This window comes from Mus caroli, unplaced genomic scaffold (genome assembly GCF_978045245.1).
Source record: "Mus caroli unplaced genomic scaffold, Mus_caroli_1 scaffold_8, whole genome shotgun sequence".
NCBI classification, from domain to species: domain Eukaryota; kingdom Metazoa; phylum Chordata; class Mammalia; order Rodentia; family Muridae; genus Mus; species Mus caroli.
In genome coordinates this window covers 56502294-56622806 of record NW_028227263.1, presented here as the reverse complement: position 1 = coordinate 56622806, position 120513 = coordinate 56502294, and the positions used below count along the sequence as shown (strand labels likewise).

The window sequence follows — 120513 nt, the reverse complement described above, 5'->3', positions numbered from 1 at the left end:
GGGGGAGGAGAAATTGTTGTTGTTATACTGCACTATAAGGTGAAATATTGGAATAAGAACTTAAAAGATGGAGATCAATAGAGGAGTATTTTTTCTTTTTAGTATTTTCATTAGCTGAATTATAAGAATAAAAAAGTGAGATGTGTAACGAGTTTAGAATAGCATAACTCCTCAGTAGGTTAGCCACTTTTGTTCTCTGCTATTGTTACAAAGAAAGAAAGCTGGGAGAGATGCAGGAGGGGGAGAGGAGGGCAGAGAGAAGGGAGTGGGCGGGGAGTGGGAAGGGAAGGGACAGGAGTCAGACCCAGGTTCTTCTTACTCTCTCTGTGTCCTCTGAAGCATCTGCAGATCTCGCCTCTGGTCCACCAGCTGGTTCAGGATGTTGTTCCTCTTGTGGCTGGCGGCTGCCTCCATCTGATGCTTCATGCAGCTCTGCTCTCGCTTTCGCTTTTCCGTCTCCCTTTCTCCGTCATTCTTACCAAAGATGGGCTCAGCAGAGTCCGGCTCAAACATGGGCAGCTGTGGGGGTTTGTTCTTTACCTGAGATGAGCAACACATAATGGACAATTGTACAACTTAGTAAAATACCAACACCAAGGTTTATGGGAATGAACAGGGCCTCAGAACCTACCAAACATATGGCATGCATGCGTGTATACAGCATTACGTGCTTGCTAATAGAATCGTGTTGACATGTTGCATAATCTTAAAATAATGATCACTATCTCCCTACCTGTGCATCCAAAGCTCTCTTGTAGTGCTGTGTTTCTTCCATCTTCTCTTTTAGATATTGAGCTCTTTGTGCAGCAAGTCTGGTGGTTAAGAAGAGGAGATGTGAGATACATCTTACACGCTCTACATTTACACACATTTTACATACATTTTACATACAGAACAGCAGCACAAGTTGGCATTATCAAAAGATGTTCAATATTAATAGGAATGCGCACGTGGTACATAAAAATTCGTCTTTCATTCTGAAGGCTCTAATTATAAGTAAAAAGTAACTCATGTATGCTGTGTCTTCACAAAGGGCAGACAGGATATGCATAAGATGATGGGTCATATCGTCCAGATGGGATAAATATGGTAAATACCCTCCCCATCCCATACATACTCACAAATCCTTTCTTAAAATCTAGACAAGAAAAACATGACTATAGTTTATATAAGAAGATTCAATATATAATTCTTCTTTAAGAAAAGTAATCTACCCTATTAGAACTTACAGTCATCAGATGAAACTTGCCAAAGACCTGTATGATCCATAAAATTGGTATAATAGAACAGATAAATTTTAGGACAATATATCCTTTGGGTCACAGAAACCAACTTACTGTTTATTGTAGCAGTCCCTGCTCATGCTACACAATTACTGTCCTGGTTTTAGCAGCAAAAGTAGGAGCCCCCTGAGGTAGATTTGAATTTCATTTCTCTGGCCCTACCTTCAGCATCAAACAACACAACCTACGCAATCAGCAATCAGAGTTTCCTTCCTGGAAATTCAGAACTGAGACTAATATTCTCCAAGATCAGGGTAATGTGTCAAAGTGATGCCAACTAAGAAACTTGCCATGAGCAAAAGGAAAAACACCCCATACTACATTTCAGTCCCTGGTTCTAGGGTCACCTGTATCCTCCATATATAAGTGTACCAGGTTTTATGGAACATACTACAGGCTTATAATAAGACCCAAGCTTTGCCTTGGGATCACAGTTGGCAATGATACTTGCTCAAAATATGTTCCTTCCTTCTTGCATCTACCAGTGCTGGCAATCGCAAGCAATACAAAATGCTGTTCTGTAATTAAAGTCCTTTCAGATTGCCAGTCATTGCTATACCTATAGTAATGGTGGCTTTCTCTGTTTACTGCAGTTAGTTGCACTGTGGTACTGGCTGTTATTTGGGTTTGTTTATTCAAATGGCTACAGAGGTGCTAATGACATTTTGAATGCTTATTCAATCCTACATAGAAATCAGCTTTCCGTGCACATGTGATGGACTCACTCCTCTGTGAGCTGCACTTGCTCCAAGCGGTCCATCAACTCTCTGTTTTGTCTTTGCTTTATTTCCTTCTCCCGTTTGCTTTCCATTTGTTTCAGGAGACTTTGGGAATATTCCTCCTGCTTAAAAGCGTTAATCTCAGGACTAAGAGGTCGCTTATCAAAGAGGAAGGATTTCTGAAATGAAACACAAGCAATTCTCTTATGGTCACATACCTGAAAGTAAAGTTAGCAATACAAACTAAAATCAAAGTATTACATGATTTCTATCATTTGTCCTGCCCCCCAAACATAAGCCAGCTAGTATTTAGATAACCCATAGACTTATAGCATGAGCATGTTCCCTGATAAAGTTGAGATAAGCTCAGTGCCCAGCCTCTTTCTGAGCTAGCAATTACAGCATCCATTTGGAAGGAAGAGGGAATTCTGTATACAGAAGCATGGGCAAGGATATGCAAAGGTGGAAAGAGAGGTTCCTGACTATCTCCTGTGAGCCTAGACATTCTAGAACTAACTGCTGATCTGTGGTCCAGATCAAAGGTCAGAGACTTTGCTCTCGTCTGCTCCATTCTGCTGTAGGAAACAGTGACAGTGTCATCTGGCCATTTAAGTTTGTAATAAGTGCTGTGAAGTCCTAATCATATCAAGACTCTGAGGCTAGGGTGAAATCGCCTGACATTTTTCCATGCAGAGGAGTGATTGCCCCACTGCAAATACCAAGGGGTCCTCCAGTCAGAGAAGATGAGAGATGCATTACTGAAGCACAGTGAACAAGAAGAGAAGTAAAGCCCGGCGTGGTGGCGCACACCTTTAATCCCAGCACTCTGGAGGCAGAGGCAGGCAGATTTCTGAGTTCCAGGCCAGCCTGGTCTACAAAGTGAGTTCCAGGACAGCCAGGGCTACACAGAGAGCCCTGGAGAAGGAGAAGGAGGAGGAGGAGGAGGAGGAGGAGGAAGAGGAGGAGGAGGAGGAGGAGGAGGAGAAGGAGAAGGAGAAGGAGAAGGAGAAGGAGAAGGAGAAGGAGAAGGAGAAGGAGAAGGAGAAGGAGAAGGAGAAGGAGAAGGAGAAGGAGAAGGAGAAGGAGAAGGAGAAGGAGAAGGAGAAGGAGGAGAAGGAGAAGAAAGTAAGCTCAAGTAGATGGGGCTGGGAAAGCCACCCAGGCACTGGTGGGGCAAAGAAATTTGCCTATATCCAAAATCTTTATCAATTTGTATTTCATTTTGATTCAATGGAACACCATTAGAGGAATTAATCAGGAGAGTGATATACTTTAAGAATTTTAAAAGACCATTTGGCTTTTGTGTGAAGAACTGGCTGTAGGGGAGTAACAATTGAAAAGACAGGACAGAGGTTTGCCTATAATGTGTCCTGGGGAAAGATGGTAATGTTGCTGATAAAGAGATTGGGACAAATATTGGCTATCCTTGGGAGATGAATGCAACTGGACTTGTGGATTTGCACTCGAGGGAGAGAGAAAGAAGCCAGAAATTAATCACTCACACATAAAGTGTTTTTACAACTTGCTGCCTGGAGATGGCAGCCTGCACAGAATCTTAACTCTGTGACACTGGCATAGTCCAATTTACTCAAGCACATGAAAAGACAGTGGGGTCCAGATTAGGACAGAGTCAGAACTTCTATCTTAGTATTTCTGCAAAGAGGCACAAATTGGGGCCATAAGTGTAGTCTATAGCTTCTACTGTAGGAAGGTGGAGGTCAGGCCTAAATGCCAAGAGCCCAGTGCTTTCTTTCCCTCCCTGATGCTCTTGCCTGGAGATCTCCCCCTTCATTTCCTTCTTTGCCCAGCTCTTTACATGTAGAAAACAGTCCTAGATCCCTAATCTGGCTTAAGTGACCTCCTTGCTCATATAGAGCTCTCTTCAAAGATTTACACAGCTACTATACTACACTCGGCTCTTTGAGGGTCTGTCTCCCCACAACTGAGACCTCATTAGAATGAGGAATTTGTACTTCTAGATGCCTATAGAATGGCCAGTCCAGGGGAGCCGAGTATGTTCTAATGATGAACAAAGTGCATTTCTAATACATCTTTATGGAGACCATCAGATTGTCAATATCAATATATCAATAGTGGTATAAAAATAGATTCAGGCAGAAACAAAGGCAGACTCGATGGTCAAGGATGTGAAGGGCAGCAAGTGGCTTGCCTCCATCTAAAAAGTGGATCTTCTCAAGATCTTCACTCAGATCCCCTGGAGATCTCACTCCTGTTCAAATCCCCATGGCAGAAGTCTGAACGTTTTCCTTGCTAGCCAGTTCTGGAATGATGTCAGTGCTGCTGCTTTCTATTTAAATCCTAGGGCTGGGTGTTAGGATCCTGCCCCTCACCTGTCCCAGGGCCTGGTTGGCAAAGACTATAATTAACAAGAGTTGTAGCCATTAATAAAAATCAGAGTGTGGTTGTGGATGTTGTGAAGGCAGACCCTCAACACCTACACAGACCACTTTCCTACTTAGGTACTTTAAATAGCACAAACTGCAGCATAGATTATTGACCTCAAAGTCTTACAGGGGAGGGAGGCAGGATTAGCAATAGAATTTTCTATGTCATTAAAACAAATACAACTCTAATGAAATTCAAAGAGAGAGATGACTGTTGCCTTAATTTTACCCCCCAACACATCTAACAGAACTCTGAGAGCAAGCATTACACGGCAGACCATCCCATGGCCCAGCTTCTGAACAGGAAAATGGCAGCCAGCCAGAGACAGAAAGATTCCCCCAAGAGAAATTACAGAAACTTCTGAGGGTTATGCAAAGTCATTCTATTCCACATAGAGAAGCACATATACAAATAACAATTTAAAAAAAATAAATATTTATAAAGATACAATTGTCTGAGAAAAAGGCATTACTTACGTGATAAAAATTTTGATAGAAAACAATTTGGCAGAAAATGCACAAAATCTCCTTTTATTAGTTTCGCTTATATGCAATCAATAGAAATTTTAACAAGACTCACATAGAATTCAGGTTTCTCGTTCTTGTGATTCCTGATAGCTTCAGCAACTCCGAGGTTATAGGCAGCATTCTTCTGGTTCTGCTCCCTAGCAGCCATGCTCTTCATCTATGGCAAAACAGGGTTGTCTTTACCTTAGGCATAAAATACGATCTTCAGAACGCTTCGTTCTGGCAGCTACTAGTGGCGCACACCTTTAATCCCAGAACTTGAGAGGCAGAGAAAGGTAGATCTTTGGGAGTTTGAGGCCAGCCTAGTCAACAGAGTGAATTCCAGAACAGCCAGGACTACACAGTGAAACCCTATCACAAGATAATTTCATTCTATATTAACTAATTCTGTACCATTGATATGTTCCATTCTTTCAATTCTGCGTCATATATTCTAAGTGACACGGAAAACTGTTTGTCTACAATGGCACTTTCTGATGTCTTTAAAGACTTGTAAACATGAGGTAAGTGATATTTTTTTCTTATTCCTCATTCTTGGAATGGAAGAGCTTTACCACAAATGCAGACAGAACACACTAGCAGCATCATTATCAGAGACCAGAGAAATCTGTGTAGAGAAAGTATTAAGGTGCCCTTCTGTGCTCCCTCCCTTTGGAGATAGGCCATGACTTTAAAATGTATAAGGTTAGACCACATTTATATTTTATCAGAAATTAAAAACAGCAAAATACATCCATCATTTTCACTTTCATTGTTGAGACAAAGTATTACTATGCATGCAGCTCTGGCTAGTCTGGAACTCACTATGTGGGCCAATCTAGCCTCCAACACACAGAGATCTGTCTGCCTCTGCTTCCTGAGATTAAAGGCATGCACAACTGTGCCTGGCTCACTTTCAACTATAAAACTCAGCCCTGTGGGTTGAGGGGGAAGATCCATCATTTACGCCAATGATCAAATACTGAGACATTCACCAGTGAAAATTTGGACACTGCCCCTCGTAGGTGAGGGTGTCTATTGCTGTGATAAAGCATGATGACTAACTTGGGAGGAAATCAGTTTGGGTCAACTCTCAGGTCATCCTCCATCACTGAGGGAGGTCAGGGCAGAAACAGAACGCAGTATGGAATTGAAGCAGGGGCCATGGAGGACCACTGCTTCCTGGCTTGCTCTCCGTGGCTTGCCTAGTCTGCCCTATCTAACTCAGGACCACGAGCCCACGTCCTGCCCATCAGTTTGCGGGACCTTCTCACATCAATCACTAATCATGCTGTGGAGACTTGCCTGCAGGCAAATAGCATAGAGGCATCTTCTCAAAGTTGCTCTTCCCAAATGGCTCCAGTTTGGATAAAGTTGACATAAAACCAACCAACACACTAGCTACGTTTTAGCCCACTAACATACAAATGATTACATGTGTTACAGTGCAAATATGTGAAGAATATGTTTTGTTGCGTTTGAAAATGGTGTCGTGCTGACCCATGTCAAACCCTCTCCAGCTGCAGTGTTAGGCTACCTGGTTTTTGAAGAAAGCCTCCTGATCTTTCAGGATTTGGTACTGTTGCATAAGTCGCTCATCTTCAATCTCTCTCCTCCTCCTCTCATCTCCATGGTACAATGCGAAATTCCGTTGTGCTCGTTGCAAACACACATAGCACATTTCCTGCAGTTCCAAATTTCAGGACAAATTAATTTTGTACATTTCTCCTCTTTTTTTATTCATTTACTCTATTCCCTTCACAAAACTCTCTAAAGACTGAATTTGTCAAGAAACATGTTTCAGAAAAGAAGATATTGCCAGGCAGTGGTGGCGCACGCCTTTAATCCCAAAACTTGGGAGGCAAAGGCAAGCGGATTTCTGGGTTCGAGGCCAGCCTGGTCTACAAAGTGAGTTCCAGGACAGCCAGTGCTATACAGAAAAACTCTGTCTCGAAAAAAACAAAAAAAGAAAAAAGAAAAAAAAAGAGAAGAAAAGAAAATATTGGTGAATTATAGTATCTAGTATGCAGTTAGCAAAAGAAGTTTTACAGCGTAAAACTCATACTCGTAAAACTCGTAAATCTCATAAATAAAAGGATTTAGTGAACTCTCAAAGGAGCTAAAAATTAGAAAGGATTTCTTAGTCCCTTTCTCTTAAGTAGATCTTGACTACAGGCAAATCTCAGTCCAGACATTTGAGTATGACTATAGATTATATTAAGAAGGGATGGTTCCCAGAATTCTTTTGGAGAGACAGAATCAGAGAAGGAGCCTGAGTGGGCTTTATCCAGTTAAAGGCACTGTACCTGTCCTGCCTTATTATGATCCTGGCAAGCTGGGGCAGGAGATGTTCTGGGCCTCTCACTGTCATTTCTCTGACAACCTGGAGATGACAAGCTTCAAAGACAATGGGACACAAATTAATGTTTAATACAGTCTGACCTCTAGCGACAATGGTCACTTTAAAGATTCTTTTAATTATGTGAACTTGTAATGTGCCTGAGGGGGAAGGGGATGCCCAAAAGCTAGAATTGAATGTTGAATCTGCTGGAATTGGAGTTGCAGGTGGTTGTGTGTCATTTGACATGAGTGTTAGGAACCAAACTTAAGACCTCTGGAAGAACAGTAAGTGTTCTTAACCAAGGACTTATGTCCAGCCCCAAGACAGTGACAGTTTTAGAGACAAGGGTAAACACATAAGATAAAGAAAAAAAGGCCTGGTGGTGGTTCCTGAGGCAGAGGCGGATCTATAGAGATAGATCTCTGTGAGTTCAAGGCCAGCCTGATCTATGCCCTGACCAGGGCAGCCAGGGTGATGTAATAGAGAGATCTTGTTATTTTAAAAAAAGAGCCAGAGAAAGTAGCTCAGTGGTTCCTTTCAGAATAGCTGCATGCATCCTCGTTAAGAACCTGTACTTCATGTCAGAGTTGGATTTGAATTCATTTTGTAGTTTGCGAGGTAGGTGATGTCAAGAAGCTATGTCATAAGCCGGGCGTGGTGGCGCACGCCTTTAATTCCAGCACTCGGGAGGCAGAGGCAGGCAGATTTCTGAGTTTGAGGCCAGCCTGGTCTACAAAGTGAGTTCTAGGACAGCCAGGGCTACACAGAGAAACCCTGTCTCGAAAAACCAAAAAAAAAAAAAGAAGCTATGTCATCTTGGAAGTCCTCAGTTACAATTTCTGTGTAATGGGGATAAATCCATTCATTTCACACACACACACAAAAAAAAAAACATTCAGTGCCCACTTACCATGTGATTCTTCTAGGTGCAGGAAATGCAATGCAAACAAAACTCAGGCACACACAATTCCCTGTCCTCAGGACTTGAACACTGATGGGGCTAGCCAGCTGGTAATACTGTAAGGATATATACTCCATGGTGATAAGAAAGGCTGTGCACTGAAGCAAGAGAGTGCTAAATGGGAATAAAGCAAATTCCCAGGAACATTCCCTACCAAGAAAACATTGGCCTGGATGCCAGAAGAAAGTGGGATGAACATTGCAGACTCCCAATGGGAGAGCCATTTCAGGAGAGCAGATGGGAGCAAAGTCCTTGGGAACTTTGGGTGGGGACATTCTTGGATCTGTGTTGCTGGAGCGAGGCAAGTAAAAGATGAGAAGCATGGGAGAAATCAAGTCAGAGACTAGGCAGGAAGGACTCTTGCTGCAAAGAGAAGGACTATGTCTCTTGCAGGAGAGTAGGGGAGCCTGGAAGTTTTGGGTAGAAGATGCCATCATCTGTCTTACACAGGATTATTTTGGCTGAAACACTGAGAAAAAAAATAAGTGGATACTGTGCTGGTTAAATAACAACTTTACAGCATCTAGGATAATCTAAGAAGGTTTGTGAGAGCATTTCTGGAATGTGTTAACCTAGGTGGTAAGTCCCACCCTGGTCCTAGAGATACCATTCTACAGCCAGGATGAATGAAAATAATAAAGCAAGCTGAGCATCCACATCCATTTCTCTCAGCTTTCTGACCGTGACAGCTGTTCAAAGCTCCCGTGCCATGATGCACGCCCTCCCCTCCTTGAATTGTGACCCAAAATAAGACCTCTCTTTCTTAAGCTGCCTTCATCAGACATTGAATTACAGCAACAAGAAAAGTAATATAGAGATAATGGTGAAGAACGGTAGGACAGAGACCGTTCTAACAACTCAGAAGAAAGGGGTTGGTGTGTTGTGGATAGCCCTGGGGCTAATTACATTTGATGTTAATTCATTCTCCCTTGAGCGGTGGCAAACAAGGAAAGAGTCAGTACTCCGGTGAACCTGCTTCCCACCTTAATTTGTAAAATAAAGGAGATCTGATGATTAGGAAGATAAAAGGGAAGGTGGAGCAGAAGGTGGGGAGAGAGAAGAAGGAGAAAATAGAAGAGGGAGAGGACACAGAGGAGGAGGAGGAGGAAGAAGAAAAGCGGAGCAGAAGCACATGGCCTAGAGAAACCGCAAGTTTTAATGGGTCTCATAGATGGGGAAGATGGTAGTGTAGCGGTAGGTCTGCCCAATCTAGGCGCACAGCATGTATTCATATTGAGTTGTGTTTTCGTTGCCGGGGCATAGTTGGGTTGGTGATTTACTGCAACACTGGTGTGGACCAGTGTGGTAGCAGCAGAGATCATAAGGATTGGCTGCATTGTAGATATGTTGTCTAGATGTGCTATAGGTGCCGATGGCTGAATTTTCTAATAGGATATGGAACTTTGCTTCCCCTCAATCCTACAGAGTGCTTCCTACCACAATCCTAATCCCTTCATCACAGGCTCTTCCTCTTACATCACACAGGCTCCACCCTCTTGTCAGAAACCAAGAACTGAGGTCACACAGGATATGGGAATGGTTTCTAGTATTACTCAGGAAAATGGCTTTAAATATTATAAGTATGTGCCAGTGTTTTAACTGTACAACTTGAATGGTGTGCTAACAATGTAACAGAGAACATATGGGGAAATACTTCTACACAGCAAACTCTGAAAGCAAAACGGCCAAGCATTTTAAGTGTGTGAGAACTAAGAGAGTCTCTACCAGCATCCAACAAGTGAGGTAATTCAGTACTCAGTACCAAGGAAGTGACTCAACAGCGCAGGAGGTAAAGCTACTGTTAAACATGTGCTCTCAGAGAGAGGGGGTGGGCCTGGATAAACCGGAAAAGCATGGAAAGTAATTAAAAGAGAGACCAAAGGGCCAACAACATGGTGGGAGAGAATCAACATCGCAAAGTGGTCCTCTAATTAAAACAAAGAAATACATCCTCTACATTAGTAAAATATATGATATATAAAACACAAACAACCTATACTGATATTTAAAATGAAACTGAGAATCTTACTTTAAAAGCAGCATAAAGGTTAAAAAAAAAAGAAAGAAAGAAATATATTTTAAAAATAGAGAAACAGAAACCAGATTTAGAAGCTCCAATGTATATTCCGTAGGAGCCAAACTGAAGCAAAGGAAATGACAATGGTTATGAATTTTCCCAGAAAATCACAACTCCTGTGAGGAGCGAGAAATACAAACACTAAGAAAGGAAAGTCTTTAAAACTACAAGAAAGAACAGCTTAGACATCTCTTTGGGACAACTAACAGAAGAAAATATAGAAACCTCAATTAAATGTTGAGCAAAACTTAGCTAAGAACCAAAAATCAGCAATGGGATACTAATCTACGTAAGCAGTCAAAAGACTGACCCTACCCAAAAGATAGACCTTGCCCAAAGAGTCATTACAGAAGATATTAGAAAGGCAGCAAAAAGGAGGTAAGTCAGAAACACGGGTGACTCAACTGTCAGGCTCATGTGACAAACTTACATTCCATTTAATATCAGTATAAACCTGTCATATGATGCCTAAGCATCCAGAAATCAACAATGCCTATAAGGGTTTGTTTGGGTTTTGTTTTGAGGGGGGGCGGGGTGTCAAGCAGGGTTTCTCTGTGTAGCCCTGGCTGTCCTGGAATGCACTCTGTAGACCAAGCTGGCCTTGAACTCAGAAATCCACCTGCCTCTGCCTCCCAAATGCTGGAATTAAAGGCGTGAGCCACCATTGCTCGGCGCCTATAGAGTTGAGAAGTCATTTCTGAAAGAAATCAGACAGACTGAGTGTTCCCTGTGCTGTTTCTGCCTATACTGAATAACATTTATTCCCCTTACCCACAATGTATCGTCTGTCACATGTGTCTGGATTTTCCTTTAGATTATCAGTCCTGGTCACCTCTAGAATCCCCATCACATCTCACATAGAATATTCTCAATAACAATTAATAAGGAACAGAAGAAATGGAGGAGCTAGAGAAAGTACCCAAGGAGCTAAAGGGATCTGCAACCCTATAGGTGGAACAACATGATGAACTAACCAGTACCCCCGAGCTCTTGTCTCTAGCTGCATATGTATCAAAAGATGGCCTAGTCGGCCATCAATGGAAAGAGAGGCCCATTGGACTTGCAAACTTTATATGCCCCAATACAGGGGAACTCCAGGGCCAAAAAGTGGGAGTGGATGGGTAGAGGAGTGGGGGGGGAAGGTATGGGGGATTTTTGGGATAGCATTGGAAATATAAATGAGGAAAATACCTAATAAAAAATATTAAAAAAAAAAAAACAAAGCACTCAGGAAAAAAAAAAAAACTCAAAAAAAAAAAAAAGATTCCCTGAGTCATCCAAGACTTCAAAATTATATTTAATAAGATGCAGGAGAAAAAAGTCACTGAATTACTTTTCACAGGCCGTGATCTTCCCACCGTTCCCACTTCGCTCAACCTTGTCCAGCAAGCTGACGCTTGTCACTTTAGCAGGAGAGATAGATTGCCTCTCACGGTGTTTCTTGGGCGATGATATCTCTAAAATAAATAACAAATGTAAATAATAAGAGGCATTCTATTCAATTCTCAAACAGCTAAATAGTAGCTAAATACACACATAACTGCTGAAGGTTTTTACCAAGGAATCGTTTCATGTAACCGTGTTCTTTCTTTTGTTTAAGTATCTCCTGTCTTATTAAGACTGAGTGTGCCCTAGAGTTTACCTCATGCATTTATGCTATTTATCACAACCTGGTCAAGCAACAGAGATTCAGCCACCAAACAGATAGTGGTGTAAGAGGCTGAGAGTCACAGGGTTAAAGCAAGATACAGAGTTCAGGAATAAAAGGTGTTTATAAGAAATAATATTATTACTGATGGCTATTGTAAAAGTTGTGGTTTGAATGTGAGATGTTCCACATAGACTCGTGTCTTTGAACCCTTGGTCCCCAGTGGGTGACCCATTTGAGAAGGTTAGGAAGGAGCCTTTAGGAAGATAGGACATTGCAGACACCTTTAGCTCCTTCGGTACTTTCTCTAGCTCCTCCATTGGGGGCCCTGTGTTCCATCCACTAGCTGACTGTGAGCATCCACTTCTGTGTTTGCCAGGCACCGGCATCGTCTCACAAGAGACAGCTATATCAGGGTCCTTTCAGCAAAATCTTGCTGGCATATGCAATGGTGTCTGCGTTTTGGAACAACAATATGAACTAACCAGTACCCCCAGAGCTCATGTCTCTAGCTGCATATGTAGCAAAAGATGGCCTAGTCAGCCACCATTGGTAAGAGAGGTCTTGCAGTTTGGTCTTGCAAACTCTATATGCCCCAGTACAGGGGAACACCAGGGCCAAGAAGTGGGAGTGGGTGGGTAGGGGAGCAGGGCAAGGGGAGGGTATAGGAAACTTTTGGGATAGCATTTGAAATGTATATAAAGAAAATAATAAATTTTTAAAAAGTGGAAAAAGAACTGACAAATTTTTTTAAAAAATTTATATATTAAAACCTGTGAAAGTTTTTCCACTGTATATTAAAAATAACAAAAAATTTAAAAAGAAGAAGAAGATAGGACACTCAGTCTTAATAGGGCAGGAGATATTTAAACAAAAGAAAGAGCACGGCATATGCAGAATCACTGAAGGTGAGCCTTGAGGTTTTACGGGTGGGCTCTACTTCCTGATCAGTGTCTGTTTCCTGGCCCCAGACACAATGTGACCCACTGGCCTCCCACCCTGCCATGCTTAACCCCTGGAACCCAACCATAAGCCAGAATAAACCTGTCCTTCCTTAAGTTGCTTCTTGTCAGATACATTTTTATAACCAGGAAAGTAACTAATACATTATTAACCTTATTTACTTTGATATTTATTTACTTATATTTACATAGAAGTTACTAAGTAACACCACCTAGCACATAAGAGTCAAGAGTAATAAACTATACCCACAAACCATTGGCCTACCCCTGGCTCCTTCTTCTTTGTCTGACTGGTCTTTCAACTTGATCTTCCTTGGTCTGTTCTCTCCACCTTCCTCTCCAAAAACCTCCACGGGTGTTTTGTTCTCTGTCTCTTTGTGCTCAATCCTAAGAACAAATCAAGATGTTTGTCTTCTGCTCTGGTCCTGAACCGATGACTGTGTGAACTCTCAATTTTGGGAAGCAACGCACCCCCTCACTGATTTCTCAACAAGCGTACTTCCTTCAAGGGGGTGAAATATGTATGTGCCTTGCTAACTATATAGAACGAACTCTCTTTGAGGCCAAATCTGAGAGTCTGCCAAGTCCATAGACCCTTGAACCATGGGCCCCCCCCACAAAGAGCTTGATATAAGGAAATTGCTTGAACACTTTAATTTAGGGTTTTTTTTTTTTTCCTTTGGTTTCAGTTTGGGTTTTTCTGTCCATTTTACATCTGTGAGAGATGCCTGTTAGCTTAAAGTCACAAAATCGTTGCCTGGTTACTGTACCCTGCAATAAGCACTTCTCTCCTTCCTCCTTCCATTTCCCCATCCTCTCCTTATGTTAAAAATAGAAGGACCTGCAAAAGGATGGGTTAGGAAGTGGTGTCCAGTTGGTGTATACAGTTGAGGGTTTCTTTGGTCTCAGGGGTGAATTCAGGGCACTCCCACTGGAGTGAGGCTGTGTGCCTTTAAATAAATTCAAGGGCCAAACTTCACATAAATAAACTCTACCATTTGTTTTGAGTATTTGACTCTTCACACCCATTTCAATATGCTCATATAGAGTTCTTTCACCACCTCTTAGAATGAATGCTTCAATCAAAAAACTACCAAAAAAGGTTCATATAAGGTGACTTAGTAGGTAAAAGCACTTGTCCCCAAGCCTGATGAACCTGGGCAAGTTCAATCCCTGGAGCTCACATGGGGGATGAAAGGAACCAACTCCTGTAAGTTGTCCTCTGGCCTGCGTGCATTGCACAGTGGCATGCCCATGTCCACACATGGATAAATAAACAGACTAATTAACCAATGAAAAACAGAGGACAGATAAATATATCTTCCCAAACAATGAAATCAAAATGATTTTGAATCCATTGGGGCTTTTTGGTTTTGGTTTTGGTTTTGGTTTTGGGTTTGGTTTGGTTTTGGTTTGGTTTGGTTTGGTTTGGTTTGGCTTTTGGTTTTTTGAGACAGGGTTTCTCTGTATAGCCCTGGCTGTCCTGGAACTCACTCTGTAGACCAGGCTGGCCTCGAACTCAGAAATCCGTCTGCCTCTGCCTCCCAAGTGCTGGGATTAAAGGCGTGCACCACCATGCCCTGCTCATTGGTTTATTTTTAAGGAGCAAAGTAGCCATTTCTTTCTAGCCTGGACATTCACCAGCTCTGTGGGCATTTCAGCTACTAGATACAAAGGTTGACTAACGGATCTCTGAGTTCACTTTGATTCTTCTGAGTATGTGTCAACCAGCTTTTCTGCCGGGGGGTGGGGGTAGGGGGGTGTTCCAAACCTAAACACAATAGGAGATCAAATACATAAAATATTTGAGAAAAACATTACTCTATGAAGGTGGCTGTTACTACCCAAGTTTCCTTCACCTAACCTGAATGCAAGTCAATGGCATGGCAATGGAGATTAGGACCACAGGGCTGGAGAGGTGACTTGGTGGCTAAGATCTCAAACTGCTCTTCCAGAGGACCCAAGTTCAATTCCCAGCACCCACGTCAGGCAGCTCCCAACCATATGTAATTCCAACCCTTGGAGAACCTGACACACACCTCTGGCCTCCAAGGGCATCCACACTCATGTGCATTAAACACAAACAATTAAAAATAATGAAAATAAATATTTTTAAGAGGTTAAGAAAGTCAGAGCACACTGGGCAGCAGTGGTGCATGCCGTTAATCCCAGTACTCTGGAGGCAGAGGTGGTTGGAGATCTCTGAGTTCCAAGCCTGCCTGGTCTACATAGTGAGTACTAGGCCAGTTAGGGCTACACAATAAAATCCTACCTCAAAACAAATGAATAAATGAATAAATAAATAAATAATGTCAGAACACACAGTGACAGTGTGTGGGTAAGAGCCAAGCAGGAAACAAAACGCAAGCCTCCAGGGCTCTTCTTTCTGTCTTCTTACTAACACTATTTTATTTCATTTGCTTAAAATAAATAAAAAAATAATTAAACTAATTTATAGCTCTATAAAATGGGGAAAATTGCAAAATGTACATTATACAATTATAATGAAGAGTGACTGTAATACTACTGAGAAAGTTCCTAACTGTTGAACATCTGTTCCAAAGAGAAGCTACTATTGCTATTGTTACAATTATCACTGCTATCAGCAGCCCCCAAGAATATCCACCATCCTCTTGAGGATACAGTGTGCTTGGTCATAATAGTCAGTGCTTAGACAGGACATTTGCTGGGAGCTGAAAGAAAAAAGGCATCAGTGGAGGAAGTGGAAGAAAATAGAGGAAACCTACTAAGTGATAGTTGTACTAATATTGCAGGAACTAAGATGAACGACACGTAGGGTCAGAATCTTTTGGGTTCATCTTTCTAAAACTTAACCATAGAAAATATACGCAATAAACTCCTGGCTGGTGCTTATACAGAGATGGTAAAGGGAGAGATGGAAGGGAGTGAGAGAAGCAGAGATGGAGGCAGAAAAGGGGAGAGAAGAGCAGAAATTAGTTTGGGAAACAAATACAGCCCAATAAGCAAGGAGAACTGGTGCCAGGATTAACCCATAGAGCAACACACTCACCTTGGAAAGGCCATCGCGCTGTTGGGACGCTTTCCGTAGGACTCTCTGCTAGACAGCACCGAGTCCATGGTGCCAGGCCTCTGGGGGCAGAGACAGAGGTTATGCCTCAGCTGTGACCCTGGACACACCAAAACACTGCAGGATGCCTCCAAGACAATGCTACCAGTGGGCTGTTGGTATTTATTCAGTGTTCAGTGTACAGCAAGGAGTGACCTCCCTCATCAAAGTTCACCTGGGAAGCTGAAAATCACTTCCACAAATGCTGCCTTCTCCCAAGGCATCTACACTTTCTGAAAATTTCCCTAAGAGTTGACCCTTCTTTTAGACCTCTTTGGAAAGTGAGCAAATGTCTAGAAACTATAGAAGAATACAGCTCTGATTCCACTGTTGGCCCACAGGACCCTAAAAATAGGCAGTTCATAAATAGCTGCTTGCTGCTAGCTGCTTTGTCTCCTCAGGCACTATGTTCATGGGGGTAACAATCAGATCGACCTTGCAGGATTTTAATGAGGTACTCCGTGGACCTGTGTTCGAGAGCACACAACCAAGTTATTGTAGTCATCACTTTATATAATAACCACATTATTACCATGGATTAATGTGTACAATTATTTCTGAATGAATGCTATAGCCTACAAAGGACTTTAATGAAAATTCAAAAAGAGGTGATTTTTTTTTAATCACCAAAATATGCACATAAAGTTTCCCATTCCCAGAGGTCTATTTTGTGGGTCCATACTGAGGTTTAAATTATAGGACATCTGGTGGTCAAACTACCACTCCCCGGCATGTTTCCCGGTGTTTGCCGAGTACAGGAGATGTTAAGTAGTTCTGATTAAGCCAGAGCTCCGGGGAGAGACTCATCCACACTGTCAAGCCGGCAGCCTGACTTCTCAGCTCCGGAACACTGTGTGCATGGTGCCTCTTGAACCTGACGGGAGGGATACAGCGGAACACCTTCATTGACCAAACTCTTTGTCATACAATATAGTCTCAAGGCTGGTTCTTTTACAGAGTTTAAATGTCACACTTCGGAGTTCAGTGTACCAAATAAAACATCAGTTCCTTTTTAAATAGTGTTTAAAATTCAGCAGAGTCCTCTAGAGTTAGAAAGAAGCCAGTCAGGTGCTTGGGCCCTTCTTGTAAATTCAAAGTCTGCCTTGTGTTCTTACAGCTTTCTTTTTCCACACACTGGGTCAGCATCCGTCTTAGAAATCCTGCATAAAATAACATTGTGTGGAAAACTCCCAGGATCCTCCTTATACAGGGCCCACTTCTCCAATCGCCACTGCACAGGACCATGAGGGGAGAAATGGACCGCTGGGCCGGCCTTCATAAGCTTTTCATTTAAAAAAAAAAAATCAAGCTTCCACTCTATTGGATTTTTGTGATGATTCAATTAATTCTTGTCATTTTTATTAGTGCCTAGAGGTGTACAAAAGGCACGTTAAACACTGGATAAGTGCTCCTGATTATTTCTTTGCCTCTTTAAATTCTGTGCTTCTAACTTAGCACGGACATCATGCCAGCTCCTTAATGGTTAACAGTGATGGTGACACCCATGAAATTTACTTTATGGCACTGTAAACTAAAAGCTAAAAATTGTGCATCTAAGGAGATGGCTCAGCAGGTAAGAGCACCAGCTATTCTTCCAGAGGACCTTGGTTGGATTCCCCACTACTGGGCGCTCACAACGCTCTCAATTCCATCCTCAGGGGATCTGGAGCCCTCTTCTGGACTCTATGGACATTAAACACACATGCACAGAGAAACGTGGACAAAACACAGTAAAAAAATTAATAATAATAATAATAATAAAAGTGAAAAAACCTTCAAGTATGTTTGCATGGTTTAAATTAGATTTTGTGGTAAACTTTCTAATAGTACAAGCTGCAAAACCTGAGTGCTGAGGAACCCTAGGCTTGAATTCCTGTGCTAGCTTTATCGGACTCGCTTGGGCTTCACAGTGGACCTCTCTGCACCTCCGCATTCTGCATGGAAAATCAGGGTGACAATCTACGACGCTGCTTTTGTAGTATGTTCAGATTAAATTAATGATGCATGCAGGAGAGCTTTGTCAGAAATAAGATAGTATAAAATGTCCGGATCTGTGAGTGTCTATTTCTTTTACCATTCTTTGGTTAGCACTGATTCAAAATTTGGGTGCCAAGGAACTGACCATTTATAGCATGCATTTTCACACACTCAGAAAAACTGTCACTTAAAATACGTCAACACAAGCTTTTCCATTTTTTTTTTTTTAATGGTATTCTGGGAGGCTGAGAGGGTGGTTTGAGACAGGGTGCTCTGGCTGTCCTGGAACTCACTATGTAGACCAGGCTGGCCTCAAACTCAGAGATCTGCCTGCCTCACAAGTGGTAGGTTTGAAGGCGTGAGATGCCGTACCTGTTCCAAACAGTCTTTTTTCCTTTTTGTTTTTTAATATTACTACCAAATAGACTTTCTTAATGGCAGCATGTTCAGTCAGAACCACTCAATTATACAATATATTATACAATCTCAATTGGCTCTGTTGATATGAAAGTGGGGAGCACCACTCCCGAGTTTTGGTTCCCAGACTCCCCAAGAGTGCAGACTGTGAGTGTGGTCCTATTAACTGTTTTAGGTTCCTGCCTGCTACCTTACATGCCTGCTATGCTGAATTGTAACCTGGAACTGTGAGCTAATCTAAACCCTTTTTGTCAGGCTGCCTTGCCACAGCAATAGACATGAAACCAGGAGAGTTAGAAGAAGAAAACAATTTACATTTGCAAGGGCTTTAGTCAAGATGCCGCTTCCATCCATCGAACAGAGGAAGTCCTTATAAAATCTCATCTTCACTTTGCTGTCTCTGATCGAAAGGACCCCAATTCCTTTGAATGTGAACTCCACGTTCTGTTTGACGGAAATGGATCTCGATAAAAAAAGTAGTGTCTCCTTAACACACCCTTCTATTGTATCCCTGTTAAACGGACCCTCCAGGGATATCATGACAAAATTAAGTGGAACAACTGGAATATCGCCTAGAGAAGAGAAAGAGTGGGAGAAAGGTGATTTTACTAAGATACATAGTAAAGATTACGATAAAGACACTTAAATAATTACCTGATCAATATTAAAAAACAGAATTACCCATATTTTCCCCTTATACTTGTAATATTGTTGCAGAAAATGAATATAATGGTCATTGATACATGCGCAATTTCACCTAAAAGTATAATATATTTTGCCCATAATAAAAATAATTATCTAAATCATCTAACAAGGATTTTGTTTTCTCTAGGGAACAGAGCAGTGCTGAACTGCCTTTATTCTAGTCTCAGTTTTCTGAGGTTTTCAGCTCTCTAGTCTTTCAGAACACTCTGCAGCAGTGTGAATTTTTGAAATTGTAAATATTTGAAAAGATAACCATCCTCACTGGAAGTTATCTTTCATGAAACTAAGTCTTACACAAAGGTATCAAAGGAGCCGAAATACAGAAAGCTCTCCTTTCCGAGGAGCTCATAAGTGACAAGATTGCATCGTCCATGAAAGGAAGTAAGGACCTGTTTGACTAGAACTGGTGTAGGAGCTGTACAAGGTCAGAGAAAAGTCAATAGCAAAGAGGCTGGAGAAGACCATGAAAGATAAGGGCCACTGGCAGAGGTGCAAGGAGCGTGCTCCAAGAAGTCTCCTAACACGAATTACTCTTTCAAATGCTCGCTTACTGCTGAATGCTAAGAATTAGCAGAAATCCTATCAAATGTGGCCTTCACTACATCAGCCCAGTCTCCTTCACAGTGAGCAATGGTTCTCTAACATCTCTCTCTGCTCTCTTTAATGTACATCTCTTAAAAACAGAAGGTCTGCCTGCCTGCTTTCCCGTAGCCCATTGCATCTCTGCATAGAGTCTTCCAGCCCACTTATGTCAGGGAAGACCCTTTCTCTCATGGTGGATGAGCCAGTGGGACACTTGCCAATCTCTCCTTTTCCGACCTATCAGGGACCTGCTGATGATGACCGCTTCTCTCTTATACCTGTGCCATGGTTCTCCAACTTCCTCCTTGGTCTACTTGTTGGTTTCCCTCTTCCTTTGCTCCTTAGACTGAGGGGCTTGGGCTAAAGTTTTGATGTTCGGATATTTATTGATTTGGGAGGGCTGATTTTTTCCACAGGATTCCATCCTTGTCTGCTTCTTTATTTCCTCTGCTAGGTAAACTCACTCCAAGAGCTGTGTTCTCTGGGGCTCTTCTAAGGCCTGGGATCACCTCTGCCTAAACATCCCTACGAGAATGGCAGAATGCCAACAAGTTTCAAAATGAGCTTGTTATATTACCATCAAGATGATCACTCACTGTTTTCTGAGCAAGAAGTCTGAGTGACTACATAGCTTTCCCCATTCTCACCTAGTCCCATCAGCTCCCACCTGAACTCTCTCCTATACCTTCCACGCTGACTCTGCCTCCACATGGGCTTTTGTCTTATTTCATCAACTTGCAGTAACACAAAAGGCTCTACCAAAGCTAAAACTGGATTGGTACCAAAATGTACTGCCCAAGCCTGTCAGCAATTCCCATGGGATGAATCCTAACACCCTTATCACACGAGTGAGCTTTACCTATTATTTTTGTCATAATTATGCCCCACCCCCAGTTTGCTATAGTAAACAGCCATGCCCAGACTGTTCCCAATGGGGTTCACTCTGTTTCGAAGTCTTGGTGTGTCCTTTCAATTCCTGAGATATCTCGTCCCACAGTTTCTCTATTTGACAAAGCCTCCCTAGATGGAGACAGGCATGTTTTCCTATGCATAATATCTGATCTAGTTCCTGGACCAAGGCTGCTGTTTTGCACCCCTTCATCCTAAGAGTTTCAGAGTAAGAGCCACATCTTACTGACTACTGAAAACTGCTCTACAGTGTTTGATAATCTAGTTAGTTAGTAGTGAGTCATTTGAACTCCAAATCTAAGATGTAGACAGGTTGTTCTTTTGAACTACTTAATTCTGATAATTCTATACCCTATAAAAAATGAGTTGTAGATCTAAACTACCTTTTAAGATTATGATACAAGATCCAAAGTGAAAATAAACTCAATTCTAAAGCAAATGTATTCTTTAAAAAAAAATCCACTTTATAGCCGGGTGTGGTGGCGTATGCCTTTAATCCCAGCACTTGGGAGGCAGAGGCAGGCGGATTTCTGAGTTCGAGGCCAACCTGGTCTACAAAGTGAGTTCCAGGACAGCCAGGGCTACACAGAGAAACCCTGTCTCGAAAAAACAAAAAATCCACTTTATCTCTATTTCCTTTCATATTGTTTTTTATAAGACATAAAATTTTAGGTTGAATGGCTGACTGACTTTTCTTCAAACCCACCATACCGAATATATGCAGAGTAAATTTTCAGTACAGTTTGTTGGCACTTGTTTTTCCAGCATATCTTTTGTTTGCTTGTTTGGTAGCTTTGGTGTTTGAGGCAGAGCTTTACTCTATTTGTCCAGCCAGCCTGAAACTCGCTGTATAGCTCGAAGTGGCCTCGGATTTGTGGCAATCCTCCTGCCTCAGGCTTACAAGAGCTGGGATTAGAGGATGAACCACTGTACCTGAACACCTGACTTACTTTATCCTTTTCAGAGAGAGTCACACTGGAAATGAATTTTCTGGAACGTTAACTTAGAGGAAAGGTATAGTTTTTCTCTTGCTGCTGCCTAGGATAGACCATTTCTCTTCAGCCATACCTGAATGTGATGCAACGGAAAACTGAGGAAAACTGGGAGGAACACAGACCTTGGGAGCTGAGCCCTCCACAGTGGACAACCAGTGCAGCAGGATTGGTGAGAGCTATACATTGAGATGGGATGTAAGTTTATAAATACAGCAAGGTTCAGTTTGGTTTATTTACCACTGTAGCACTAGAGCCCTCAATAAACATGTGTGGAAGAAAAAGGAAATTGAAGGAAAGGAAGAAAGGAAATATGGAAGGACTGTTTTAGGGTATAAAAAAAAAAACCTATCAGTTAATATGGATTACGTGCAGCTTTATTAAATTCTAACTTTTAACAATTTAACCATATACATGATAGAGACATTTTTTCCCTCACAGCTAGCTAAACAAGGTTTTTTCCTCTCATTACCCAAAGAACCTAAATTAGATTTCTCTTCTTTTTACCCACTTTTAATTTCTTAGAATCTGAAACGTGAGTATAAGCTGGTAGAACTCTGTTGCATAGCTTTTAAATGAACTTTATTTTCCCATGCTTTTCCCATGCCTCTTAAGTTATTAGTATCTAAAAATGGACTCCCCCCAGCTGGTAGGATGACTCATAGGATAAGGACATGTGCCACCAAGCCCTGAGGACCTGAATTCAAACCCTAGGACCTACATGGCAAGAAAGCTATGATTCCCATAGGTTATTGTCTGACCCCTACATGCATCCTGTGGCACAATACACATACACACACATACATACATACATACATACATACATACACACACACACACACACAGTGACGCACAAGTCTCTCAAACCGGAAACTAATACAGCACCTACCAAGTTTTACCCTTTCCATTTGTCTCAGCAAGCCAATAAGTTTCTGGGGAAATCTCAACTGTTAAAATGATTTACCAGGAGAAAATACTTTGTTTTGTTTGAGTCCGTGGGTCTGCACTAACTTCTCTGCCATGATAAACACCGGCCTCTGCACTAGAACAAACTTCTTGTTTCCCACCTCAAGCTGCTGCCTCGAGAAAGTGAAAGTCCCAAGTCCTGAAATCTGAACACCCTGAAAGGAAAAAGGGAGACAAAAAGAACATCGCACACAACTCCATTAAAAGACAGAGTTTGATAATCATCCAATTGCCAAAAAGAAACTGAAGATTTAAGCCTTGGGCTTAAAAATCTAGTAATCTCTGTAGGCCTTGTTGATAGATATCCTATTTCTATGAAAAGTTTATGGGTACCATAGCTTTTAAAAAATCTATATCAAATATGTATATGACATAAATTCAATCATTTCCAAATTACTGAAGTCTTGGTTTTCTTATTCTCTCAGATGTTTTTGTCTGCTGTTTCAAGTCAGACAACTCACTAATGGGAGAGGCAGTGGAGGGATGAATGAGCAAGTGTAGCCACGTATATATGACAATGTCATAATGAAGACCAATATCCCATGTGCTAACCAATAAAGTTGGATAAGTGGGGAAGATGAAATGGAATCAGGCAAACCAGCATCCAAGGCATCACCTACAATGTAGTCTTGGCTGCTGAGTAAATGCAAATACCGCTTAACCTCGAGGTCTCTGATATGACATGTGATACCCTAAAGATATTATACACCCATGGCTACAAATTCAAATATGCAAGAACAGAAAAAAAAAATCATGGAGTGAAGGGAGCCAGCTAGAGTGTATAATGGCCAGGACATGCATGCATCTTTCATGCAAAAGGGAGAACACATCATGGGTTACAGCCATGGTTGCATGCAAAAATGGAAGGCCAGTATCAAAAAGCCTGTTGATTTTTCAAGAAAATGGAGAGAGAGAAAAAAAGCTTTACAAATACTCTGCCAATGTTAAAAGGTGATAATTCAAATTTCCAAATGAGACAAAATAAGTTTGAAATTTTCATTCAGCCATGGACTGTCATAGTTAGGACATGTGAGCAGGGTATAAAAGTTCTACAACCTCCTAACTGCCTCCAAACTCCTCCCAAAAAATCTCTACCTAGTTCTATAGCATTTAAACCTAAGACTTAACCTAAAGAAACAGTCTAATCACAGGCACTTTCTCATTTTGCACTAGCTGAATTTACTTTCTGTATTTATACCTTCCAATTACAAGTTATTCCAAGAAAAAAAAATGGCAGAACAAGAAGTTTTATACCCTTCCACAACCATGCCAGAAACTATCAGCCACAAATAGATCTCATCTAGTTTCTTTACATAAACCGAGACAGAGCGGCCTGTGCTCTCTATCACTAAAGGGGAAAAATTTACAGATGTGTTGTCTAAGGATAATATCCAGCTTGTTACAAATTCTACATGTATCAAAAATTAAAATTAAAATAAAGGAGTGGCAACCTACACTACTCCCAGCAAAAGTATTTAAGCCTGCATAAGAAATAGCTCTTGGGCTTCTGTGTTGAAATTGGCACATAAAGCCTACCTTGTGCATAGTTAGCTGCCGTTCCACAAAATCTGAAACATTTGCCCAGATAGTAGAGACTTCTGAAATTCAAACAAAAATGAAAACAATTTATGTGAGCAACCATGCAATAGGATCTAAGCCTAGTAAGCAAAAGTATAAGTATGAAATGAGTAATTGAATGGTAGTAACGTCTAATTCATACAGAACAGAATATAAAATCATTCCCCCAAGTTAACTCTCCTGTTAACTAAAGGTCATGCCTATAAGTTCCAAAGACATGGTTTTAATTACAATAATAATAGAGCCAGGAGTGTTGCTCAGTGAGCAGTGTTCACCCAGTGTGTATAAGGCCCTAGCTTCAAACCTCAGTACTACAACAAAAGGAGGGGGGTTGTATGACTCAGTAGTAGAACAGGCATGAGTCCCTGTGCTCAATCTTAGCACTAAACAACAGTAATAATAGTGAAAATAATAATGATAATAATAATAATGTAAAGAAAATCTCTCCAGAATAAAAGGAAATCAGTCATGCTTCATTATATTCTAATATATGGAGTATTTATCAACTAAAATCTAGTTGTTTTTTTGACTCCATTCACAACAGTTCTAAAGTGTTTGCTCTGGACCACCTGAATTAACATGAACTCTTGCACTGTCCTCTAACACAGGAACAAAGCCAAGGGCCATTGAGACATGAAAGGCTGCCTACTCTGTACATTAACTGTCCCTACTCTGCTTTTTCTAAATTCTCATGTTTATGTGTCACTTTTAACTCCAGCTATACCCTCTCTCCACTGCTGTTGCTCTGTGGGCTCCCTGTGCATCCCAATTCACTACTTTTAGTATGGTTTGTTCTGGAAATAACAAATACACTAATAAATATCTACAATAACTTATAGAACTAACTATGGGAAAGGGCCCTAGACCATTTTTTAATAAATATACAGACATTATAATTCTATTTTGATTTGAAGGCTTTCTGTATTTATCTTCTTGTACTCAATTTAGTTCTTCTTCCCCTAACCTCCAAAACTAGCAAAAACAAACAAAAAACAAAAACAATTACCAATACTATAGCATTAACATGTATAATGAATATGTAGCCTGGATATGAGTAGCACTTAATATAGAAAATTATGTCTTACCATCTTAAGTCTAAACATATATTATTGGTGATAATTTTCAATTACAAACTTTTCACAAATCAAGAAGGCTAAATTTTAATTAAAATAAAAGACTAAGAAAGTCTTTTGATAATTTCTAACAGTCTGCCACTTGGGGACATGTTTGAAGCTAGCCACAAAAGACAATTTTTCTCCCAGATTGCCACTTGGGGACATGTTTGAAGCTAGCCACAAAAGGCAATTCTCCAACAATGCAAACTGTTACTATTTTTCTCTTAATGGTTTAAACTACTAACTAAAGCAGGAAAATTAGAGCCTTTAATTCTGACATATCAGGGTCATAAAATACTTTTTACTAATAATGTGGCAGGAAACAGGAAGTTTGCTGAACAGGAAGCAGCAGTTTTTCTCATGAGCATCTTGGAACCAGTTTAAAGATGGAAACTCATGACCAAGGATGAAACAAGTGTGAACACAAGACACACTGTGAACCGGTAGTGTGTGGTCTTTATAAATCTTGCCTTTCCTCCACTGTGCCCATCCCATGGCAATCACCCTCCTTGCTCCTTACCCAATAGCCCAAAGGTTTCAACCCCTTGTTGCTAAGAAGTAACAAAGTCAACTAAAGGTCAGGAGTGGTGCTGCATACCTTTCATCCCAGCACTCAAGAGACAGTGGCAGGCGGATAGCTGTGAGCATGATCTATATAGAGTGTTCCAGGACAGCCATGGCTACATAGTGAACCCTGTCTCAAGGAAAAGGGGGCGGGGGAGAAGGAGGTCTGGCAATCAATCCCAACTATGTACTGAGTTAAAAATTCTCATTGTCAACATAAATGTCATTAACTCACTAACAAACATCTCACTCTTCTGATTCACATGGAGAAATTTCAGGATTGTGATGGCAAAACTGATAAAAAGTTTATGACCACATAAAATGCAGCTCATGGGCTGGAGAGACGGCTCAGTGGTTAAGAGCACTGACTGCTCTTCCGAAGGTCCTAAGTTCAAATCCCAGCAACCACATGGTGGCTCACAACCATCCATAATGAGATCTGACTCTCTCTTCTGGAGTGTCTGAAGACAGCTACAGTGTACTTATGTATAATAAAAAATAAATCTAAAAAAAAAAAAGACGCAGCTCATATTTCAGGAAAATTATCTGTACCAAAGAGAGAATGACTTAACCAGGTCCAGGAGAAACTGTAGACGTTGGAACCAAACCCCGATAAAAACGTCTTTGATTTAGTTGGGAATTTGAGCATGGTCTTTGTTGATTGAGATAATGTATCAAAGTCTATGGTAATGTTTTATTCAATAAAGTTAGACAGGCAGAGTTACATAAAAGAGTTAATTGTTTATACGGAAGTTTGCTATTTCTCACTGGAGAAAGAGGCTCTAGGCCTCTACAATTCAGTGAATAGATTCGTAAATGTTACCAATTAGGATTCCTAAATAATTTGTTCTAATGATCAAGCTTTAGAAAGATTACCACTAAACCTCAAAATGAAAATAATTTCAATACTTTCTAAAAATCAATTTCAATGTAACCTTTGACATTAGGCTAAAAAAGGAAAAGTCTGATTATTTGACAAAACCCAGCATTCCTCTCACACAGACACACACACAAACATGCACACGGACTCAGAAAATTAGTATATTGGATGACTTTACATTCAGTACAAAGAAGTATCTGAGATGGCTAACTTATAAAGAAAAGAAGTATCTAGAACTCAGATTTGGAGGTGTTCCAAGCTCAAGATCAGGCATCCCAGTGACTAGGCCTTTGTGTGATGGTGCATATGATGGGAAAGTTTGTATGGAAGAGATTGTGTGGCCAAATACGGAACTAAAGAGGGAGAGGAGAGAGGAAGGACTGGTGTTCTGAAATCCCCAGGTCGCAACTTTAATGATCTTTTTGGAAGAACCTTTTCCAAGTGGGCTTGTGTTTCCACACCCTAGAGCCTTAGATGAGTCACCCTCAAGTCACTTTCCAAAGACTGTAGCATCTTCCTTAATGGTGGTCATCTCTTTAACAATGACAGCGGACTTGAACTCTTTCTAACTCTTCTGCTATGAACCTCAGCATTCCTGGCTTCTTTTCTGGTCTATTTTTACTTTAATTTCTCACTATAAATCAAGCTAAAAGTTAATGACCATGGCATAGCCTAAATGTTACCCTATCTTGAAATTCTCTCCGCTAGGTAAATCACTCTGTTCTTTTAAAATTCATCCTCACACAAATCTCCAGCAGATTTGGCAGAACATAACCGCTGTTTGCCTCCCTAGAACCCAGCATGAACGGCCTCTCATCAGTTCTTGGATACAGTCTTGGTTCTCTTCTTGAATCTCACAAGCAGTCTCTATTCTTCATATTCCTACCCACACTGGTTTTCTCTCACCAGGGCGACCCACTAAGCTCTCTAGCAACCAACTCAGCACCTTTCTCCACACCTCCTACAAGCCAGTTCCAGAAAGTCTGTGCACCCCGTGGTCAGGTTTATTGCACCAACTGACTCCACTTCTGGGTATATTATATCTCAACAGATGAACATAGGAGAGGGAGGGCATTTTGACTCGGGGTGTATGTAGGTCCTCATTATGGAGAAGGCACAAAGATTAAAATGTCTCGCCGGGCGTGGTGGCGCTCGCCTTTAATCCCAGCACTCGGGAGGCAGAGGCAGGCGGATTTCTGAGTTCGAGGCCAGCCTGGTCTACAAAGTGAGTTCCAGGACAGCCAGGGCTATACAGAGAAACCCTGTATCGAAATAAATAAATAAATAAATAAATAAATAAATAAATAAATAAATAAATAAATAATAAATAAATAAATAAATAAATAAATGGTAAAATGTCTCAGTCTGTGGTGACAGGACTCTCTCACAGGAACCGGGAAGCAGAGAGCCCACCCAGTCTGGGAGCAGGGCCATACTATAGCCCTCAGAAGAATGCCCAGTGACCCATCTTTGCCAACTAGGTTACACAATGTCTCCCACAGAGTGCCACCAAGCTGGATGTAAGCATTCAAACATATAAGCCTATGGATTTCACAATTAAGTCATAATTAACAAGGTTAATAGATAAAAGCGATTTTTCAATATAGTTGCAATGAATAAGGAGAATTTAAAAATTAAACACAACTTATAATTCTAAAAAAATGAAATATTTCGATATTGATCTTTAAAACACGTATAAAAAAACGTATAAAATCCATGAGAAAATATTCACAAAACTGAGGAAAGACATCAAATCAAATAACTGTGTAGTAGAACATTTTGTGGATAAGAGGTTTAACACTGTCAAGATGTTAGGTTTCTATAGACTCAGTCAATGTTAGCTTCCCAGTGGCCCATTTTTTTTAAACATATCAGCAAACTCATTTGAAGCTTACAAAGAGAAGCAAGACACAAAATAAACAACAAAATGCTAAAGATGTAACAGACAGGAGCTGAGAGTACATGACTTTTAATCCCAACACTTTGGAAGCAGAGGCAGACAGTACTCCCTCCCCTCGAGGTGGAGAGGAGAGAGGGCTTGGCCTGGGCATGGTGACTCTCCGAAGAAACTATGCTAAAAACTGGACTGCATCTTGCTACTGCCACCAGTGAGTTCTCTGTGAATATTACCTGTTTACAAACATCACTTTTCTTTAACACACCTGCAAGATGTCAAGGACAAAAATAGCTCTGCCCTTTCCTGAACTCTGAAAAAAAGTCATTTGAGACTACAGTGGGAAAGCTTTTCTCTAGGTAGCCACAAGGGTTTTAATCTTCCCTAGGTAATGTGGTTGGAAGGTTGTTTTCAGTACTTAGTACTAATCAGGCAGTGCATGGCTTTTTTTTTTTTTTTTAATAAAAACCCAGAAACAGAAACACACACACACAAACACACACACACACACAAAGCAATACCTGGTGGCTCAAGTCTGGCCATAGGAAGGTAAGCTCTGAATCACGCTTTTAGCACAGTAAGGTCTAACACCACCACCGCCGCCGCTGCCGCCACCACCACTACACACACACACACACACACACACACACACACACACACCTGCATCAAGTCACTTACCCTCTTGGCTCAGCGTCGGCAGTGTGGGCAGCACTTGCCTGCACAGGTCCTGAAAACTTGGCCCAACCCTGTCCAGCATCTTCGGTCCCGATTGACTCCGTGGTGGGTCCTCAATAGATAGTCTCTTATTTATTATATGGAGTTTGCACTAAGGTGACTTCCCCACCCTCCAGCCCTCTTTGCCCAGAATTTAGGGTGTGCTTTTAAAAGTCTTGAAATGTTTTGATATTATTTTTCCTTAAATAAACATTCTTTGTCGCCGTCCCTCCCCGGTGATCTGGCTCGCGGATAACCTGTTCCCCCAACACGAAGCCAGAGCACTGCCGCTCGCTAAGCCAGAAGTGCACATCCACGTCCACCCAAACAGCGAGGGCCTCCTGCAGATGGAGGGTGGAGGGTTGCTGAACTAAGAAGGCCTTGGGAAAGGGACGGCTGAAAGTGTTGCTATGACGCGACAAAGCCTCGCTCGGTTGCTAGGGCCTCAAGGCCCGGCCCCCTAAGAGAATCCGATCTGTAGAAAGCTCAGCCAGCCACTTTAGAATGTCGTTTTTAAGAGAAAGAAAGGAAAAAACAAAACAAAATAAAAACAAAAACAAAACAAAACAAAACAAGAAACCCAAAACCTTTGTTCCTTCCTTCTTACTCAGGGCAGTGAGAAGACCTGGCCTTGAAGACGGTCCATACTGTAATCATTCAGCGCAAACGGTGAGAGGGGGGGTGGGGGGGGGTGGATCTGATTGAGGATTTGAGTTTGCGCTGAACTCTGTCAAGGTTTTGTTTTGTTTTGTTTTGTTTCCAGGCTCCCCTCTTTGGAACTGGAGGGCTGGAGAATGAAGGCAGTTCATGTTTTTATTTCTGCTCTTTTCCCCTTTCCTATAGAGAAAGGAATGGGGCAGACCTATTCCTGCAGATGACTTTGGCGTTCTCCTGCCTGCTAGGTGTGCACATGTCAAGCCCATCCGGAAACACGGCTGTCAGCATCACAGAAGTGCCCTGCCTTCCCCTGCGGGCATTATGCTACCCTAAACTATATATTAGCTTGAAAGTGTTTGAACTTTCTTTAAAAAAAAAAATTATTTATTTATTATATGTAAGTACACTGTAGCTATCTTCAGATGCACCATAAGAGGGCACCCAATCTCATTGTAGATGGTTGTGAGCCACCATATAGTTGCTGGGATTTGAACTCAGGACCTTCAGGAGAGCAGTCAGTGCTTTTAACCGCTGAGCCATCTCTGTAGCCCTGTGTTTGAACTTTCTAAGGTGTGTGTGTGTGTGTGAGAGAGAGAGAGAGAGAGAGAGAGAGAGAGAGAGAGAGAGAGAGAGTCATTTATGTGGTGGCTATCTGTTCCTTTGACTTGCCTATTTCTGTGAATAAAGGACATATTAGCCATCCCCCTCTTGAGGAGCATTTGAGTTGTTTTCATTTGCGGACATTGGGAATAACGCTAACTAAAGGCATCCTCTTACAAGACTTTTGGTTTTGGTAATATATACTCATCTCTCACGTGCACATAACTCAGAGTACATTGGTGGGTCATGGAAAAGACGTGATTGGTTTAGATTACGCCAAGTACATTTCCACGGTGGTTGCTGCTATGAAGAGCCGAGAGGAGCTATTGGCCTGTGATGTGAACAGAGGCCGGAGATGTTAAACCACCACCTGAAAGGAAAGGAAGGTGGTCCACAGTTGCCATTTTTAAACATCTTATCTGATTTACATGTTTACCAAACCCAAAAAAGGATGCTTTGCAGCTGAGAATAAAAAGACTGCATTTGTACACTTGAACCAGGGTGCTTCTCTTTGTGTTGCATTGATAACGACTATTATACAGACATCGTTATGCCTCACAATATCATACTTGGACAGCAACACACTCACACATAGTGTCTGTGATGGCGAGTTTTCATTGTGAACTTGAAACAACGTGGACTCACTTGGAAAGAGTCCCAATGAGGGATTCACTAGATTAGATTTGCCTGTGCACCTGCCTGTGAGAATTGTCTTGGTTATGCTCATTGATACGGGAACACCTAGCCCACGATGGGTGGCACCGTGCCGTGGGCAGGGAATCCGAGACCCTGTTTATATGGAGGTGGGGCCAAGCACAAGGTAAACACGCACACTTTCATTTCTCTCTTCCCAACCTGCAGTGTTTGAAGTGCCTGCAATTCTGTCTTCCCTGATATAATGGGACTGTAACCTAGAACAATGAGGTGGAATAAACCCCTTTCCCCTCCAAGTTGCTTTTTTATCTAGGTAGTTTATCACAGCAACAGAATGAAAGTAGAATAACACTGTATGTTATTTTTACAGTGTAATAGTTTTATATTATATTATTATTACAGTATCATGCTAGAGATACTGTATTAATTTTTTTTTTTTTTTTAGTATAGGTAGGTCAGCTCTACCACTCCTGGGCATATACCCAAAGTGTAGGGGAATGCCAGGGTGGGGAGTCGGGAGTGGGTAGGAGCACCCTCATAGAAGCAGGGGGAGAAGAGATGGGATAGGGGCTTTCCAGAGGGGAAACCGGGAAAGGGGTAACATTTGAAATGTAAATAAATAAAATATCCAATAAAAAAGTGGAGGGGGGGAGAGAGAGATCGAGAGCAGTGCAGAGAGCCAGGGGAACAGGAGGAGGCAGTTTTCCTGTTCTTATCTCCTCAGCCTTCATAGAGGATGCGCCATGCGAGCTCTACCACACATGAGGCATGGTTGGTGGCCTTACTCTACGCTCTGGTGTTCCTACCTCCCGAAATGCCTTCCTCTTCCATTGTAGAAGGTTTACATTTTCTCTTTATTGTGAAGACTTTCATCATCTTTTCAATCAAAACGAATATGTCTGTCTTAATTATTTTTCTGTGGCTGTGACCAAGGCAACTTATAAAAGAAAGTTTTGATTTACCTATGGTTTCAAAGTTAGAGACCATGATGGCAGAGCAAAGGAATTGCTAAAAGCTCATGCTTTGATCTAAAAACCACAAGGCAGAGAGAAAACACTGGGAACAGTGTGAGTCTTTTGAAAACTCAGAGCCCACCCTCAATGACACACCTAATCTTTCCCTAATCCTTCTGTTAACTGGGGACCCATACATTTAAGTATATGAACCTACAGTAGCCATTCTTTTTTTAAAGATTTATTTATTATAAAAAATGTATAATTTATAATAAATAAAATAATAAATAAATAAATAAGATTTATTTATTTATTATATGTAAGTACACTATAGCTATTTTCAGATATACCAGAAGAAGACATCAGATCTCATTACAGATGGTTATAAGTCACCATGTGGCTGCTGGGATTTGAACTCAGACCTTCAGAAGAGCAGTCAGTGCTCTTAACCACAGAGCCATCTCTCCAGCCCCTTTAAGATACTCTTAAGTGGTCCATAAGCATTTGCAGTTCAATGAGTCCAATATAGTTGAACAAAGACAATGGATGAGAAGGTGGGGAAGTTAGGAAGCAAGGGTTGACCCAGGAAAGCAATGGAACTGCTGTAATTTATTTAAGATTTATTTTGGGGCTGTGCATGGTGCCACATGACTTTAATCCCAGTACTACGGACATAAAGGCAGGAGGGTTTCTCTGAGTTTGAGGCTAGCCTGGTGTACATAGTAAGTTCCAGGACAGCCAGACCTACACAGAGAAACACTGTCTCAAAAAAAAAATTTTTTTTTTTAATATGTGTCTGTGTGTGCCTCTGTGTGTGTATTGAATGTTGGGGGCCGGGGGTCCCTTCAGAAGACAGGTGTCAGGTCCCTTGGAGCTGGAGTTGCAGGTGACTGAGACACCTGACATGGGTTCTGGGAACCAAACTTTGGTCCTCAGCAAAAGCAGCAAGAGCTCTTAACCACTGAGCCCTCTCCAGTCCCCAGCGGTGGGAACTATTAGAGATATAACCAAGGTAGATATTCCATACAGCCCACTTCCCAAGGTCTGGGCCCTACCTAAGATTTGAAAACCCAATCAAAGCCAAACAATAAAATCACCATAATTTAGTCTAAATCCACACATTCCACACACCTGGGAAGCTTGCCTTCTCTTCCTTTTTGTTGTTATTGTTGCTGCTGCTGCTGCTGCTGCTGCTGCTGTTGCTGTTGCTGTTGTTTTGAAATGATAATATAATTACGCCATCATCACCTTCCACCTCTAACTTTCCTATACACCCCTACTTGCTCTCTTACAATTCATGGTTTCTTCTTCTTCTTCTTCTTCTTCTTCTTCTTCTTCTTCTTCTTCTTCTTCTTCTTCTTCTTCATTGATTCTCCATTTCCTTTGTTTGTTGTGGTTATTTTTTCAAGACAGGGTCTCTCTGTGGAGTCCTGACTGTTCTGGAACTCACTCTGTAGTTCAGACTGGTCTCCAACTCAGAGATCTGCCTACCTCTGCCTCTTGAGTGCTGGAATTAAAGGCATGAACCACTACCACATAGGATTTTCTTAAACTGGAGTTCTCATTCCAACCTCTATTTCACCTTTGTACACAAGTCTCGGATGTTATTCTGGGTTAAGTAACCCTCTTCAGAACTTGAATTTCTTCAATGTTTCATGAATGGCTATTTAAGCAAGCTTGCTAAGATCTGCTCAACACTTTGCCAGGATCCCTGTATACACGCCCTCTGTACAGCGCCATCTAATGGTGATAGGGGGTAACTACTTCTAGATTGCCTAATTTGTACTCCAGCTTTCAGAGGCCTTGAAAAATCCTATTAGTCACAGCAGTTCCCAACTTGTGAACCACGACCACCATAGGGGTCACATATTAGACATTTACATTATAATTCATAGCAGTAGCAAAATTACAGTTATGAAGTAGCAACGAAATCATTTTATGGTTGTGGGTCACCACACCACGAGGAACTGTCCCAGCATTAGGAAGGTTGAGAACCGCAGTGAAGAGGGAAAAAAGCCGCCTGGGTCTGCATGAGTGTGTTAAGCAAGGCCAAGCAGTCTTCTCCGGACTCCTATCTTCTTTCACTTTCCCCTCCTCTTGTTTTGTCACATCCTGAATCTTCCATCCTTTTCTCCTACGTTTTGGTTGTTTGATGGTAAGAGTACAGCTGGCTTGCAATTGCAGTGTTCTGATCCCGTTAAGAGCATCCAGATGTTCTTTTGGAACTCACACATCCGTGTTGTGCATGATCTCGGTGGGACAAATTTCCCAGTGACCACACAGTGTTCCAGAAGCTGAAGGGAACAGCCCATACCACCCCTGACTCAGCAGGACCTGGGGCTACGTTAGCAACCAAAGCTCATGTGAGAAGGTGATTCAGGGGTTCAGACACACACGGCAGGAAAATCTGAAAGGCAGCCATGCAGAGGTGGCCCGCTTTCCTCTCTACCAATCAAAGGAAACTGTCAGGGCTCATACGGCTCTCCTTTCCTTCCATTCCTACCTGTCTGACTCTTGCAGCTTCTCTCACTGTGTAGCGTCCCCCCACGGACTTCCAGTAACTCCCTCAAAATAACGCACGGTAACGTCTGTGACCTTGTCGCTGACAAATTTATAAAAACAACTAAATGTCAGACTATTGCGTTGGTACCAACAGAGACAGGCTAGCCACTCTCCCACGAAGCGGTCAGATGAAAGAGACCTATTTAAAGCCTAGCTTAAATTACCCACCCGGTTCCAGCAGAACCGCATGCTGTTAACATGACGATCCGTCAAAAACCAGAGGAAGAACAAATGCCAGTAAGAAGATTAGACAGACTTGCCTAATGAAGATTAGACTGTGTAGTTCTGGGATAGAAATTAATCCACCTAACAGCACACCAAATCTTTTACTTTAGGAGAAAAACAGCTGCAGCTGGCAGGAACTCCTTAGCTGGCCCCTACTCTCCCCCACCCCGACTCCCAGGAGCATATAGATGCGTCGCAGATAGGGGGGAGGGGGTGTGCACGCACACATCCAGTGGGAACATCCTGCAAGAGAGTTTACGGGATACAAAGGGGCTGGAACTTTATCTGGTGCTTTCATAAAGAGAACATAAAGAGTGGCTTTCATAAAGAGAACAGAAGCAAGATTTGTTCTTGAGATGTTTGGTTTCTGACAGCTTGAGCAGGCAGTCCTACCTGGCTCTCACGCAAGGTGAGGGAGAGAACGCATAATGCCAAGTGCTGCTCTCTACCTTGGACTCCATCGACTGGGGAGAATTCAGCTGACCCATTAGTGAAGGGCAGCTCTGGGTTTTAGTAAGGTCTAGCTAATGCTTAGAGAAAAGAACTTGGAGCAGAGACATGGCTTGGTAAGGAACACTAGCTGGCAAGCATGAGAGGCAGAATTCGGATCCCTAGCACTCTCATAAAAATCCAGAGATGGCCCAGCACAGCTGTGACTTGAACCGAGATGGGGAAATCCCTGGGGTTTACTGACCAGTCTAGCTGAAAATACGGCCTCCAGGTTCAGTGAGACTGAACTGTACTGGGGAACAAGAAAGAGAATGATAGAGCAAGATACCCCACATTTCTGGGAAAATTAACATTCCCTTTTGGGGGTTCTAAGTCTTGATTAATTGACTGATTAGTTGATTTGTTTGTTTGTTTGTTTGTTTGTTTATATATGTCTATGAGTACATGAGTGCTCTACCTACATGTACACCTGCATGCCAGAAGAGGGCATCAAGCCAGGTGGTGGTGGCACACGCCTTTAATCCCAGCACTTGGGAGGCAGAGGCAGGCAGATTTCTGAGTTTGAGGCCAGCCTGGTCTACAAAGTGAGTTCCAGGACAGCCAGGGCTATACAGAGAAACTCTGTCTGGAAACAAACAAACAAACAACAACAACAACAAAAAACACAGAAGAGGGCATCAGATCACATTAAAGATAGTTGTGAGCCACCCTGTAGTTGCTGGGAATTGAACTCAGAATCTCTGTAAGAGCAGCCAGTGCCCTTAACCTCTGAGCCATCTCTCCCCCAGCCTCTAGTTCCTAGTGTTGTTAATAAAAGAATTCAGAGTCGGGCGTGGTGGCGCACGCCTTTAATCCCAGTACTCGGGAGGCAGAGGCAGGCGGACTTCTGAGTTCGAGGCCAGCCTGGTCTACAAAGTGAGTTCCAGGACAGCCAGGGCTATACTGAGAAACCCTGTCTCGAAAAACCAAAAAAAAAAAAAAAAAAAAAAAAAAGAATTCAGAAACAGACTAAGAAGAATGTCAATGTCACTAGTCTAAAATAAAAGAGCAAACAGGCTGTTAATCTCAATGGTTTCCAGGAGTTGAGAGATGGAGAAGAGAAAGCTATGCCCTTTGAACTAAGGTCCCTACTAAGTTGGCATGTCTTAGCAACGAAGGTCTGCAGGTAAGCACATGACAGACCAAAGGAGTGGGGAGCTCAAAGGACAACTGAGAAAGTCCCGAGTGCTAGGGAAAGCATGCCTGGGCTCTGGGCATCTGAATGAAAGAAGGCAGAAGGAAGGGGGAGAGTTAGAGTCTCCTGAGTTTGGAGTCAGAAAGTGGACAGGCTCTTCTCAGTGTCTTTCTGGGAAAGATAAGTGTGATGTCTCATTAGGGGGACAACTAGTATTCTGAGAACTGGGATATTAAACATAATCAAATGCAGACTGCACTCCTTTCAATGGAAGGGACAGATGCTCTAATAGTGTCTAAATGTAACCATCACAGAAGACTTTGAGTTCTTGTTATGATCTTTTGAATTATTTTATCATTCCATCATTTCTAGTTTAGTCTCCAGGTCTTGTTTCAGAACCACTCCCATGAAACTTTGTGCCAATTCCTTCCTAGAAGTCCTTTAGCAATGTCCCCAGCACTGCTCCTCACACATGTAGCATGTCTAGTTTACAGCATTGGGAGATTGCTCTAATATGGTTCTCTGGACTCTTGAAAAGAATGTCTCCATTAGTCTCTCTCTCTCTCTCTCTCTCTCTCTCTCTCTCTCTCTCTCTCTCTCTCTCTCTCTCTCTCTCCATTCATTTTTCCTTCTGTCCCTTCCTCTCCTCTATGAGTCTGTCCGTGTGCACACTCCAGGTCTGCTATCAATTATGAAGGCAAGCTTTTATTCTCAGGCCCTCCCATGCTGCAAATGGAAAAGCAATTATCTGAAGAACCCAGTACATTTTTCTGTCTTGACTTCTCACTATCTGAGTTCTTTGAGAACAACTTAACCATGAGCAAGCAGCTGCTTACAATGCCCCTCTTACTGGACTTGATACGTACATGTAGGTATAACCAAAACAATGAAGCAGATGAGCAAATTATCCCTAATGAAATTCCAATAAAAGCCTGCTATATAAAACAACACTTTTGACATTATAAATAGTAACTTTGGCCACAGATCTATTTTTTATTTTTAATTAGAAAACACACATACACAAATTTAAAATCTTAACTATTCTAAGAGTAAATACAATGGTATTAGGTTTATTTACATTGTTTTCAGCCAATACCCAAAACTTTCTTTTGAAAAACTGAAACCTCCCCCCATACCTCTCCCCCTACATGCACACCTCGATAACTACCATTTCCCTTTCAGTTCCCATGACTGATGCTAGGTACTTCAGGGAAGTGGAACCATTTGTTCTTTGTTTTGTAACTGGCCGACGTCATTCACATTGTAGCACATGTGGAAATCCTTCTTCTCGAAGGTTCTTAATCACACCCTTGTGAAATTATCCATCTGCTTATCCATCCATCTATGCTGAAAACAAACTTATCCTTCATTGCTGAAGACTTTACCCAGGTTTCTCAACCCTTTCACCACCCAGGTCATTTTGTTTTAATTTTTCTCTTTCAAAGAGACTTTTTAAAGGGCAGCTTTAGGTTCATGAGAGCAAAATGAGAATGGTGAACAGTTCTTAAAACCTCAGAGACAACTTGCTCCAGTCATGACACCAATTTGCACATTATTCAGAGACAAACAAGCCTTGGTAAATTTTGGAGTGGCCTTTCAGCCACTCAGGATGGGAGAACATCCCCCTGGTGAAATGACAAAATACCTGTGGTTGGTACAATAAGAGCCAGTATCCGGTCTTCTGAGGCCTACGACTGGCCTGTTATATAAGACTTGTGAATCATGAATTATGCTCTATGAAGCAGCGTATGTAACGTGTGCGCAGACATGGGATTCTCCCTATCAGGCTTCCTAAGCAATCTATTTCCCACTCTTTCCAGGCCAATCTACAGAAGACTTCTCTCTGCTCTATTCTTGGTATTCCATTATCAGGCCCAAATAAAGGGCATCTTCCACATGGCCTTGTATTGACCCCTTGAGGTCTTTATCACCATAGTGGTTTAAACTAGCCCCAGGCCTACCGAAGCAGCTGCAAGAAGGTAGCTGAAGTTTCCCAGACTGACTAATAGCAGAAATTAGACAGCTAAAACTACAGAAGGGATTACAAAGACCCAAAGATAAGACCCACAAGCCCCAATCACTAGATGTCCTGAAGGCTACCAAGGCTTAAGAACTGAAGAGTTTGTTATCCAAACCATAGGAACTTTAACCGGATGCCAGCAGGGATACGGCACTCAAAGCCCAGAGCAGTAAGCCTTGTGCATCAAGAGCTGCTTGCACTTCTGTTTCTTGGGGCCATGAGCCACAGCCTCTAGATAGTGTTTAGTCTGAATATCTACAGCTCTAAGCCTCTGGCTTTTAAGACCTAGAGCCATAAGTCTAGTTCTCGGAGTCTTGAACTTTAAGTCTCTGGGTTTTTAGCTTAGCCTATGAGCATCACACTTAAGTTCAGGCCATTCCTCAACTTTCCCCATTTTCTACCTCAACAACCCTCAGTGTTGCCAAAATTCCTTCCCTGGGGAGACATAACCATCGACCTCTCTTCTGAAGGCCCCAATGTATAACTCCACCAAAGTTCACTCTGGTAAATCAATGGGACAATTAGGCTTATTTATATAGCAAGGGTGGTGGTTAGGGGTTATGCACAGAAGAGTGGGTGGCCCTAAAGCAAACACACTGGAAGATCTACACCCAGCTTAAATTAACTCCTCCCCAATGGCCACATAGAGCCTCCTCTCTAGTCTTTCCCAACCTATTTACTTCTAGCTCCTCCCTGAGGTCAACCACAAGAGCCTGGTTGGGAGGAGTAGCAGGGTACTCTGTATGACCCTTCCTAGTCCTCCTTCTATGAGAGGCCAGTTGTCAATGAGCCCAGCTATGGGGATCATTTATAAGCAGGCACAGCTGTACTCATGAAGGTGCTGGCAGTTTGGCTCAGGAGACAGCCCAGTACAATACCCAGATGTTGTTTGTGACAGTAGTAATAAATCCAGCTTCCTTGTTGCTTTGGGAAGAAGTTATGCACTTTCCATTGCCATCTTGCAAGTGAAAGACCTGATTGCCTGTCTCCCTCAAGATATTGGCTACTGGAGCATCCCTAAGAATGCTGGCTTGGGAGTGGTTGTCTGCCATCTGGAAAAGATGCTTGTCATGCAGTTGAAAACACAGGCCCAAAGACTCTCACCATGGAGCTTTATTGCCAGGCTACTGTTAAACAGCATCTGGTAAGCTTATTTTCCTTAATGAGAATTTGTCTCTTCTAGGAGGTTTTATTTCCTAAGTGGACACCGTTGTGGGGGGCAGGGTTGGGGGGAGTGCTGTTTTGGCAGGAAAGTGGAATCCCACTATTGAAATGCAAAATTTTGTAGAATTATGATTACATTATTGACAGTGAAAACTCTCCATGTGTCCCATACCTTTATTAGAGTGTGTGTGTATAAGATGGGGAGGGAGGATGTGCGCATGCCTCAAAGGACAACTTTGTGGAGTTGGTTTTCTCCTTCAGGGCTCAAACTCAGGTGGGCAAGATTATGTAGGAAGTGCCTGTACATGCCTAGCCATCTCAATGACTGTAGTGTTTTGTTTTTGATTTTGTTTTTGTTTTTTAAATGCTGGGTATTGAAGTCATGGAGCTTAAAGTTGTTTTGGAATACCTAAAATCTGAAAAATGCCAAGCAAACTTTTAATTCTTCTTATATCTTTTTATTCACAACTCAAAGGAACCCAGTGAATTCAACCATAAAAGATATCTACCAGCATCTAGTATGATCCCTGAATTTAGGGAAAACAAGATTAGTCAATGGAGACAAGAGAAACACTTAAGTCAAAACTGTCTGAAGGGCCAAAGGACAGACTCGACTCAGTCAACACCTACATCCAGCACACTAGAAAAAAGTTAAGAGCTGTTGAACATCTCTATCTCAGAGATTAATTTTAAAAATTGTGTTGAAGCTGCTAGCCCTTGGGAGGCAGAAGCAGAGGCAGAGGCAGGTAGATCTCTGTTGAGTTCAAGACCAGCCTCGTCTACATAGTGAATTCCAAGACAGCCAGAGCTACACACTGAGACCTTGTCTCAGGGGGAAAAAAATTAACAAAAGAAAAATAAATAGGTCTTTAAAACATTTGCTAGCCATTTTTAAGTAATGAGACAATAGAGGATATTTTCAGTCCGCTCATGGCTTGACAGATACCCACTCTAGACAGGTATCACCCATGAACCTAGAACAAGGGTGTGTTAACTTCTGCTACTGGTACAAAACAATCAACTTCAAAAAGGGAAGATTATTTTGTTTCAATTTTTAAGGCTTCAGTATACGGTGGCTTGGCCCTGTTGCTCTGAGGACCAAAGAAAGACGTGTCACAGAAGCACATGGTGTGGCGTGCGCCTTTAAATCCCAGCACTTGGGAGGCAGAGGCAGGAGGATTTCTGAGTTCAAGGCCAGCCTGGTCTACAGAGTGAGTTCCAAGACAGCCAGGGCTACTCAGAGAAACCCTGTCTCGAAAAAACCACACACACACAAAAAAAAAAAAAAAAAAAAAAAGCAGCGCACATGGTGAAAGTTAGCTCACCTCCTGGCAGCCAAGTAGCAAAGAGACAGGAAGAGACCAGTCTCCCTCTCCTCTTCAAGGTAATGCCCCACACGACTCCGTGGCCCTCCACCAGGCTCCACTTCCCACAACACTCCCTGCAGGTGCTAGCTCAGCCGGCACTGATGTAAGATCCTGCAAATGCTGTTCCTCTCATCCTCATTGTTATAATACTTTGAGAGGGAAAAAAAAGTTTAAATCATCAGGAATTCTTTTATTTCTGTAGCTTTTATATTTTTCCATGACTTCTGTGTATTTATTTCAGCATTCCTTGGTTTTAAAAAAGCTTTAAGTATAATCTACATACACGATTCCCCATTTAAAGCATACAGTACTTTTAGTTTACTCAAAGCAGTGTCAGCGGTATCCACAGTCTGACTTGTTTCTGTTTGATAACTTTTATCTTCTTTATTCTGGAATACTTCCATCCTCCACCAAAGCAGCCTCCCCTCCAGTAACAGTCCTATCCTGTAACCCACAGTGGCCTTAAGCAACCACTGATCTGTCTGTCTCCACATTTGCCTTTTCTAGATATTTTATTCAAATTAAATCAGTATGTAATCTTTTAGTATTGGTTTCCTTCACTTACCATGTTTTCAAGATTTTCCATGCCATAGCTATGTGTAATTCATTTTTTTAAAAAGATTTTATTTATTTTGCATATGTGAATGCACTGTCGCTGTCTTCAGACACACCAGAAGAGGGCATCAGATCCCATTACAGATGATTGCGAGCCACCATGTGGTTGCTGGGAATTAAACTCAGGACCTCTGGAAGAGCAGTCAGTCCTCTTCACAAATGAACCATGTCTCCAGCCCTAATTCATTCTTTTCTATTGCAAATAAAATATGCCATTATGGGGACACAGAACACCATATCCAGTCTCAGTTGACAGACAACTGTGTTGCTTCCATCTTTTTGGGCTACTAAAAATATGTTATTGACATCTATGTTCTATGTTTCATAAGAATGTTTTTCTTTTTTAAAAAGCAGATTTATTGTTTTAAATTATATGTCTGAGCCGGGCGGTGGTGGTGCACGCCTTTAATCCCAGCACTCGGGAGGCAGAGGCAGGTGGATTTCTGAGTTCGAGGCCAGCCTGGTCTACAAAGTGAGTTCCAGGACAGCCAGCTATACAGAGAAACCCTGTCTCGAAAAAAACCAAAAAAAAAAAAATAATAATAATAAATAAATAAATAAATTATATGTCTGTGTATATGTCTACAGAGGCCAGAGGTGTCAGATCCCCTGAAGCTGGGTTACAGGTGATGCTGAGCCACCCAACATGGGTGCTGGGAGTGAACTTGGGTCCTCTGCAAGAACAGTCCGAGCTTTCAGTCACTTAGCTATCCCTCCAATCCACTATCATCATTCCCCTTCACACTCCCTTAGACATCTTGGACTATTCTAAATTAAGTACATAGACTAAAAAAAAATCAAAAATAAAGGATTTTAATGTTCCCATTATTTTATGTACCATTAGACACTCCTTATCTCTTCGAGATGGGGAGAGGGAAGGACTTATAGGCTGGGGAGCAGTCAGAGAGCAAACCAGGAAGGGGATAAGGTCTGGACTGTAAAAAAGGATTAAAGAATAAAAAATAGATAGATAGATAGATAGATAGATAGATAGATAGATAGATAGATAGATAGAAAAGAAAAGAAAAGAAAAGAAAAGAAAAGAAAAGAAAAGAAAAGAAAAGAAAAGAAAAGAAAAGAAAAGAAAAGAAAAAGAAAAGAAAATTACTTATCTCAAAACCAGGCTTATACATGCATCCTATGCAAAAATCCATCTTATAGATACAGAATAATTTTTTTAATGATTCAGATACTTAACTTTGTTCTCTTCTTTTTCCCTGGGGATAACTATGCATGTCCAACATGCCAGGAGTATATGCCATATTTGAGAGTTCTTGGAAATGAAAACTCACTTGTTCATGCTATGCCAAATGCTATTGCAAGAGCAAGAATAACTCAACTAGAAAAGGTCATCCAAAATTTAACTCTCACTAGCTGCTCAGGAAGCCAGACAAACGAGCTTACATGTATTGACCCAGAACTGTCATAGGCAATTATTCTGTCTTATGTCCTGTTACCAAACCGAGGAAACAGTTTGTTAAATAACTTGTACCTCTATCTACCAAATCATTGAATAGGCAGAACAGATTTTTTTTTAAGATTATTCATTTCTGCTTAATATATGTGGGTGTTTTGCCTGCACATGTCTGTGCACAACATGCATGTCTGGTATCTCTGGGGAACAGAAAGTGTCAGACTCTCTGTGGCTGGAGTTACAGATGACTGTGGGCCACTCTGTGTGTGCTGGGAACCAAACTCAGGTCCTCGGGAAGAACAGCAGTGCTCTTTAACCACTGGACCAGAATCTCTCCAGCCCCAGAACAGACTGTGGCTCGGTAAAAACAAGTAGCTACATGACTAGAATACTCAGTTGACCTATGTGTCAGTTTTATAGTCTGGGTTTGATAATCTAGAGTCCTAGTTATACATACGCTGATAGAAAAATCATTCTGGTTCTGTCAATTATTTTGAAGTTGAGTAATGCTTTTTGTCTTGGGTAGCAAAAGCTGTTGTATAGCCAGCCACTGTCAAGGTACATGACTGAACAACAATCATTTATTAACAAGATGGATTGAGCATAATCACTATACACAATCATAACCCAATAACCTAGGATTCCAGCTGAAGGAGAGAGAGCGCTGAGAATAATTTGGGGGAAAAGTCACATCGCATGTAAAGGCAGCCAGACTCTGACATGCGAGAAATTTCCAAAGGGCAGGTTGGCTGTGCAGTTAAACTAGATCCTTGTTTCAACGAAAGACCGCAAACTGCTCTAACAAACGACTCTGCACCAATCCGTGTATTTTAAAGACGCTGTTAATGATCTGGTTCCTCTGTAGATCACTTATACCCTTTGAAGACAAAAAGACACTGCATCATCCGTGACCTGATTTCCAATTTTTTAAAATGATCTGCCAAAACAGGATAAAATTAACTCAGGCTCCAAACCTGCTAAGTTCCCCTTTTATAGAGGCATGCTGTGGCTCCTTTGCTGTGCATGCTCCTTGGACGAGTAAGCATCAAGTAAGGCAAAGCAGCTTTCATTATAGTTAAGACCTTGGCGATCGTCAGCAGTATGCTTCACCAGTATGAGTCTTTGTAAGGGAGACAGAATGCTTTCCCTTCATATGCAAAGGTATACTGAGTCCTACACTCCCGCTATATAAGTTTCTACTAATGTTGACCATATTCAATAAAAGTTCACTGGTATTAAACATAGAAAATCTATTACATAAAAACATATCAATCTGCAGATATAAAAACTCACAACCAACCACTCTTGATTGAAAAACAACAGCTTGCTAATCGTAAGAAATTCTTCCTAAAACAAATGTGGTGGTATGTCCTGTAAGGCCAGCAGTCAGGAGGCAGGGGCTGGGCATTCATAGCGACAGAGGGAGTGGGAGACTAGCCTGGGCCACATGAGACCCTGTCTCAAAAACAAAAAACAAAAAAGAAAAAAAAAGAAATACTCCCAGAAGATAATCTTCCCATCCTAAAACACATATTTGACATTTTTCAAAAGTTCCCCAGTTATGAATTTTTGATTTAAAGTTAACTACATTAAACAGGGCATGATGGATAAAGCCTGTAATCAGCCGGGCGTGGTGGCCCACGCCTTTAATCCCAGCACTCGGGAGGCAGAGGCAGGCAGATTTCTGAGTTCGAGGCCAGCCTGGTCTACAAAGTGAGTGCCAGGACAGCCAGGGCTATACAGAGAAACCCTGTCTCGAAAAAAAAAAAAAAAAAAAAAAGCCTGTAATCATAGCACTAACTACTGGCCATCCTGGGCCACATGAGACCCTAAAAACCAAGCAACAAAGTCACCTACTCTAGCAAAGTACTGTGAGAATAAAGGAAAAGGTTACACATGTAATGGTATTTCAAATACTACTACTGAGAGTAGGGTTTATTTTAAGAAATGAATGACAGTTGATACAAAATGTTTGCCTCCAGGAAGTATGTCACACTTATAAGGGAGAAAATAATTACTATTGAGCATTTTCCTCATTCAGTGGTTCTAATTTTTATAGGGTTTGTAAGTCTCATCGTCACTAAGCAGGGTTTGGAAAGGCTTCATGACCCTTTGACTTCATGCTTGTACATGACATGACAAGTTATTTTATTCAAATTATGTTTTCCAAAAGAGAGGGTTCTGTGCTAGTCGTCTTTGAAAGTTTTCATACCTAGAAAAGAAAATCCAAATTTGTATAAGAACATTTCAATCACAATTTCACAACTTATTAAATAACTTTTATCAACAATACTATTTATAACATTTCTAAAACACTATGATAAGGGAGAAAGCAATCCAGGAAGTTATTATAAGAGCAAGAACGGTGACCTGAGGTGAGGTGGGTCTGACCGCTCTTGGCAGAGAGCAGCCATCACCTCGACCTCCGCATCCAGACAGAGCCAATGAGAGAAAGTCAAGGAACGGAATCATTGCAGAGACTGCAGGTTCCTGAAAGCAATTTGCTCAAAGTCACAGCAGCACTGGGACAAAATGCAATCCAATCTATTCTGGTGCCCCTCGCTGCAGCAGAATACTACTGCCTACAAAGCTTCCTAAACATCTCCTCACTGGGACATTCAAAGTGAAATGAAACCCCTACAAAACATAGAAAATTGGAGAATAATAATTTAATAGTCATTATGTTCAAGGTGTAGTGCGAACCACAAGATGCCTGGTTGACTTGTGATTTTGTTTATACATATTTCTATTTTTATTTTATGTAAAAGAGTACTTTACTCTTTTGTATGTATGTTTGTGATATCTACTGGAGCCAGAAGAGGACATCAGATCCTTCCTCTGAAACTGGAGTTACAATCAGTTATGGGGCTGGGAACTGAACCCAGGTCCACTGTAAGAGTAGCAAGTGCTCTTGATCACTGAGTCATCTCTCCAGCCCCTGGGAGAAAATGTTTTGATCCATTGTTCAAGTGTCAATACACTACTTCTAATTCAACATATACCCTTAAGAGTGATCTAAAACACAGACAACTATCTTTCCCTAACTCTATGGATTAACTCATTAGGAAATGGCTACTATGTAATAGGATATTTAGGATATGAACTATTCAAGATCTCAATGCTACAGAACAGACAGTATTAGCATGCAATATATTAACACATGTTGATATCCACAATAAAAGACTATGTTTACCTCTCAAAGAAGACATATATTCACAGGGAAATATACATAGTTACTAAAGTCTAAATACTAGAGATTGGAATTGGCTCATACCATTTCAGAACCACATTGGCTGGGATGAACATTTCTGATGGATTTGGTGTCATCTGGGCCTGAGAAAGAGCAAATGATGAAGCAAAATTGTAGAAGTTGTCCAACATCTTCTGTGTGAACTGAAAAGTTAATAGTTGATGTTAGCTAGTTACATTAAATGTGCAGTTTAGATCAATACTTTTATTTTAAAGTATTCACGTATTAATTTGGTTTAAGGAATATACGTTCTAAGACAGGTAGGTGTGGTGGCACACAGTTTTTACTCCAGCACTTGAGAGGCTGCAACAGGCAAATTTCTTTGAACCTTTCACCTCTGTATATGTACGCCCCCTTTTCCTTCAATCATATTTTCTCATATAAAAAATAACCCCCTCTACAAGGTCTTTGTCTTCACAGAAATAAAAAAGCTTAAGTATTATTAGAAAAGCTACAGCCATGTGGTGATGGTGCACACCTTTAATCCCAGCACTCAGAGGCAACAGAACAGAGGAGGCCAGCCTGGTCTACAAAGTGAGTTCTAGTATAGCCAGGGCTATACAGAGAAACCCTGTCTCGGGAAAAAGAAAAGAAAAGGAAAGGGAAAGGAAAAAGAAAGGAAAATGGTAAGGAAAAAGGAAAAAGGAAAGGAAAGAGGAAAGGAGGCTTCTGGTGGAGAGACAAGCTACTGGTCGCATTACTGTAAATGAGAGCAGGGTGGCCTTTTCTCCCAGTTGTTAATCTGTCTCTTTTCACTGATCCTAAAATCATCAAATCTACTAATATCCTGCTAATGTCCATAGTAGAAATTAGAAGTAAGCTCATTAATTCTTAATGAAAATCAAATGGTCTTAAAGGCAATGAACCTTAAAGCTAAAAAATTAAAGGCAGTGCTACTTTGGGTTCACTCAAAAACAACCTTCCAGGCCATAGAGAAGGTTCAGAAGGGAAGGAAAGGTGCCATGCAAGGCTGATGGCCTGGGTTCTATCTCAGGAACCCACAATCACCACAGCACACACGTGCCCACTAACACACGTGTAACACACATCATCATAATAATAATAAATGTAAAACAAATGATCTTCCCAGCATTACTTTCTCAAAAATACAAAACCAGCTCTGAAAGTTCCTGATACATCTTTTTCACAAAAGGAATTACCTTATTTGGGGTTTTAAAAATCTGCCATTTATGGGATGGAAGGAATACAATTCAAGGATCTACCAGCAAGGGATCATTAATATCAAGAATTAGTAAGGTCACAAACCAAAAGGTTACTATTAGAAACAAAGTGCGCAGCCACCCTCCACACCAGCAAAAAGACTTTTTTCCTTTTCTGGCACAGATAGGTAGACAATGTGTAAAGAAAGGTAACCAGGGTTGGGGATTTAGCTCAGTGGTAGAGCGCTTGCCTAGCAAGCGCAAGGCCCTGATTTTGGTCCTCAGCTCTGAAAAAAAAAAAAAAAAAAGAAAGGTAACCAAGTTGCCCCAAACTAAATGCAAGTTCAATGCTACTTTCAACAAAATTCAAATAAAATTTTTCACAAAATTTAACAAGGTGTTAATGTCTAGAACACAATAAGGCTATTAAAATTATTAGGAAGAATATCTAGGCCTATTCTGTCTGATGAGGAGAAGGAACTTGGACTATTAGACATTAAGACTTAACTGGCATTAGATTTCTGCAAGTTCAAGGCCAGCCTGATCTAAGAGTGAGTTCCAGGACAAGAGAGCAAGAGAGAGCGAGAGAGAGCGAGAGAGGGAGAGAGAGAGAGAGAGAGAGAGAGAGAGAGAGGGAGAGAGAGGGGGAGAGGGGAGAGAGAGAGAGAGAGAGAGAGAGAGAGAGAGAGAGAGAGACCGACCCTTAACTGGCAGTTGGGTAGTAGTTGTACACACCTTTAATAACTGCACTCAGGAGGCAGAGTCAAGTGGATCTCTGTGGTTTGAAGCCAACCTGATCTACATAGTAAATTCCAGGCCAGCCAGAGCTACATAGTGAGACCTTGTCTCAAAACAACAAAAAAGGAAATAAAATTTGGTCAAAGAGGCATGTGAACATAAACTACCTATAGTAAAAATATCCAAAATATAATTGAATATAGAAATTGTTTTTGTTTTTGTTTTTCGAGACAGGGTTTCTGTGTAGCCCTTGGCTGTCCTGGAACTCACTTTGTAGACCAGGCTGGCCTCAAACTCAGAAATCCACCTGCTTCTGCCTCCCGAGTGCTGGGATTAAAGGCGTGCGCCAAAAAAGGAAAAACCAGTGAATGTCACAGTGGTATGACTTATACTTCCAGACTCAGGCTGAAGAGATGGCTCAGCGGTTAAGAGCACTGACTGCTCTTCCGAAGTTCCTGAGTTCAAATCCCAGCAACCACATGGTGGCTCACAACCATCTGTATAGCTACAGTGTACTCATATACATAATAATAAATAAATAAATCTTTAAAAAAAATACTTGCAGACTCTGGGCATAATTAGAACTGGAAACAAAAAGTATACAAATGAAACGTGTTGGAGAAATCCAGAAATTAGTAGATATGAGACTATAACAAAGGGGGGTGGAGCTTAAGTCTACAAGGACAGCTCTTACCTTATTCTGTCTACTTCTTTGTATTTATCAGTACTTTAAAAAATGCTTGGCAAGAGTAAGTACATAATACAAATTATAGAATACCTAGCTTATTCTCTGTACTTTATATACTTAAAATATTTTATAATAAAATGTTCATTAAAAATACAAGTTATTTAAAGGCTCAAAAATTTTATAAGCTTACAGAAGCAGTCAAAAGAATGGTGGCCGTAAAGGGTAAGGGAAATGGTGTTGGTCAAAGCTGCAAAGAATATGATAACAGAAGATTACACATTGAAAGTATACTGCAAATCTGCTAAGACATCAGATCGTAAATGCGCTTATACAGCGAAGAATGCAGCACCGTGGATGTTACCTAACTTTAGTTACTTCACAAAACAGACATATACCAGAACATTGTTTTAAACACCACACAGAGATATACAATTTTGTGAAATATACCATAATGGGGAGGAGGAGCAAAACAGGAATGGAATCTGTGTGCATCACCTGGGTAAAGGAGTCAACTGAGGACACAGCAGCACTGCCTACAGGAGTCTGCTGAGCCAGACTGTCCAACAATTCCACCGAGATGCCAATCTGGGCAACAGATGGGGTTCGAACAATATTCATGGCTCCAAATGGGTGCTGGCTTCCTTCCCCTGAAAGAAATTCACAGGTGCTACAAATTTCAAGCTAACGTGTACTCATGCAAATTCCTCTGCAAAGGAGGAATCTCTTCCTTATTTAACACATTATTAAGTTTATCATTATGATTCTGATAACTGAACCAACCCCTACCAGCTGTGCTCAGATCTCCACATCTACCCTATGGAGTACTTGCAGACAGACAATAAATAAACATATAAAAATTATAAACGAGAGCGAGCAAGAGAGCTCAGAAGGTGAGGGCAGCTGCCGCCAAGTCTAACTGGCCGAGTTCTACCTTCAGGATCCCCGGTGAAAGGAGAGTACCAGCTCCCACAGATGTCATTTGACATGCTAGGGCACACAGACACACACAGGATAACATTTAGATATAGAAAAAAAAATGAAACAACTCTTTAAGAATGCCCAATTTATGATAGTTACCCTGACTGAAGCAAGTGCTTGTGAGGAGTTATCTAGATTGGGTTAACTGGGATGGGAAGAGCCATGATTCTAGTTTATTCCTGTTGCTATGATAAAATGCTACACTGACCAAAAGCAACTTAGAGAAAGAAAAGAAAAATTTGGCCTATACTTCCAAGTTACAGTCCCTCATTAAGGGATGTGTGACAGGAACTCAGAAAGCTTGAAGGGCTGGAGAGATGGCTTGACGGTTAAGAGCACTGACTGCTCTTCCAGAGATCCTGAGTTCAATTTCCAGCAACCATATGGTAGCTCACAACCATCTGTAATGGGATTGGATGCCCTCTTCTGGTGTGTCTGAAGACAGCAACAGCGACAGTGTACTCACATATATAAAATAAGTAAATCTTTAAAATAAAAAAAGCCGGGCAGTGGTGGTGCATGCCTTTAATCCCAGCATTTGGGAGGCAGAGGCAGGCGGATTTCTGAGTTCTAGGCCAGCCTGGTCTACAGAGTGAGTTCCAGGACAGCCAGGGCTGCACAGAGAACACAGAGAAACGCTGTCTCGAAGAAGGAAAAAAAAAAAAAAAAAAGCTTGAAGCTAAAGCCACAAAAACCCCTGCTTGCTGGTATGCTCTCAGGCTCATCACTAGCTATCATTCTTACACAGCCAGGGACCACATGCCTCAGGAAGGTGCCACCCATGGTCTAGGCACTCCTGCACCAACTAATAATCAACCCAACCCCTCAGACATGTTCCAGAGCAACCTCGTCTAGAAAGTTCAACAACTGAGAGGTCTCCTCTCGGATAACCGGGTCAACTGAAAATGTTTAAGGTAAATGGGGTACCCACCCATCCTGAATTTGGTAGTATCACAAAATGGGCTGGAGTCTTGGCCTGGATAGACAACGGGCTGAGCACAAGCATTCATCTGTTTGTTTGTTTGAGGCAGGGTTTCTTTGTGTAGCCTTGGCTGTCCTCAAACTCGCAGAGATTCACCTGCCTCTGCCTCCTGAGTGCTAGGATTAACCAACCACCATCACTGCCTGGCCACTCATTGATTTTTTTTTTTTTTTTTTTTTTTTAGATATTTTCTTTATTTACATTTCAAATGCTATCCCAAAAGTTCCCTATACCCTCCCCTCACCCTACTCCCCTACCCACCCACTCCCACTCCTTGGCCCTGGTGTTCCCCTGTACTGGGGCATATAAAGTTTGCAAGACCAAGGGGCCTCTCTTTCCAATGATGGCCGCCGACTTAGCCATCTTCTGCTACATATGCAGCTAGAGACAAGAGCTCTGGGGTACTGGTTAGTTCATAATGTTGTTCCACCTATAGGGTTGCAGACCCCTTCAGCTCTTGAGTACTTTCTCTAGCTTCTCCATTGGGGGCCCTATGTTCCATCCTATAGATGACTGTGAGCATCCACTTCTGTATTTGTCAGGCACTGGCATAGCCTCACAGGAGACAGCTATATCAGGGTCCCTTCAGCAAAATCTTGCTGGCATATGCAATAGTGTCTGGGTTTGGTGGCTGATTATGGGATGGATCCCCGGGTGGGGTAGTCTTCTAATTGACTGTGGATACAATGTGATCAGCTTTCGGGTTCCTGCAGCAGTGACTTCCAGGTGTGATAATCCTTCCTCCTTATGTTGCTTTGCTAGGGTGTTTGGTCATAGCAAGTAGTCCAGTAACTAATACAGCAACCAGTGGTGTTTTGATTTCACATTTATACTATTTCATTTCAATTACCTCTGCACATAAGCCCACATTCAGGGTCTACATACATAGTTTCACCAAATACTCAAGATGTTACCAAATACTGAATAAGTTCTTCTTAAATGACTGAGTAAAATACCATATTTTCTTTTGGTCCTTAGAAACAGTTCTGTGGTCAACACTTACTTGAAGAAACTCAGCTGAGGAAACTGTCAACTTAAGACCCAGTATCTAAGATTTTGCTAACACAAGCAACTTCAACCATCATTCTAGAATGTATTTCTCCTGTGTTCTTTTATTTCCCTTTGCATTTCTCTGTTTACAAAACTTCCTCTATCTGTTTCTTTCTTTACCATTATAATAAAGTCTGAAGAGTATGAACTCCAGATTCTGTTTAATAAAAAAGCAAAAGGCCATAAAGATCACATCGTCAGTCTGTCTCCTTTTATATTTCTTTTAAAAGTAGTGTGACTGGAGCTAGGCATGGTGGCACATGCCTTTAATCCCAGCATGTGGAGTGCAGAGGCAGATGAATCTCTGTTGCATTTGAGGCTAGCCTTACCTACATATTGAGTTCTAGGACAGCCTGGGCTAAACAAACAGAGACTTTTGTCTCAAAAAAAAAAAAAAAAAAACCAAATCAGACAAAAAAAAGACATAACTAAAAAATGTTCTATGAAGATCACATGTCAATGAAATTAAAAATTCTAACTTACATCTCATTTTTGTATGACCTGGAACCTAAGAATACAGCTTATATGTTTAAAGTTATTTAAAGAACAATATGCCATAGAAACCTACTGTAGCCCAGAAAGACTAAAATATTTACTAAAAAGCCAGTCAATTCTGCCCTGAGCAATTCCCGTCATCCCTCCATGTTCCCTACCATACATATTTCAACCCCCTTTTTTTCAGCACAGTTAAAAAATAAATGGTGAGTTGAAAGAGAAATAATTGTCTCAAAAAAAAGAAAAGAAAAGAAAAAGAAAAAAGTGAAATAATTTGCTGATTGAATCCGCAGTGTATGAGACTGGAACAGTAAAACACAGCCAACTACAGCTTGGATTCTAGAAATGACCTACTACACTTCTGTAATTGCAAGATAAAAATAAGCTATACCTGGTCTACAGAGTGAATTCCAGGACAGCCAGGGCTATACAGAGAAACCCTGTCTCGAAAAAAACAAAAAACAAGAAACAAACAAACAAAAAAAAGCTATAGTCTATTAAAAATGTATTGAGTAAAGGGGTTGAGGGGTTGAGGAGATGGCTCAGTTGGGAAATTGCTTGCCTCACAACCCAAAGACTTGAGTTTAGCTCCCAGAATACATATAAAAAGCCATCATGATGGTTCACACTTGTAATCCCAGCACTGGCCAGCCAACCTAACACAGCTGGTAAGACACGGGTTGCAGAAGACACTGTCTCAAAAAATAAAGTGGACATCTCCAAGGAACAACACCCAAAGTTGTATATGTAACATAAAAGCTGTTCTTCTTTGGAAGACCCATATAAAAGAATAAAGCCATGAAATGTAATTCATCTAATTAAGTCCTCAAGAGAAAACATAAAGGCTACAAGTCCTCTGTTTCATATGTTGTATATGCACACAGCAGCCAAGGAAAAAGACTGGAAATGCTTAATGACAAAGTAGTTGCCACAGTAACATCTGAATATGACAACGTATGTTGCAAACTTACGCAAACATCTTAAGATCTTAGTAATGAACAGAAAGATTAGAAGCCAAATGTATATCTATATATGTAGATGTAGATATGTATACTTAAAATTGATTTGTTCTATATTTAATAGGATAACAAGTGTGAAAATATATTTTCGGGGCTGGCGAGATGGCTCAGCGGGTAAGAGCACTGACTGTTCTTCCAAAGGTCCTGAGTTCAAATCCCAGTAACCACATGGTGGCTCACAACCATCCATAATGAGATCTGATGCCCTCTTCTGGAGTGTCTGAAGACAGCTACAGTGTACTTACATATGATAAATAAATAAATCTAAATTAAAAAAAAAGAAAATATATTTTCACTAACAGTTTCAAAAAGTGTATTAGTAAATATTTACTTAAACAAAGTACTTAACATATCTGAATTTGGATATTTAAAATATATGTAAGAAATATCAAACTCTATCAATTTAGGAGATATTAACAGTTTCTACTCTCAACAAGCTTAAATTCTTATTTAGGGCTATAAAGCTAATTAACGATTCTAAGCTAGTTTCATTATCTGAGTGATTTCTGGTTTTGTTTTTTGAGACAAGATTTCATGTAGCTTAGACTGGCCTTGAACTCTTGATCCTGCTGTTGCCCCCATCTCTATGCTGAGACTAAGGTGGTTGGGGGATACCACCATATTCAGTTTTTCTGATGATTTCTTTCTTTCTTTCTTTTTTTTTTAAAGATTTATTTATTATATGTAAGTACACTGTAGCTGTCTTCAGACACTCCCAGAAGAGGGAGTCAGATCTCATTACGGATGGTTGTGAGCCACCATGTGGTTGCTGGGATTTAAACTCCGGACCTTCGGAAGAGCAGTCGGGTGCTCTTACCCACTGAGCCATCTCACCAGCCCCCCCCCCTTTTTTTTTTTTGGTTTTTCAAGACAGGGTTTCTCTGTGTAGCCTTGGCTGTCTTGGAACTCACTTTGTAGACCAGGCTGACCTCGAACTCAGAAATCTGCCTGCCTCTGCCTCCCAAGTGCTGGGATCAAAGGCATACGCCACCACGCCCAGTGATTTCTAATATCCCTTCTAACACTGGCATTTCACAACTCTAAAAATAAAACAACCGATAACTGTGCACCAACTGTGCCATTTTACATATCTTATGTCTAATGTATTTTTCATATCTTATATCTAATTCTTGCATTTTGCATATATTACATTTATTTAAAGTTGTAAAACAACTTGCACTGTGGCTATGATGATAATGTGAATTCTCCTCTATGGTTAAGCCATCTTGGTTAAGAGCTAGGTCATGCCAGCAGTCCCATCTACTCAGGTGGTTGAGGCCGTAAGATTCCTTGACCCTGAGTTAAGAGCATTTGGGCAGCTGAGCATGGTAGTGTACACCTATATCCTAGCCCTTGGAAGGTAGAAGCAGGAGTTTAAATCCATTCTTAGCTACATAGTGAGTTTGGGGCCAGCCTGGGCTACATAAGACCATGTCTCAAAAACAAAATCAGCCAGCCAACAAAATTATGAAGCTGGGGAAATGGCTCAGAAAGGAGAGATCTGAACTAGACCTAATGTTCCTATAGCTGCAACATGGGATTAAAGAGCATAACATACAGAGATCCCTAGCAGGTGGTGTTTCAAATTCAGTCATAGACCCCTGCCTCTCAAGAATAAGGGAGAAGGTGAAAAAGAAAGACAGCACAAGTCCTACTCTGGCCTCACAAGTACACACACACACACACACACACACACACACACACACAAAAGAGAGAAACAAAAGCGGAGTCCATGTTTTTGTTTTTCTAAAAAAATACATAGGTAAGTAGTGACTCATGCCTTTAATCCCAGCACTGGAGAGACAGGCAGGCAGATCTCTGTGAGTTCAAGGCCACCCTGGTATACACAGCAAGTTCCAGAACAGCCAAGGCTATAAATTGAGAAATATCTAAGCAAAAAAAAAGATGCACACCCATATTCCAAATAAATATTTTGATGTTAGTGTTATGAAGGGCAAAGAAAAGTTAAGCAATGTACTAGATCAAAGACTAGAGGGCAACATTTGTAAGTAATGTAGGATCTACTTAGACCTTTAAAGAACAGAACAGTTATAAAAGGCATTCTGGGGACAAATGACAAAAACTAGTGCAGGCTGCAAATTAGATGAGAATACTATGTTTGCATTAATGCTGAACATGATCACACTGTGTTTCTACAGCAAGATTATGCCATAGAGCTACAAAACATACACTCACACACTTAGCAGTAAAGGAGAACAATAAGTACAACATACTCTCAAAACTTTCAGGAGAAAGACAGATGTACGCAGGGCCAGCGAGATCATTCAGCAGGTAAATGCACTTGGTTCCTGACAATCTGATCGCCTGACAAAACGAGTTCAAGCCCCAGGATCTATGTGGTAAGGGAAAGACATAATCCTCAGCATACACACACACACACACACACACACACGCACGCACGCACGCACGCACGCACGCACGCACGCACGCACGCGCGCGCACGCGGCTAACACACACATTTAAAAAGTAAATAAATGTAACTCTTTTGTATCTAGATAATGACAAATGTGACAAAAAATGATAAGTGTGGGAAGAGTATAAGGAATCTTTGTCCAGGTCTTCTTTCTACTCTCCACTAGTTTCCTTTTGTCTGATGAAGAATTAGGAGTGTAAATCAGTGGTAGAGAGCTTGCCTCACATTCGTCTCACAAACATAATCCCTAATGTATTGAAATGTGCATGTGTGGGTGCCTGCATCTATGTACTATATGTGTGCATGGAGTCCTTGGAGGCCAGAGCAGGGAGAGCATCAGATCCTCGGAACCTAGAATTATAGAAAAATTGTGAGCTGCCACGTGGGTGCTGAGAACTGAACCCAGGCCCTCTGCAAGTGCTCTTAACCACTGAGCCATCTCTCCAGCCTTGGGAACTGCCATTTAAAAATCCTGAGTTTCAAACTAACAGTATCTCATAATTGGGCTTTGGTCAAAACAGTAAAGGAAAACTCAACTACAAGATACCTAATTTACTCTGGAGGCCTGGAACACAAAATATAATCCTTTACTAATAACAAGTTTATAGTTTATAAAACCCTACTACGGTACTTATTCACATAAACACTTGTTTTCTCTTATGCCACAGGCAATTTGAGCAACTATTTATTATTCTAATAAGTATAATCACACATTAAAAGTGCTGTAAACACAATGAGAATTTGTCAAGCTCTATGGAAGTGTTTTCATATCTGACCTAAGGTCCTACTCCCCCACCTGCTCTTCCAATCTTGGCCTCTTCTGTTTCCCATTCTCCATATAATTCTCCACTGAAGATGTCACTGGAATGCAATGCTCCCTGACTGAGGCATTCGCTACTTCCTCCTTGACTCTTGAACCACTTTACAAATAGTTAACCTACAGAGAAAAGCAAGGTTTGAAATTGAACTTTGTGTGTATGAACAGGTATGTGCCTATAGCTTCAACAAACTCTTCAAGTAGTACATGAACTCTGCAAACACTTATCTTTGACAGACAAATGCACATAAACATGAAGAGACATATATTATTTATATTTTTCTCTAAGTACTTATCTTTCACAAGAGAAACTGTTTTCTACTTCCAAATTCAGAATCAAAACTTTAACCCATAATTTTAAAAGCAATCATACTCATATTCCTGATTTATCACAAATTGAAACAATATTTCACAGCATTTCATTACTCACAGCTCTGCAGGTTTTAGCAGACGTTTAACATGAAAGCACTTTCCAGTTGCTCCTCTGCATGCCGGAAGTAGTATCAAGATTTCTGAAAATTCTGAATATTAACCCCACAAAGGACAAATACCACTTCCAAAACTCAGTGTGACATTTAAAGAAACAATTGAAAAAGGCAGTAATCAGTGTTAAAATAAAACTTGAGATAAGATAGGTATATGTGGAAATGAATGTTGAATTCTTAGAGTACCTTTAATGTTAATAAGAAGATTATAGCCAGTAAAAGGACTCTATTGAGAAAATTAAAGAAGTAGTCCACTAAGAAAATTCTCAGGACACCTGGAAATGAAATGCGTTGGTGGACCAAACTAAGTCAAAACAAAAGTATGTAAATAGCTTTTTTGCCTATATTATTTGCCTCTGGGAAAATGTGGAAATGGGCAGAGTATCTTAACAGAGCATCTGGCTCTGTGGCCTACCTTCTTTGATGCCTATCAAGGACACCAACGTTGGCAGGGCACGGTACATATGTATGCCTTTAGCTCCAGAGGCAGAGGCAGAGGCAGGCCAATCTGTGAGTTTGATGCCAACATGGTTTACAGGATAAGTTCTAGGACAGCAAGAACTATGTAGAGAGACCCTGTCTCAAAGACAAAAAGAAAACAAAAATGCCCCACCACTGATGTTAAACTTTACTGTAAAAATTGAGACAAATATTTTCCATTCAAAATAATCAAAAATATGTCACCTAAATTTGTCATTAAATTCAGAATTGTACTAAATAAACCAATACACAGGGAAGCCTGAAGATGAAATATAAAAATTTCCAAATTGGCAGAGGCAGGTGGATTTCTGAGGTCCAGGACAACCTGGTCTACAGAGTGAGTTCCAGGACAGCCAGGGCTACACAGAGAAACCCTGTCTTGAAAAAAGCAAAACAAAAAAAAAATTGCCAAATTGCACTTCATAGTCGGCAACATATATCAATATTTACTACTAGATTAATTCATGGAATGATATAAAAAGTGAGTGACGCCGGGCGTGGTGGCGCACGCCTTTAATCCCAGCACTCGGGAGGCAGAGGCAGGCGGATTTCTGAGTTCGAGGCCAGCCTGGTCTACAAAGTGAGTGCCAGGACAGCCAGGGCTACACAGAGAAACCCTGTCTCGAAAAACCAAAAAAAAATAAAATAAAATAAAAAGTGAGTGACAATCTCTAGGAAAAAAGGAATACAGTTTATAGATAAACTTTAAAATATTCAATCAAAAAGAATGCCAAAGACAGGAGAAAAACAATCAAAATGAAAATGTTGAAGCAAAGTGAGAAAATACTAACCCTGAGCTGACCTAAATCCCTTATTGGAAAGCTGCCGATTCTAAGACTAACTTCAGCCACAACTACCTGAAGCTGCTTCAGCAAGTCTCCTCTCAGCCTTGACATCCTTGGGCAGCTTTGCTCAAGTTAATCATCTTCAAACCTCTGGGCTTGAAGTAGGATCTCAAAGGTTAAAAACTATAAATCTAATTACTACAAAGATGATTCCAACCTTCATCTTAAAGCAATGTTATCAGTCTGTACATAAAATAAGTCAGCAAAATTCTGGCTTTCAACTGGCACTCAATTCAACCTATAACTTTATACTGAAGGCTCTGCTATCATGTCAAGCAGGCTTCACAACTCCAAATCAGAAGTATTCTTTCTTCCCACAATTCATTGCTCCACTTCCTACACTGCTTATTATCACAAATGCAGAGCAACATAAATCCAATCTTTCCATCATTTTCCAAGTCAGTTTCTATCGTTTAAAAAACAATATAGAAATATCTATTTCCAGCCGGGCAGTGGTGGTGCACGCCTTTAGTCCCAGTACTTGGGAGGCAGAGGCAGGCGGATTTCTGAGTTCGAGGCCAGCCTGGTCTACAGAGTGAGTCCAGGACAGCCAGGGCTACACAGAGAAACCCTGCCTCAAAAAAACCAAAAAAAAAAAAAAAAAAAAAAGCACAAATAATTCATGGTTCCTAACAGAAATGCCACACTTAAGTTTTGAATGGCACACGATTCTATTAAAAGAGCTTGTGATCCAACAACAGAAAAGGAACGAACTAGTGATACATACTACAATATAGATGAATCCAAATTAATTGTGCTCAATTAAAGAAGCTACCTCCTGAAAAAGTACACATTATGTGATGCCATTTATATAACTGTAGAAAATACAAATTCTTTTATGATATCAGAAAACAGGTCAGTAGTTGCCTACACTTGCGGAGATCTAAAAGAAAGGATCACAAGGAGAGGCAGGACCCACAGAGTGCAACAGCAGCCCAGGACAAGACCGAAGAGCTCCAGAAATCCCAAGGAGGTGACAGGATGGTTGAAAGGAACAGGAAATGAGAGAATATGCAGTAGAGAGGAGTAGAGTGTGAGCAGAGGGGAACAGATGTCTAACCCAGCAGGTGAGGTCAGCCACGCAGCCCTGATGAATTCCTACCACAGGACACATACACAATTCCATGGACCGTAACTCTGGGTGAGTTAGTGGGTGTGAGGAGAGTACCGCTCAGGGCACGTCAACACTGTGGTGCTTGGACTTGAACCCAGGGCCTCATGATACATAGTATGCAAGTGTTCTGACCACTGAGGTATACATTCCTAGCCTTTTTTAAAAAAAAAAAAAAAAAAGAAAGTTCTCAAAACTTATCTTTCTTTCTTTTCTTTCTTTCTTCTTTTGTTTTTTTGTTTTGTTTTGTTTTGTTTTTGTTTTGTTTTTCGAGACAGGGTTTTTCTGTGTAGCTGTCCTGGAACTCACTCTGTAGACCAGGCTAGTCTTGAACTCAGAAATCCGCCTGCCTCCTAAACACAGGGAATCAAAGGCGTGTGCCACCACTACCCAGCTAAAATTTATCTTTCAAAGACAGATATTAACACATTTATAGATTAGTTGTGATTCAGGGTTCTGTATCCAGTCATATCAAAACAAAGAAGTAGATAGGAATTGAAACCAAATAAACTGGTCACTTTTAAAGCTGGATGATGAGACTGTCTTATCTCATATAATACTGTATACATTAAAATTGTCTATAATGAAAACTACAATAGCAGCTCAATTTACTTTGTTTTTTCTATGCAGATATTAAGTATCATAATTATTCCACTTATTCACAGTATGTCTATTTAGAACTTCCATTTCAAGTCAATTCTGTTTGCATTTGTAGCACACAATCTTTGTATAACATTAACAGGTCTGTATCTTAAGCACATGAAAAACTGAAAAATTGAGTAGATAATATCTACTCAATTTATGATCCACATCTACTCTTCTTGCCATACACACTTGCCTTGTGCCACTGTGTTCATAGCACACTCTCAAACTTTGACTTATCCCTTCATGTAGAAATTGTACCCACTCCTAGGAGAGAATGCCAACAGGCCTCACAGGCCTGACCCACTCTTCCCTAGAACACCACATCTCCTCCAGGAACTCCCCAACCCCCCAGCGCTCATGACTCCCTTTCCTCCTCTCCACACTCACAGCTACTTCCCACTCTTTTTCTTTAGCAGGCTGAAGTCTCTGAGTCTTTTTTGTACTGTCACATGTGTGTATGAACCAGGGATCACACTCATGCTGTCAGGCTTACAGGGTAAGTGTTTTTACTGGCCAAGCCATCTTGCCAGCTCTACTTTTTGCTCTTCTAAATGAAAATCTACAGTTTTCCTCTATAAAAATGTTACTGAAAACAAGAACGTAACTGTTAGCTTTAAACTTCCAAAGCAGGCACCTATTTGTTAAGCATGTAAACATGTTATCTGCACTGCCTAAATCAGCTTTTGCTTGCCTTCACGTGTAATTTCTATCAGAAATGTATTTGAGTTTTTATATATGTCCATCTACATTTAAAAGAAACAAAAGATTCAGCAGCAGAAAACGGTATCTAATCTAAGAATCTAAGCTTATTTTCACATTTCTTGAAAAAAAAAAAAAAAAAAACCTTCAAAGTAAAGACTATACCCCCTCATTCAACAGAACCAAAAGAACACTAGAGATCAAAGAGTTGAGAACAATTGTGTGTGTGTACATGCATGTTCAAGTGTGTGAATGTGTGTGTGAAAATTCACTTATATAAGTATGTGACTATACAAAGAAGCAAACCTTCACGTGTACATGTTCAAGTACACGCGTGAATGCACACGAACCTGTCTGTAGACAGTAAAGGTCAATCTTAAGTGTCATGCCTTGAGACTGCCCACATTGTTTTTAACCAGATTTCTCACTGGCCTGGAGCTTGCCATTCTGGCTAGACTAACTAGTCAGCAAACCCAAGGGTACACCTGTCTCTGCCTCCTTAATGCTGAGATGACAATCACATACCACCACATCTGACTTATTATATGCTTGCACAGACAGCACTACCAACTGAGCCATGTAAGAGTTCAAACTTTTAATTCCAATTTTATTCCTATACTGTTATAATTTCTATTTGTACTTAAGACAGATATGCATACTGTAAAATGTGAAGGAGGAGGAGGAGGAGAAGGAGAAGGAGGAGAAGAAGAAGGAGGAGAAGGAGGAGGAGAAGCAGGAGAAGAAGAAGGAGAAGGAGGAGAAGAAGAAGGAGGAGAAGAAGGAGGAGGAGGAGGAGAAGAAGAAGAAGGAGGAGGAGGAGGAGGAGAAGGAGGAGGAGAAGGAGGACAAGGAGGAGGAGGAGAAAGGAGGAGGAGGAGGAGAAGGAGGAGGAGGAGAAGGAGGAGGAGGAGGAGGAGAAGGAGGAGGAGGAGGAGGAGGAGGAGGAGAAGAAGAAGAAGAAGAAGAAGAAGAAGAAGAAGAAGAAGAAGAAGAAGAAGAAGAAGAAGAAGAAGAAGAAGAAGAAGGAAGAAGAAGAAAGAAGAAGAAGAAAGAAGAAGAAGAAAGAAGAAGAAGAAAGAAGAAGAAAGAAGAAGAAAGAAGAAGAAAGAAGAAGAAAGAAGAAGAAAGAAGAAAGAAGAAGAAGAAGAAGAAGAAGAAGAAAGAAGAAAGAAGAAAGAAGAAAGAAGAAAGAAGAAAGAAGAAAGAAGAAAGAAGAAAGAAGAAAGAAGAAAGAAGAAAGAAGAAGAAGAAGAAGAAGAAGAAGATGCTCAGGAGCTCAGTAAAGTCCAAAGTAAATAGTGACTGGTTTCCCTCAGGGCCGGAGGGCCAGTATGGCATGCCCAAGCAGCTTTTACTTACGACTTTTCAAATGTTTATCATCTGTTCTTACAAAAAGAATATTATATACTACTCCTACTAAGAAAAAACATGGTGGAACCTTAAAAAGCTGTACTTCATGTTACATTGTGTATGAGAAAACTTAACTATGACACTATTTGAATGTGACTCTTACCAGATTTAAGACCTGATATTTTGAAGATGGCACTTGGCTTCCCATTCGTGACAAATCCTAGGAGCTGCCACACTGGCACCCCATTTGAATCAGGATAGGAAAAGTAGACAGATCCTCCCATGCCCTCAGGAAATGGGACTGTCCCCAGCATAAACACCACAACATGGTTGATATTTTCATAATCGGGCAAGTCAAAAACAAACTTATCCTCTGCCACTTGCTGGGCAGCCGTTTGCACCTAGAAAATAAAAAGCCAGTCTTAGTTCCAAGTTGATGAGTTACTGAAACCTCTAGTACTGCCACAAACTGTCACCAGTATGGTCATTATTACACGTAATATAATTTTGTTAGCATAATATTCTAATTACAAAACCACCAAATACATTTTTTTAAAAATCCAAAACCAAATATTTAGCCTTAAAATGCTCATTTTAAAATACTGCTACATTCTCTCAACAGCTCCCTAAGTTTTTACCTACAAAACCAAATAACTATGGTTTAAGAACATAGTGGCACAGGCCTAGAATTCCAGGACTTGGGGGGGTCATTCTCAGCTATGTAGCAAGTTTGAGGCTGCCTGGACCACATGAGATGCCGACTCAAATACATATAAGCCTTGTAAAAATGAGAAAGTGTGCCGGGCGTGGTGGCGCACGCCTTTAATCCCAGCACTCGGGAGGCAGAGGCAGGCGGATTTCTGAGTTCGAGGCCAGCCTGGTCTACAAAGTGAGTGCCAGGACAGCCAGGGCTATACAGAGAAACCCTGTCTCGAAAAACCAAAAAAAAAAAAAAAAAAATGAGAAAGTGTGAGAGACTGAATCACAAACCAGGGAGCCTTCGTGGAACTGACCTAAGCCCTCTGTACATTACAACTGTGCAGTTTGGTCTTCATGTGGGACTCCTAATAGTGGGAGCAGGAGCTGCTGTCTCTGACTCTGCTGCCTGCTTCTGGGACCCTTTCCTCCTACTGGAAAGCCTAGTCATACTGCAACTTAATATGCCATGGCTGGTTGATGTTCATGGGAGGCCTCCCTTCTCTGAAGAGAAAAGGAGGATTAGTGGGTAGGATGGGGTTGGGGGGAAACCCTGGAAGAAGGGGAAAAAAAGTATGTTCACATAAACACTACTAGGATTTTACCCTCAATCTGAAGGATAGTGTCAGGTAATTAAAATGGGTACTCAATTACTCTAAGAGTCTAGATTTGTAAATTCATCAACTAAAATTTATTTATAACCCAAAGCCAAGGCTTATATTTCTCCCATCACTGACCAACTCCCTGGGGCAGAACAACAAGAAAACACATTATGTTGCCTTACCAAAACCACTTCCAGCTAAAATGGAACAAGACTGTGTAGGGCCTTCTTGTCTCAGCCCTATGTGTGAACAAATGTCCTTTCTGCAATCATTTTAGTGCCTTGTTTTCCACTCTGTGCTTTTGTTGTAATTTTGATATTTAAAATGATCACACTTTACAAAATATTTCTAATGTTTCTACTTGCAAAATAACTATGAAATACCCCCATTAAAAAATATGTTGTTACAGCCGGGCATGGTGGCGCACGCCTTTAATCCCAGCACTCGGGAGGCAGAGGCAGGCGGATTTCTGAGTTCGAGGGCAGCCTGGGCTAGAGTGAGTTCCAGGACAGCCTCAACTACACAGAGAAACCCTGTCTCGAAAAACCAAAAAAAAAAAAAAAAAAAAGAAAAATGTGTTGTTACACTTTTTTTTTTTCTGGTTTTTCAAAAAAAAGAAAAATATGTTGTTACACTTTTTTTTTTTTCTTTTTTTGGTTTTTCAAGACAGGGTTTCTCTGTATAGCCCTGGCTGTCCTGGAACTCACTTTGTAGACCAGGCTGCCCTCGAACTCAGAAATCCGCCTGCCTCTGCCTCCCGAGTGCTGGGATTAAAGGCATGCGCCACCAGGCCCAGCTTACACTTTTCTTTAGGTATGAGGTATAATGGTGTTAGGCTGTGAGTTGAATATTAATCAATCAACAGTGGTTTCAGTTGGAAACAGATACTGCTATGTAACCCTGGCTGGCCTGGTACTGGCTTATGTAAATCTGCCACACCCCTTCTGCTAATTTAGAATGACAGTTTAACTCTCTAGCCTGAAGTGTTGAGATTACAGCTGTATACTATCAGTCCCGGCTCAATAATACATATGTTTATAAAGTCAAATACATATGAAATAAAGTAATAACATGATGTTTAAAAATGCTAAGAAGAGAGAGAGTAGGTTGGGGTGAGGATTTGGAGAAGAGGGGAAACTGCAATTGGAATGTAAATAACATAATTAAAACTAAAAAAATTAAAAGTATAAAAAATGCTGAATCCTCAGGAACCTAATTCTTAACTAGTTGCAAAGATTAGCATTTACCTCGGAGTCTTCAAACTAAAGAAAACTTTACTTTGGGGAAGCAGAAGAGTTGGTAGGAGGTGGAGATTTACCTCAGTGGTAGAGTACTTGCCTAACAAGAGCAAGGCCCTAGGTTCAGGCCTCAGCTTGGGGTAGGTTGTGGGGGGGATTGGTGGTAAACCAGGTACGGTGGGTGGCACATACATCCTGGAAAAAGAGACAGAAAAATCAGACGATCATGGCCAACCCTGCTTACAGAGCAAGTTGGAAGCCACCATGAGATTCTCCTGTGTGGTGAGGTTAAGGCTATTGGTTCTAAGTACATTAAGTTCTGTCTTTATTATGGACTGATATTGCTGAATCAATATGCACCATTAAAAAAATAGCAATTCAGGGTGGTGGTAGCGAAAGAAAAAAAAAAGGAAAAAATAGCAATTCTGAGAGAACTCAGGTAAACAAGCTGTCTACATTTTAGCTTATGTTTGCTTGGTTTTTTTATTCTAGGTTTCTGTATTTCTTTAAACTGTAATTGCTGTTCATCAAAACAACAAATCTACATCACTACAATTACTCTGAAGACTAAACATTTAATGAGCTGGTTTCTATTTTGACTCAGGGTTTCTCTAGGTAGCTTTGACTGTCCTAGCTAGAACTCTCTGTGGACCAGGCCTGGCTCTGCCTCCTGAATGACCTTCAACTCCTACTCCTCTGCCTCTCTTCGCAGGAGTCAGATGTACAGGTACAAGTAACTGACTTGACTAGGACTGGGTGTTTAAGGTCAAGTTCTGATTCCCTTTTATGAAACTTACTGACCCAATTTAAATTTTTCCACCATAAAAAAAAAAGAGCAAAGATATAATCCAAAATTTCCTATAGTGGTAAATTCAATTTCACCAAGTTTTAGCACATATATTTCTTGGAAGGCGTGAGAAGCTATAGTAGTCACAGACATGGAAATAACCATAAGGCAAAATAAGTATTTGTTTCAACTTTTATTGCACAGGCAAGAGACATTCTGTAAATGTGTACCACATTCCAATCCCCTTTAAAAGACAGAGCTTACGCAGGTAGCCCAAGTTGGCCTTGAGTGATCTACATAGTCAATCAAGACCAACCTCAAATTCCTGTCTCCACCTCCCAAGTACTAGAATTACAGCTGTGTGTCACCATATCCAACTACACAGTCTAACCCTTGACTTTAATTAAACAAAAAATGGGGGTAGGAGAACATTTCCTTTCTTTGAGTTCTTTTTCCTTAAGAAAAAAACAAAAAAACCTAGGGCTAGTTAAGAGCACCAACTGCTCTTCCAGAGGTCCTGGGTTCAATTCCCAGCAACCACATGGTGGCTTACAACCTTACAACCATCTGTAATGGCATCTGATACCCTCTTTTGGTGTGTCTGAAGACAGCTACAGTGTACTTAAATATATCAAATAAATAAATGTTAAAAAAAAAAAAAAAAAAAAAAACTAAGGTTGTGGTGATGAAGGCTTTTAATCCTCCAGCACTGGGGAGGCAGAGGTAGACAGATCTGAGTTTGAGGCTAGCCCGTTCTATAGAGCAAACTTCCAGGACAGCTGGAACTACACAGAGAAATCCTGTCTTAAAGAAATAAAAGGAAAAAGAAAAAAACTCACAGCCGGGCGTGGTGGCGCACGCCTTTAATCCCAGCACTCGGGAGGCAGAGGCCAGCCTGGTCTACAAAGTAAGTGCCAGGACAGCCAGGGCTACACAGAGAAACCCTGTCTCAAAAAACCAAAAAAAAAAAAAGAAAGAAAGAAAAAAAAGAAAAAACTCAAAGAATGAAAATTAGGTTTGTAAGTTTCAATGGGTGGTTTTTCTAGCAAAAGAATGGAGTTAAGTTCTGAGATGCTAGTAGTTCTATTTGTCCTTCATTTTCATTTATGTCTAATGATAATCAATTCCAAACCCCCAAAAAATCTTGTCTTGAAGAAATATCCAATGGGTATCATATAAATTTGATGTTGGGCAAATAAAGCAGATAGCCGGAAATTCCCTTCCAGATTAGCTCACAACATAACAAAGACTCTACATAGGGTTTCATTGTTTTGTTTTGTTCAGTGGTAATGGGGGTTTGAGCCCACATTTTGGGCTTACAATAATTCTGAGCTGGCTGTGCTGGCACACACCTTAAACCCAGCACTTGGATCTCTGAGTTCAAGACCATCCTGGTCTGCAGAGTCCTAGAACAGACAGCCAGGCGTACAGAGAAGACCGGTCTCAAAAAAGAAAGGAAAAAAATGTTTTAACCACTGAACTATACCCCCAACACTGTTTTTGAGCCAGGGTCTAGCCTTGCAACTGTGGTTCTCCTCCTCAGCCTTCTGAAGAGCTGGAATTACAGGTGTAAGACTTGAAGCTGGGCTTTATTAATTGCAGACATCTGAGGAACACGTTCTCAAATTGTTTCTTTCATCTTCCAACCCCAGAGCTCCTACTGGGACATTCCAAAAGCTGTTCACCAGGGTTAGCACTACCTCACCTCCACAGGAGCCTCCCATTAACTGGAGACAGAAGTCCATGGTTTCTTGGAACCACGTGTTTTTCTTAAGAGCAGCGTGTACAGAATACATTATCAAAAGCTGGTGAAAACGGAGGCGTGGAGCTCTCGCTTACCACACGTGAGGCACAATTTAACAAAGAGGTCGCAATATTTAACAAAGCAAGGAGAAACAAAACAAAAATAGCTCTAAAGAGAAAGGAGTCACGTCTCAAGACGGATACATCGCTGGTTTCTAAAGAGCAAACAAGATTCACTCTGGTTACTCCTCAACCACTCCCGGCACTCAATTCATTTCATTCTAAGGCTCTGGCTAAGCAGGGGCATATCTTCTGACCAAAAAGAAAGCATTGTACTCGAATCCTTTAGTTATCACAGATACGGCTCACACCTAAATTTCAGTCATTTCTATTAAGCAACTTGCAATTATTGTATTTTAAACTGGGTCAGTAAACTTCTGAAAGGGGGGCCTTCCAAAGATACCAAAAAGGAAAAACAAAGCAAAACACCCTCATTGTCCGGAAAATTGAGTTTTTCCGAAAACCACTTAGCTTTAGATTACAAATCTCAGCTTTACTTCTAAGTAGCATTATCAATTTACGAGAGTAATTACTACACTATCTACTGGGTGTACGTTCCTGAACTGCAAAGAGAGAATGACTAGCTCACGAGTTACCACGGTTACGGCGAAATGCCGTTCAGAAGGCTGAAATTAACAAGTAACTACAGCACTCAACCCAGCAGGTGGAACAAAATCCGCACTCAACAAAATGCAGTCACATCCTGACAGCCTCGCAAACACAGCTAAGAGTGGGGCCAGCGTCCCATTGCCCGTCCGTCGCACACGCCCAGGAAAAAAAGCACAATGACCAGGTTTCCCCGCGTTCCAAGCGCCGTGCACCGTGCCACCACCCAGCTCTCAGTCACCGACCCCTTCCTGCCACCGCCCGGACCATCCTCACCAGCCTCCCCGCCACCAGGCAGCCAAACATGGCAGCGCCCTCGGCGCCTCTGCTCGGCCAGCGGGCACCTCAGGCCGGACACCAGGAATTCCGCAGCCACTGTCCTAATTGAACTCAAGAACCTTCCAGAATTTGCAGGAAGGAACGTGACCCTCCACTACATAACAACACAGGAACGCATCTGGGCCGGCGACCTCTGACCCTTACTTCCTAACTTGCACGCCTCTCGGGAACGAGTACTTCCGGGTCCTTACACCCATTTCCTCCTTCTAAGGTAGTAAGGAGGAGCTGGTATCACGCTAAGACTACAAATCCCATAGTGCAGTGCGCCAGCCTCCCAGAGGGCGAGCCCGGAGAATTTGAAAGTTACTACTGATAGTACGTGATTTCCGTGCCTGTGTGAGTCAAAGTTTCTAAATACGGTGCTGGGAGAAGACCTTTCTGACATTTTAGGAGTAACATTTTAGGAGTAACAATACGCCTTTGCCAGAATCGTTTCACCCAGCCTCTCATTTCAAAAGCTCAATGGGGTAAATATTATCTCCGTTTTATACGGAGGTCAATTGGTTCGGCATAACCTGTCCGAAAGCTTGAAGACCTGATTTTTGGAGCGTAAATTCAAGTTGCAACCAAATTACTGCATTCTTCCTGACAAACATTATATCAAAAATGTTAATATATTTTTATTTCATTTTTATGGCAGTGTCTTATTACCTAGCCCAGGTAGACCTCGAACTTGTGCACTCCTTTCTCGGCCTCCAATTGCTGGAATTATAGGCGTGGACCACTCTTTAGTGGAGTCCAGAAGTCCTTTTCCCCCCCTAAATACTAGTTTTAACACGTAGTTGTGTTCTTGCTTATATTTCTTGTAGTGCTTTCCAGCTTTACTTGTGCTTCCTCCCCGCCCCCACTAATGAGTACAACTGTAGGCAAGCTATATAACAGCTTCTTCAGTCAATCATCTGCAAACTGAGACATATAGACCTATTGGGTTGCTGGAAGGATTAAATGATGAATTAATTGATAACTGCCACTAAGAATAGGGTCTGGTAGCCCGGCGTGGTGGCGCACGCCTTTAATCCCAGCACTCGGGAGGCACAGGCAGGCGGATTTCTGAGTTCGAGGCCAGCCTGGTCTACAAAGTGAGTTCCAGGACACCCAAGGCTACACAGAGGAACCCTGTCTCGAAAAACCCAAAAAAAAAAAAAAGAATAGGGTCTGGTGCTGCTTAGGGAGTTTTGTTGTAAAAATGCCTTTAAAAAAAATTAATAATCGGGCTGGTGAGATGGCTCAGCGGTTAAGAGCACCCGACTGCTCTTCTGAAGGTCCTGAGTTCAAGTCTCAGCAACCACATGGTGGCTCACAACCATCCGTAAGGAGATCTGACTCCCTCTTCTGAAGTTTGTGAAGTGTCTTCTGAAGTGTCTGAAGACAGCTGAAGTGTACTTAGATATAATAAATAAATAAATCTTTTAAAAAAAATTAATAATCTAAGTTTTCCCACTTTGGGGAGTTGTTTTCCAAGACAGGGTTTCTCTATGTAGCCTGAGCTGTTCTGGAACTCACTCTAGGCCAGACTGGCATCAAACTCAGATCTGCTTCCCTCTACCTGCTAAGTGCTACAATTAAAAGTATCTGATAGCCGGGCGTGGTGGCGCACGCCTTTAATCCCAGCACTTGGGAGGCAGAGGCAGGCGGATTTCTGAGTTCGAGGCCAGCCTGGTCTACAAAGTGAGTTCCAGGACAGCCAAGGCTACTCGGAGAAACCCTGTCTCAAAAAAACAAAACAAAAAAAAGAAAGTGTGTGACACTGCCACCCATCTTTTGGGATTGGGGTTTTTGTTTGGTGTTTGTTTCTTTGTTTTGTTTTTTATTTTTATTCATTTATTTGTCTATCTTTTAAAAAAAATAGACAAGGTTTTTGCACAACTTAGACTAGCCTGGAACTTGCTATAATATTGAATTCCTGATCCTTCTTCCTCCACCTCCTGAGTGCTAGCATTACAAACACAAACAGCACCATAACTGACTGACTTGTCCTTTTATTTCTGTATGCATTTCCAGAAAAGGCTCATTGGAAACACAAAACAATATCTAAAGGAAGTAGCCCCAAAGATCGACTGCCACCATACTCATTCTCCCTTTCTCAGCTTTAATCCCTGTGCCTTTTGCATAAGGAAAGAACACAGTCTTTTCGAAGCTTGATATATCTGAGCATGGACCACCAGCCATAACAGGTCTCTCTTCCCCAGCGCAAGTCTTATATGGAGTGTCAGACACACCGTGAGATAGCTGAGCCAAAGGTGAGACATAGGAAAAGATCAATCTACCAGCGTCTCTAATTTCTTTACCTAACAAGTCCCTGAACTTGTAGACAAGAAAGGATGTACGTAGTAAGACCGCTGGCAGTCAGATTGCTTCTGTTCAAAGTCCATTCACTTCTGGCATTTACTAGCTGCATGATACACTGACTAACCTAACATTCTCTTTTCTTTTTCACCATTTTTAAAATGGAATATTATCAGGATTTACCTAATAGGGTCGCTTTGATGGTTCTTACCTGTGAGATACTAAATGGTGGGTAGACTCACGCTTGGTGTCAGTGACTAACTTTGCAGGCTTTCCTGCCTAACACCCTACCTTGGGTTCTGTGCATGTTCTGACTTTAGGAGCAACTCATACTATTCAACTTTTATGTGCTTAGGCAACGGTTTCATTTGTCTGTGATGTGCTCTTGATTGTTGCTCCTTTCCTTATAAGACAATCTTATTAGTAGCTTGAAAGCTGGCTAGTTTAGAAACTTTGTAATAATCTCTAGCTGCTTATTAATTAATTAACTTAGTCTTAATTATGTAGGAATTGCTTTTTTTTTTTTTTTTACCATTTTCTGGTAGATAATTTTAGTTCTAGATTAGACAGAGAATTAGAGACAATAATTTAGTCACCTTTCTCCAGCCTGTTGAAAGCGAGGCTTCCACTCCCACATCAGATGTTTGTAGAGTTCGGTCTGGTTCTTCCTCCTAGCCCCATGCTCCCAGAAATAAGACTCAGACTCCGACTAGATCATAACGTAAAATAGCCCATTTATTCTAATCTGTATTCTGCTACATGGCTGAGTACCTTTGCTCAAGCACCATGTGTCAGTACTCCTCACAGCTTCCCCAGCTAATCTCCCACACCTAGCTCTATCCCAGAATCCTTTCTGCCTCCCAGGTATTCCTCCTACTATTCTACCCTTTCTTATAGGCCATAGTGAAAGAACCCAGTGGGGAAACCCCGACTCAATTCCTGATTAGGCATGCACCCAAGAATCACGAACAGACGACCATGTTGATGTAAAAGCCTGAGGTAGTTTAATGACGGAGTTCCGGGCCCGACACGTATCTCCCTCAGGAGACAGAGGTGTGGACCACATGGCGGAGCCATAATGGCAGAGCTCCGGGTCAAACCGTATTTCATGCAGGAGACAGTGGATTCAACCCCCAAGGCTTGGAAGCTAGGGGTTTTTATAGAAAAGGGGGTGGGGCTGGGGGAGGAATTGGCGAGGTTTCACATGATTGGTTCATTTAAACATTAGCAGCCTGTTAACATTTAACTTAGGTCAGAAGGGTAGGAGATAGGGAGGCGCCAGGCCAGTCTGGCATGTCATTCTCTTTATCTCTCTTTATCTTTATGTCTAAGCAGCCTCAGGAATGTCTCAAGGACGGGCTCACCCGGGCATGTTCTGGCCTGTTCTGCTATGTTCTCAGCCCTAGGTTTCAAAGCTCACAAACAACTCTTTGGGCTATTTGACATAAATTACATGAATCACAGGTCTCAAGTTTTATTTCCTTTCATTAGGTTTTTAATTGACAGCTGATACATACATACAACAAGATATTCTCTCTACAATTCCCCCCATTTAGTCTAATAAAAGGTTCCTTTTCTTTCTAATATAAATTGAATACAATTATAACAATTATGAAAACTGTAAGGTATGATACATATTTACAATGTCCAGTTTATGTATAGTATTTGGCAGTTAGGGAAATTTTTCTATTATCTATCATATCTTGGTGTATTCAAGTTTTGTACCTAACTCAACTTGTATTACCAACCTAAAAACAGCTTTTTAGACTAACACATCTTCTTAAATTCTAAATAACTCAAGCTTAATTTTCAGACTTTAACTATCAACTTTTCAAGCTCATCAGAGACCTGAGAAGGAATAAATTATACCTGAGTATACAGAAAGTGTAGGTAAGCAGCCTTGAAGACTAAGAATTGACAGACAGTATATATGGCAGTATATATGGCAGCCATATTTATGAAGCAGGAATTATGAAGAACTTGCTTACCTTGTATTGCCAGAGTCCAGCAGTCAACTTCCTGTATCCATTTGTCCTTCCTGGACAGCATGTTTTCTGTAATTGACACATGGTCATTTTCTTTGCCCAGTGGCCAGCTTGCCTCAACTGAAGCACCTCCATATGGAAGTTATTGATGTTCATCATCTTCTTCCAAATTAAATGGGATGCTGCCAGGAGCTGACATGTCTCATAGTCAAAAAGATCTTTAATTAAGAAAACATCTTTAAATGCCATATTCTGTTGACCTCTGAGGTTTTTGAAGACTATTATCTGTAGTATATCTGAATTGTCAAACATTGTGTGTTCTTAGCTATTTATTATCTATTAACTTGTATTTATTAATCATCCCTAATAGTTCCTAACTTGCATTTTTTATTATTCCTAACAGTTTCAGATAGAAGCTTTCAAAAGTACTAGAACTTTATATTACATCTTTAAGAATTACGTAAATACAATATCTCAAATGTTGAAAACATACATACTATATGTATCAAAATTAACCTTAAATTTGTATCAATATACACAATAACCTATATCACTATATCAAAATAACCTTATTTCTGTATCAATATGCAAAGTTCTGTATAAATATAATAAAATACAAACTCAATTTTGCATCAAAATTCAAAGATCTCTACCAATGTTAATATTATAACTATAAAATGTTTTTTGATTTAAGAGTAGATTCAAAGCCAGGCGTGGTGGCGCATGTCTTTAATCCCAGCACTTGGGAGGCAGGCAGATTTCTGAGTTCGAGGCCAGCCTGATCTACAGAGTGAGTTCCAGGATAGCCAGGGCTACACAGAGAAACTCTGTCTCGAAAAACCAAAAAAAAAAAAAAAAAAAAAAAAAAAGAGTAGATTCAATAATCTACCCCTTTTGTCTAATATTCTTTTTTTTTTTTTTTTTTTTTTTTTTTTGGTTTTTCGAGACAGGGTTTCTCTGTGTAGCCCTGGCTGTCCTGGAACTCACTTTATAGACCAGGCTGGCCTCGAACTCAGAAATCCACCTGCCTCTGCCTCCCGAGTGCTGGGATTAAAGGGGTGCACCACCACGCCCGGCTAATATTCTTATAATATTTCTATATCCTCCCCTTTTTTTAACCCCTTTCCCTTACCTAATAAAGAAAGAATAGAGAAAAGGAAAGAGAAAAAGAAATCCCTGAATCTAACCTCCCTACTTTGTTTTCTCCCTGTCCAAGACCATGACTAACATCCAACAGCCATTGAATGACCAAAAATCCTCCAACCTGCCTCTTGGGAATTGGGTAAAGTTTTCTTTTTGGGTCTGAAGAAAAATGGGAAACTGGTTAAGTCTTAAGAAAGCTAGCTGTAGCATTTGTTGTCCAGTCTCTGTGTGCTAAGAAAGTTCAGGCTTAAGTGAAGTCCTGACTGGATTAATCTGTGAAGCTAGACCAAATGAGCAAGCTGTTTTGAAGTTGTCCTGAAAGCAAGTTTTTAGAGAGAACAGCATTGATTTAATGTGAGGTAGGATCAGGCAGGGAGTTGGAACAGTAAGTCAGTAAGTCTGGGCATCTCAGGAGGGAGAATCGTTTTTTTTTATTTTTTTTTAAGATTTATTTATTTATTTATTTATTTATTTATTTATTGTATGTAAGTACACTGTAGCCACCAACTAAAGAGTATACGTGGGTTGATCTGTGACCCCATGTTACATATGTAGCAGAGGATTGCCTTGTCTGGCCTCAGTGGGAGGGGATGTGCTAGGTCCTATTGAGGCTTGATGTCCCAGAGAAGGGAGATGCTGCAGGAGTGAGGCGAAGGGTGGGTGGGTGGCAGAGCACCCTCTAAGAGGTGAAGAGGAGGGATGATGAGGTGGGGGGGCTCATGGAGGGGGGTCTTGGGAGGGGGATAACATTTGAAGTGAGTTCCAGGACAGCCAGGGCTATAGAGAGAAACCCTGTCTTGAAAAACAAAACAAAACAAAACAAAACAAAAAACAAACAAAACAAAACAAAAGACATAAAACCTTTATATTTATAATAACCTTAAAGCACTAGAGCTAGGCAGATATCAACCCTCTTACTTTGTCTATTTCCTTATCAATAATCCTAAAATACCTCTTGCCACATTCTGCCTGGGCCACTCCTACTCCAATAGGCCAGCCCAGATGGCCATGTGCTCAAAATCCATGTAACTCCATGGTGGCTTTCTCGTTCTCTTTAAGAAAATCTTTCCAAGGATTAGACCAGACCAACCTCTCTGATTTTTTTTAGAGGAAATCCAAATAGAGAAATCTTACTCATATTAAATCAACTTATATTGAAAAATCCATGGACAATTTGAGAAATAGATCTAAGATCTCAAAGATATTGCTCACCTTTCAAACCATATTGGTTTGTTGTTGTTTCTTTGTTTTGTTTTTGGGTTGTTTTATTTTGTTTTTGAGCCTGGGTCTCACCCATGCAGGTTAGGTTAGCCTTGAATTCATTGTGTAGAGCATGCTAGCGTTGAACTTGCAATAATCTTTCCTGCTGTCCTCTTATTCCTCCCTTGTAGGAAGGCACTTGGTGCCATTGTGGAGGGGTGGTAGTACTTGCCTGCAATCCTAGCACTTGGGAGGCAAAGGCAGGCAGATCTCTGAATTTAAGGCCAGTCTGGTCTACTGAGTGCGTCCCAACACAGCCAGGACTAAGCCCCGGGGCCTTCTGAAGTTAAGCTGAGTGCATTTTGCATGGCAATAGCATAAGCTGATGGAGAACAAGGAGAGAGTATTAGGTTGGAATGTAGACTGTCCTCACAGGATTGTGTGCTTAAACCACTGGACCCCATATACCAGTGCTGGTGTGGGAGGTCTGAGAAAGTGGGTCTGCCTGGAAGCGGTGAGTCACTAGCATCTGGTCATGAGGTTAGAGCCTAACCTTGCTTCTGGCCTGCTGTCTTCTCTTTCCCCCACCTACGTATGAACAAGTTCCTGTCTCCCATGCTTTCCTCACTGTGACAGAATGTATTCTCTCAAAGATCAAGCCCAAATAAAGCCTTCCTTTCTTGAGTTCTCTCCATGACAAGGAGGGAAGTAACACTATGCTATTGTAAGAATTTTAACTAAGAGAAGATACGCTGATAATTTGAAACTTTCCAAATGGTAGTTCTCTCTGGAAGGCAGATCTGAGTCGTATCACTTGGAGGCAGTTGCAGACATGTCAGTCACAGCCTTACCTGCATCCAAGCCCACGTACTGTGACTGCAGAGGGGGTAGTCAGGTTCTTCCCCTTGACTGTTTGATCTGAGTGAAAGAAGTGATGCTGTGCCAGTTCCAAGCTCCGAAATATTTGCAAACTTCTGCTCTAGAACTCGGAACGTGGCCCAAGCTCTTTAAGGATTAAGCCAAGGAATGGTTGCAGAGCATGACAGATACCTGGCTTTATACCAGCAGTCAAACCTCTTAGCCAAAGCCAAGAGTCACCGAGCTGAACTCAGCACAAATAAAATCAGGAGTTACATAGTTGTGTTTTGATCTGTTAATTTAAAAAAATGTTAATTTTTTTAAATGTGTATGGCTATCTATCTGTGTACCACAGGGATGCAAATGTCCAAGGAGGCCAGAGGAGGGAGTCAGATCCTTTGGAACTAGAGTTACAGATGTTTATGAGCCATCATATGAGTGCTGGGAATTAAACCTGGGTCCTCTGGAAGAGCAACCAGTGCTCTTAAATGCTGAGCCATCTCTCCAGCCCTTTGTTATGTTTTGATAGCAGCAAAAGCTAAATTTATGTAGTTTTTCTCATAATCTATATTGACTTTTAAATTTTTTCCTTCACTTTGGAAAGTACTGTTAAGGATTTATTTTACATTCATTTCCTCCCAAGTCCATCTTTTGAGGATACAAGGATTGAACCTAGCCCTGCCCCAGGACATGTAAGGCAAGTTCTCTACCTCTGGCCACTATCTCCAGGGCATTATAAAATTCTCTTTATTTATTATTTATTTATTTATTTATTTATTTATTTATTTTGGTTTTTCGAGACAGGGTTTCTCTGTATAGCTCTGGCTGTCCTGGAACTCACTTTGTAGACCAGGCTGGCCTCGAACTCAGAAATCCGCCTGCCTCTGCCTCCCGAGTGCTGAGATTAAAGGCGTGCGCCACCACGCCCGGCTGCCCCTCTCTTTATTTATTATTTTTAAAAAGTAAGGAGGACTGGAGAGATGGCTCAGCAGTTAAGAGCACTGACTGCTTTTCCAGAGGTCCTGAGTTCAAATCCCAGCAACCACATGGCGGCTCACAACCATCTGTAATGGGATATAATGCCCTCTTCTGGTGTCTGAAAACAGCTATAGTGTACTCACAGACATAAAATAAATAAATAAATAAATCTTAAAAAAAAAAAAAAGAAAGAAAGAGGGCTGGTGAGATGGCTCAGTGGGTAAGAGCACTCGACTGCTCTTCCGAAGGTCCAGAGTTCAAATCCCAGCAACCACATGGTGGCTCACAACCATCTGTAGTGAGATCTGACTCCCTCTTCTGGAATGTCTGAAGACAGCTACAGTGTACTTACATATAATAAATAAATAAATCTTTAAAAAAAGAAAGAAAGAAAGAGAGAAAGAGATGAAGGAAAGAAAGGCTGGAGAGATGGCTCAGTTGTTAAAGGATAGGCTCACGCCGGACAGTGGTGGCGCATGCCTTTAATCCCAGCATTTGGGAGGCGGAGGCAGGCGGATTTCTGAGTCTGGCCTACAGAGTGAGAGTTCCAGGACAGCTAGGACTGCACAGAGAAACCCTGTCTCGGAAAACCAAAAAAAAAAAAAAAAAAAAAAGGCTAGGCTCACAACCAAAAAATGTAAAAAAGCGTCTTAAATTGTCACATCTGTCCCTACTGTAGCCTTGGCTGTCCTGGAACTCACTTTGTAGACCAGGCTGGCTTCGAAATCAGCCTGCCTCTGCCTCCCAAGTGCTGGATTAAAGGCATGCGCCACCACCGCCCGGCTCTGGCCCTACTCTTAAGACTCCCCCTTTAGCCTCTTGGGCTGTTTTGTGTTGTGTGTAGCTGTATAAATTTGCAGTTTAACAGGTTTTAGCATTTAATACTACAGTACACCAGGAGAAAAGCGTATAGAGTGTGTGGAGAGCTTTGAGGGTCACTTCTAGAAACCTGGCAGGAATTTGAGATTGGGCTAGGATAAGGAAGTAAGCTCTGGCAGGAATTTGACTTTGGGCTGGGAAGTAGCCTCAGATAAGAATGTTTACTCAGATAAGAATGTAGAACTCAGAGGTCACTGCATCACCGGGCTGTGGTGGAGCAAGTCTTTAATCCCAGCACTTGAGAGGCAGAGGCAGGTGGATTTCTGAGTTCGAGGCCAGCTTGATCTACAGAGTGAGTTCCAGGACAGCCAGGGCTACACAGAGCAACCCTGTCTCGAAAAAACAAATAAACAAACAAACAAGAATGCTTACATTTGGGCTAATACAAAACTCAAGGTAAATTCAGCCGAGGGGTGTGGCATTCCTCTTATCTCGGTCACCCACAGTGAGCCTGGAGAAACAGGGATCTCGGGACTTTGTTTATTGCCTTGTTTGTTCCTTAACCTAGAACTGACCTTATTATTTGCATGTACTTAAAATGGATTAAAGGCAGACTGGGAAAAATAAACCTGCTCCAGCCTCAGAACTGGCTGGGGTCATGCTACAGTGTTGTCTAATTTGTCTTTGTAATCCTACTCCCTCCCTGGAGAACCCGTTGACTGACTGAGCTGACTTTTGAGCTCTGCAACTTAACTGTCTAGGACTCACCTGTAAAGTCTAGTGCTGTCTTGAAGCCCTGCACCTCTCTATTCCTCAGAAAAGACCTGTGTTTTGTTTAATGCTGCTGTCCGCATCTAGAAATCCTTATTAATTTTATCTTTGGACTTGCATTTCTGAAGTTCAATGGGACCAGCTTACTGTATTCCGTATACCAGCGTTTGTCATCATGCCCTTCATGCCTGTGGGAAGAGAGCACATGCTCTCAGTTCAAAATGACACTGACTATGTAGGGACAACTGAAACCTCTGCCTTCGAAGTCTTATCTACTTTTGAGAAGTCCATGTTTATCATTTGTATGGTTTCAAAAGTTCCATGACTAAGCTGGTGGCATTCACCTACGTTCTCAACAAGGAGGCTGAAGCAGAAGTGTTTGGGGCAAGTTCAGGCTACATATCCTTAAAACAAAGAAAAGGAAAAAAAGGTGTAAGAGAATGTTCCTTGGAGCCAACGAGATGGTTCAGTGAGCTAAGGCACTTTCCCAAAAGTCTGTAATCTAAGTGCAGTCCCCAAGACCTATTATGGTAGGAGACAGCCAGTTCCCACAAGTTGTCACTTGACCTCCACACGGGCATGCATACACTGGTCCACAACATAAATGTAATTTTTTTTTTTTTTTTTTTTTTTTTTTGGTTTTTCGAGACAGGGTTTCTCTGTATAGCTCTGGCTGTCCTGGCACTCACTTTGTAGACCAGGCTGGCCTCGAACTCAGAAATCCGCCTGCCTCTGCCTCCCGAGTGCTGGGATTAAAGGCGTGTGCCACCATGCCCGGCTATAAATGTAATTTTTAAAGATTTATTTATTTATTTATTATATGTAAATACACTGTAGCTGTCTTCAGACACTCCAGAAGAGGAAGTCAGATCTCATTATGAATGGTTGTGAGCCATCATGTAGTTGCTGGGAATTGAACTCAGAGGATCTTTGGAAGAGCAGTCAGAGCGGGGCGTGGTGGCGCATGCCTTTAATCCCAGCACTCGGGAGGCAGAGGCAGGCGGATTTCTGAGTTCGAGGCCAGCCTGGTCTACAAAGTGAGTGCCAGGACAGCCAGGGCTACACAGAGAAACCCTGTCTCGAAAAACAAAAAAACAAACAAACAAAAAAAAGCAGTCAGTGCTCTTTGCCTCTGAGCCATCTCTCCAGCCCCTACCTCACCCCCTTTTAAAGATTTATTTATAAGTGTAATTATTAAAAAGGTACCTTCACTATTGAAGGTGTAATTCAGCAAACGGCTCCCTGTTGTGTAAGAAATGTAGAACTCAGAGGTCACTGCATCACCTGGCTATGTGTGTGCATGCATGAGAAAACTGAATTTAGAATGCTGTGACTGCCAGGCAAACACTTAACTAGTGAATGGTACTCCCTAGCTAGGAAGAGGGAGTTTAGATTAAGTTATGCTCTAGGTAGGCCCATGTTGTGCAATGGTACCCTTGATTAAGTGTCTGCAAGCAAACAAACTTCCACATCTTCTTGTCCCTAGTTTTAACATTGAAGTTTTTAGGAAACTTTCTTTTTGTTGTTGTTTTTTCGAGCCAGGGTTTCTTTGTATAGCCCTGGCTGACCTGGAACTCACTTTGTAGACCAGGCTGGCCTCGAACTCAGAAATCCGCCTGCCTCTGCCTCCCGAGTGCTGGAATTAAAGGCGTGTGCCACCACGCCCGGCTTTTAGGAAACTTTCTAGGCGACCATCTACTAGCATCACAAAAGACTTTAGCCAGAATATGACAATCATTCATACTCTAGCTTCAAAAGACAAACTGAAGGCTGTTTCCATGAATTCCAGTAGAGGGCAGGTTGTCAGACGAATATGGCAAACTCATTGACCATCTTGCCTGCCCTCAAGTAGTGGTTTATTTTTAACACAGGATCTTGTGATGTATTTCAGCTGTTCTCAAACTCATGGTCCTCCTTCTTCAACTTGCCAGTTTAAATAGGGTGGCTGGTTGTTTTGCATCTGAAAATCCCAGGTTACTCAAGGCTTGGGGACCTAATGTTTCAGCTCTCAGTATAGAGCTTGCTTCATTGTCTACAAGACCTTGGTTGTGAACTATTTGGTTAACCTACATCTTCAGCAAACTCCTTCCCATTTAGTGTTTCTGAATGTAAAGAGGTTATCAAAAATGGAAGCCCAAGCATGGTGTCTTGTCTTTAATCCTTGTGCATGGGAGGCACAGGCAGGATCTGTGAGGCCAGATTGGACATATAAGTCTATATAAAACACTGTATCATGTCACTTAAAATTTAAAACCATAAGGATCTTTTTTTTTTCTTCTTTGGTTTTTCGAGGCAGGGTTTCTCTGTATAGCCCCGACTGTCCTGGAACTCACTCTGTAGACCAGGCTGGCCTCAAACTCAGAAATCCGCCTGCCTCTGCCTTATTTTCTTTCCACCTTATTCCCTTAAGGTAGTCTCTTCCTGAATCTGCAGCTAGGCTGGCAGGCAGCAATCCCAGACTCTGGTTTCTGCCAAGGAAAGCACTGGGGTTAAAGGCGAGCATTTTACATGGTGCTGAGCTCTAAACGTATTTCTGAAGGCTTGCACAGCGAGCAGCTTTACATGCTGAGCCATTTCTACAGCCTGGTCCTAACATTTACAATGCATCCATCACCCAAGTCCAAAATATACTCCTAACTCTATGAGACCTATTTGTCTTTTAGAAAAGGTGACACTACTTAGCCATTTCATTCTACAACCTCCTCCTCTGTTCCACTGAGGACATACATCTCCACTTCGGTAACTTTGGCCTAGTTAAAAAAAAAAAAAAAAAAAAAAAAGCTCTAATGCTACCAAATTCTTTAAAAACCTGTACTGTGTATGCAGGTACACACAAATTGAGGTCAGAGAACAGCTTTCAGGAGTCTACTCTTGCCTTCCACTGTACTCAAGTCACCAGGCTTGACCACTGAACCATTTCAGGAGCCCCTCTCCCAAGTCTAATGAGTCCATAATATCTAATTTCAGTAATGTGGAGCTTAAAATTAATTTTTGTATATTGGTGCTTTGCATGGCTTTCCATGCCTGGTGCTTTTAGAGGCCAAAAGAGTTCATTGTGTCCACTGAGACTGGAGTTACACACAGTGGTTAGAATAAGAATGGCCACCATCTGAAAGGATTGGGAGGTGTGGCCTTGCTGGAGGAAGTGTGTCATGGGGGTGGGCTTTGATGCTGCTCTTTTACAAGAATTGCCTTGGTCACATCCCTTCCCAGAACATGACCAAGAACAGTAACTAAGACAGCATCCAACGCTGCATGGTGGCAGAGCCACGGTTTAAGTTTAGTTTAGGTATACAATTTACACTTAAAGACTTCATAGTAAATAGCTTTCTAGAGTTAAAGTAAACATTACAAAAAGATATGGTATAACTTTATTTCTTCCAGTTTGTTTCCATCACAATAAAAATAACACAGCTTTACAAAAATAAATTTTTATTAAAAGCAGTAAAGTCTGAGCAGGAAGACAGTACAAAGAATGTAAACAATGTGAACATCACTACATTCAGCTCAGCCTGATGGAACGCTGAAGAAACAAGTCTAAATGCTCTATGCGCCCTTACTAGCAAGATACATTACTTCTATTTTACAGACAACAGACTCTAATCGTTACTAGGAAAAAATAGTTTATCGAAGTCGATCCCAACGCCAAATGCTGGCATCATCACAGACAGCTATGAGGATGCTGCTATCCCTACTGAAACTGGTTTGTCGAATAGCCGCGCCACATTTATGATGGGTCAGTGTTGTGCATCTAGGGGAAACATGGTAAGAGTTAAACAGCAAACAGAACAGCATTTACCTTAAAGAACGAAGAAGAAGAAGTGTAGTATAGACCAGCCTATCTTCATTAAGAACCCATTCCCAGCCAGGCAGCGGTGGCGCACAACTTTAGTCCCAGCACTCAGGAGGCAGAGAGAGGCAGGCGGATTTCTGAGGTTACAGAGTTCCAGGACAGCCAGGGCTACACAGAGAAACCCTGTCTCAAACACCCGCCCCCACCAAGGATTCATTCTCAAATTTCATCACATTTGGTATATGTTTCTGTCACCACAGTATAAATAAGTTAATTGAAATTAGGCTATGATGCAGCTCAGTGGTAACGCACTTGCCGAGAAGGTATAAGGAAGGCCCTGAGTTTGACCCTCAGCACCACAAAAATTAATGATTTAAGGATGGCATAAGAAAGCTACAATTTAGACCAGTCTAGAAATGTCTATACTTACTTGGCTTTATGAGGATCTTCTACTTCTAAATCCCAAACATACAGTTTGCCAACCTGATTGCCCAGTGCAAGCATCTGTGTAAATAGAATTGGAAACATGAAATTAACACAGCACCAGGCTCTAAGGTATTCCAGGAAACGCTTCCTTGATTAGAAGCCTAAGCTCCAGCCTTGATGGCCCAGCTGACTAAGTTTTGTATCTATGCTACTGGTTTATAAGAAAAAGTAAGAATTAATATTTCCCCGTATTTTGAAAAAATAAGGCTCTAAGACATTTCATGGGTTTTACTACGAGTGTTGTACTTTTCCTCTACTTCACAGAGTTACAGAAAGAGTGAGATACTCTTCCAAAGCTCTGTTAGAGAAATGCTCAGTTAATCTGACAAAACTGCAGCGGCAGACTCCTTTAACACTTTAGGTATAGTTATTTTACCTTCCATGCTGATTTTCCTCTAAGTTTTTCTTAAAAAAAAAAAAAAAAGAGCTGTGTACGATAAACACATTAAAACATTGTATCTTAGGAACAGGTATTAGGAAGTGACACTGCTGACACCTAACTGCCCCTTCTGCAGATAATGTGTAGTGCCCAGGTAGGTAGCCAAAGCAAGTCACAGCATCTGTACAACCAAGGTGAGAGGATGAGGAGGAGACAGGGCAGGAAAGGCTAGAATTACAGTGTTTCAGAAGACAATTCCAAATGTAAAATTATGTGCTACCTTTTGCCAGAAATCCATAGAAAACCTCATGTACCAAATGTCACACTGGCTGTAATCAAAGCGCCCAAGAATAGTCACATTAGACTCACTAGGTTTAATTTTATCTATATCATCCTCCATTTTGCCAGGTTTCCAGCATACAATGGCATTTTCACAAGACTAAAAGAGAAATAAGAGACACATAATTAGAACTGCATTTCAAGAAGGAAAAATAAAACTGTTACCATTTTAGAATAGCTCAGAGAACCTACTTTCCAAGACTATAAACTGTTTTACAAGTCAAGGTTTACACCTGAGGACAAGAAATCTGACTAGCATTAATTAAGCAATTCAGCAAGAATCCTGCTTCTCCTCCAGAACAAATTAAGTTCAGCTTTGGATACGCTCACATACAGAGACCTGAGGAATGCTACAGAAAATTAGAAGGCTTTTAAAATCTGGCCATTGGTTCATAGTTCCTCAGTTTCCCAATCCACACTTAATCAGGAGTGACTACCTATACCTTGTTAACTACTGAGGCTCTATACACAGTGTGGGCACCATTTAGTAGATGCTTAGATAACATCATAGAAAATTGATTTTAGTTCACTGAAAGGACCATAGGCTATAAAGTGGCTCAAGATGCTCAAGTGGGGACAGGGTCTAACACTATCCCCAGCGCCAGTAGAGGTCACTAAGTAAAGCAGCTGATAAGGCAGCGCCCGCCTCCTTTAAGGTGGGATCAGCTGAGGCCCAGTGAAAAGTCTGAATTACTACCTTCACCTGGCAAACTGCAAGGCAGTCCTGAATTGCTCCCTTCCACAACTAAGTAGATAATAAAGAAAGCCTGCTAACACGAGAGGATCCCAAGATCCGAGGGCCAGCTTAGTGGAAGAGTGCTTGTCTAGCAGGTGTGAGGCCCTGGGATTGATAGGCATCAAATGACAAATGACAAACTAACAAGCAAACAAATGACTGGGTGAATGACAAAAAGGAAGTTTCCAGAGTCTAGTAATACCGAAACATTCAGGCCCCAGTAAAAATATAACTCTGATACCTAATCTAGACTACCAACTTACGTCGTGGGACTTAAGAAGTGAACGGGCAGCAGAATTCACTGCTCTGTTTCTCAACAAGGATGCATGCACTAGCTGCCTCACACTCCTTTCTGCCACGACTTCCATGCCATGAGACTGTCCATCAAATTGGAGCCAAATTAACTCTTAAATTGCCTTACTGGGCATTCTGTCTCAGCACCAAGTAACTAATGCAGTAAACACAATGAAAGCTTAACTGACCGGCTCAACGAGCAAAGGAGAATCCCCAATCAAGACAACCCAATAGAATATCATCCAACAAACAAGAAACAAATAGAGGAGGAAGACAGCCATCTCAGGGCCAACTGACAAAATCTGTGACAAAAATCTCAGTGTTAGAGTAGGGAGTAAATAAGACCAGCACTGTGTGTGTGCCAAAAATATCTAATATATTAATAATGAGGATTAGTGTCTCAAAACGAGGGAAGAAAACAGTGTCATTAGTGTTATAGTTCAAAGTATGAGACAAAATATTTCTCTAATATATAATTCTACCACAGATTCCAGATCAATGAACTACAAATAAGTTTGGGGTTGGGAGGTTAATGACAAAATATTACACATTAGAAGCTATGCAGGCCAGAGAAAGGGCAAATACTTTCAAGTATGGGGAGAGGGGTGGCACTGTAAAGCCAGAAATATGTATTTAATGAATATATTCTAGAGTAGAGAGAAAAACTAAGAAAAAATAAGAGAATCTGTCACTAGTAGACCTCTAATGAATGACTTCAGGAAGTTTCATGGCTTAGGATGGCACCCCGAAATTAGGAAGGAAAAAACAAAAAAGCAAAAAGAGTAAGTTCCATGTTCACTTTCCAAATTTGTTTCACTGCAAAAATTACACAACCCAATATGGTTCTCAAATGTAAATTAAATACTTAATACAATTAGATCATAAACTGGGGACAAAGCAATGACAAGGGAATACTTCCTCTGATTACCAATATGCCAACATATTGTAGTATGAAAGGTTCCATATTCGAAATATGACATCTAAAGCAAAGCAACCCCTAAAGCTGCTACACAAAGAAATATGCCTATCAGTGCTACACATGGGCCAGCAAGATGGCACCACAGGTAAAAGTCCTCAATGCACAAGCCTTGCAAGCGGAGTGCAATGCCCAGATTCTATGCAAAGGAGGAAAGATCCTCGAAGCTATCCTCTGACTTCCACACAGTGCAGCAGCACACAAGCACCTGCATACACAGACACACATACACATTACTAAAAAGTAAGCCAAATAAGCTATGCATAAAGAGGTGATTCTTAAATTAAGAATTACATAATTTCTGTACTTGGGAGACTGAGGAGAAGTCTGAAGTTAGCATGGGGTAGAGCAAGTTTAAGGCTGGCTTGGGCAGATGGTGAGACACCCTGTTTCAACAAAAAGAATTATAAGAGGAAGAGGAGAGGAAGAAGAGGAGGAAGAAAAGGAGAAAGAAGAGGAGGAAGAGGGGGGAGGTAGAGGAGGAAGAGAGAAGGAAGAGGAGGGAGAAGGAGGAGGAGGAAATAGCCCAAAACAAAATGAACAAAATAAAAGTTCAAATAACCTATAGGAAGTACAGGGGCAAACTTAAAGAGACAGATAGGATAAAGAAAATAAAATAGATTTATTGTACAGTTTTTTGGGTAGCTAACAATATAACTATAAACTGGCAGAGAGGGTTTAAAAAGGTATGGTCCACATAAAGGGTTGGGGCTGTAGCTTGGTGGCAGAGCACTTGCTTAGATTCAGTCTCAGTCACTTAACACCCAAACCAAGGTAAAACAGGTCAGAAAAAGATTACAAAAATGAGCTGGGTTTGGTGACTCATATATCCCAGCACTCAGGGGACTGTGCTAAGAGGATTTGCTAAGTTTGACTGACTATCCCATAAGTTTCTTGAACCCTAGGCCTCAGGATGCAGAAAGCAGTAGAGTCATCCAAGGCCAGCCTGGTCTACATAGTGAGTTCTACAACAACACAAAGAAACTTTGTCTCTAAAACCAAAAGGGAGGAAGGGAAGAAAGGAGGGAGGGAGGGAAAGAAGAAGAGAGATATCCTTACAATGTGAGAAATGATTCCCCAAAACTGCCCTCTAAGTTCCACTTGCACTATAACAACAACAACAACACACACACAACACCCCCCCCCCCTTATTTTTAAAAAGGCCACTTTCGTAGCCAAAGGCCCTAATGTGAACATGGAAAGATTAGCCACTAGCTGGAAGAAAATATTTCCATGCTTCTGACAGAGATGCATACTTAGAATATATAAAGAACACTCAGAATTCAACAATTAAAAGTAAACCAAAAACCTAATCCATTAGAAAACCAGCTAAATATTCAAAGAAATATCCCCTAAAAGGATATGGATGGTGTGATGGCTATACTTGACTGTCAACTGGACTATCTAGAATTAACTAAATCCCAAATGGCTTGCCACACCTGTGAGGGATTTTTTCTCTCTCTCAAATCATTTGAAGAAGAAAGAGCCACTTCTAGTTAGAATCTTTGAGGTGGGAAGATCCATCTTTAGTCTGGATGATACCCTCTGGTAGCAGCCCACAGAAAGGACAAAGTAGGATGCACTCTTTGCCTGCTTGCTCTTGATAGCAAACAAGTTCATTCCTTCACTGGCATTCTTTGAAATTGTGTTGTGTACTTAAAATCAGCGGAGGTATCTAGTCTTGTGTACTAAACAACTACTGGATTCTTGGACCTTTCATTCCTAGGCAGCCAGTGTTGGGCTAACAATTCTAATAAATCACATATAGACATTCATTCGTTCTCTCGAGAACCCTAAGACAGATGGTAAATAAGCACTTGTTCAGCAGCATTACTAGCAGTGAGTGTAAATCAAGGCCAGGATAAAGTTTTACTACACATCTATTGGAACAACTAAAAATAATGGTAGTATTAAATGATACCAATGATACAGAGACTGGACTGTGTATATATTGCTGATGAGAGTGTAAAATGGCACTCTGGAAAATAGTTTGATAGATTCTTAAAAAGTCAACCATTATTCAACAACTACTCTAAACATCTATCCCAGAGATACAAAAAGTCAACCTACATAAGATATATATACATATATGTGTATGCATGTATGTGTGTCTACACACACACAAACTGTTTATCTGAGAGTGTGCTGTAGTTCCAAACTGGAAACAACAAACACAGCCAATAATATGGTATTAAACTACCCGTGACGAAGGTTGAGAATGGTGGCATACACCTTTAATCCCCAGGGTTGGGAGGCTTCACTAGACAACCTCAAAATACAGCACTACCAAGGACTATTACTTAGCAATGGAAAATAAGAACTACTTTATAGGCAACAACTTAGATGGCTCTCCAGCGAGTCCTATTGAGGAAAATAAATAATCTTAAGGGCCCCCAACTGTATGCAACATTCTCAAAATTACAAAATTCATGTGACGTTACAAAACGACAAGGCACTAAACACAAAGCATACCGATGTTCATTGTCTGGATTTTGAGAGCATGACAGTGTAACTACTGATTTTTAACTCCAGTTCCAGGCGATCCAATGCCCTCTTCTGGCCTCTGAGGGCACCAGAGACACATAAATGGTACACAGACATCTATGTGTGCAAAACACTCATAAACATAAAATACAAAAATCTAATAATGATTATGATGATAGTAGCATGCCTACTGAGAGAAAGTAGGTGATGCCACACTGTACCTCTCTGAACTACCTTTAAAACTTCCTGTAGCCTATCCCAAGATGAAGAGTTTAAGGAGGGGAAAATGAAACCAACAACAGTAAGTTTAAATCCGAAAGGAAATAAAAAAGGGGACAAAAAAAAAAAAAAATCAAACTAAGTTCTGCCTAAGAAAATGTAAGACACCTTGACATTCACATCAAGAAGCCAGGCAGACTCTCCCACTCTGACAAGCCTACATGTTCCATTAACATCACCAATCACCCCTCAAGATGATTACTTGGAAAAAAACAAACTAAACAAAGCAAGACACAAGAACTGGCCGCAGATACCAAAGGCTACAGGATCAAGTACTTTCCTGAAACAGTTTCGTATGTGCACATCCTCCCACATACCTTTAGTCATGCTACATTCATGAAACCCAATGCAACACATGTGTGTATTATAGCTGTACTATGTTTAGTCAATGACAAGAGAAGATCATTGTACAAGTTCAGTACAGATGCAATTCTTTTGTTCAAATACTTCTGATCATAGATTGAATTAGAAGATGTGGAATCCACGGAGACAGAGGGCTGTGTATCTATATCCACTAACAAGGTAGAGCAAACTGCAGCCTGTAAGCCAACCAACTCCAGCCACCTGTTCTTGCAAATAAGGATTTACTGAAGAAACAAAAAAACATTCCTATTGGTTTTAATTTTTATTTTCAACATCTCTGGTTCCCAGCTTGCTTCTTTTCTCACTAGAGTGTACAGAGCACCTAGCAAACTTCTTTTTCCTTAAATATTTCAGCAAATCTACCAAAATAATACTTTAAAAGTTTATTATCTACTATTGATTTTAATAAATTTCATAAGTAACTGTTTCCTGCAGAGTGTACACACACACACACACACACACACACACACACACACACACACACAAAATGCAAGTACAGCTTAACTCTAGTGTTCCATACCTTGGAAAGTATCAAATCGCCTAACCATCGCACACAATCAACATAATTCCTATGTATGTCTCTGGTAGAAAAGTCAGGAAAGTGGATTTTCTGGGAAATAAATGGCCTGAAGGAAGAATGGAAATGTAAAAGTTAAAAGAAAAGAAGTGTAGTAGGGTCATACTGCTTTTCAGTTTGGGATTTATAAGCTCTGTAGTGCTGAGTCAGGAACAAGCCCAGGGCTTTACACAAATCAGGCAGGCACTCTGCCTACCGAGCTCATCTTCCAGTTCAACTTTAAACCCACAACATAAAATCCGACCACTGACTTCTCTGTCAACCTGCTCTTTAGAGCTAATGTATCCATTTTTCAGTTTTATTTTCTTTCACTATCGGTTTTCCATTATAATGTTCTACTGTCCTTTTTAAACTCAGGATTTAAAGTTTGGGGTAGGTGAGACGGTAAAAGCACTTGCCTCCTAAGCCTGACCTGAGCTCAGTGTCTGTCAGGAACCCATGTAAAGAAAGAAGTGACGCCACAAAGCTGTCCTCGACCTCCTCCTTTGCTAAAATGTATTTGGGAGAAAATAAACAAGAATACTCTGGAGGTGGTAAATTCTAATCTCCCAGGTGATTGTATGATGTCTGTCTGACTTTGTTTAGAGGGCCACAACAACATCACCCTTGCTGGACTGTTTAACTAGAGCCACACCCCATCCCTGCGATTTACTTTATGTTAATTATCGAACTGTGATTGGATGTGGACTATGGGCCGAGGCAATCATGTTTTCTTTCCTCCTCATATATATAAAACAGGTTAAGCTCAAACTCTCTCCAATTCAAACTTTAGGATCTCCTGGTAAGATGTTATCAATGCCAAAAACAAAACAAAACAACAAAACCATATGTACACATGTGTCCATGAATGTGCCTGCAAAGATTAAAGGAAAACCTCTGGCTGGCATCTTCCTATCTCCATCTCCACCTTGTTTCTGAACTAAGGTCTTTCACTGAACCAGTGGGTTCTTAGACTGCCCAGCTAGCAAGCTCTATTCCCCAACCCTGGGTTTACAGGCAAGTCAAAACCACACCAGGCTTTTACATGGGTGCTGGGGACCTGAACTCAGGTCTTTCTGCCTTTACAGCAAGTGCTCTTATCCATCTCACCAAGTCATGCTGACATGAATTCATAACTGTTACAATCTCAGTTGCTTTTTAGTCAAATGCATATTATATTACTAGTTAAAGCCCTTTCAAAAAGACCAGGGCAACTCTGTGAGATGTAATTTATATTTATTTCAGAGATCTAAAAACTCTTTTAAAACATAAATTTACCATTGCACCTGATGTTGAAAGATTGAAACGAAAAGTTGCACTAATTCTTAGAAGTCAGTAAAGTATGATAAATGCACTCCAATGTTCACTAAAGCTTGCAAAAGTAAAACCGGCCGATTAATAAACTTATTTGGAAACCTGAAAATAAACTCTTTGCTAAAATAAAAATGCAAAGTTAACATATTTATATATATATATATATATATATATATATATATATATATATATATATATATATATAATGCTTATAGTGAACGTATAACACGTGTACACATGTTTATAGTGAAAGTATCTCTGACAACCAAGTGAGTACTAAGAGGCAGTTACACTAAGACCTGGAGCAGCGCTTCACAAGAGAAGCAGGGGAAGCATCTCAGTGATGCAGACGCTTGCTTCACCATGGCATTGTAGAACAACTCCACAACCTGAAGGTTCTATTTCATGAAGGAAGCAGCATTTACAAGAAACATACATACATCTATCTATCTATCTATCTATCTATCTATCTATCTATCTATCTATCTATCTATCCAGCTATCTATCTATCTATCTAGGGGGTCTCACTACGTAGGTAGTAGGCCTAAGTGGCCTGAAACTTGCTCTGTAGACCAGAGTGGCATGCAATTTTCCAAATGACAGAAATGCTCTTGTCTCTGCCTCCTCAGTGCTGGGATTAAAGGTGCTCACCACCATTCCTAGCAGGACAATATTTTATTAACAGGAACTTTTCTATAGCTAGAGACCAGTTTGAGATTATAGTTTACTATATTGCATTAGGATTTACTATTATGTCTTTTCCCTTCTCTATTCCACAGTAGGTCAGGTGATTTAACTTTTATACTTCTAACATAATGAGTTAAGAACATGTATACATAAATCAAAGTAACTGAAATGTGCCAATAAATTAGATGAAGACAATTCAAAGACTGAAAAAATACTTTAAATAAATAAAGGTTTCCATTTATTTGTAAGCCCTGATAGCGGCTACATGATACCTGAGATTATAGGCTATTAGAAGAAGGGCCACTCATGCAGCAGCAGACACGGGTTCACAGCACTGAGGGAAGAAAAGGACATCTACTCAGCACACAGAGCCTAACTGTCACCTGTTAGTTTTGTTTGGGTTATAATCATAAGACTCCTTAATTGCATTCATCATCCTCTTTGAGTTGATTCTCCACAGTTTAAGAGAGTGGTCCATACCACAGGACATTATTTTTTCACCCAAAAGATCATAATCCTAGGAATAAAGCAGAAAAGTGCAAATAAGTAATTTATCGCCTCAAATGCTATTTTCCAGTTTTCACCTAGTGCCTAAGTAACATGAGCACTACATTTCTTTTTCTCTTTTTTGGTTTTTCAAGACAGGGTTTCTCTGTGTAGCCCTGGCTGTCCTGGAACTCACTTTGTAGACCAGGCTGGCCTTGAACTCAGAAATCCGCCTGCCTCTGCCTCTAAAGTGCTGGGAGGAAAGGCGAGCGCCACCACCGCCGGGTGAGCACTGCATTTCAGTCCAGAACACTAACCTCATTGCAGGCATTGCCTCAGCTCGGCAGAAGTCACAGACTCTAGCTCAAAATTCTAAGTACTTTCTCATCACTAGAGTGCAAAGTGGAAGGCAAGTTACTTGAACTTACATTCATCTACTCAACTATAGTGAAATATCTTCCTTAATTTTAAATTAAAATTTAATTTAAGGGGCTGGTGAGATGGCTCAGTGGGTAAGAGCACCCGACTGCTCTTCTGAAGGTCCGGAGTTCAAATCCCAGCAACCACATGTGGCTCACAACCATCCGTAACGAGATCTGACTCCCTCTTCTGGAGTGTCTGAAGATAGCTACAGTGTACTTACATATAATAAATAAATAAATCTTTTTAAAAAATTAATTTAAATTAAATTGCCACCTTGAGTGGTGTGACACCTCACTTCAGGGCAGGTCCCATGCCCAGTAGTAGTCAGCTAACCCAAACTGGACTGGGTATAGAGAGGAAAGAAGGGAAGGAGGAAGAAAGGCAGGGAAGGCTCTAGGAGGAATCAAGGTTGGGGGTGAATATAAACAAAATCCACAATAACACAATAAAGTATCACATTACAAACATTTAAAAATATCAAAAAATTAAACTAAAGAATGTATTTGTAATATGTGTTGGGAAAGGTGGCACATATGAGCCATGGCACATGTACAAAGGTTCGAGGACAACTGGCCAGAGTCACTCTCTTCTTCCCCCAGGGGACTGCACATTAGGCTCCAGCTTGGACAGCAAGAACCTTTACCCGTGCTGCCATTCAATAGTGCACCCCACCACTATCTACTCTATTTCAAAACACTTCAACCTTATATTGTTTTTAGGGCTCACTTTTTAAATGAGTAAGAAATAATTTTCACTGCACTTGAACTCAGAATCCTCTTACATCAGCATCCCATGGGATTACAAGTATAGAATACCACTTTATAATGCTTACTAATTTCTTTTTTTTTTTTAAGATTTATTTATTTATTACATGTAAGTACACTGTAGCTGTCTTCAGACACTCCAGAAGAGGGCGCCAGATCTCGTTACGGATGGTTGTGAGCCACCATGTGGTTGCTGGGATTAGAACTCTGGACCTTCGGAAGAGCAGTCGGGTGCTCTTACCCACTGAGCCATCTCACCAGCCCAACTAATTTCTAGTGTATAACAAATATTATGCAATTACAATCTCATTTTGCAAGTGGACACAGTCCAGATATGCTATTTAATTTAGTACAAAGCACTCAGAGTTCACAAAACTCATATACTCTCCCTTGTTATAGAAAAAAAAGGGATGGAGTCTCTCCTGCTGACATCTTAAGTATCAGAAAGGCCAGGCATGGTGATGTAAGCGTTTAATCCCAGCACTCAGGAGGCAGAGGCAGGCGGATTTCTGAGTTCGAGGCCAGCCTCGTCTACAAAGTGAGTTCCAGGACAGCCAGGGCTATACAGAGAAACCCTGTCTCGAAAAACCACAAAGATTCATTTATTTTTATGTTTATGGGTGTTGTGCATGTGTGTCTGTGTACCATGTGCAGAGATGTTACATTACAAACATTTAAAAATATCAAAAAATTAAATAAAAGCATGTATTTGTAGTATGTGTTGGGGAAGGTGGCACACATGAGCCACGGCACATGCACAAAGGTTGGAGGACAGAAGATAGCCCTTGGAAGACAGGAGAGGACACAAGATACTCTGCAACTGAGCACGGAACCCACATCCTCTGGAAGAGCAGCCGATGCTCTTTACCACTGAGAGCTCCAGCCCCTCTAAGTCAGACTTCTCTTGATGACTCCCACACAAAGCCTGGTGTAGAATGATACCACGACTTCTAGAAACATACAAGCTGATATGGTAGTATTAGGTGTCATGATTCTCAAAAGCAGATAAACTTGAACTAATGCAGTATTTTGGCACTGCCATATATGGTTCAAAGTAAATCATCTTGAAGTGGTTAAATTAGAAAGAATAAAAAATCAAGTGAGTTACCATGCAAAGGCTGAAATGCTAAAAACTTGAACATGTCCTAAAGCTGACAGGTCCCTGATTACAATGTATCAGACAGTACAGGCTTATCTCTAACATAACCAGTAAAGAGGCCTGTTCCCGAGCCTATAGGCCAGAGTTCGGTTTTATCCCTGGCAGAAATAGCACTGCGGCAAGTGCACACCCACCTACTTACACATAGATGCACAATAAAGACATTTTAAAAAGAAATTAAGAAATTAAGGGAGGGAGGGAAGGAGGGAGGGAGGGAGGGAGGGAGGAAAGAAAGAAAGAAAGAAAGAAAGAAAGAAAGAAAGAAAGAAAGAAAGAAAGAAAGAAAGAGGAAGGAAGGCAGGCAGGCAAAATGAGTGGCCCAGGCTTTATTCTCATCACCCAGGAAGCAAGGGCAGGCCATCTGTGACTCAGATGCCAATCTGCTCTATATAGCAAGTTCCAGGCCAGAGGGAGTATAGTGAAACCTTGCTGCCAAAGCACAAACTACATTTTATTTTTTAAACCATAACCTATTGGTTGGTCTTGCATGCTACCAGGGAAGAGGCACTCTGAAATGCAAAGGTAAGCACATCAGAAGACTTCCCCTCCCCATGGGCAGTGGTGGCGCACGCCTTTAATCCCGGCACTTGAAAGGCAGAGGCAGGCAGATCTCTGAGTTTGAGGCCAGCCTGGTCTACAGAGTGAGTTCAAGGATAGTCGGGGATACACAGAGAAAAACCCTGTTTTGAAAAACCAAAAACCATACACACACACACACACACACACCACACACACACACAGAAACAAAGACTTCCCCAAGAGAATTACTGATTTCAACCTCAAACAAAAAATTTCTTAAGGACAGTTACATAAACTTGTTCTTTAATAACAAGGACAAGAAAAATTCAATTGGTGATTTTGGATTAAAAAGAAAAAAGTTAGCCGGGCGTGGTGGCGCACGCCTTTAATCCCAGCACTCGGGAGGCAGAGGCAGGCGGATTTCTGAGTTCGAGGCCAGCCTGGGCTACAGAGTGAGTTCCAGGACAGCCACGACTACACAGAGAAACCCTGTCTCGAAAAACCAAAAAAAAAAAAAAGAAAAAGAAAAAGAAAACGTTGGGTCTAGTGGAGCATGCCTGTAATCCTAGCTGAATCCATGCTTGTATTCTCAAGAAGCTGGAGGAGGATGAAGATTTCAACACTAGCTTGAATTACATGGTGAAACCCTATCTCCAAAACCACCACCACCACCGAGAACTACTGTAATATTCTTCCTCTCATGGCACTCATCAGAGTCATTCTGTAAGACCAAAACTGCCAGAGGCCCACTTGCTCTATGCCTTTATGTATAGGTCAGCATTTCTTTCTTTCTTTTTTTTTTTTTTTTTTTTTGTTTTTCGAGACAGGGTTTCTCTGTGTAGCCCTGGCTGTCCTGGCAGTCACTTTGTAGACCAGGCTGGCCTCGAACTCAGAAATCCGCCTGCCTCTGCCTCCCGAGTGCTGGGATTAAAGGCGTGGGCCACCACGCCCGGCTAGGTCAGCATTTCTATGTTGAACGGATGAAATGATTGCCTGACAGGCTGCATGAAGCAGACATGTTTGCCTACAATGACAAAAGTTTAATGGGAGATAATCACTCTAAGTAAACCCAAGATCATTACCCCAGATTCAACTTACAGCACTCAGAACTTCATCTCTGTGCCCTTCCACACCTCCGAATATTGCCACAAGAGTGTCTGTCTGGATATTCCATAGTCGTAAAGCATGATCTAATGTAAACACAGAAAGTTAAGGCAGACTTTTATCACTTGTCTACTGCCAACTTTTAGTATTCCATTAATATGTATGTAAAATCCATGAAGATTTAGATTATGTACAGTAAAACTAAGCATATTATCCATGATATATAACTTAAAATATGTTACATGTAGATTATTAATAACTCACACACTGAGACTGCCTCAAAAACAAACAGATAAATGAATGACAACTGCGGCAGACATTGAGGATGTTGCTCAAGAGCACTCACCAAGGCCTGGGCTTCAAGTTTCAGCACTGAAATAAAAAGGCAAAATTCTCCTCTCCTTATACCTACATTCTCAGCCTTAAGGGACTAGCGGGTGGGGGTAGGGGTCTGACTCTGAGCAAGAGGACTTGACTTCAAAGCCAATCTGGGCTAAGAGTCGGAGATCCCATCTCTCCATAAAAAACAAAAACATGGTAGAGAGAGAAGTGATGGCTCAGCAAGAAAGAGCAATTGCTGCTCTACCAGAGGATGAGTCCAGTTTCCAGCATCTGTACCAAGTGGTTCACAATGGTTTCTAATTCCAGCTTCAGAGTATCTAATGTCTCTGGCCTCTGTAGGCATCTGCCCTCACATGCACATACCCACAGATAACCATATACATCTACCCACAAAAATGATTTTTAAAGTGCATACTTAGAAGTATAAATATAAGGAGATGAGGCAAATAAGAGTATAGAAAAAACAAGCTAATAAATATTAGAAAGCCAGAAACAGTTAAGAACAGCAGAGAGAGCTGAAGAAATCGCTCAGCAGTTAAAACACTGGCTCGTTTTCCCAGGACCCAGGACTAACTTGACAAATAAGTGTTAACTCCAATTCCAAGGGCCCTAACTCTCTTCTGGTCTCCCTGAGTGCCAGGTATGCATGTAGTGCAGACATTCAGGTAGGCAAAACACTGATACATAGTAAAACAAAACAAGAAGGGATGAAAAGTGTGTCTAAATCCAGGTAAACTTTTAGCAGCAGTGCAGGCACAAGGAGCAATGTCATGCTTTCTCGCCAGGGAACGTAGCCACTCAAGGAAGCTGAAGCAGGCGCAGTGGCTCACACCTCAACCTCAGCACCAAGAAGGGTGGGATTTGAGGTTCCCTGCGGCTTTGTGGCTACTCTGGGATACAGAATAGAAAACTGTCTCAAAAAACAAGGAGGCAAGTTATAGTTAAAGGAAGTTTATAGGGGTTCAAACCCAAAATCTTTTAATAATAAAAAGTATGGCTCTTCACTGCAGTGCTTCCTTTATTATTTTGGGGGGAGAGGGAGTTATCCTGGGGTGCCCCGGCATGTATGTGGAGGTCAGCTCTCTCTTTCCACCTACACTCGGGTTCTGAGGATGGTCAGGCTTTATCAACTGTGCCACCTCATCAGTCTCTTTTCTTATTAACACGCAACACTCCTTTAACATTACTGAAGAGACCGGTGGGAACAGAGCTACTAAAAACGTTTGAAAAATCATAACTTTGGCATTTATGATAAAGCAATTACTCACTTGAGGATAAGGTTCTACAACTATCACAATACAGTAAGAGTCGAGGATGACAGAATCCCACTATGTCTGACATCATCAACAGGCAGAGACCTATTTTTGAAGTCTTGGTTTATGAGATGTTAATAAAGGCTTTTTTTTTCCTACTAAATTTCTTCTTTTAATTTAAATTATGCATTCTCAGAACACAACCTATCACTTCTAACAATTATTCCAAAACAAACTGAACTAAGGGACCATTTGTTTCTTGTGAGCTTACCTTTACTTACTGACAGGAGAAGGTTTGGGTCTCGTGGGTGGAACTTCAGCTCATTGATAGCATTTCCATGGCCAACATAGTGCTATGATAAATTTAAAACATTTCATTTCATCTCAAAAGCCAATAAATTTTCTTTCATAAACCTTAAGAGAAACATAAGGCTGGGGCAAACCAATAAATAGTCTAGTACACTCAAGGCCCAAGATTCAGTGTCCAGCTCTGCTGCACTCTGCACGCCCCCCCCCCCCCCAACAAAAAATGCACTTCAAGTAGTTCTCACTCAACCATGGCTACATACTAATATCACCCACAAAATTACAGGAAGGAAAATGGTACCAGTTAGCCAAGGCTCAGCTACCAGCATTGTGTAAGAGATGCCAATGACCCCCAGGGTTAAAACAAGCAACACCTGCCGTGCGTGGTGGCGCACACCTTTAATCCCAGCACTGGGGAGGCAGAGGCAGGCGGATTTCTGAGTTCGAGGCCAGCCTGGTCTACAAAGTGAGTTCCAGGACAGCCAGGGCTATACAGATAAACGCTGTCTTGAAAAACCAAAACAAACAAACAAACAAGTAAATGTAATAAAGAACAAGACTATATAATCAAGGTATAAATCAACTCAGGTATGCAAGTTAGTGATTACATTCATTTTAAAGACATTTTATGAAGTTTTAACCAGATGTGAATTCAAAAGTAGCATTATCTACAATTTGACCAGAAGACGCACCTTTATACACTGCATTGTTATAGGATTAATTATTCTTATAATGCCTCTAGATCCAGCAACTGCTAATAGAGGGTGGCTGGTGTTGCTATCATAGGTCCATGCACAAGTGTAAAAGTTTTCATCTGCCTGAGAAATACCACAGTTAAGAAACATAATTATGGAAAAAAAAATGAGTTAATGTTTACAATAAATGGAACCTTCCAAACAACTGGCAAGGGTTTGGATATTTAAGTGCTCATTTTTCTTTACACAAAATTTGCATATTGATAGACAGGTGACCTGGACTCAAAAAGCACAAGCAGGATGTTCTTAAATGAAAGGCCAGCTAGGGCTATGCACCAAGGCCCTATTCTCAAAAACTAAATGCATATTCACAGCGGCACTTTTAGGCTAAACTCTACACCAGCTAAGCTCCTCCTTTGTCCCTCACTCCATCACACTTCTTTCTAGATGCCTGTAGAAGTAGTCTATTGCACTGATGTAGTCCCCAAACAGCCGGAAACAGCAGTTGAACATGTAGACATAACTGTTCTCCAGTAAAACGTTATTTATAAAGCTAGGTGGCAAGCCTGCAGGTTTGCCTTGCTGCTGACCCTCTGTCCTGATAAATTATGAACCTATGCATGGTTCATTTTGGAATGAACATGGAAACCATTCACTCATTTCTGTGTCATCTGCAGATTCAGGGTCACCCTGCCTCACTTGTCACATTTCTTCCAATGGGTCTGAAGAAACATCTTAACATTCAGCTTTTTAAAGTTCCTGCGAGCTAATCTTTGGCTTTTAAGATCTTCTTTTTCTTCATAACTCACTCACCAATATTTTATTTCCTTAACAACACACACATTATTTTTTTCATTGGCTGTATTGATCAAATCCATACAAGGACTTCCAGTTAAGCATCAGAACTATAGTAAAATTGTAAAACTCCAAGCATGATCAATAACCACGAGGTTTTAGCTGGTCTCTGCTAATAATTCCTCTCATGGATTTCTAATGCTCCTTCTCCCTCATCTCACACCTACCCACTTCATAACACAGCCACCTCCTAACCAGTTCAACGACAGGTGCCCTAGTGACAACCCTCCTAGCTATGGGACAGTGACCTCAGAGAATTAGTTTTCAAAGTTCTGATGTACTTATCAAATTTCTTAAACCAGGGATATAAAAACACTCAGAAAAGGATACATCAGCATCTACATAGGACTGCAATAACCGTATTTCCCCCTGTGAATGGCATTCGTATAAGGTTACCTAAAGAAACAAAAATATGCATGACATCTCAGATAAACATTCTCTTTATCTCTTAAAAATTCTAGTTGTGCCAGGTGTGGTGGCGCACGCCTTTAATCCCAGCACTCAGGAGGCAGAGGCAGGCGGATTTCTGAGTTCCGGGACAGCCTGGTCTACAAAGTGAGTTCCAGGACAGCCAGGGCTATACAGAGAAACCCTGTCTCAAAAAACCAAAAAGAAAAAAAAATAAAAATTCTAGTTGCAATTATAACTTAAGGACATTACAGAAACTGATTTAAACTTACCAAAGCCTTATAAATCCTCACACATTTGAAGACTATATTTAATAGCCTAGTAATAACAATTTCTATTTCCAAACATTTAAATCTACATTTCATCCATGTAACCACAACTGTTCAAAGAGAAAACTTTACAGATAAAGACCCTCACACACCTCACGTAAAGTAAACATGATACACGTTCTGAGACATCACCTGACACCCTGTAAACATGTACGATTTCTTACGATTTTATATATAATTAATACTCTTAAACTATTACTTAAACCCACTGGATTTATGCTTGATATAGAACAATTAATTACATCTTTTTATTAGATGACAGACTTCTGGGACTGGAGAGATAGCTTAGTGTCCACATGGCTGCTAACAATCCTCTTTAACTCTAATCCCAGGGGATCTAATACCCTCATGGCCTCCATGAGCACTGCATGCCCATGGTGCACAGAGAAACATGCAGGAAACCACAGATACACATAAAATCAAACTCTAAAAGTACAGGCTTCTTTCATATCTGAATGATAAATAACTGTCATTTTTTCAGCTATTCAAAATATTTATAAAGGAAACTATAAAACCTGCTTCATAACAAATATACATTCTAGTTATTAGTTTTAACCCTGACCACTTCTCAAAAGCTTCCCTCTTACATAGAAGAATCATACTGTTAACCCAGTATCCAGAACTGATTTTAAAATCATTCCATTTTAACACTCTAATTGTAACAATCAGTATTGCCAACCTGCCCCCCACCCCGACACTCACTCTGTTGCTTCCCACAGTTGCAAACACCAGAGGATCTCCTTCTTTACTGTGCCAGTTAAACTGAACTCCAAACAATGGCTGGTTATGATCTTCCTATAAAATATAAACCATGAAAGAAAAATTTAACTTATTTTTAAAAACAAAACCCATCAGCAGACTAGCCTTTACCAAATTCAGCTCATTCCCTATCTTATATACTTGGGTGGTTTGGCTAAGAATGGTCCACGTAGGCTCATATAATTGAATGCTTAGGAAGTGGCACTATTTGAAAGGATGAGGAGGTGTGGCCTTGTTGGGGTAGGTGCTGCCGCCTTGTTTTTGGCAGTGTTTAGCCAGGGTAGCCTTGAGGTTTCAAAAGCTCACACCAGGCCCAGTGTCTCTCTCTTCCTCCTGCCCGTAGACCCAAAGGAAGAACTCTCAGCTATCTCTCCAGCATCAAGTCTGCCTGCATGCCACTTTGCTTCCAGCCATGATATAATAACTAAACCTCAGAAAGTGTAAGCAAGTCCCAAGTCAATGTGTTCTTTTACAAGAGGTGCTATGGTCCTGGTGTCTCTTCATAGCAACAGAACACTAAGACATATATCATGCACACACTGACTTCTGACATCAAAACTATAACACCACAAGCTTCCAGATCTTAACATATGTGAATGTTTTCTAACGAAGACTCAAACGGCTATGTATCCTGAAAACACTCTGGCATCTGCCTGCTTTCTTAAACCCAACCTTCATTTCCTGAATCATGATCAATTGGGAACTTTTGGTAGATGTATTTTAAATTCTTGAGCTCAGAGGACATGGTTATTTCTCTCATCTAACAGATCAACAAATGACTTTGGATTGTGTTTGTTTTTCCCTTGGAAGTAGAGCACATCACACCTTATTCTTGCCACTGCTTTTCTTATTCAGTCCTAGTCAAACAAATTTAAATTATCTTGAGTAATCTTTATAACCTTGGACTTGGATTATTATGGGAAAGTATCAGCCCCTCAAGACTATCTAACAGTGGAGACTCAGAGGGAATGAACTATTATGCCTTCAGATACACACGGGGAGAACAATCCGTGAGATTTCTACAAGCAGAGCTTAGACTATGCAGTAGCCAAGCACACCACAGGGTTGTTCAAACAGTTTTCTAGTTGCAGTTCAGATTTAGGGCTTTATTGAACCTCCTGGTATTCAACACTGACTTCTAAATTCACTTTAAAGTTCTTGCTTCTACTTTTAATGTCTTCTAGCTTTTATTTTCTTATCTCTTGAAAATCCAGGGCTTCAGGCTTTGGGACTATTTAAAAGACACTTAAAAGTGTCCTTTATAGTAAGAGGTAACTCAGGACCCTACTCCAGCTCTGGCACCCTGTGTTTATTGGGGGCAAGGGGGACTCACAACAGCCTGGAACAGCCCCAGGGGAACCCAACCCTCCTCTATTTCATGCACATACCATACACATAATTACATACATCAATAAAAACACCCTCTAGAGACAGTACATAAAACTGGTAAGTTAATATAAGTAAATGTCAACACACTATAATGGATACGTCCCATGTTAATGTACTAAAGGGAAGTTTTCACCTCTTACAGGGTACAGTTAACCATAATGAGCACTTTCATATGGTAGCTTTACTTGCAGTTTCTAAGACTGCCGCACACTGACTTCCAGTGTGGCTGTACTGTTTTACATTCCCACCAGGAGGATACAGCTGTCCTCACTGCAGTGAAAAACAGTAACTACTCTGACAGGGGAGAGGCAGGATCTGCGTTGTTTGTTTTGATTCACATATCCTTGGTTGCTAAGGATGGTGAACATTTTCATCTATCTATTCACCAACAGTACTTCATGGTTTTTATAAAAATTCATTATTATTGGGCATGTGTGTGGGTGAAGGGGGAGGGAAAATAGACCCCAGAGGTCAGAGGATAACTTATAAACTTATTTTTTTTGTTGTTTTTAAAGATTTATTTATTTATTACATGTAAGTACACTGTAGCTCTGTCTTCAGACACTCCAAAAGAGGGCATTAGATCTCATTACGGATGGTTGTGAGCCACCATGTAGTTGCTGGGATTTGAACTCAGGACCTTTGGAAGAGCAGTCAGTGCTCTTAACCACTGAGCCATCTCTCCAGCCCATGACGTTGGTTTTTTAATGTGGGTTCTGGGGATGATGTTAGGTGTCCAGGCTTATGTGGCCAGGGCCTTTACCCACTGAGTCATCTGGATGGTCCTATTTATCTTTTGAAATGTGTCTTCATTTCATTGCCTGTTTATTGACTAGATTTGGACGGAGTGTTTTTTGGAGGAGAGAGGGTAATTTTTTAAATTATTTGTATATTCTAAATATTCATTCCCATTCAATGTTTTTCTCTCACAAAGTTAAACTTACATCTGTAGGAGAGAATATATATTATAAACATATAATAAATATAATATATAAATATACATATATTTTCTCAAGTGAAAAATGCCCATAAAATTTAGAAAAACAGTAAATGTATATATAAACCACTTAAAATAAAAAGTCCTTACCTATAGTGGTCTGTTAGGGAGACCCCCATTTAAAAAAAAAAAACCCAAATACCAAAACCAAAACCATCCCCTGCCTTTTAATCCCAGCACCCAGGAGGCAGAGGCAGGGAGATCTCTGCATATTCAAGTCTGTATAGACAGTGCCACACAGAAAAACCCTGTCTCAAAAAAACAGAAAACACATTGATTTGGGGCAGGAAAGATGGCTCAGTAGTTAAGAGCAATCTCTGCTCTTCCTGAGGACCTGGGTTCAATTCCCAGCAACCACACAAAAGAGGACACAGAATGTTAATTATGCAGGTGTGTCTCTCCAAGGGAGGAGATAAAATCAAATTCCTGCATTCCACCCAGAAGGCTGAGAAGTGGGGGTTGTTAAAGACCTGGTGGCCTTCCTGTTATACTGCACTCAATAGGGACAGACCTCACCCTAGTTCCCTACAGAGATTAGACTCTTTCCTCCCTAACATTTACCCATCCCTAGTGGACGTCACATGTACTGTAAAGCCTGCTATGCTCTCAGAGACCACACTAGATTCTAGGACTTTCAGCTGTAGAACCCACCCCTCAAGGTCACATATACTTTGTGAAAGAGTTTCTATGTAGCCATACCTTAACCTTTACTGTGTGCCTGGAACTGAAATGAGTATGGGAATTATTGCTACCCGGAGACCCTCTTCCAAATTATGTTTGAATATGCCTACAATAAAACCACCTGGTGTTAGGTTTCCCGGGATTTAGTCAGATCCAAGATAACCAAGTCAGTTTGTACCAAAAGTTCATCCTCATCTCTTTGTGCAGCTTGCTTCCCAATCTAACACCTACCCGCAGGAAGCCCCTCACACAGACATCTGTGCAGGTAAGATAGCAATGTCCATAAAATACAAATAAATTAAAAAATTGTGGGCTGGAGAGATGGCTCAGTGGGTAAGAGCACCCGACTGCTCTTCCGAAGGTCAAATCCCAGCAACCACATGGTGGCTCACAACCATCCGTAACAAGATCTGACTCCCTCTTCTGAAGTGTCTGAAGTCAGCTACAGTGTACTTACATATAATAAATAAATAAATAAATAAATAAACCTTAAAAAAAAAATTGTGTGTGTGTGTGTGTGTAAAGGCCGGCTTACCAGGCACGTGGCAATCAGAGAATGACTTCAGGAATCAATTCTCTTGGACCACCATCTGGGTTCCAAGGATTAAAGTTAGGTTGTCAGACTTGGCAGCAAAAACACCCTTATCCACTGAGCCATGTGGATGGACCCAAAACCCAGAAGTTTAAGAAATGTCACATTGTTTTGTTAAAAGGTAATTATAAGCGAAAGTTTAGAATATCTTTAAAACTAAAAGTTAAGATGTGTTGACATTTGCTAGGGACCAGTTAACAGATCACACTCAGTTCTTTTTTATTAACTGATGTCAGAAGTGGCTTTGGCTATACTTTACTGAAATATAAAGAGTAACATTTCTTAAAGTCCTTTATTTGGATCAACAAATAAGTCAAGAACAGCCTACAATACTCACTATTATACATTCAAAAGTAAAGGACAACGATAAACAAAGCTCCCTTGACTGTGTGACAGATTAGAATACTCAATTTAAACAAACAGAAACCCCTTTAAAACAGTAGTTTTAAAATGGTTTAACCCTGAGAGAAGTCTGCAGTCTAGGGCTTCCAGCACATACCTTGAGGCTGTTCACACATTTGAAAGAGTACTTGCATTTCTTTGACTTCCATTTTCCCTTTCCCCAGCTTTTCCTTCCAGGTGCATTTGGCGTATTTGTGGGCGTGTCCGGGCGTTCTGTGTTTGTGCCACTCTCGATACTGACAGCATCGTCCTGTGAGCAGTAAATAAATTAGGAGTTTCATCAAACAGATGTACACAGTATTTAAAAGCAAGGGACTTCATTATTAAAAAGATGGCTGAGATGGCTCAGCGGGTAAGAGCACTGATTGTTCTTCCGAAGGTCCTGAGTTCAAATCTCAAAACTACATTGTGGCTCACAGCCATCCTTAATGAGATGACGCCCTCTTCTGGTGTGTCTGAAGACAGCTATATTGTACTTATTTATAATAAATAAATCTTTGGACCGGATCGAGCAGAGACTGAGCAATCAGGGTTGACTGGAGGGAGCAGAGGTCCTACAAAAAAATTCAATTCCCAACAACCATATGAAGGCTCACAACCACCTGTACAGCTACAGTGTACTCATATACATAAAATAAATAAATCTTTAAAAAGATGCACTTTTAATTAAAAGTGTGCAAAAAGTGAGACTTGTACTCCTGGCTGCAGGTGGGGACATAAAATCCAGTTATGCCTTAGAATACTAGTGGACAACTTAGACTGCAGAGAAGTGGAAGATATAGGCAAATCTGGGCTTTAAATAAGACACTGGTCTACACCAGGGACACCAATACAATGCCTCACTCACTCCTACACAGCTCTGTGGGAATGCCACTTGTCCACAACAAAATGCTGGGGAAACTAACTGTTCTCTTGCTGGTAAACAGTTGCTAGGATTCAATATTTCACTAACATAATTCAATAAATCTGACCGACCTACTACACATCTTCATAATTTATTTGACTGCTACTCAGGTTGGCCATTTGGGGCAAGAGTGTTAATACTTCCTATATTAGATGTAGTTTTGAAGAGCATCTGTTATGCAAAGACTACTTATTTATAACATAAACCATTTAGCATTTTAAAGAAGCTCTCTGTGGTTTACACTATATGTAAATGCAATTCACCTCATAGTCTGAATCGTACCATGAAATGTATTTTTTACTCTGTGTAGAGATCTGAACTCTATACACTATAATAATCTGCCCAAACAGATATAGCTGCAGGAAATACTGAGAACTCTTCTGGCTTCTTATCTTCAGCTCAAAACCCATACTTCAGTCTTCTTTGGAATACAAAAATTTCCAAGTATCACCCTGATACTTCCATATATCACTAGGTAGTAGTAGTCCCTAAATCCATTCCAGAGGAACCATTTTGTCTGAGTGTATCCAACAGCTGTTAGAGTGAAGCCCACTGCTTTTGTGGTCTAAGTTACTGCTTCCTAAAGTTGGTTTTGTATTACAAAAGGTACAAAATAAATAGAAGTGTCAAAAGGTATTTAAAAACCACTAATTCATTTAAAAACATTAGTTCTTAAGATTTTTCAAACTTCACATTGGTCTAAAATAAATGTCTCTTAAACAAACAAAAAAACCAACCAAGAACCAAGGAATGAAGTACTTGACATAAAGCAGGTGACCTACAAGTGACTGAATTGCAATTTGATGTAAACGTACAATTAGCTTTTAGAGGAAGTTTAAATTATTACAATTTAAATTGGCCTCCTAAATGGAAATCATTTTCATCCAGGCATCTGATTCCCAGGGGACTGGGAGGCAAAGGCAGAAGGACCTTAGCCAGCACAGGAAGAACAAGACCCCGATTTTAAAAAAAGGAAAACCACAGATTATCTGTTTCTCCTCACCTGTCGATTGTTCTTCTATGCAAAAAGTTCTGATTTTGGATTTTTCCAGTTAAAAATCCCATCATATTACAATTGGTGCAGGTGGTAAAAATCAGCCTATCACCTCTCTCAATGGTTCCATTACTCCATCTAAATGGGAAACCAGTTGTTGTGCCTCGAACCTTTGATACAACACTTAGTGGGCAGGGACATGCTGATCTCTGAATTCCAGGCCAACAAAGAGCACAAAGTGAGATCCTGTTGCAAAACTTAAAAAATAAAATACAATACAACCCCCACCCCTTGGTGAGGACAGAACCTGGCCCTCCAATGATGTCAGGCGTGTGCTTTACAAATGAGCTTTTATGCCTCTGTCCCTTTAAGAAAATTAAATATATGTTAAAGTTTTATACTTGGTCTGGTTTGTAATCTTATATGCTTCATCTATACATCCACAGTATTCTGCAGGAGATGGTGGTGCATGGATGTCTTCTAGGTACTGAGGGTTGAAGTACGAAGCTAACAGGTGTGAGGGCAGCATACGAGAGTCTATGTTGCACGGGGAGATTCTAACTCAAACAAACAAAAAAAATCCCTTTTTCTGAGAGGACCCCAAAGGGTTCAATAATGTGTCAAAGACACACGTACCAAAACGTTAAGTCTCGACCCTCTTTGAAGGGACCGAAGCAAAAGCTAACTCAATCATTCAACTATGGATAAATTTAGAAAGCATCAAAAAACGTACCTTAGGAGTCTGGAAAGATAAAATGAGCTTTCACTTAAAATTTTTCCCTGACAATTTCCTCATTATAAATTTGACATTTTCATTAAAGTCTAAGTAATCATTATACGAAAGGCCAAAGCCTCTACACTACCCTATCAGACTATAAGTAACTAATTATTAGAACACGTGTCTAGTACTTTTTACAAGCTTGCATAGTATTTTTTTTACACGAGGCAGCATTTCTCTAAGCACTGACTTCCCTTAATCTTCACACTTGGCTCAAGTACAGAATTTACCGCGGCGGCCTGAAATCTTCCAATCCCTTTACATTAAGCAAAAACTTTCAAACTGTTCCCTCCCTTGCCTTAATCAAAGGTGGCTCCCCTTCTACGATCTTCTCGATTCTACTCCTTCCACAGAAAAGTCGACACGAAACTCCCATGGAAAGAGGCATACATAACCGCACGGTCACGTAAACCCAAGCCAGAGATCTATACTTTAGATCCTGAAGATCCCGTAGTGCTCTACAGTGACACAGCCCCTCGGATCCTTAGGAGGACCCCTCGTACCAACTTTCCTGGGGAAAACAGAACCTCTTACCTCGAGCATGCCTTTTAAACCAGTAAGTACAATCTCAGATTCGCAATCAGCGTCAAGCCCCCAAAGGCACAAACTCCGTCTCCCACGCAGGGACGATCTGAGCAGACCTCGCAGACCCTTTGGGACCTTTAATCCGCTCCTCGCCAACTTTCTGCTTGCTATCTGCCGCAGTCCCAGCTCGAAAGCCCCAGCCAAACTGGACTTCCCCGCACGCCTGCGTTCTCCCGAGCGCGGGTGACACCTTTCCCTCCCCCCACGGCCGCCCGCCCGCCCCGACCGCAGTTACCGAAGAACCTGAAACTTCTACTCCACAGTCCCGGGACAGGCGGGGCCGCACTCACATTCTCGTCTCCCGAGAGGTCCGGGTTGCTGTTCTCGTCGCTGCTCAACTTCTGCTTCTTGGCCGCGGGCATGTCTGTTCCCGCCGGCGCAGTCGACACTTCCCTCTCGGACATGTTCCTCCGCCTCCCTCCAGGTTCTTGCCGCCTCGGGCGGGGCCTCCGCCACACCGCCGTCAAGCACGCCCGGCCGGAGCCTGCCGCAAAGCTGCCTGCGCCGCCACCGCCGCCGCTCCCCCCACTGTCGCAAATCGCGCCCAGCCGCCGAGGCGGGCGTGCGTGCGACCCCGCCACACTGCTGAAAAAGGGGCGCGCGCGCGCGCGCCCTCCCGCACGGCTTCCCGGCTGCTTCCCGTCCCTTGGTCCGGGCGGGCGGTTTTCCCGCCGCCCTCTCGGCACTTTGCACCGAGGCGTCGGATCTGCTGGCTCAGAGGGCAGGGGTTTCCTACGTCCCCCTTCCCCACCAGCGCCTAGAGACGAGGCGGAACTCAAAGGGCTGCTCCCTCACCCCCTTCCTGGCCAAGACGTTTCATCCGCAATTGGCTCAATCCTTCGATCTCCGACCCGCTGCAAACGAACGAAAGTCTGTGGCCTGGATCGGCCCACCACTGTCCCCGAGGGAGGGGGGAGGAAAGAGAAGTCACCTCTTGTTTTACGGGTCTGTGTCTACGGTCCCTGATGCGGAGCTCGGGAGAACAGCTTTGAGTTAGTGTTTACGGAACTCCTCACAGCCTAGACTCTTTTTTTGAAGGGAGAAATTCAAAATCTATAGGCTGTTCCCTGCTCGCCTCCCCCATCGGGCACATGGACGGGTCCCACCTGCAGGTGCGCATGCGCTGAGGCGTATTCTCGCGCTGGGTTACGGAGACCGGCCTCCTCCTGGCCCCTCCTCCCCTCGGTTCTGTTTGCTAAACCAGGTAGTCTTTCCACCGGTTTCTGAAGCTTGGGGAGGATTTCAAAACGGTACCAAATCAGTGCCTACGGACACGCCTCCGTTCTGGGCAGATATTTTATCTAATAAATACTTATTACAATGATTGGTTATATTCAACCGGTTGGTGCCACTATTGGCTTAAGTAAGCCTATATTTTATTTTATTTTTTTTTGTTTTGGTTTTGGTTTTTCGAGACAGGGTTTCTCTGTGTAGCCCTGGCTGTCCTGGCAGTCACTTTGTAGACCAGGCTGGCCTCGAACTCAGAAATCCGCCTGCCTCTGCCTCCCGAGTGCTGGGATTAAAGGCGTGCGCCACCACGCCCGGCTTAAGCCTATATTTTAAATTACATATTTAGACTTAAGTAAAAATACCTTATGATGCATGATACATTCTAGTAATCCAACATCGGAAGGGCAACAACGGAAGTATTCCGTGCTCGCCTCAATCTTTAGATCATCCTGGTCTACATAGCAAGTTCTGAGCCAATCAAGGCTATTTATTAAAAACCTGTTTGAAAAAAAAATTTTTTTTAATTGTATGGATCGGACAGAGTATGGGGGCATGCCTTTTATTCCAGCACTAGGGTGTCAAAGGCAGGTGGATTGCAGTGTGTTAGAGCTACACACTGGTTTGGTCTACACAAGGAGTTCCAGGACAGCCTGGGCTTCGTTATAGACCCTCTTTCCAAAAATAAATAAATAAAAATCACATGGTTCTGAATTGTCATGATTCATAGTCTAAGTGTTCGTTTTAGCTGTTGAAAACTGAGGCTCTAGGAAACTGACAAGACCTATAAATCACTGTGAGCGACTGCATGAGTTTGTGAGACTTAGGTAAAAGGCAATTTTTTATATAGGGAAAGGTAACTAAATGTGCCTGTATCATTAAAAACTCTTTAATTTTTCATTTTTAGATTTAAAAAAAATGTGTGTCTGAGTGTTTCACTTAGATGTATGTCTGTGCCTCACATGTCTGTACTGGTACACAAAGTGAGAAGAGGATGTTGGATCCCTGGGACTGGAGTCACTAACGGTTGTGAGCCAGCCTGTAGCCAGTAACCTTAACCACTGAGCCAGCTCACTTGTCCCCTCGGGTACAATCTTGACAGACAAATAATAAATTTGTGAGCCTTGTGGATTTGGTGGGTGTATTGTTAAGCCATGGGAATGTCTGAATGAAGAACTTCCTCTCCTCAATTATAGGACAGAATTGTTTCTATATTGTCATTTGTAAAATGAAGAAGGAGAAACAGACAAGACATTTGCTGGGCACCCACTTAATAATATATGTATTTTCCTTTTGCCCTCCGATGTCTTAGTCTTTCAGAGGAAGTTTATGTAAACTAAATGAGACAATTTAGATGAAAAAGTTTAAATGTTTATCATTTCTGGAAAAGTTGCTGGGAGATAAAACTTTGAAATTTGAAACAAAGGTTTACTTTGCTTTACAATAATTATTATTAATTTTATGATTAAGATTTTAAATCAACTTTTTATTGATTCTTTGTGAATTTTACACCATGCACTCCAGTCCCATTCATCTTTGTATCTGCCCTCCACCCTTGCAACCTCCTCCCCAAAAGAAATTAAGATAGAATTAAAAAAAACAAAACAAAACACCTCTCATCGTGGAAGCTGGAGTGTGTCACAGGGTGTCACACAGTATACCCTTGTCCACCCATCTTGCAGGTGTCCATTGCAATGAAGTCTTCTGCTACACTATCAATACTGGATGCTCCTCTCTGATATCCTCTTGTTGCCTTGGAGATCCTCAGCTTTGGATCTGTAGGACCAGCCCTTTCATGCATTCCAGCCAATCATAGTTGGGCTAGACATTGGGGTGGGTCAATTCAAAGTCCTGGATCTGGGCCTGGGAGGTAGCTGAGTTGGTCAGCCCACCAGCTCACCTGTGCCCACATCACCAGGGTGAACTCTATGAATGAGATTTTATCAGAAATCTCCTCCTATGCAGTAAGAAAAAAAAAAAAGAAGAAGGAAAACACATTTTGTCCATGGTGACTTTGAGATGGAAGGTGTTCCTTTCAGCTGTATCAAAACCAGCACAATCCCTATTTGAAGATGCTAGGGCTAAAAGGGCCCAGAAAGTTGAGTCCAGAGGTCACATTCACTGAAGGTCTGTTACACAAGTTATCTAATTTAATCTTTCATTTTTTTATACTATCATTTCATTTATAGATAAGGAAGCTGAAGTAAAGACATCAAGCAGCTTTAGCGTGTGGAATGGCAAGGCCTGAATCCACACAGCTTAATTCTGGGGCCTGTTCCTTTCTCAGTACCATATGGCTCTCCACTAAGCTACCAATATGTTCATCTTCTCTTCCCATCCACTTCCTCCCTGGCTGGAGATCTTACCCAGAGTCTCTTACACACACCAGGCAGGTACTGCATCACAGAGCCATATGTCCATCATGGCTGGCTGTCTTTCGGCTTCTCTGTCTTTCTGGTAATATGCATGTATTAGATAAGAGAAAAAGTTGTTTTAACTCAAAAGCACTTATAATAATTTGCTTTAGATAGCCAAGTTCTCTTTTATTCACTGAAAAATAAAACCACCTCTATGCCTAATGTTGATTTTAAGAAGTTAAATGCATTGCTTTTTAGAGAGAAAGTCCTTTCTGGTCTATGTGTGCTTAATTTCTTGAAGACTACAATTACTACTAAATTAAACAAAGGTCTTTATCTTAGGACCTAGAATATTTCAAATAAATGCCAGGTTCTAAAAAAGTGTTTAGGAATTGATGTTGGATTTGCAAGAATTTTGATATTATTGTTTTAAGCCTTTGATCTTTCCTGGAGGTGAACTGTGCGTTCAAGGCCAGCCTGGTCTATAGAGTGAGTTCTATACAGAGAAACTCTAAAAACTAAAATATTAAAAAAAAAAAAAAGACTTTGAATCTTTACACTACTGCAAAGTTTGTTAATCGGCCATGAGAAAACCACTGTTCCCTAACAGTCAGCAGCTAACAGGTGGCGACCGCCGTTAGCTTGAACTTTACACTGGCCCAACCAGTGCACACCTGGGATTCCATTTCTTTGTAAAGCTTGGTTCTCCTTTTTCCACCTGAGTCCATGTCGTTCTATTATGTCTGATTTGTCCTACTGGATCAGATACTGCTGTCTTTGTTGGAGTAGGCAGGCATCAGGGAAGTTTTTGGAGTGAAAGGGTAATTACATAGATTAAATTACATAGATTTTGCAAAACAATCTGAGGTCCCTCAAGCCATGACTCCCCTCTTCTCCAGTAGTGGTTTACTGTTTCTCTAAGGCAGAGAAGAACCCTGTACATTTGTCGGGAGTTTCCTGAGTCTGGCAAATGTCTCCTCCCTCCTCCCTCCTCCCTCCTCCCTCCTCCCTCCTCCCTCCTCCCTCCTCTATCCAGGGACTGTTTCAAAGTGAGAAACACAGTGTGCTCCTCCAATTGCACAAATTAAAAGTGCAAAAGAGAGCATGCTGGGTAAAATGCTCCCAAGTTCATGAACTTGGGGGTCCACACTAAATGACAACACGACTGTCCATATCAGGGTAAACAGTAGAGGTAAGGTTTCTTACCCTCATTTATCCTTATCTTATGCCAAACAACAAAGATGTATATTAGGGTTCCCCATAGAAGAAGACTAGCATTTATACATGGACATATGTAGTATGTATTTATGTATACACACATATAAAACAGGTATGAATTATATGTGTATTCACATGTATGCATACATAGTTTTTAAATAATTGAATTAAAGAATTGAATTATGGAAACTGAAAAATCCAAAATCTGCAGTTACTGCTGAAAGGCTCTCTGCTGACACAATGTAGTCTTTGTTGCTTTGTTTTTCCCTTTGATTTTGTTTTGTTTTGTTTTCGTTTTTTGTCAACTTGACACAAACTTCTAGATATCTTAGATATGTTAGACTGAGAATCTCAGTTAAGAAAATGCCCCCACCAGACTGGCCTATAGACATGCCAGTAGGGCATTTTTAAAATTAACGAATGATGTGGGAAAGCCCAGCCTGTTGTGGGTGGTGCCATCCCTGGGCAGATGGCCCTGGGGTGTATAACAAAGCAAGCTGAGCAAGTTACTAAGAAACTTTCTTTCACAGACCTTGCTTGAGTTCAGCCTTGGCATCCCCTAATGATGGACTGTAACATCTAAACTAATTAACCCTTTCTTCCTCACGGTGCTTTTAGTCATAGGGTAGTATCCTAGCAATAGAAAATAACTAGGGCACTCCCCAAGTCTTAAACTATCCATACAGCTATGAAAAGGAGGGCTTATATCTCCCTCACTCTATTGTTTTAAGTTTCTTCTCTTGTCTCTAGGGATGATTTCATACTTTGGAAAGTCTCCTATTAAGTCTTTGACTTAAAACTGGCTGAAATTTGGTTTTATCTGGTGATCTAAGGGATCGCAAAGAGGACAGGCGAGGTATTTCAGTTCATGTTCAGATTAGACAAATTGCAAAAAAAAAAAAAAAAATCCACTGTGATTTTACAAAAAGTGAGGGTCAGGCATGTTGTTGTACCCTTTAAGTACCAGGACTCTGAGACAGAATCCAGCAGATCTCTGTGAACTTGAAACCAGCTTAGTCCATATGTCAAGTTCCAGAATACCTAAGGCTGCATAGAGAGACTATATCAAAAAACAAAAACAAAACAAAACAAAAAACCGTTTGAGAATCAAGATTAGAACAAATACAAGGGACATCAATTAACTTCCATGAGCTAAGATAACCCCCTCCTTGTTGTTCTTATCTCCTCAGCCTTCTTAGAGGATGTGCCATGCGAGCTCTACCACACACGAGGCACGGTGGTGGCTTCACCTCTACACTACAGTGTTCCCACCTCCTGAAAAGCCTTCCTCTTCCATCGTAGAATGTTTACATTTTCTCTTTTTTTGTGAAGACTTTCATCATCTTTTCAATCAGAACAAGTGTGCCTGTCTTAGTTACTTTTCTGTTGCTGTGATAGAACACCATGACTGAGGCAATTTACAAAACGAAGTTTTGATTTACCGATGGCTTCAAAGTTAGAGGCCATAATGGCAGAGCAAAGGAAGAGCTGAAAGCTCATGCCTTGATCTAAAACCACATGACAGAGAAAACACTGGGAACAGAGTGAGTCTTTTGAAAACTCAGAGCCCACTCTCAATGACACACCTAATCTTTCTGCTAACTGAGGGCCCATACATTTAAGTACATGAACCTACAGTAGCCATTCTTTTTTCTTTTTTTAAAAAGATTTATTTATTACATGTAAGTACATTGCAGCTGTCTTCAGACACTCCAGAAGAGGTCATCAGATCTCATTACGGATGGTTATGAATCACCATGTGGTTGCTGGGATTTGAACTCAGGACCTCTGGAAGAGCAGTCAGGGTTCGTAACCACTGAGCCATCTCTCCAGCCCTACAGTAGCCATTCTTATTCAAACCAACCACAATGCCCTTTCTTGATCTAAGACTTATTTTATCTTTTTTGTGTAATTTATCTTAGTAGCAATAGCTTCTCTGTGTTCCTACTTCCAGTGTACAAAAATGTGCTTAGTATTTAATATGTAATAGTGCTTTAGTCATCGCTGAAACATTATAAATAGCCATTGTTATACTTTTGTTGACAGATGAAGAAATTGTGACACACAGTGATTAAGTAATACATCTAAGGGCTCACCAACTACCAGTTTTGAAGTAAGGGTTCTAAGGTATGTTTGGCTACTTAGTCTGAGTCTTTTTTATTTTTAAAAGATTTGTCTATTTGTTTTATATATATGAATGAGTACACTGTAGCTGTCTTCAGACACACTAGAAAAGGGCATCAGATCCCATTACAGATAGTTATGAGCCACCATATAGTTGCTGGAATTGAATTCAGGACCTCTGGAAGAGCAGTTAGTGCTCTTAACCACTGAGCATCTCTCCAGTCCTAAGTCTGAGTTCTTTTTTTTGTTTGTTTGTTTTTTGTTTTGTTTTGTTTTGTTTTGTTTTGTTTTGTTTTGTTTTGTTTTGTTTTGTTTTGAGACAGGGTTTCTCTGTATAGCCCTGGCTGTCCTGGAACTCACTTTGTAGACTAGGCTGGCCTCGAACTCAGAAATCTGCCTGCCTCTGCCTCCTGAGTGCTGGGATTAAAGGCGTGCACCACCACGCCCTTCTGAGTCTGAGTTCTTAATAATTGTCTTAGTTAGGGTTTCCATTGCTGAAAAAAGACACCATGACCAAGGCAATTCTTATAAGGGAAAACATTTAACTGGGGCTGGCTTACAGGTTCAGAGGTTCAGTCCGTTATTATGGCAGGAACATGGCAGCATCCAGCCAGGCATGGTGCTGGAGAAGAGGCTGAGTGTTCTACATCTTGATCCAACTGCAGCCAGGAGAGGACTGACTTCCAGGCAGCTAGGAGGTGGGTCTCAAAGCCCACCTCCACAGTGACACATGTCCTCCAACAAGGCCACACCTCCTAATGGTGCCATTCATTTCCCTGGGCCAAGAATATTCAAACCACTACAAGGATTATACTATTCTGTCTCCTGATACGATCTGTTTTGCCTCACTTCCTCAGAAATTCTTGGATATTACTCAAGGCCATTGGTGATCTTCATAGCACATAGCTGCCTGGTATGCTTGGAGAGACTTCTTATAGGATCCCAGAGATACCAGAATTAAAATCCCTTGAATCGGGGTGGGATGTGGGGGTGGAGAGATGGCTCAGTGGTTAAGAGCACTTACTGCTCTTTTAGAGGACTCAAGTTCAGTTCCCAACACCCACATCAGGCTCAGAGCCACCTGTAACTCCACTTGTAGGGGCTATGACACTTTCTTCTGGCCTCTACAGGCATCTGCATGCAAAAGGTATACATATTGCTTACATAATGGTATGTATAAACTTGCACTAGACATACATATTATGCATTTTTTATAGAAAAACTTGAACTATTATTACAATATGAAGGTCTTCAAACACTCCCTACAGCTCCTATGAGTGTTACAGGCAGGATAGGAAGTAACTTCTTTGTCTCCAAATACAAGTTCTCTGAGTAATGTTTTGTGTCTGCACAGTTGGCATCCTGAAATAGCCTTCTTTTTTTTTTTTTTTTTTTTTTTTTTTGTTTTTTCGAGACAGGGTTTCTCTGTGTAGCCCTGGCTGTCCTGGCACTCACTTTGTAGACCAGGCTGGCCTCGAACTCAGAAATCCGCCTGCCTCTGCCTCCCGAGTGCTGGGATTAAAGGCGTGCGCCACCACGCCCGGCTCTGAAATAGCCTTCTGTTTCTGCCCTCAGGGAATTTGGTTAAGACTTTTTATTTATTTATTTATTTTTTAATGAAAAGAAAGCTAAGCCAGTGTTTGGTCCCTCTTTTTTTTTTTTTTTTTCTTCCTTTTTTCTTTTTTCTTTTTTTGGTTTTTCGAGACAGGGTTTCTCTGTGTAGCCCTGGCTTTCCTGGAACTCACTCTGTAGACCAGGCTGGCCCCGAACTCAGAAATCGGCCTGCCTCTGTCTCCCGAGTGCTGGGATTAAAGGTGTGCGCCACCATGCCCGGCGTGTGTGTTTATTTTTGACATAGGGTGTCATATGATCCAGGCTGGTCTATAACTTGCTATGTAGCAAAGGATGACTTAGAACTTGTGCTCTTCCGGTCTCTCCCTCCTGAGAGCATGGGATTATAGGCATACACCGCTATCCCTGGTTTACATCCGGTCTCTCCCTCCTGAGGGCATGGGATTATAGGCATACACCGCTATCCCTGGTTTACATCTGATCTCTCCCTCCTGAGGGCATGGGATTATAGGCATACACCGCTATCCCTGGTTTACATCCGGTCTCTCCCTCCTGAGGGCATGGGATTATAGGCATACACCGCTATCCCTGGTTTACATGGTGCTGGGAATCAAATCTAAGAAGGCTTCTGCATGCTACAAAGCATTTTATCAGCTGAGCTACATCCCCAACCGTGTTACAGTTTTGCTAGCAATTATGACAACCATACAGTGAACACACTGTTTTCCTACAACATTTTAAAACATACCCAATATACATCATGACTATGGCCACTGCTTAACCTCACCATTAGTGTCTCACACCGTTTTTGAGCTTGCCATAGAGTCTCATACTAGCCCCATGCATGTTTTTATTGTCCCCAACTATTTTTTTTTTTTAGGAGGGAAGGAGAGAAATCAAATTCCTGAATATTCAAAGGTACATTTTACACTGTTCTTCTTGTACCAGGTAACGCTCCCAGTGCAGCTAGGTTACCAGAAGGTGATTATAAGATTCATAATCTCCTTAGGGCCAAGATGCTGGAAGGGCTGGAAAAAATGTAGGAAAGGAATTAGTGGAGGAAGACAATCAACAGCTCCAGGTGACACTTGAGAAAGTCCCAAGCAAGCACTTCAATGCCATCTTTACCACATTTCATGCATGCTGGCTTATACTTCCAACTTCACACTCCACCAACACAAAACACTTCTTTCTCAAGCTCTTCCTTCCTTCCTTCCTTCCTTCCTTCCTTCCTTCCTTCCTTCCTTCCTTCCTTCCTTCCCTTCTTCCCTCCCTCCCTCCCTCCCTCCCTCCCTCCCTCCCTCTTTCTTTCTTTCTTTCTTTCTTTCTTTCTTTCTTTCTTTCTTTCTTTCTTTCTTTCTCTCCCTCCCTCCCTCTCTCCCTCTCTTTCTCTCTCTCTCTCTCTTTCTTTCTTTCTTTCTTTCTTTCTTTCTTTCTTTCTTTCTTTCTTTCTTTCTTTCTTTCTTTCTTTCCCTCCCTCCCTCCCTCCCTCCCTCCCTCCCTCCCTCCCTCCCTCTCTCTCTCTCTCTCTCTCTCTTTCTTTCTTTCTTTCTTTCTTTCTTTCTTTTTTTCTTTCTTTCTGATGTTGTTGTTTTGTTTCACTTTTAAGACAAGATCTCTATGTTGTCATGGCTGTCCAGGACTCTGTAGACCAGGCTGGCCTAGAACCCAAAGAGAGTCTCCTGCCTCTGCCTTCAGAGTTCAGAGATTACTGGCATACACCACCACACCCAGCTCTTTCTTATTTTAAAGGTCTCCTATGTCCCAGGTTGGGCCTTGAGTTTGATATGTAACTAGGGATGATAGGCTTTCACTACCATGCTTACTTGTTGGTTTTTAAATTTATTTGTGCTATTTTTAATTACATTTATTTTGTGTGTGTGTGTGTTAGAGGAAAATTTAATATGAAATGTGAGTTGGTTTTCTCCTTCCACCATGTGGGTCCCAGAGATTGAAGTCAGGTCATTAGCAATGACCTCAGTTTTGCAGCACTCATCTCTACCCTGTGAGACCTCTTTCTAGTCCCATGTCTAGGAGCTTAGTACACACTAGGTAAATTCTCTACCAACTGAGTTACATCCTCGGTACCCCCTGTTCTAACTCAGTTGCTTCCCTACACTCCCAGCCCAGCCTGTCCGTGACGCAGATTCCATTTCTGGTTCATCTTCACATCCACAGTGAAGCCTCCAAACCAAACAGGAACATGCTGACTATGCGAAATGAGCATTCTATCTCTGCTTCCCACCCTCATCTGTATTGACTTTCTTAGAGGATTAAAAAGATAACAAGCTCTCAGAGTTGGCTGAACAAAGGCAGAAACACGCTTACAGTTTGAGGCTTCTGCACAGATGCTAGCAGAGGTTTCGAAATCCATATAAGTAAAAGGATTTAAAGTAATCTTGTCTAAACCTGCATTAGGAATGTATGCAATTTTGACACACTTGTAGCACTCGATGTTATGTTAATACTGCCTAGACGAAAAGAAAACCCCTCACATCAACCCTCAAACTGCACTTTGAAGAAGGGTTGTGTGCCACTTGAAGCCTAGGGTCTGTTATTTCAGGTCAAGTTCCCCTAAAACAACTATCATTGTCCCAAGATGGTTGGTAGCGAAAACATTGCTAAAGTGTCACATGATTGCTGTGTTCTCAGTATCCTTATAAGGTGGCTACTATCTGTGCCGCTCACTTAAGTCATATCACTGAAAATGATAGTACCACAGTTTTAAAAAATACAAATTGTGTGTAAGGTTAAGAAACACAGTAAGAAGCCCCATACTCCTGTCTTTAATAGTAGATGGTAAAATATACTATTTAGTTTCTGGGGCCTTTGTTATGAAAGTCATGAACACACATATCTCTAAATGTCTTTTTTTATTTAGGCTAGGCTAAAAGCAGACATTCTAACTCTTTTTTTTTTTTTTTGGTTTTTCGAGACAGGGTTTCTCTGTGCAGTCCTGGCTGTTCTGGAACTCACTCTGTAGACCAGGCTGACCTCGAACTCAGAAATCCACCTGCCTCTGCCTCCCAAATGCTAGGATTACAGGCGTGCGCCACCACTGCCTGGCTCTATTTTCTAAAGCTCAATCCATGACTGAACTGGGTTCATTAGGCTTGTGCACAAGGACCTCTACCCCATGAGCTGTCGCTGTTGGGAAGGTTTAAGTTAGCTCAGACTATCATTGAATTTTCTGTTTTTCCATGCTGGCTTTTGAGCTCCCAATCCTGCTGTCTCCTCCCAAGTGCCACTGTACCTGACCTGTGGTTTGATGTAGTTTCTGTTTAGTTTGGTTTTCATTTTCATCTTCCCTGCAGTTTACATGGCTTAGCACTTCTTTGCTCCCTACCTTGATCAGTGCTGTCCTGGTGAGTGGTCTCATCAAGAGACTTTCTGGAGCCGGGCGTGGTGGTGCATGCCTTTAATCCCAGCACTCGGGAGGCAGAGGCAGGAGGATTTCTGAGTTCGAGGCCAGCCTGGTCTACAAAGTGAGTTCCAGGACAGCCAGGGCTATACAGAGAAACCCTGTCTCGAAAAACAAACAAACAAACAAACAAAGAGACTTTCTGGGTCCTCATGAGCTTCTTAGTGCTGTGCATCTGTGCTTGGCTAGAGGATCAGGACTTCCATCTTGCTAACAGACTGACAGAGATGGTCCTGCTGATTGAAATGTTACTTTAGGTCAGGGTTCTAGGGGTCCTTGAGGTTAATGATTCAGTTGCATGTGTAGCTGTGGTATCCCAGGATCATGCTCTTTGAGATCCTCGTGAATATATTTTTTAACTTCTAATACCATTTTCTAGTTGTCTCTATAGACTTTGTAGTCATTATCCACAGTTGCCAGGGCTACTTGCATCATCTTCACATGTTTATCCTGCATCCCCTATGGTGTACTGGGGACTCTGAGAGAAGAATTGGAGAACAAATGTGGGGGTTGAAAACTGTCAGGTATTTTGAGGATCTCTGCTTTCTATTTTGCTTTCTGGTTGTTCTGGAACCCTAGAAAGTAAAGACCCAGGTGCTGTTCAGTGTAGCTTATAATGAGGACGTTCTTTCTGGATTGGAGATAGCCTTCTTCTTGCTGTCTTCTTGTGGAAGAAAGAGGGAGTTTTCTACTTCCTATAACCCTGTT

At 41.3% G+C, this 120513-nt stretch overlaps 3 protein-coding genes across 7 annotated transcripts in view; all 3 read right to left on the bottom strand.

Moving 5' to 3' along the window:
- The window catches only part of Ccdc81 (coiled-coil domain containing 81), a 40549-nt gene extending 10881 nt beyond the window's left edge, over positions 1-29668 (bottom strand). The window contains exons 1-13 of the mRNA XM_021167437.2: positions 29249-29668; positions 24076-24137; positions 22538-22694; positions 18701-18957; positions 15935-16014; positions 13169-13290; positions 11627-11750; positions 7221-7311; positions 6452-6598; positions 4988-5092; positions 2009-2181; positions 734-812; positions 320-540 (exon numbers count right to left, since the gene is read on the bottom strand). Coding sequence (XP_021023096.1) covers positions 320-540; positions 734-812; positions 2009-2181; positions 4988-5092; positions 6452-6598; positions 7221-7311; positions 11627-11750; positions 13169-13290; positions 15935-16014; positions 18701-18957; positions 22538-22694; positions 24076-24137; positions 29249-29327 — 1697 coding nt within the window. The 5' untranslated portion in view covers positions 29328-29668. The remainder of the gene's footprint in view (positions 1-319; positions 541-733; positions 813-2008; positions 2182-4987; positions 5093-6451; positions 6599-7220; positions 7312-11626; positions 11751-13168; positions 13291-15934; positions 16015-18700; positions 18958-22537; positions 22695-24075; positions 24138-29248) is intronic.
- A 15373-nt stretch (positions 29669-45041) lies between these two features.
- Positions 45042-68596, bottom strand: Hikeshi (heat shock protein nuclear import factor hikeshi). 4 transcript variants are annotated; one of them, XM_085841541.1, is made up of 6 exons: positions 68374-68596; positions 65002-65096; positions 62529-62766; positions 49471-49622; positions 46414-46532; positions 45042-45351 (listed from the first exon to the last, which is right to left on the bottom strand). In XM_085841541.1, the coding sequence occupies exons 3-6, from the start codon at positions 62677-62679 to the stop codon at positions 45297-45299; spliced, it is 477 nt and encodes a 158-aa protein (XP_085697667.1). In that variant the 5' UTR covers positions 62680-62766; positions 65002-65096; positions 68374-68596; the 3' UTR covers positions 45042-45296. The 4 variants fall into 4 exon arrangements, with proteins under 4 accessions (XP_085697667.1, XP_021022874.1, XP_029335979.1 ...); XM_021167215.2 differs by lacking the exon at positions 65002-65096; XM_029480119.2 differs by lacking the exons at positions 65002-65096; positions 68374-68596 and adding an exon at positions 56730-56870.
- A 13295-nt stretch (positions 68597-81891) lies between these two features.
- Eed (embryonic ectoderm development) lies at positions 81892-108770 on the bottom strand. Of its 2 annotated transcripts, none has more exons than XM_021166752.3 (12): positions 108177-108770; positions 104723-104875; positions 100508-100600; positions 99399-99464; positions 98211-98336; positions 97484-97565; positions 95612-95703; positions 91546-91679; positions 89126-89231; positions 83415-83573; positions 82700-82773; positions 81892-82227 (listed from the first exon to the last, which is right to left on the bottom strand). In XM_021166752.3, the coding sequence occupies exons 1-12, from the start codon at positions 108288-108290 to the stop codon at positions 82101-82103; spliced, it is 1326 nt and encodes a 441-aa protein (XP_021022411.1). In that variant the 5' UTR covers positions 108291-108770; the 3' UTR covers positions 81892-82100. The 2 variants fall into 2 exon arrangements, with proteins under 2 accessions (XP_021022411.1, XP_021022413.1); XM_021166754.3 differs by having other exon boundaries at positions 83504-83573.
- Positions 108771-120513: the final 11743 nt, after the last annotated feature.

What these genes read in the sequence shown, in the direction of transcription:
- Hikeshi (XM_021167215.2), bottom strand. Translation starts at nt 68,403, where the DNA reads ATGTTTGGCTGCCTGGTGGCGGGGAGGCTG. An exon ending in CAGTTGACTCCTTTACCCAG is followed by an intron (nt 46,533 to 49,470) that starts GTGATGCACACA and finishes TTAACTTTTCAG; the next exon opens with TTCACACAGAAGATGTTGGA. An exon ending in GCCAATGTGGTTCTGAAATG is followed by an intron (nt 45,352 to 46,413) that starts GTATGAGCCAAT and finishes TTTCTTTTCTAG; the next exon opens with GTATGAAAACTTTCAAAGAC.
- Eed (XM_021166752.3), bottom strand. Translation starts at nt 108,290, where the DNA reads ATGTCCGAGAGGGAAGTGTCGACTGCGCCGGCGGGAACAGACATGCCC. An exon ending in ACCTCTCGGGAGACGAGAAT is followed by an intron (nt 104,876 to 108,176) that starts GTGAGTGCGGCC and finishes TACTGCTCACAG; the next exon opens with GACGATGCTGTCAGTATCGA. An exon ending in CAACTGTGGGAAGCAACAGA is followed by an intron (nt 99,465 to 100,507) that starts GTGAGTGTCGGG and finishes TTGTTTCTTTAG; the next exon opens with GTAACCTTATACGAATGCCA.